Source organism: Oryctolagus cuniculus, chromosome 7 (assembly GCF_051225735.1).
Source record: "Oryctolagus cuniculus isolate XC-2025 breed Fujian yellow rabbit chromosome 7, ASM5122573v1, whole genome shotgun sequence".
In the NCBI taxonomy this organism is placed as follows: domain Eukaryota; kingdom Metazoa; phylum Chordata; class Mammalia; order Lagomorpha; family Leporidae; genus Oryctolagus; species Oryctolagus cuniculus.
Genome location: NC_142873.1, coordinates 144,331,137 through 144,453,032, shown reverse-complemented (window position 1 = coordinate 144,453,032; position 121,896 = coordinate 144,331,137). Strand labels below are relative to the sequence as shown.

General features: G+C 43.4%; 1 protein-coding gene and 1 long non-coding RNA gene across 20 annotated transcripts; one reads left to right on the top strand and one right to left on the bottom strand.

Moving 5' to 3' along the window:
• Positions 1-221: 221 nt before the first annotated feature.
• Positions 222-107,537, bottom strand: EYA3 (EYA transcriptional coactivator and phosphatase 3). 19 transcript variants are annotated; one of them, XM_051856782.3, is made up of 19 exons: positions 107,349-107,520; positions 76,699-76,799; positions 75,366-75,434; positions 66,227-66,270; positions 62,965-63,044; positions 56,170-56,236; positions 51,371-51,507; positions 43,150-43,287; positions 36,265-36,350; positions 30,225-30,408; positions 28,215-28,354; positions 22,795-22,878; positions 20,731-20,820; positions 17,320-17,378; positions 13,750-13,910; positions 10,970-11,084; positions 9,893-10,014; positions 6,295-6,395; positions 222-3,702 (listed from the first exon to the last, which is right to left on the bottom strand). In XM_051856782.3, the coding sequence occupies exons 2-19, from the start codon at positions 76,729-76,731 to the stop codon at positions 3,622-3,624; spliced, it is 1,791 nt and encodes a 596-aa protein (XP_051712742.1). In that variant the 5' UTR covers positions 76,732-76,799; positions 107,349-107,520; the 3' UTR covers positions 222-3,621. The 19 variants fall into 19 exon arrangements, with proteins under 19 accessions (XP_051712742.1, XP_051712743.1, XP_069935089.1 ...); XM_051856783.3 differs by having other exon boundaries at positions 28,215-28,351; XM_070078988.2 differs by having other exon boundaries at positions 62,965-63,039.
• On the top strand, positions 41,599-52,004 carry LOC138850700 (uncharacterized). Its single transcript, XR_016211188.1, has 3 exons — positions 41,599-41,704; positions 42,036-42,151; positions 51,781-52,004. It is a non-coding gene; the product is annotated as an uncharacterized LOC138850700 (long non-coding RNA).
• Positions 107,538-121,896: the final 14,359 nt, after the last annotated feature.

Sequence of the window (121,896 nt, the reverse complement as noted above, 5' to 3'; positions counted from 1 at the left end):
TATTTTAAAATACTTATTTTCCCATGTATATTTAATTATACCAAATGGACAGGTATTTGTTCCACTGTTTCACTTTGCTTAGTGAGATCAGCTGAGCCAGTTGTTGGAGGGGTGACACCTCTCTAGTGAACTCTGCAGAGTGTTTATGAAGCTCTAATGAGAACCCCACACGGCTGGGCAGCTGGGCCAATCCTATTCAGGAAAGACACAGAAGCAAGCTGTATAGAAAATAAAAACTTTATTTTTTTCAAGTTTATAAGATAGTTCCCATTACATATAACATTATGGTCAAGGATACTACAGCCACGAATGCCCGCAGTCACATAAATATATCCAATCCACTGAACGCCTTTTCCTGCCGAGAGAGGCATCTGAAGTCCAAAGAGAGTCGTGCTGTGAGGAGAAGTCGTGCTTAATGAGATGGCTCCTGTCAGCGCATCAGGAACTAGCCAAGGAGCCCGGCTTGCTGGAGCCGTGTGACTCAGAGGAGAGGACGGGACAGGCGGCCTGCTCGTCAGAACTGTTTTCTCTCTTGTAGTTTAAGGTATTTTAGAATCTCAGAATTCAGATCTGGCCTCTATAGTGTGGCCATCTGGGGAGTTCTAACTTCAAGATGAACAAGGAAGCCAATGTAGTGGTAAGATACAGAAGCCTGCCTGAGGGCGGCCCTCACGGCCCCCTGCGCAGGAACGAGAGGGAGGCCCCACGCTCACCACTCCTGGTCTAGACCATCCCTCTCCCAGGAAGAGGGAGCCACGGTCCACACTCTCTCCCTCGTGGCTCAGTGGCACTGACACCCATTCAAGCTAGTGAACATCTGGGAGCCCCGTAAGCTGCGGCTGCAGTTTGCCAATCTGCTTCTACTTGGAGCTTTAAAGACCAGTTTGTGTAAATGTGAGTAAGCCATGGCCCAAGTCTTGGGACACTGGCTTTGCCCCCCAATTTGCAGAGCAGAAGACAGTAACACCCAAATCAAACAAAAGCCTAAACAGGCATCTAGATCTGGAGCAGGCCCCAGGGGCACTGGACAGAATGATGCTAAGGCACAGTCAGTTTTACATTCGAAGTCAAGCCGCCTCCTAAGCCCAGGACACACCTGACCACTCTGGACCCTCCACTAGAGATGGTCCTCGCAGGAAGTGCACACGCCCATCTCAAGAAGCCCATGATGCCAGCTGGGGAACGACTTACCACGTGACTAATTTCATGGGGACTCTCCAGAAAAGAGGCTCCCTGGCTCTCTGCTTCCCACAGCTCTTTCCCAGATCTCTGTGCTGGGGAACAGGGAGATGGGGTGAGAGGGCAATGTCTCATGGATAACTAATTCATTTTGGCAAAGATGAGCCAAGAAGCTCCTGCCTCCTGTCTTCCTTTAGATGAGGGTGGCAGCAACCAGAAAAAAGCAGGGGCTGCTCTGCTCTGCTCAGAAAGCCTCCCTGCCTCTCTTGGCCAAGTTCAAGTTCCCTTTGGAAAAAGCTAAGCTGGGTAGTCAGGGCAGGATGAAAAAGGCCATTGAAACAGTCTAAGTTGTATTCTAAAGATAAAAGAGTTCCCAAAGGGTGTGCGGTGGGAAGTGTTGGTATGTGATGGGGTTACTGCGCTGTAGCCCCACAAGCCCGAAGCACCGTACCAACAGGGTGGTCTTTGCCAGGGCCGGAAGCCAACAGTTAGACTGGCAATAGGGGGAGTTTTGAGTCCTGTAAGTAAAGTACATCCTGGACTATTCTGGGATCAACCATCATGGAGCAACAGCATCTGGGCATCAAGGCTGAATACAGACCAAGGGAGGGCCTGCCTCCGCCATCTGTCTCTTCTACCCCAAATGCAAACAAGGCAAAGCGGTACCTCAGTCATGGAGCACCTGCTTCAGCTGCTCTCCAAACACTTGCTTCCTACAGTTGTGAGACACGAAGCACTTGTCAGACAGTTCTGAAGGAATGTGTGCACCAGCCTTGGTGTGCTGCTGTCTGGGTGCCCTGGCATTGGCAGGCGTCCTACCTTTCTGTGCTGCAACTTCTCAGGAATGGCACACGGACTCTCTGGGGATAAGCAAGCACGGCTGGGGTTGGTCAAAGGTGCCCCCTCCTGAGGACCAAGACTGATCTTTCTGAGGGACTGTCACCCTTCTTGGTGCTGCCTGGGACAGTCTGAATTTTGTCAGCTCCTGGGAATTTGGCCTGGCTGAGCAGGTACCCAGGTTGGTCCTGGAGGGATGGCACATCCAAGAAATCCATCCAGGCTGGAAGGTTGGCCCCAGTGCTGAGGTATCCACCAATTTCCCAGGGGTCAGGCTGAGAGATGCTCCTGCATTTGGTCCAGGATTAAGTCTTCAGGTGTGAAGTAGGGGAGCCCGCATCCTCATTTAAACCAGGAAAGACTGGCCTTCTGGATTCCTACTGCAGAGTGAACACCAGAAGCGGGTATTGCTGGGGAAGGTAAGAGCAGTCTGCTGTCAGTTTCAGGCAGAGGCTTGGGGGGAATGTGAACCCAGATACCCCACAGGCAACTTATGGGCTTCTTCACAGGAAGCCCAATACTTTGGAAGTTTGGGCCAATTCTTATCCAGCCTATTCTTAGACTTGATTTGACTTCTTGGGACCAATGTGTGTGGACTGGTCAGAGCTGAATGGAGACAGCAGCGAAGGCTTAGGCCCAGCAGCTGATGGACAAGCAGAGGGGGCCGCAAGGTCGGCAGTGGACGGGAAAAGCTGCTTCTGTGCTGGAGGATCGGATGGCGTCTTCCTGTCTTGAGAGCCAAAGAGGCTGAAGTTCCTAAGAAGCCTCAATCCTTTTTCTCCAGGTGGGAGGATTAGCCTGCTGGCATGTAGTCTCTGAATTAAGAGTCAAGCTGAAGGCTTAGAATTTACCGTCTGAAAGAAGCAGTTTCTTGGTTTGTGTCACTTGATTAAAGGGGAAGAAGGACTGGAAAAAGGACTAAGACTTTTAAAAGGATGGGAAATGCCAAGTCCAAAGTTCATCAGTGTCCAGCACCCCACAGTTCGGCCAAGTAAGAAATGGAAGAACGGGAGAGAAGCAGACCCCTGGGAGCAGCTACGGGGGGGCTACCGTCACACAGAGGTATTTAGACATTTCAATGACTATTTTCAAGGAAACTTTAAATGACCCTTTCTTGCTAGAAAAAGAAAGGGGGACACCTGCTTCAGAGACCCTCACCTATAAAAATAACATACACATTCACTGGAAGTAAGTTCTACGGCTAAGGAGATTCTAAAGACTGCAAGAGATGTCCCAGAAGTCTGCTGCGTTATCCTCTCACCACAGGGTCACAGCAGTTCTCAGTCTGACCACCACTAAGAGCGCACCTCTGCTCCAGGAATTTCCATTCTTTTTTTTTTTTTTTTTGAAACAAAACAAAAGAGAAGAATTAAAAGCACAGTAGCTGCAACGAGCCTATTGTTCTCTCTATCCAGCTGTCTCCGCTTCTGCATGAGGATGAACACGGGCTGGGGCTGACTCTCGGCCAAATCTGCAGCTGTTGTTCTGATTGTGTTCTCGCCAGCATTCCATGGAGCAAAGACAGAGAGTCCCCAGCTGGTTCCAGTCTCTGGCTGCCCTCAGGAGTGGAAAGGAGCTCACCAGAAAGGCTCCTCATTCCAGTTCTTAGAGAAAATCCAGCTCCAGGGCCTGGTGCAGGGACACCAGGTCTCCGTGGTTCGTGATCCTCCAGAAAGGCATGTTGTGCTGGAGAACGGAAGGTGAACGGTCAGCCCAGCTGCTTTCGCGGTTTTTATCCACCCGTACCCAACCCTCCACAGACCTCTTCCCAGGGTACTTGGTAACCTTCCCCACCTCGGAGCAGTCATAAGGATCAGAGTAACTTTGCATGTTATAGGACACTTCACACGTGTGAAATGGGTTCAGTGGTAAACTCTGCTTTTACTGTAAGAGATATATCTATTCTAGCTACTATTCTAGATATACTATTATATTATTATATTAATATATGTACACTATTCTAGCTACACAAAGCTCATGAAAAATGTGTATCATGAAAAAACTATGCATGGATTTCAAGATTATCCACACCAAAGTAAACTTATCTTTTAATCTCATTCTCCACCAACTTAAAAAAATGTTTATTTGAAGGACAGAAAGAAAGAGACATAGAGAGATCTTCCATCTTCTGCTTTATTCCCCAAACGCCCAAAACACTTAGGGTTGGGTCAGGCTGGTGCCAGAAGCCTGGAACTCAATTTAGGTCTCCCATGTGGGCTGCTGGGACACAAGTGATGACTTGCTGCCTCCCATGGTGCACATTAGCAGGAAACTGGAATGGGAAGCAGAGCCAGGACTCAAACCAGGCATTCTGATGTGTGATGTGGGCATCCCAAGAGGTGACTTAACAGTTACATCAAGCACCTATCGCTCACACTAGATATTTAAAAGGCCATTAATATACAGAAGAGGAAGCAAACTTGTTTTGTTATGCTCAGGTGTGCTAGACTTACTTAGAGATAACGTTTTATTCAGTGGAAGGCTGGACTCCACAGTGGAATAGGCTACCTGGGCACACCTGGGTTTATTCAAAGAAGGACCAGCAAGTCTTCAGAAAAGATCCCTCCCATGGTGGAAGTCGGATCAGACAAAGCATTACAGCGTCTGCCAGGGGGTTAGTCTTCAGTAGGTGATTACAAGCAGCACGGTAACTACACCAACTTTGCTAATGACTCAAATGGTTCTTTCTCTTCCCCACTCCCTTCTTCAGACAGGGAAGCACTAAGCTGACACTTGGGTCTTTCCCAAAGAGAGCAACAAGAAACTCTGTAATGAAAGCTTCTGTGACGAGATATGTGAAAAAAGCAAATGTCTTTGAACTGCTACATACAGTGACAAATGAAACCATCACGAGGTGCTAACACCAACTGATCACAAATCACATGATTCATCATTAGTTTGTTTCTTCTTCTTCTTCTTCTTTTTTTTTTTTTAAGATTTACTTATCTAATTTAAAGGCAGAGTTACAGAGAGAAGTTTTCCATCTGCTGGTTCACTCCCCAAATGGCCACAATGGTCCAAAGCCAGGAGCCAGGAGCTTCCTCCGAGTCTCCCACACAGGTGCAGGGGCCCAAGTACTTGGGCCATTTTTCACTGCTTTCCCAGAAACATTAACAGGGAGCTGGATCAGAAGTGAAGCAGCAGGGACTTGAGTTGGCACCCATATGGGATGCTGGTGCCACAGGCAGTGGCTTTACCCTCTACGCCACAGCGCCAGCCCTTTTTTCTTTTTAAAATTTATTTATTTTCTTGAGATGCAGTTACAGTGGAGAGGGAGTGACAATGGGATCTTCCACCCACTGGTTCACTCCCTAAATGGCCCCTATGGCCAGGGCTGGGCCAGGCTGAAGCCAGGAGCCTGGAACTTAACCAGGTCTCCCATATAGGTGGCAGGGATCCAAGCACTTGGGTCATCTTCCGCTGCTTCCCCAGGCACATTAGCAGGGAGCTGGATCGGAAGTGGAGCAGCCAGGATAAGAACCTGTGCTCACATGGGATGCTGCTTCGCCTGCTACCCCACAACACCGTCCCCAGTTGCTAAGGTTTCTATGTTACCTGGGGGAAGAAACTCAAGGCAGGTGGTTCTAGTTGGTAACCCACTGAATACAAATCTAAGAAACAGAGCTGCTGGAAGAAAATAAACTGAGGTAGGGAAGGAAAGAACTTCTGTAGATCCATTTAGTAAATGAGGAAACTCAGAGAAAACAAGTGAACTGTACAAAGTTGCACAGCTTATAAACACATGGGAACCGAACCTGCCTTTGTAGATTCTACAGCCAAAACTCTTTCACCTACTGTTCCCTGTAGTGAGAAGGGATGACCTGGTGTCAGGACATGTATAGCTATGGCGTTAATATCAGAACCACTGTTCAGGGCTCAAAATTGGAAAGGACATTCTTTATAGCAATTCAGTCCCAACCGTACTGTATATATATTTTTTCTTTCTTTCTTCTTAGAATCTGAGCCTAGAAAAGTCAGAATGAGTTGTGCTTTTTGTGGTCAAGGCTGATATTCTTGAGAAAGGCACTGCCATCTACAGTGAAAACAGGTTTAATGATGAGGCTCCTTGCAACAGGCTTCAAAGATTTTAAGATTTTTGACTGGCAGGGATGAGGTGGTCTGTCAGCTTATACAGAGAATTTCATCTGGGGAGAGAACCACTCTCCTCTTTACAGCACAGCACTGTAGCTGCACAGCAGCATATCCGGATTCTGAAGTCTGAACCTCTTTTCTGACTGCTCAATGCCCAACCTCTGGCTTATCCGCTTTGCCGGTTACCTGCTTGGCTGCAATTTCTTCATCGCGTCCATCCCCAATCACCACATACGTGACTTTCTTTCCAAACCTTGACACAATTCTCTCAAAGCAGCTCTCCTTACCTGATGAGAAAAAGAAATTTCCTATGAGAATATTCTTCCCTTTTTTCCATACAAAAGAAAAAGGCTGCAAACTGTCAAACCAGTGGTCAAAAATGTTATATTACTACAGTTTTTTTATTTAATTTAATTTATTTATTTATTTTTGACAGGCAGAGTGGATAGTGAGAGAGAGAGACAGAGAGAAAGGTCTTCCTTTTTGCCGTTGGTTCACCCTCTAATGGCTGCCATGGCTGGCGCGCTGCGGCCGGCACACCACGCTGATCCGATGGCAGGAGCCAGGTGCTTCTCCTGGTCTCCCATGGGGTGCAGGGCCCAAGCACCTGGGCCATCCTCCACTGCACTCCCTGGCCACAGCAGAGAGCTGGCCTGGAAGAGGGGCAACTGGGAAAGAATCCGGCGCCCTGACCAGGACTAGAACCCAGTGTGCCGGCGCCGCTAGGTGGAGGATTAGCTTATTGAGCCGCGGCGCCAGCCCATATTACTACAGTTTTAATGATCCGTGTTTACTTTAAAATTTAGTGTATACGGGCGAAATGGCCATTTCTCCATTCAATTATTGTTTGTTGTCTATATTCTCATTAAACTAGGGTCTCTTTGCTTTTCACTTGTTAAATTTATCAAGTATTAAGTCTTTACTATAATGTAATTTAAAAATGTTATCTCAAAACAAAACAAAAAAAGAAATGCAGAAAGAAAGTGAGAAGGAGAGAAGGAGGAAGGGACTATCATTATGTTCTTAGCATTATATCTACATGTACATTGAATCTGCTAAAAGCTAACTAAAAATTAAAACAAAAAACTTAAAAGACAAAGGCTGCAACAGTCAGGTTCACCCGCCTGTACTCGGACAGACCACGTGGCAGCCCACGTAGTTTGCTTGGTTGGGAGCAAAGGTAGTGAACAGAGACTCAGCAGGCCCACTGCCCAAAAGAATGTGACACTGGGCCATTACAACGGTAACTTATTTTAGCCCTCATATCAAGGAAATTTCTACAACTGGGAGACTAAGGGACATGGGGTGTGAGACAGCTGTGAGTACCACCTCCTCTTCCACATCTTCTGTACTTTATAGTTTATAAAACACTTTCCACTTATTCCTTCATTTATTCTCACAATAATTCAGTGAGGCAGGAACCATTCTCTGTCTCACAGGTGACTCACAGGTCTAGTGACGTGCCTCAGGTCACACACAAGCTATTAGTTAGCATTAGACATGCCATCCAATTCCAAACCCAAATTCTGGCCACTGGGCCATGACAAATGAGTGATTTCTGAGGAGAAATGTTTTAAGGCAGGACAGGAGAGTGGAAGCATAAGGCCATGATTTCTTGTTAGAAGTAAGTAGCAGACATACAGCCATTTCCCTCCAATTCTTCATTTTCCAGAAATAGTCTTGGACATGGGTCTTATGTTCTTCAGTAGGGGAGGAGCCTGAGCAGGACTGAGAAAAGTGACTGACTCATCAATGTGGCAGCATCGTCGCTCCCATCTGGAGTTTCCTCATTTACTACCCCATGCAGCTCCAGCGGAGATCCTGTATCACTATAAGTGACCTTGGGGGGGTGCATGATTTAAATCCACTGCAGACAGTTCTGACACACGTGATAATGGATCACAATATCCGGAACCAACATCTAAAACACACACAGATGATTCTACTGTGGGAAAGATACTTCATTTGCATAAATAAAAGGAAACTATATTCCTGGTTGTTTCTCCACATGTTTTATATTTTATTTCCTTGTTTCTGCCACCTTCCTCAGGTAAGTAAGGTTGTAACTTCGCTTCCTTCTTCATCTAACTCCATGAATCTCATCTTTCTGACATATCCAGGGACTTAGCACTAGGATTCTCATGTAAGATAAAGGTGCGGCCAGCGCCGCGGCTCACTTGGCTAATCCTCCACCTGCAGTGCCGGTATCCTGGGTTCTAGTCCCAGTTGGGGCACCAGGTTCTGTTCCGGTTGCTCTTCTTCCAGTCCAGCTCTCTGCTGTGGCCCGGGAAGGTAGTGGAGGATGGCCAAGTGCTTGGACCCTGCACCTGCATGGGAGACCAGGAGGAAGCGCCTGGCTCCTGGCTTCAGATCAGTGCACTGCGCTGGCTGTAGCAGCCATTTTGGGGGGTGAACCAATGGAAGGAAGACCTTTTTCTCTGTCTCTCCCACTGTCTAACTCTGCCTGTCAAAAAAAAAAAAAAAAAAAAAGATAAAGGTGCCTCTTCCTCAAGACACTTGATTGCCATCGGCTGGAGAATTTCTGTAATAAATATACCAATACACACAATCAGAACTAAGAACCTACATCTGTGTATACTCAGAAGTACTTGCACACATCAGAAGCACGCAGGGCAGGTCAGTAACCTGTTCTGTGTAGCTGGTGCGCAGCCTGGGCTTTGAGGGCCCTCTGGTCTCTGGTGCAACTATTAGACTCTGCCTCTGGAGTATGAAAGCAGCTGCACAAAAAGGAATGGGCACAGCTGTTTCACACAACTACATAAAAAGAGGCAGGGGGCAGGATTGGCCTGTAATCTGAAGACTCCTGCTCTAAAGTAAACATACCAGTGTTCTTCAAAAAGTTCCTGGAAAACATGTCATGCAAAATTAGGCACGGATTTCAAAACTATTTTACACCAAAATAAATTTTTCATTCAATTTCCCCATGACTTTTTTGAAGCACCTCCAATCTGAAAGTGCAATTTCTGGGCCATGGGGTCATGCATATCTCAAACTTTATTAGACATTAATAAATGTTTTCTAAAATAGGTATACCCATTTTCAATTCCATCTGCAGAGTAAGAATACCCATTATCTTAACAAAAGTTAGCATCATTACACTTAAATTGTGCATCTAACCAGTAGTAAATATATCACAGTTAAATTTGCAGTCCCCTTAACTGGGGACTTAAGGGTTTATTCAGAATTTTATAAGTTTTTCCTTTTCTGCAAATTAGCTATTTTAAGCAGCTTTCTTAATGAATGTGAGGGATTTTAATAATTTTCAAGTATATAGTTTAATCCTTGATTTTTTTTTTTAAAAGATTTTATTTATTTATTTGAGAGGTAGAATTACAGACAGTGAGAGGGAGAGAGAGAGAGAAAGGTCTTCCATCTGCTGGTTCACTCCCCAAATGGCTGCAACAGCCAGAGCTGGGCCAATCCAAAGCCAAGAGCCAGGAGCCCCTTCCGGGTCCCCCACATGGTTGCAGGGGCCCAAGGACCTGGGCCATCTTCTACTGCTTTCCCAGGAAAAACAGAAAGCTGGATTGGAAGAGGTGCAGCCAGGACTAGAACCGGCACCCACATGGGATGTCGGCACTGCAGGCAGAGGATTAACTAACCTACTGTGCCACAGTGCTGGCCCCGTTTTTTTTTTTCTTAAAGATTTATTTATTTATTTGAGAGGCAGGGTTATAGACACAGGGTGGGGGGCGGTAACAGGTGCAGCACGAATAGGACGTTTGATTGTAAGGTTAATGACAAAACAGAACAGAAACCATACCAATTTTGGTAGCACTATAGATGTTTTCAATTGGAAATATTTCTCCTAGTCCATACAGGAGCACTTTGGCCAGAGCTGGAACCAGCTGGGTGGTAGTGATCAGAACATTCACACAATTCTTCCTATAAGAGAGCAAGAAGAAAAAGCAAAAAATGAAATTAAACCAACCTAGGAGCAAGAATTCAAATGGGCCAACTCTTTAGGAATGAACTAACAACACAGTAATCTCACATGTCCTTCAGCTTCACTAAACCTCCACCTCTTGGGGTCACTCTCACTGTTTACTGCTGTGGCTGTGGGTCTAGAATTCCCGTTTTGAAGGAGAGCTGTAGGATATTGGCACAGATGTAGTATTTATTTCCCAATCTGGCTTCAAGTTGAAATCTCTTAATCTGCTTAACGGACCTTTTGCTTTTGAATCTTGCCTTCTTGAACAGGTCCGAGAATACTGCCTGGCACTTCCTCTACTTAGGATATTTGTGATATGTCCCCTACGTGTGCCTCTGATGTCACTAGACTCATCCCCCAGGTTGTAGAGGATGATTACTCAGCTTTAATTTAGTGGGTAAAAAGGAAGGACAAAGAAAAAAGGGTTTCCTACATAAATATTCTCTTACAACTTTAAAGTGTGCTTAATATAAACTATCGTTGTCTCTCTCCCAACCTAAATACTTCCCTGCACGATTTAACCACTTCTTACCCCTATCCCAAACTCTGTTTTAGGGAATGGTCTATTCTGGACTGGGATAGGAAAGAGTCTCAGAGGATGAGACCTATGAGAATCGTTACTGAGATGTGTGTGGTGTGGTGTGAAGATGCTGCTCGGGATGTAAGTGCCAGAGTTCAAGTTCCGGCTCCATTCTCCCTTCTAGTTTCTTGTTAAATGCTGGGAAGCAGCAGGTGATGATCAAGTAGTTGGGTCCCTGGTACCCATGTGGGAGACCTGGACTGAGTTTCGGGCTCCTGGTTTTAGCTCAGCTGTTGCAGACATTTGGGCAATGAACCCAGGATGGGATATCGCTCTATATATGTATGTGTCTGTTTTTCAAATAAACAAACAAAAAATCATTTCCATACCTTGACTGGATGAGAAGTAAGGACTTTAACGCAGTTCCTAACCAGGAATCTGTTAAAACTTCAATTTCTGCTCTTAATCTCTGCAGTGCTTCCTTTCTCTGGGGACTGAGGAGCCCTTTAGAAATAAAGGCAGATGCATTTATTATTTGACAACATGTACTTGCTGACACTGAGAAAACAATTTCTAAATTCAATTTAGAAATAGTGTGAGTCTGAAGTATTCTACCAAACTGATAAGTATCTCTTCTTGGAGACACCATGGACTAGTGCTACTCAAAATGCCATTTGACTTTCTTCATTTGAATGCTTTCCTATTGGGTACAACAACAAAACCAGCCAAAGGAAATATAAGATTCTGGTGCAGGCTCCCTTTTTCATCACCAATCAGTAACACAATCAGGAGACTGCTGGACCATGCTCTGAGCAGCACTGCCTTAGAACACGACATTAAGAACTAAATGGTAGGGCCAGCACTGTGGTGTAGTGGGTAAAGCCACCACCTGCAGTGCTGCCGGTTCGAGTCCTGGCTGCTCCACTTCCAATCCAGCTCTCTGCTGTGGCCTGGGAAAGCAGAGGAAGATGGCCCAAGTCCTTGGGCCCCTACACCCGCATGGGAGACCTGGAAGTTCCTGGCTCCTGGCTTTGGATCAGCATCTGGAGAGTGAATCAGCAGATGGAAGACCTCTCTCTCTGCCTCTGCCTCTCTGTAACTCTGCCTTTCAAATAAATAAATCAATCTTAAAAAAAAAAAAAAAAAAAAGAATTGAATGGCAAAGTCTTAGAGCTCAAGAGTCCTCTGCATTTCTAATTTCTTTCTAAAGAAATCAAAGCAGGAGGAGAGAAGGGGCCTCCTCATAGTGACAAAGGCCTTTCTACTGCCACGCATACCTCCTGTGATGGCTGCACCTCCACCTGCCCGGGAATGCTAAACCTGAGACTCCAGGATGAATGACCAACAATTGTTCTGTACTTACTATGAAACAACTCCAGGTGGTAACAGATTAAAACCCTGCCTAAGACAATACAACTAAGCACAAAATAAAGAAAGCAACTCATATGATAACCTGAGTTATAATATTCAAATAATGAATCTGGCTCTGAAGTTTTTTGTAGTGAAGGTAAGGAAAAAAAAATCCTGTATTCTATTAGTAACCCTCCAGAAAAGCAGAAAGGGTATCTGTGAGGAAGAAGCAGAATTTGCTGTCATACTGATGGCTTTACAGTACAAGAACTAACACAGAATGTGACACTTTTGTTAATTCACAGTGTGCAAAACATGTAAGTAGACATTACTGTTCACCTGTTCCTATTTCTTCAGGAAACCATGTAATGGCACAAGGCAAGGAAAGGATCAGGATTGAGGTCATAAATAAAAACAATAATAGAAAGCCTGGTGTCGATGAGAGGAAAAGTTAAAAAGGCTTAGAGTTGCCAAAATAAAATAATAGTTCTAAACTGTAAGAAACAAGCAATAAAAAGAACATGAAAAAAAAGTAAATTAGATCCCCCAAGTCTGTATTTTTATCTGGTATTAGAGGAGTGTAACAGGAATGAACCAAATTGTTCTTCAAAGCCCTGTTTCTACTTCTGCACCACACTAGAAGGCAGCAAGTACAGTCCAAGGCTCTGCACCTGCAGCAATATGCTTTAGCAAGCTCTGCAGTCCCTGAAACGTTTAGGCGACATTTTGTGCATCTCCGAGGGTGATGGCTCCATTTTAAATATTCTCTCTCAGGGGCAACTCACTAAAAAGGAAACTGTAGAATGCAAAATGCACTGGACCCAAAGTTAGTGGATATAATTCCAACCATGTCAGGGTCACTAACTTGCAACACAATTGTGGGCAAGCTGCCCCTGCTGCCTCTATGAGGGACATCAATTTTCTCAACTGCAAAATGAGGGATTTAGACTGGATCTTCTAATCTGATCAATTTATGATTAATTCCAAGTAATAAAATTTTAGGTTTTGTGGCATCTGACATTTGTAGTATTTCTGGATAAAACGAATTTCCAAGGTCCTTCAAATTACAACACATGGATACTGCCAGCCTACAACCTTGGCCTAGTTTTCCACTCATGACAAGCTTAACACCTAGTTCTACCTGTCTTTTGTCTTGATGGTTATATGAATCAGCCAAAAACCTATGATACCTTATTAACTATTAACTCAAGAATGAAACACACATCCTTATACAACATCCATGGATCACACTTCCTATAAAAAAGGCACTTGTTGGGGCCAGTGCCATGGCATAGTAGGTTAAGCCTTTGCCTGTGGTGCTGGCATCCCATGTGGGTGCTGGTTCAAGTCCTGGCTGCTCTTCTTCTGATCTGCTCTCTGTTATGGCCTGGGAAAGCAGCAGAAGATGGCCCAAGTCCCTGGGCCCCTGCACCCTTGTGGGACACCCAGAAGTTGTTCCTGGCTCCTGGTTTCAGATTAGCCCAGCTCTGGCCTTTGCTGCCATTTGTGGAGTGAACAGCAGATGAAAGACCTCTCTCTCTGTCTCTTCCTTTCTCTGTCTGTAATTTTGTCTCTTAAATAAATAAATACTCTTAAAAAAAATAAAAAGGCGGCTCTTGTCTAAAGAGAGCTTTCCAAAGTCACACTGAGAGCTTACTCTCCAAAGGGTTTCAAGTAAACCTCCACTGCATTAACATGCTGCTGAGCCAATTCTTAAACACAAGCAGTTGCCAGAGGGGACTAAGGAATTTCTGGAAAGGAAAGCAGGAGATCAGAAAGATACAGAGCATTGACAAGACTGGCTGGATGCTACACTTACCACCCACGTTGCTTTTATGCTTATCATAGATTTCTCTCACTTTTCGGTAGCGGAAAGCCAGTTTCCTCATCCAGTCCACACCTCCCTGGACACCTACAGAGGAACCATGGCTGCCACTGCCTCCTGAGCCACTGAAGCCATCTGTTGAGAAACTGTAGTTGCTGCAAAGAGAGAGCATTACAAAAATCAAAATCTATACAGCATGGAGTTTTTGACTGATTGCCATCTGGGATTCTCTGTCCTGTGTTCCGGTATCTGACTTATTCCCGACATTTGATAAACAAAGCTTTAAGAATCTTCTCCCTGGGGCCAGCACTGTGGCAATGGTGCCTGTGGTGCCTGTGGTGCCAACAACCCATTTGGGTGCCATTTGAGCCCCAGTGGCTCCACTTCTAAGCTAGTTCCTTGCAATGCTCCTGGGAAGGTAACAGAAAATGGTCCAACTGCTTGGGCCCTTGCACCCACATGGGAGACCTGGAAGAAACTCCTGGCTCCTGGCTTTGGCCTGGCCCAGCCCTGGCTGTTGTGGTCATTTGGGGAGTGAACCAGCAATTAGAACATCTCTATCTCTCCCTCTCTCTCTGTAATTCTGCCTTTCAAATAAATAAATAAACCTTAAAAAGTAAAAGAATCTTCTTTCGTCTTTGTTTGTCGGAGTCTACCTTTCACTAGCCCTCTATCTAAGGGCTGAGAAGGAGGAAAGGAGAGTTATGCACAATTCAAGCACCAGCACCCCTACAGACTGGCTTGAGATAATGCACCTTTTTTTGTGAATGATAGAATATCATACGGTGAAAAAAGTAGAACATAAAAATCTGTGTGTACCCACTCACACATGCACAAAATGACTGCAACTATGTAAAAATGAAAAATACTTAAAAAAGGAAGGAAATAACCCCAAATGCTAATAATGGAAAGATAATGGCATCTGGTTTTTCTTTAGCAACCTGCTAAGTTCACAGGTTACTGCAGTAAAATATGAACACAAATCCTTTGGATACTACTTTTTTTTTTAACATACATTTTTAGATGTTTATTTGCTTATTTTCATCTACCTGAAAGGCAGAGAATGAGGCAGAAAGGGATAGAGGAAAGGGGAGAGGGAGAAAGAGAGGTATCTTCCACCTGCTGGTTTACTCCCCAAATGCCAGAAACAGTCAAGCCAGACTCCATCCAGGTCTCTTGCATGGATGGCAGGGGCCCAAGCACTTACGTCATCCCCTGCTATTCCCGGGCTGCATTAACAGAAGATGGATCAGAAGCATCGTAGTCGGGACTCAAACTGGCATTCCAATGTAGGATGTAGGTGTTGTAACCTGTGGTTTAACCTGCTGTAACACAATGCTGGTCTCTATACTCTCTTCTACTTCTGCTTCTTGGTTAAGGGTTGGACTCAGAATATAAAGTGAGTGTGGTAAACGTGATGATGTTATACTTCACAGACTAAGCTCCTCTGGTTCTCTCGTGAGCACCTGCTCTGAAGAAGTCAACTGCCCAATGTCACGCCCCTCCGTGAGGAGGCCCATGGAGTGAGCAACTCGGCCTCCTGTCATCAGCCACCTGCGAGAGACCAGAAGGAGGTCTTCCAGCTCCAGTCAAGCCTTTGGATCAGCGTAGCTCCAGTCACCATCCTGATTTCACCCTCACAGACTGATGAAGAACTACCTCGCCAGGTTGCTTTCAAGCTCCTGACCTAGAGACTGTGAAGTGGGAAATGCTTACTTGTCTATTTGTTATACGGCAGACTTGTTATTTCACAGTAGATAACACAGTCACCAACACTGGGGAGAATAAATACTTCAGAAGTAAAGATTTTTAAATGACAAAATAAGAGACAACTTGGATCAATCAAAAGTTAAAACATAGTTCAACACATTAAGTCTAAGATTCTGTATTTAAGAAAGTAAATGATCCAAAAGATAAGATGAATAATTATTGGATAACCACACATGTAAGAGAAAAACAAACCAACTGGGGTTCAGAGTAGACCATAAACCGTTTCATACAGGGCTTTTTCCTAAAACACACAGTGAAATCTTATATCAACAGTGCTCTCCAGGACAGTGCGATGCCTGACACACACAACTGGATGCTGCTCCAGAAGGAGGCACTTTTCAGTCCTCTCAGCATTAGGTGGTTATGTCCTAACTCTATATTCAAGAATTTTAGTATGGGGGCGGTGCTGTGATGCTGTGAGGGGCCCGGTCTGCAGCATCGGCATCCCATATGGGCGCCAGTTCAAGTCCCTGCTGCTTCTCTTCCAATCCAGCTCTCTGCTATGGCCTGAGAAAGTGGAAGATGGTCCAAGTCCGGGGGCCCCTGCATCCGCATGGGAGATCTGGAAGAAGCTCCCGGCTCCTGGCTTCACATCAGCTCAGCTCTGCCCACTGCAATAATTTGGGGAGTGAGCCAGTGGAATGGAAGACCTCTCTCTCTCTGGCTCTACCTCTCTCTGTAACTCTTTCAAATAAATAAAATAATTCTTAAAAAAAAAAAAAAGACTTTTAGTACAGTCACAGGGAAGAACACCTATCCATGCAAAGGGATAAACATTAAAACAAATTAACATGAAAAATATGACAGTCTTTTTTTCCTTAAAAATCTTAAGTATAAGCTAGATAAATTTTCAGATCTTTCTTAGCTAAGAGCATTAGACAGGAGCAAAGAGAAGAATGAAGATACTGAGTATGCATCTTGCCACTGAGATCTCTTGGTTTAGCTTACATTATAATATAATGCTTAAAACGATCTTCCAGGGGCTGGCGCTGTGCAGAGGGTTAAAACCCTGGCCTGCAGCACTGGCATCCCATATGGGCACTGGTTTGAGTCCCAGCTGCTCCACTTCAGATCCAGCTCTCTGCTAATGCACCTGGGGAAGCAGTGGAAGATGGCCCAAGTCTTTGGGCCTCCACACGTATGTGGGAAACCTGGAAGAAGCTCTTGGTTCCTGGCTTTAGATTGGCTCAGCTCCAGCCACTGTGGTCATCTGGGGAGTGAATCAGTGAATGGAAGACCTTTCTCTCTCTGCTTCTGCCTCTCTGTTAACTCTGCCTTTCAAATAAATAAATAAACCTTTAAAAAAAGAAAGAAAGAAAAAGACTATCTTCCAGAAGGTTATTCTCAATACCATCAGACATCCACAGTTAGTTTTCATGGTGAAATTCCTGATAATTATTTGCATATAAACTACTCACAGCATGGAAGCATGTTTTCTCCTCACTGAAAATGTGGCCAAAGCAAAACTAATACATTGTTTGCCTTGGAATGCTTTTAAGATGACTGTGACTTTCTCTTTCCTACTCAAATACTATTGCACCAAGAAGGCCTGACCAGTGCTGGCACAAACTGCTTCCCACTTATATCACAATTTTCTTCTGTGTGTCCACCATGTTTTTTATTGTCACCTCCTCACATTGTATGTATGGTTAACTACGCTTGCTTCTGTCTCCTTTGCTAGATTGTGAGCTCTTTCAGAGTTATATCCTAATCATCTTTGTTTCCATCTGAACTTAATCTGTATCTCTCACATAACACGCCCACTCATGTTCAAGACGTCACTGTGTTTATCACCTCAAGTCCTGGCCATTGTCATCAGAAGCCACATCTTCCACATGCACCTGGTCACATTCCTGTTAAAAGACAAAGCATACTATTTCAATCCAGGGAGCAGAAGTGTTATCGCCATCATGACATAACATAAGACCACATATAGGGGCTAGCACTGTGGTATAGTGGGTTAGGCTGCTGCCTGCAGTGCTAGCATCCCATATTGGTGCCGGTTCAAGACCCGACGATCCAGCTCTCTGCTATGGCCTGGGAAAGCAGTGGAAGATGGCCCAAGTCCTTGGGCCCCTCCACACACGTGGCAAACCCAGGGGAAGCTCCTGGCTCCTGGCTTTGGATCGGCGCAGCTCCGGCCATTGCGGCCAACTGGGGAGTGAAACAGTGAATGGAGGACTTTCTCTCTCTCTGCCTCTCCTTCTCTCTATGTGTAACTCTGACTTTCAAATAAGATAAATAAATCTTAAAAAAAAAAAAAAAAAGACAACTTATAATGGCAGGATGACATGTGGAGGATCACTCTCATCCCTTTACTATTCCATTTTTTTTCAAAAAAGATTTATTTATGGAGCTGATTGTTGTGGTGCAGTAGGTAAGCTGCCACCTGCAATGCTGATAACCCATAAAAGCACCAGTTCCAGGTCCGGCTAATGCACCTGGGAAAGCAGTGGAGGATGGCCCAAGTGCTGGGGCCCCTGCTGTTCTTGGGGAGACCCAGTTAAGAGTTCTTGGCTCTGGCTTTGGCCTGGCCCATTCCCAGCTGCTGCAGCCATTTGAGTAGTGAATCAGTGGATGGAAGACCTCTCTCTCTGTCTTCTCCCTCTCTCTCTAACTCTGCCTTTCAAATAAATAAATCAGTCAATCAATCTTAAAACAAAAAATCGAGAATAAAAGAAGCAAATATATAGATTCACAGTTGGTAGTTAGAAAAGGTCATCTAAGCAAACTCCTCATGTTCTAAACGTGAGGTGACATGATTTCCTCAAGGTTATATAACCATTGAGTGATAGAGATTAGAAAGCATCTTGGGTCTTGGGCTTCTTCCCACAAAGATTCTTTCCATTGAAGCCCAGGCTACTATTGACATAAAATGCAGCTCACTGCCTAACTCTGACAGGACCCACATTAGCTGGGCCTGGAACTGGTGCTTTTATGGGTTATCAGCATTGCAGGTGGCAGCTTAACCTACTGCACCACAACAACCAGCTCCATAAATGAATCTTTTTTGAAAAAAATGGAATAGTAAAGGGAGTAAGAGTGATTCTCCACATGTCATCCTGCCATTATAAGTTGTCTATGATTTTTTTTTTTTAAAGATTTATTTATCTTATTTGAAAGTCAGAGTTACACATAGAGAAAAGGAGAGGCAGAGAGAGATTAGTCCTCCATCCACTGGTTCACACCTCAATTGGCTGCAATGGCTGGAGCTGCGCCAATCCAAGGCCAACAGCCAGGAGCTTTCCCGGTTTCTGCCACATGTGTGGAGGGGCCCAAGGACTTGGGCCATCTTCCACTGCTTTCCCAGGCCACAGCACAGAGCTGGATTGGAAGAGGAGCCGCTGGGACTAGAACCGGTGCCCATATGGGATGCCAGTGCCACAGGCGGAGGCTTAACCTACTGTGCCATGGCGCCGGCCCATCTGGGGAGGTTTTCAAAAAATGCATTCTTGGGTCCATTCCAGACCTACTTTAATCTTTATTTCTGCAAGTGAAATCCTAGAATCTCCATTTGTAAGAAGCTCCCCAGGTGATTCTTATGGCCACTAAAGTTGAGAACCATTGATCTGGTGACAGGAACTCAATAAGGTCAAATTTTTCAAATAATTTTCAGTCCTGGGGAAGGACTATGTCTAGAAAATCATTATAAATACAATTTGGTGATAATTATTAGCATATATATTTTCAACAAATGTTTGCTGAATAAAAACTCTGACACCCTAATTTATCAACATATGAAGTTGAAGGAAGTTTAAAACATTATAGAGTTTAGAGTTTAAAGCCCTATGAATATATTAATTTCTTTTTAAAAAGCTTATTTATTTAAGATAGAGACAGTACTAGATAGAGAGATCTCCAATCTGCTGGTTCACTTGCCAAATGCCCACAGTAGCCAAGAATGGGCCAGGCCAAAGCCAGGAGTCAAAATTCCATCCAGGTCTCCTTGTGGGTGGCAAGAACCCAACTACTTAAGGCATCATCAATGCTTCACGAAGTACACCTTAGCAGGAAACTGGAAATGAGACTAGAGACAGAAATTCTGATATGGGACACTGGTATTCCAAGTAGCATTTTAGCTGCTAATGCCGAACGCTTGCCTAACACACCTCTCCTACCCTACCATCGGTTAATTTAATCTGTTGGAGAATTGTCTATTGGGTAGAACTAGATACGAAAGCTTTCAGTAGTTTTTTGTGTAGAATAACTGCTTAACTGAAGCCAAGAATGGGAACATAACTTCCCCAGAGACCTGCACCCTGGTCTGACTCCCAGTCTGTTCACCTCAAAGGCAAACTCAAACGTCAAAGTCAAAAAATTTCTCGATGAATCTCTTAGTATTTCCTGGCATCTAACAATAAAATGATTCTATATTTCAAGGTTAACCCATACACAAACAACAAATATGCTAAATTATAATAGGTCAGAGCAGCCTTTTATAAATTGGACAAATCAAGAGACCATCTTTTAGGAGGAGAAAACTGAAGAACAGTCAAGAATCATCAAACTAATTTTATATATAAATATGTATTATTTAATATGGATTATGAAATTGGAACAATGTTTTATATATCAGTGTTTTGCCTGATGGGTTGACATTTTCCCCTGTGCTAGATCACTTCCAAATAAGCTAACCAAAATCACATTTTTTAGACAACACAACTGAGGGCCCAGGGTAAGCATCTGATACCACAGTTAAATTTGGGGTACCTGCATCCTCTACCACAGTGCCTGGGTTTGAGTTCTAGCTCCACTTTTGAATCAACCTTCTGGCTAATGAGCACCTGAGAGGTAGCAGGTGATGTTGGCTCTGGGTCCCTGCCACCCATGTGGGAGACTTGGATTAGGTTTGGGGCTCCTGGCTTCATCTTGGTCCAGCCCTGGTTGCAGGAATTTGGGGGTTAAACCACCAGATGGAAGGTCTCTCTATCTCTCTACCTTTGAGATAAATAAAAATTTAAAAAACAAGACAATACAAAGAAACAAAAACAAAAAACCCAGCAACAACCTCTGAGTACCAGGAGCCACACCAGAGGTGATCCGACCATGACTCTGCTCCTCAAAGACTATTTATGCCTTGGTAGTCAGCTGGCCTCTCCACACCTACCCTAACAATAGGGTCTAAAAAATACATTAAGCATAGATTCAAAATAATTCTTGAACAAAGCATTTCATTGAAGCACCGAAACAATTTAAAATGCTTACCTCTAAGTCATTGAAAAATAGATGTGTATCAGCCACTTCAAAAATCATTTCTTCCATTGTTAAACCTGAGCCAATCACAACTGTAGGGTCCTGGAAGACAATAAGAAAAAAAATTGCTTGACTTGATACTTAATGATTCCCTTTTTTTTTCTTTAAAGATTTATTTATTTATTTGAAAGTCAGTTACACAGGGAGAGAAGGGGAGGCAGAGAGAGAGCGAGAGAGGTCTTCCATCCACTGGTTCACTCCACAATTGGTCTCAGCAGCAGGAGCCGCGTTGATCCAAAGCAGCGCTGATCTGAAGCCAGGAGTAAGGAGCTTCCCCTGAGTCTTCCCATGTGGGTGCAGGGGGCCAAGGACTTGGGCCATCCTCTACTGCTTTCCCAGGCCATAGCAGAGAGCCAGATATGAAGTGGAGCAGCTGAGACTCGAACTGGCGCCCACACGGGATGCCAGCACTGCAGGCAGCAGCTTTACCTGCTATGCCACAGTGCCGGCCCCACAGTACTAATTCTAATCTTCAAATATTTCAAAATTATTTTGGATTAAGCCCAAAACAACACAAACCCACACAGCAGTGCTTCTTCAAATTCATTCACAGAAGAATGTGGGATTGTGGAACAGTCTGCAGACAGTGAAAAACTTTAGGACAAGTTTCTAGAAATCAGTAGTTTCATAGAACTATTTTTATTTATTTATTTGAAAGGTGGAGTTACAGAGAGAAAGAAGGAGAAACAGAGAGATCTTCTATCCTGGTTTACTCTCTAAATGATCACAATGACCAGGGTTATGTCAAGCAAGCCAGGAGCCTGGAGCTTTTTCCAGGTCTCCCACATGGGTACAGGGGCCAGAGAACTTCAGCCATCCTCTACTGCTTTCTCAGGCACATTAGCAGGGAGCTGGATCGGAAGTGAAACAGCCAGGACTTGAACCAGCGCCCACATGGGATGACTACCCTATAGGCTGTGACTGACTTATTAACCCGCTGTGCCACAGTTCAGGCCCCAGAGAATGTTTTTAAAAAACAACTCACTACTTTACAGTAAATAATTGTTTTTATCATTCGCTTGCAGTGTTCTCCATTTTAAAAAAAAAGATCCACTTAATGTTTTTGAGAAATTTCCTGTTCCAGATGAAATTTTACATTGTTGAATACTATTATTGTAAAACCATCATCTTCCTTGCATGTACACCCCTAAACACACACTATAATACCAGAGGTCAGTTAGTTAGCTGACAGTCTCAAAAACCAGAAAGAAAGTAAAGAAAGGCCAGAGTCAAAACATTTGCAGAAAAACCAATGGGAGTTGCTTTACAATAAACCAGTTCATTTAGAGGCTCTATGCCCTTATTTTACATTTTTTAATAACCATCAACTTTATGAAGTATTCTCATATATCTGGCATATACTTGGCTAAATGAAATGCTCAATTTGGGCTCTCTAAAAACGCAACTATCAGATTGGTTGTTGGAATAATCCCAAGACTCTGCTCTGTCTTGAGGCTTATTCCTTCACTTCTTTTTTTTTTTTTTGACAGGCAGAGTGAGAGACAGAGAAAGGTCTTCCTTTTTCCATTGGTTCACCCTCCAATGGCCGCCGCGGCCGGCGCACCGTGCTGATCCGATGGCAGGAACCAGGTACTTATCCTGGTCTCCCAAGCACTTGGGCCATCCTCCACTGCCTTCCCGGGCCACAGCAGAGAGCTGGCCTGGAAGAGGGGCAACCGGGACAGAATCTGGCGCCCCGACAGGGACTAGAATCGGTGTGCCGGCGCCGCAAGGCGGAGGATTAGCCTAGTGAGCCGCGGCGCCGGCCTCACTTCAATTTTTATAAGATGTCAACTCTGGAAAACATTCAGCTTTCTGCAATGGTCCTATGTCTAGTCTCTAGCTTTACCATCAACTCTGCCTGATTATGAAGCCTGCCTGTGTGAGGCATCTGGTGATATTTTACATGGAAAACTGAAAGCCAACAGGGTAAAATGGAAGTGGCAGAGGAAATGATTTTCGTTACCTGCCCAGACAGACAGAAGAGGAACAGGAACAAAGGAAGATTCAAATTACCTTTCCATACTTCTGGGCATAGGATCCAGTAAGAAGGGAGTGGAAGATGATGATGGTCTCATCCAAGTCCCAAAGAAATACCCGCTAAGGGAAGAAAATATAAAAAATGAGTATCTTTTCCAATCACAATGAAATGAAACAAGAAATCAGTAACAGGAAGAAAACTGGAAAATTCACAAATAGTACAGAAATTAACATATTCTTAAACAAAGAATGAATGCATTAAGAGGAAATCACTAATGAAATTAGAAGATACCTGAGATAAATGAAAACAAATGCAACATGCCAAAACTTATGGGATACAGTGAAAGCAGTGGTAAGAGGGAAATGTAATAGTCAACGCACACATTAAAATAAGTAAGATATCAATTCTATAACCTAATTGCACACAGTAAAGAACTAGGAAAAAGAGAAAAACTGAAAGGCAACAAAAGGAAGGAAATAATAAAGGTTAGAGCAAAGGTAAATAGCCAATAGAAAAACAATAGAGAAACATCAATGAAACAATAGAGAAAAATCAACAAAATCAGTTGGGTCTTTGAAAACATCTGTAAAACTGACAACCTTTTGTTAGAATGACAAAGAAAATAAAAGTGTAGACTGAAATTACTTAAGTAGAAATGAAAGCTGGGATATCACTTCTGATTTTACAGCAATGAAAGGATTAAGAGAATACTAGGGGCCAGCGCCGCGGCTCAATAGGCTAATCCTCCGCCTGCAGTGCCGGCACACTGGATTCTAGTCCCAGTCGGGGTGCCGGATTCTGTCCTGGTTGCCCCTCTTCCAGTCCAGCTCTCTGTTGTGGCCCAGGAGTGCAGTGGAGGATGGCCCAAGTGCTTGGGCCCTGCACCTGCATGGGAGAGCAGGAGAAGCACCTGGCTCCTGGCTTCAGATCAGCACGGTGCGCCGGCTGCAGCGGCCATTGGGGGGTGAACCAATGGAAAAAGGAAGACCTTTCTCTCTCTCACTGTCCACTCTGACTGTCAAAAAAAAAAAAAAAGAATACTAGGAAGAATGTTACGCCAAAAAATTGGATAACTCAGATGAAATGGGCAAATTCCTAAAAATACATAGAATATAGTACCAAAAAGACTCAAAGCATAGAAAATCTGGTAAGACTGATAATAAGTAAGGAGATTAAATCAGTAACTAAAAATATCCCAACAAAGAAAAACCCAGGAACAGATGGCTCTGCTGGAAAAGCCCAACATTTAAAGATTTGACACTAATCTCTCTTACTTTTTTTTCCAAAAAAAAAAAATCTAAGAGGGAACATTTTTTAAACTTCTTTAATGAGGTCTATATTACCTTGATACCAGTTCATGAAAACACTAACAACAGAAAACTTTGGGCCAATGTTGTGGCACAGTAGGCTAAGTTGAGGCCTCCAACACTGGAATCCCACATAGACACTGGTTCGAGTCCCAACTACTCCACTTCTTCTTCTTTTTTTTTTTTAATAAAGATTTTATTTATTTATTTTGAGAGGTAGAGTTACAGGCAGAGAGAGGGAGAGAGAGAGAGAGAAAGGTCTTCCATCCACTGGTTCACTCCCAAATGGCCACAACAGCTGAAGCTGGGCTATTCAAAGCCATGGAGCTTCTTCAGGGTCTCCCATGTGGGTGCAAGGGCCCAAGCACTTGGATCATCTTCTACTGCTTTCCCAGGCTACAAGCAGAGAGCTGGATTAGAAGAGGCACAGCCAAGGCCAGCGCCGTGGCTCACTAGGCTAATCCTCCACCTTGCAGCGCCGGCACACTGGGTTCTAGTCCCGGTTGGGGCGCCAGATTCTGTCCCGGTTGTCCCTCTTCCAGGCTAGCTCTCTGCTGTGGCCAGGGAGTGCAGTGGAGGATGGCCCAAGTCCTTGGGCCCTGCACCCCATGGGAGACCAGAAGAAGCACCTGGCTCCTGCCATCGGATCAGCGCGGTGCACCAGCTGCAGCGCGCCGGCCGTGGCGGCCATTGGAGGGTGAACCAACGGCAAAGGAAGACCTTTCTCTCTGTCTCTCTCTCTCTTACTGTCCACTCTGCCTGTCAAAAAAAAAAAAAAAAAAAAAAAAAAAAGAAGAAGAAGAAGAAGAAGAGGAGGAGGAGGCACAGCCAGAACACGAACCTACTTTGACTACTATGCTATAGCGCCAGGTCCCACTACTCCACTTCTGATCCAGCTCTTTGCTAATGCACTTGGGAAGTAGTGCAAGACAGACCAAGTTCTTGGGCCCTCAACTCCCATATGGGAGACCAAGAGAAAGCTCCTGGCTCCTGGCTTCAGCTTGGCCCAACTCCAGTTGTTGAGGCCATTTGGGAAGTAAACCAGTGGATCAAAAATTGATCTCTTTCTGTAACTCTGTCTTTCAAATAAATAAATAAATATTAAAAACAAAACAGAAAACTCTCTTATAAAATTTGATGCAAAAATTCTCAATAGTAATAAACCAAATTCAGTAGTATATTAAAAATAATTATACATGATTACCAAGTGAGATTAGTTCCCAGAATATAAAAGTGGTTCATTCAACATACAAAAATTAAATAGAACGTATCACATTAACAGAGGGGGGTAAATGATTATCTCAACTGATGTAAAAAATGCATTTGGCAAAATTTAACAAGCTTTCAAGATAAAAATGCTCAACATACTAGGAACAGAAGAGAGTGTCCTCAGTATGATACAGGCCATGTAGGAAAAATACAAGCTAATCTATTGAAAGCTTCACTCCTGAGATTAGGAGTAAGACAACACAGTACTGGGCAGTCTTAGAGCAATTTGGCAAGAAAGGGGAAAAAAGCTTCCAAATAGGAACGAAAGAAGTAAAATTAACTGTTGGTAGACAACATGATTTTATATGCAGAAAATCCCAAAGAACTTCCAAAAAAAATTGTTAAAGAGTTAATAAATGAATTCAGAAATCAGCTATATTTCTATACCCTTGCAATGAATAACAGAAAAAGAAGTTTAAAAAATAATTCCATTTATAATAGTATCAAAAAGAGTAAAATATTTAGGAATACATTTAACTAAGGAGGCATAAGATCTGCATACTGAAAACTATAAAATACTGTGAGAAAATTAAAGAAGATGTGCCTAAATAAATGGAAACACATGTTGGTGGACAGGAAGACTCAATATTACAAGATGACAATACTACTAAATCAATCTACAGATTCAATGTAATTCTTATCAAAATCCCAACCGTGTTTTTTTAATAGACTATTTATCTATCTATCTATTTTTTTTTTCTTTTTTTGACAGGCAGAGTGGACAGTGAGAGAGAGAGAGACCGAGAGAAAGGTCTTCCTTTGCCGTTGGTTCACCTTCCAATGGCCGCTGTGGCCGGCGCACTGTAGCCGGCGCACCGCGCTGATCCGATGGCAGGAGCCAGGTACTTATCCTGGTCTCCCAAGGGGTGCAGGGCCCAAGCACGTGGGCCATCCTCCACTGCACTCCCTGGCCACAGCAGAGAGCTAGCCTGGAAGAGGGGCAACCGGGGCAGAATCCGGCGCCCCGACCAGGACTAGAACCCGGTGTGCCGGCGCTGCAAGGTGGAGGATTGGCCTAGTGAGCCGCGGCGCCGGCCTTATCTATGTATTTATTTTTAAAGACTTATTTATTTATTTATTTATTTGAAAGGCAGTGCTATAGAGAGTCACTGGTTCACTCCCCAAATGGCCACAACTGCCAGAGCTGGGCCGATCCAAAGCCAAGAGCTTCTTCAGGATCTGCCACGTGGGTGCAGGGGCCCAAGGATTTGGTCCATCTTCTACTGCTTTCCCAGGCCATAGCAGAGAGCTGGATCAGAAGTGGAACAGCCAGGACTCGAAATGGCACTCATATAGGATGCCAGCACTGCAGGCGGCACCTTTACTGGCTATGCCACTGCACCAGTCCCAAGATTTATTTTATTTGTAAGGCAGAGTTACAGAGAGAGAGAGGAAGAGACAGACAGACAGACAGACAGACACACACGCACGTTTCTTATCTGCTGGTTCACTCCCCAAACAGCCACTACGGCCAGGGCTAGGACAGGTCAGGAGCCAAGAGCTTCCTTCCAGTCCCCCTCGTGGGTGCAGAGTCCTAAGTACTTGGGCCATCCTCCACTGCTTTCCCAGGCACATTAGCAGGGAGCTGGATTGGAAGTGCAGCAGCCAGGACTTGAACTGGTAACCAATATGGGATGCTGGCATTGCATACAGAAGCTTAATCTGTTGTGCCACAGCACTGGTCCAGTTGATTTTCATTTTATGTGAAAGGCAGAGAGACACAGAGAGAGACAGTGATATCTTCTGCCTGCTGGTTCACTTCTCAAATGTCTACAACAGTCAAGGCTGGGTTGGCTGAAGCTAGGAGACTGGAACTCAATCTGGGTGTCCCATGTAGGTAGCAGGAAATCAACTGAGACATCATTTTCTACCTTCCAAATCAGATCATGCACTCTAATATGAGATGCAAGTGCCCTAAACAGCAATGTAAGCGGTTGCTTAAGCACCTGCCCCCAAATATTGTTTTTTAAAGAAACAGAAAAAAAAACATTTTAAAATTCACATGGAATCTTTAGGGATTCCAAATAGCTAAAATAATCTTGTGGATTCACACTTCCTAATTTCAAGACTTACTACAAAGCTACAATAATCAAAACAGTGTGGTACTAGCATAAGGACCAACACATATACATCAATGGAACAGAACTGAACAGAACCAGAAATCAACTTCACAAACATGGCCAATTGATTTTGGACAAGAATGCCAGAACCATCCAATGGGGAAAGGAAAGTCTTTCCAACAAACGGTACTGGAAAAACCAGCTATCTATATGTGGCCCGGGAGTGCAGTGGAGGATGGCTCAAGTCCTTGGGCCCTGCACCCGTGTGGGAGACCAGGAGAGGCACCTGGCTCCTGGTTTTGGATCAGCGCAATGCGCCGGCTGCAGCATGCTGGCCTCAGTGGCCATTGGGGGGTGAACCAACAGAAAAGGAGGACCTTTCTCTCTGTCTCTCTCTCACACTGTCCACTCTGCCTGTCAAAACAAAACAAAACAAAACAAAAAACATCAAATACAAAATTATCTTAAAATGATTCAAAGGTCTAAATTTAAGGGCTACATAATGAAAATCTGAGAAGATAGCAGATGAAAACCTTCATAGTTGTCAGTTTTTAATTGTTACACCAAAAGCATGGCAGTTAGAAAAAACTCAGTTTTCACCAAATTTAAAAATGTTAGTGTATCAAAGGATACCATCAAAAGAGTAAAAAGTTTTTATGTATTTTCTTTCCTCTTGGCAAATTCAGCTTCTTAACTTAGGAATTAAAGGGCACACAACATAGAATGATATTGTTTTTCAAGAGTTTCAGATGTATGTTTAAAAGATTTAAGAAGTCAGAAAAAACCAAGCAGGCAACCCAAATGAGTTTCTTCCCATACTTCCAATTCACTGTCCTGAGAAGAACTGGCATCAGCTTTCCTCTTGCCACGGTTCTTGCCGGCCATGTTTTTCTTGGACTGATCATCAGCATCTTTACTTGGTGTAGTCTGGGACAAAGATGGGCTTGTAGAGGGATCTACTGTAAAGCAAAAGCAAGACATATATTGCTGGTAGTAACAGGCCACAACAACCAGAGTAGGAAGAGGGTAACAGATTCTCTGCGCTTAACAATTCATAATGCAGGGATAAAGGTTGGAAAACCAAACTTTACATAAGCAATTAGGGAATGTAGATCTAGGTAATGAGCATCAACAGCAGCTAATACTACAAAAACAGCTAAAAATCAGACTTTAAGTTTGCTCTGATTAAAAAACACCTATGAAGTTGTATTGGGGAAAAAAAAAACCCATAAAATAACCAAAATTTGATCAAGCTTCCAGATCAGGGTTTCTCAGCTGGACACAAGTGACATTATGGGCCAGATAATTTTTTTGCTGTGTGAGGATGTCTTGTCTTCTAGGATGGTTAGTCAGGCAGCATCCTTGACCTCTACCCTCGAGGTGCCAGTAGCATCCCCTGTCCAGTGTGACAACTAAACTGTTACCCCACGTTGTCAAATGTTTCCTAAGAGCAAAATGACCTCAGGTTGAAAACCACTGCTCTAAATTAATCTACTAATTTCTGACAAAATAAAGAGGGCAGTAGCACAAACTAAACTACCCTAAATGATTCAATTAGCCAAATTCACACTGGCACACAGTATGGGATAAGCAATCCTATTTCTTCAGTAACCCTACCAATCATAATAATATACAGCTTATCTGGATCCCAATTTTTTCTCTTCAAATTCTCTTTAAGAGGCAAAAGGTAGACAGCAAGTAAGCATTCCCATCTGCTTGTTCACTCCCCAAATGCCTGCCAGGGTCCTATTTGGGCCTACTCTGGGAACTGAGAACTCACATCAGGTCTCCCAGGAATGTGGCAAGAACCCAAGTACTGGAGCCATCATCACTGCCTCCCAGAGACTGTTCAGCAGGAAGGTGGAATCAGAATCCAAGTACTCTGACATGGCAGGTGGGAGTCCTAGTCAGTATCTTAACCACTAGGCTAAATTCCCATCCCTATGTATTTTTAATTGACAAATAAAAATTTTTATATACTTATAATCTATAGCATATTTCAAAATATGTATATATTATGGAATGCTTTGGATCCTAATCTAAACAAAATGTAGAAAACAAAACATATATGAGAAAACTGGAAATATGAACATCTTTTGGTTCTTAATGATACTGAGAAATTATTGCTAGGTATTTAAAAGATGGGATAATGGTACTGTGGTTACATTAATGTGTACTTATCTTTTAGATGGCAATGCCTAGACTCTGAGGAAGGAACTGGATGAAGTTTAGCTGAAATGAGGTTGCCCATGAGTTAGTAATACTAAAGAAGGATGAGGGATAAGTAAGGCTTAATTACACTATTCTGATAGCTTTTGTTTTTGTTTGAAATTCTTCATTATTCAAAAGTTAAAATTGTTATGAAGAATAAAGATAGAGAAACGAATCAAAGCCAAGGCACCAACACATAATTATTTCAAAGTTATGTATGTCTGAAATAGCAACCATTTGCACTTAGGCCTAGTAAGGGCAAGATACATCACACACTGTTTATATATAAAAAGCATCATTTTTAAACATGCATCAATGCCAGTGATAAACACTGCTTTCCTCAAAGTACAGGATGTGGAAGATAATCACCAGAATTAAATACAGAGATAAATGCAAAGTTATGAGTACATGTTTATTGAATGTGGGGATAAAGCCTGTATGTCAGAGCTTTTCCACCTAGACATCAGCATTTGCTGATACATTTAAAAGCTGTAAAACTCCTGAAACTGTAGGCTTAAATTTTAGCCATTTCTTTGGGGGAAAAGGACCATAGATTTCCTCAGAAAACACTTATAGGATGAAGTCCCTCAAGCCTGTTTTCAGAGCTGCAGTTCTTACCAGAGGAAAGTCTCTGTGCCGCAGGTGTGGGTACCATGACACTAGGCTTCTCCGTCTGGTATGTGGTTGCTGCTAGCGTGGTACTCTCGGCATCACTGTTAGTCTGGCCTGTGACTCCAAAGCTGGAGCTGGGATAGCAGGTCTGGTACTGATTCTGACCAAGAATAGTGTAGGTGGGATAGTCCTGTAAGCAAAAGGGAACAACAGAGCAAAACAAGACTCTTAAAAAGAACATACATGAATTTTAACACAAGAGGATTTCTTCCTATTATTCATTAATATTTCCCTGAAACATTAATATGACTTCTCCACTTACCTTCTCATCAGCAGTCTCCCAGCTAACCCAATGATTTTCAAAAAGCATTCTGTGGAAACCCAAGAGTCAAGGGGAGATAGCTCATAAAGTCTCTGGCATGAGAGAAAGGAAGGATCCCTTGTATACTCATTAATATACCCATAAGGCCCTTTTTTCTACCATGAATAGCTCCAATACCAATTGTATGTACTGTATTCCTACACAGAATTTTTAAAAAAAGATTTATTATTTATTTGAAAAGCAGAGTTGCAGAGAGAGAGAGAGGGAGAGTTAGAGAAAGATCTTTCGTCTGCTGGTTAACTCCCCAAATGGCCACAAAAGCCGGGGCTGGGCCAGGCTGAAGCTAGGAGCCTGGAACTCTATCTGTGTCTCTCGTGTAGGTGGCAGGGACCCAAGCATTTGGGCCATCTTCTGTTGTCTTCCCAGGCACATTAGCAGGAACTGGATTAGAAGTGGAGCAGCTGAGACTTGAACCGGCACTCATTAGATGCTGGCATTGTAGGTGGTGGCTTAACCTATTGCATGCCACATATACTGGCCCCTCTTCAGAAAATTCTGAAGGAAAGATTCTACTCTAATTAGTTTGATCCCTCTCTCTGCCTCTCCGTAAACTCTGCCTTTCAAACAAATACATAAATCTTTATGTATAAAAAAAGGTTTATAAACCACTGCACTAGTTAGCAGTGCTTATAAGGACAGATGAGGTTAAGTGAAGAAAGCACATATCCTACATTAAAGTTACCCAGTTTAAAAACTGATTATTTAAAAAAAAAAACAAAAAACAAAACAAAACAAACAAACAAAAAAAAAACCAATCCAGTTGTCTTTAAAAATGAAAGTTCCTTAAAATAATGGGAGGATTCCTGGTCATTTCATAAGTACATATGAAGGGCCTTCAAAAAGTTCATGGAAAATACATATTATTAAAAATTATGCATAGGCCAAAATTTTTTTCACATGCAAATAAAACTGTTTAAATCTAATTTTCCATAAATTATTCTTGAGAGACAGACAAACAGATACAGAGACTTCCCATTGCTCGAGAACTCCCCAAATGCCCATGACTCCTGGGGTCTGCAGTAATAGGAAGCAAGAATCAGGAGTCAGGCACTCTGATGCAGGAAGTGGCATCTCAAATGCTAGGCCACATGTCTGTCCTTCTATGAACTTCTGGAAGCATTCTCACATACAGTAAGACTTATCAAGTTGTACAAATTAAATCTATGCAATTATGTCAATTATAACTTAATAATGCTATAAAAAACATTGGGTATGACATAGCTCAAATGTATACTTTTTAAAAATTCCATTGATAAGGCTGGTGATACGGCTCAGTGAGTTAAACTGCCACTTGGGATGCCCATATTCTATACCAGAGTTCCAGTTCAAGTCCCAGCTACTCCACTTCCAATTCAGCTTCCTGCTAAAACATCCTGGGACGCAGCAATTCATGGCTTAAGTGCTTGAACTCCTGCCACCCATGTGGCAAATTTGGATGGAGTTCCCAGCTCCTGGCTTTAGCCTGGTCCAGCCCTGGCTGTTGCTGGCATCTGAGGCATTTGGGGAAAAATCTCTTGCTCTGCCTTTCAAGTAGGTAAAAAAAAAAAAGCAAACATTTAAAAAAATTTCATTGACAATAATACTGATGACAAGTAAGAAGAAGCCAATTCACCAGATCAATTATTTAAAAACAGCCAGTATCTACCAATAGCCAGACTTACGGTGTGTGTGTTTGAGTATCTGGGCATGAACAGGAGAAGGGACCATTATGATTTTTTTTTTTTTTTTTTTTGACAGGCAGAGTGGACAGTGAGAGAGAGAGACAGAGAGAAAGGTCTTCCTTTGCCGTTGGTTCACCCTCCAATGGCCACCGCGGCCGGCGCGCTGCGGCCGGCGCACTGCGCTGATCCGATGGCAGGAGCCAGGAGCCAGGTGCTTTTCCTGGTCTCCCATGCGGGTGCAGGGCCCAAGCACCTGGGCCATCCTCCTCTGCACTCCCTGGCCACAGCAGAGAGCTGGCCTGGAAGAGGGGCAACCGGGACAGAATCCGGCGCCCCAACCGGGACTAGAACCTGGTGTGTCGGCGCCGCTAGGCGGAGGATTAGCCTAGTGAGCCGCGGCGCCGGCCCGAGAAGGGACCATTATAGAAAAGGATAAGTGGTGAGAGCGTTTTCTTTTCTTTTCTTCTGAAGATTTACTTTTTATTTGAAAGGCAGAGTGGCAGAGAGAGACAGAGATATCTTCCATCTGCTGATTCACTCCCAAATGCCCTATACAGCTGTGGTTGGGCCAAGCTGAAGCCAGGAGGCTGAACTCAATCCAGCTCTCCCATATGGGTGGCAGGGACCCAAATATTTGGGCCATCACCCACTGCCTTCTCAGGTATGTTAGCAGGAAGGTAGATCAGAAATGAAGGATCTGGTACTTGAACCAGCACTCCAATAGGTGATGTGGGGATGCTAAGCAGTGGTTTAAGCTGCTGTACCACAAAATGTGCTCTGAGAGAGCTTTCTGAGATTAACAGGCAGATTAAAAGGCAGAGGAAGTGAAAACATGAACAGGTCCTGAAAATGTTTTATTAAAGGCCCACAAATGTTCAACCTGGTTAAAACAAAGAATCTCTATGAGAATACACAACTAATTAAGTAATATGACTTAGGTTCTTCAGGCAATGGTGTACAGCTTGTGTGAGGGCAGGAAATGGGGACTCTTAAATTCAAAGTAACAAATAAAAACATGAAAAGATTCTACAGAAGTAAGTGACATAATAAAAAGTGCATCTATACAATGTAATCAGATAATATTTTAGAGAATGGACAAGCATGAAAAAACAACAGGAAATGAGACGTGCAATTAATAAGGTAATTCAGTATTAAAGGGGAAAAACCCAAAATACTGGAAATTATAGTAAAAATGAAAAGGGAGTGGAAACTTTGAAAAATGGCCACATTAGAGGAAAAAAATGAAAGAGCAAATGGAATCCAGCAATCCCAATACTGGGTATGTGTCTGGAAGAAATGAAATCAGAATGTCAAGAGACATTTGCACTCCCATGATTACTGCAGCAATATTCCTAATAGCCAAGATCCGGAATCAACCTAGGGAGTCTATCAATGGGATAAAGAAAATGGAATGGAATAACAGTCAGACACACAAAGAATGAAATTCTGTCATTTGTGTGTAGAACTGGAGGACATGAAGTGAAATAAATCAGATACAGAAAGACAACTACTACATATTCTCAGCTGACTTCCTAGATGTGGAGAGAGAGAAAGAGGATGGTTAATCCTCAGTACAGTGGTGCAGCCGCATAGGAGGAATAACTTCTGATGTTTTATGGCATAGTAAGTAGAGTAACTATGACTGACAATAAATAATTGTATATTTCCAAACAGCTAGCAGAGGGGATTTTGAGTGTTCCCAGCACAAAGAAAATGATAAATGTCCTAGATGATAATTATGTAAATTACTCTGATATGATCTGATCATTACAGTTATATACATGTACTGAAATGCAACAGTATACTCCATAAATCTGTATAATTATTATGTGGCAATTAAAAATAAAACATAGGGGTAGGTGTTTAGTGCAGAGGTTAAGTCACATTCTGTATCAGAGTGACTGGTTTGACTTCCAACTCCTCTGCTTCTGATTCTGCTTCTGCTTCTGCTTCCTGCTAATGTGCACCCTGGGAAGCAGCAGGTGATGGCTCAAGTACTCAGGTTCCTTGTCACTCAGATAGAAGAGTTGGATTGCGTTCCAGGATTTTGGCTTTGTTCCTGGCCCAGTCCTGGCTGTTGCAGGCATTTAGAATATTTAACCAAATATTTGTTGTAGGCATTTGGAATATTTAATCAAATATTTCTCTGTCTCTTGCCTTTCACAAATTTTTAAAATTTTCATTTAAAAATAATGAAAATAATATTCTGTGTGGTTAAATATTACTGTGGTTGGGGCTGGTGTTGAGGCATAGTGTGTTAAGCCACTCCTATGATGTCAGCATCCCATATGGGTGCCAGTTCAAGTACTGGCTATTCCACTTCTGATCCAGCTCCCTGCTCATGAGGCTGGGAAAGCAGCTGAAGATGGCCCTTGCACTCATGTAGGAGACCGGGATGGAGTTCCAGGCTCTAAGCTTTAGCCTGGCCCAGCCCTGGTCACTCTGCTCATTTGGGGAGTGAACCAGCAGATAGATGACCTCTCTCTGTGTAACTCTGCCTTTTAAATAAAAAAAAAAATTTAAAAATTACTGTGGGTGAAATAACAAACATATGAAAAATTACACTGATGGGCCAGCATGTGGTGTAACAGGTATAACAGCATGTGGTATATATACTGCCTGCGATGCGGGCATCCTGATATGGGCATTGGCTCGCATCCCAGTTGCTCCATTTCTGATTCAGCTCCCTGCTGAGGGCCTCAGAAAAGCAGTGGAAGATGGCCTAAGTGGCTGGGCCCCTGCCACTCATATGGGAGACCAGTAGAGTTCCTGGTTCTTGACGTGGGCCTGGCCAGTCTGGGCTGTTGCAGCCATCTAGGGAATGAACCAGCAGATGGAAGATCTTTCTCTCTCTGTCTGTATTTCCCTCTCTCCCTGTAATTCTATTTTCAAATAAATAAGTCTTAAGAAAAGAAGAAAAAAAAGAACAATTAAATCAAGATCGTCTATATTAGAAGACAGAATCAGAATTAGAAAAGGAGCTTTGAGGGGAGGGTATTTGGAACAGTAGTTAAGACATGACTTGGGTACCCAAATCCCTTATCAGAATGCCTGAGTTTGAGTCCTGGTTCCACTCTCCATTCCAGCTTCCTGCTGATGTCTACCCTGGGAGTCAGCAGGTGAAGGCTCAAGTCGTTGGGTCCCTGCTGCTCACATGGAGACTTAGACTGAGCTCTCGGCTCCTAGCTTCAGCCTGGACCAGCCCTGGCTATTGTAGGGATTTGGGGAGCAGACCACAAGATGGGAGATCTCTCTATTTCTCCATGCTTTTCAAATAAACCAAATTAATAAATAATAAGAGCTAGCTATGAAAGGGAAAGAAATAGATACTTCCAAGAAGAGTACTATGTTATAGGTAGAAAATTATCTGTGGAGTACAAGAATGGAGAAATACAAGAACAGTTTAAGATAAAAAATGAACCAGAATAGTAATATTAACTGGCCAGAAAACAAGATCCAGGGATACAGTGTAAAAACATTAACTGCTGCAGAGAAAACAATGCAAAACACAAAACAACAACAAAAAATGTTTAAGGTGTTACTGGTGATTTTCTCAGTGCAAAGTGTTCATGTAACTGTAGTCACAACCAGACCACAAAGAATTCACAAAAGAATGAGTGGTTTAAAGTGGAGGTAATGTTTATTCATTTATTCTACAAAATTTATCAAGTACCTTTGATGTGAGGCATTTTTCTAGACTTGGAGAATACATAAGCAAGCACAACAGAAAATAAGTCCCTGCTTTCATGGAACTTACACTCCAGAGGGGGCAGAACAGGAAACCGAGATGATCACAGTAGACACAGCCAGATTTTAGAGAGGGTTAGCAGAGGAACCAGAGAAACTGGATGGGGGCCCATCCTGCAGGCACCCAGGAAAAGGTATCCACAGCCCCTACCATTCCTAATTGCTTCTTGGATGGACAGAAAGACCATGCACAGAAGAGAGGAAGAGCAGGCTGATGAGTCTTACTAAACAGGATGAACCAAAGTTACCACTTTACCTGGTTTGAGATGCTGGCAACCGCTGCTGCTGGGATATTGGCAATTGTAGATGAAGTGGGTATCAGGCTGGCATTTGTGCTTGAAGCTGTAAGATTGAAGTGTTAAAAGCATTAAGAATAATATGTAAAAGGCTGGAAGAAATGGAAAACGTTACCTTATTGAACAGATCTACAAGGAGATAAGGAATATATACATTTATTTGTTTTTCTTGTATGCCATACCTCATTTAGATTTGATTAGAAACAAAAACATTTCAAACACCTGTTCCAGTTTGTCTTCAACTTCCCATTAAACTCCTACAAGGATACTGATACAATCTATAGCTCATACTATTGAAACTCATGATACCAAAATTAATCCGAATCATTTTGTTCAAATCTTTCACAGAAACTAAAAAATGCTGACTCACCTGCAATGTGATCTACCCTGACTCAGCAGAGCTCTGATATATCCTACACTATAATACTGTTTATTTTTATTTGTCCAAATTATGCCTTTTCTGGTGCCACATAATTCCGCTGAGAAACAGAGCTGTAATTCCAAATTCTAACATGCTTGAAATTGCTTCCTGAGCTTTATGCAAATAACGTATTATCAATGTGGATTAGCAAACATCAAGATTTAGCATTTGGAGATTTAGCCAACAAGCCTAGAAAAACTCAGAAAATACTAAATATTATTCTGGTAAAGTTAGAGTGCATTTTATAAGCTATTTGGGCTACCTGTATTAAAATCAGAAATTTGGACTTTTATATACTCCTGTCATAGATTCCAGCAGGGTTTTGATCAAAACCTGACACAAGATTCATCACTGTGACTTTTTTTCAGGTGGACAATGTAACTGATACTACTAGTCCTGAGCTCCTTTCCCTCACTTATCAGAAACACATTCAGATACGGTTCTTATTGCAGTCACACATACTGTAAGGGCTCACCATCACGCGGACCTGCCTACCTATCCATTAGCTACAAAGTTCTGTGCAGGAAAAGTTAGTAAGAAAACCTCCACCAAGAACAGACCTGAAAAGTAAATGCAGCAGAAGCCCAAGTGTACTGTTCACAGAGAATTTTTCTCCCTCTCTCAGGGGAACTCTGCTTTAGGAGACAGTCTAGAAAGGATTAAGGTCAGTTACAGTGATTGCTGCAACCAGCTTTCAGATGAAGAAAGGGGGGCAAAGAACAGTTAAAGTAACTTGTTTCCATGCATGGAGCTAGTGGCAGAGAATCAAGAGGACCACTTGAATCTCCCAGCTCTTTCCTCAGAGTCAGTAGATGAGCTTGGGATCAGATTTCTTCTCTACAGTATTCCCCGCCCCAGGGGAACCAGAGGACTCTTAGAGCTTATTATTATTATTACTGTTATTGTTATTATTTAAAAAAAATGAAATAAACTTTATAACCTCATAGTTGATATTTTCTTTCCACCAATGTTCACCTTCTTTCCTACTGTCGCCAAACCTATTATTTTTTCTAATAGAAAGTAGCAAAAAATGACATACACTATATAAATGACTCTGTAAGTAGTTTTAGTCATTTTTAAGAAGGGGGGGGGGGATTTGGATGGTTGCTAGATTCTCTTGCCCAGCACATTATCCTACAGAGGCCAGCCACAAAACAGACTGAACATGGGTGATTTAAGATGGAAAATAAAATGAAGAATTTAATCTGTTAAGTTTATCTACCGAGTAAAGTCCATTTCTGGTTCAGTTTTCCTTTGGCCCTGGTTCTGGCATATCCTTTTTCTTCTACTGACCTTTAATTCTGTTCTATATTCTCAACTTACTAATGGTTAGAGGTACAACTTAACATATACCTGATTTCTATTCACATAGGGAAAATGGACTCTGACTGACAAGGCAGTTTTAGAAATGTTAACAATCCCCATACCAATTACTGATTCAGGCTGGGGGGAAAAAAGAAGACCTTACAAACAATTAATTGGCCATGTACTCTATTATCCCTGGTAGGAAGTTTAATGATATGATCAGCATTTTTTGAAAGGGAGAGTTACAGAGAGAGAGAGAGAGAGAGAGAGAGAGAGAGAGAGAGAGATCTTCCATCCACTACTGGTTCACTCCCCAAATGGCTTCAACAGACTTGGCTGTACCAGGCTGAAGCCAGGGACCAGGAACTCCGATGGGTGTCTAACATGGGTAGCAGGCACCCAAGCACTTGGGCCATCTTCTGCTGCTTTCCCAGCTGTGTTAGCAGGAAGCTACACTGGAAGTGGAGAGAGCAGCTAGGACTCAAACTTGAACTCAGAGAATACTGATGTTACAGGTGGCAGACTAACCCACTGCACCACAATGCCAGCCCTGATAACTGAGTTTTTAATAAGCACCATCCTAAAAACCATAGTTTTCTAAATAATAGTGGTTTTTATTATATGAGACCTTACTCTGCACCTAGGAAGATCACAGGGCTCAATAAAATTCCTTGTACTCAACCAAATCACTTCTAACACGTCATTCATTCATTCATTTATTCAGGACATTAGTGTCAGGGTCTACTATAGGCCTAGAAACTGTTCCAGTCACTAAAGGATAGTACAGACACTCCTCAGGGAGTTTTAGTTCTAGCAAGATTAGTTTGTCAATAATTAAATATATTTTTATGCTCTTATAAACAGCTAAACTCACCTAAAAATGTACACAATCACTGCATGCCCTATTCTACCATATAGCCATGACTAAAGAGCCAGGCACTTTGGAAAGAAACAAAAAACTGCACTCATCACCCATACAAACACACACACACACACACACGGTGTCAACAAAAGTAATATCCAGTTGAAGGTTTAAAAAGCAAAAGCAGTGGCAATGAAATATGTAATGGAAAGCACAAAATTTGAGAATCAAATAAAACTTAAGTGGTAATTCCTACTGTCTTTTATCTGAAGGTTACAAGATCTCCAATTCCCAACTGTGTGGCCAACTGTTTTTGGACAGTCCCCACTCCTATTTTGACAATGAAACCACAAAATCACTGAAAGACAAAGCTTCTCAGAACCATGCCTCACTAGAGATCCAACTTAATATAGTCAATATACACATACATTTTTGATCAGAACATGGTTACAGAATGGTGTGTGGCATAGTTAAACAACACTGCTCCAAAGCTGGAAGGCAACCCAAGGGTTAATGGCACATAAAAGCTTGTGCAGGATTTAGTTCTCGCCACCTCTAACTTTATACCACATCATTCTGCCTTTTTTGCTCAGACTGGCTTTCTTTGACTTATTCAAAACAACACAAGCTTTTTATCATTCTTGTGAAGCTGTTCTCCCTGCCTCTCTCCCCTTCCTGGCATGATGCCCTCCTCAGCATGTCTCACTTCCCTGGGCAGGCTATCTCTGTCCTCTATTATAAATCTTCTTATTTTCCTAACTGTAGCAATATATTTTTTTCTTTCAGAGAACTTCTCAGTTATTTATTTATTATTTATTTATTTATTTGACGGGCAGAGTGGACAGTGAGAGAGAGAGAGAGAGAAGTCTTCCTTTTGCCGTTGGTTCACCCTCCAATGGCCGCCGCGGCCAGCGCGCTGCGGCCGGCGCATCGCGCTGATCCAAAGCCAGGAGCCAGGTGCTTTTCCTGGTCTCCCATGCGGGTGCAGGGCCCCAAGGACTTGGGCCATCCTCCACTGCACTCCCGGGCCATAGCAGAGAGCTGGCCTGGAAGAGGAGCAACCGGGACAGAATCCGGCGCCCCGACCGGGACTAGAACCCGGTGTGCTGGCACCGCAAGGCGGAGGATTAGCCTATTGAGCCACGGCGCCGGCCTTGTTATTTATTTCTATCTTGTTTTCTATTCTCTTCTACTAGTCTGCAAGCTTCATGAAGGCAGAATATTGTTATCTATCGTCTCTGGTATCTATCAAAATTCTGGCATACAGTAAGTAGATGATGTTTAAGAAATACTTGTAGGACGGGCCAGCGCCGCGGCTCACTAGGCTAATCCTCCACCTAGCGGCGCCAGCACGCCGGGTTCTAGTCCCGGTCGGTTCTAGTCCCGGTCGGGGCGCCGGATTCTGTCCCGGTTGCCCCTCTTCCAGGCCAGCTCTCTGCTGTGGCCCGGGAGTGCAGTGGAGGATGGCCCAAGTGCTTGGGCCCTGCACCCGCATGGGAGACCAGGAGAAGCACCTGGCTCCTGCCTTCGGATCAGCGCAGCGCGCCGGCCGCGGCAGCCATTGGAGGGTGAACCAACGGCAAAGGAAGACCTTTCTCTCTGTCTCTCTCTCTCTCTCACTGTCCACTTGGGCCCTGCACCCGCATGGGAGATGAGGGGGAGGCATCTTTCTCCTGGATTCGGATCCACACAGTGCGCCAGCCGTGATGGTCATTTGGGGGGTGAACCAACGGAAAAAAAGGAAGACCTTTCTGTCTGTCTGTCTCTCTCTCTCACTAACTCTGCCTGTCAAAAAAACAAAACAAGGGACTGGCGCTATGGCGAAGTGGATTAACGCCCTGGCCTGAAGCGCCGGCATCCCATATGGGCGCTGGTTCGAGACCGGCTGCTCCACTTCTGATCAGCTCTCTGCTATGGCCTGGGAAAGCAGTAGAAGATGGCACAAGTCCTTGGGCCCCTGCACCCGCGTGGGAGACCCGGAGGAAGCTCCTGGTTCCTGGCTTTGGAGCAGTGCAGCTCCGGCCGTTGCAGCCATCTGGGGAGTGAACTATCAGATGGAAGACCTCTCTCTCTGTGTAACTCTGCCTTTCAAATAAATAAATAAATCTTAAAAAAATATAAGATTGACAGTTTAAAAAACAAAACCCCAGAAGTGGAATTTGCTTTTAGATAATTTCTCTAACTTCTCCAGGAAAGATGGGTTGCTGCCAATTGCATCATGCTTGGGAGTGGGAAGAACGGGTGCTGCTGTTTGACCAGTTTATAAAATCAATACACAAGGATAAGGAAGCAGCCCTGGAAGCTGAGTTACTACCCTTGTTAAAGGAAACGGAGTGTCAAGGCAAGGTGAGTGTTGGTAGCAAACCCAGGTAATTCAAATCCAGCAGTAATACTCATGTATCATGTTAGTCAACTGTTTTTCTATAAAATTTTTCTTCAGAATAAATAGCAAAAATCAGTAACTTGATGGTTAATTTCTGCCTTAATTTCTACTCTGTGCTAAAGTGCTAATGGACAACAAAATGGACCAATAGGTCAAGAAGAAAAGGGGAAGAAAAAAAGGATTTGGACTTTGTTAGCACAGATTCTCAAATATGGGAGAGTTGCTACAATTATGTCCTGGGGTCAGAATGTCTATTTCAAATGCTGAATTAATTGTTTACTAACTTAGTGAGTTAGGATAAGTTACTTGGCTTTTTGTCCCTCAGGTCCCACATCAGTAAAATGGTTTCTATCAACTTCCTTCATTAGGTTGTTGTGAAGATTATGTAACTAACACCTACCTACTGCTTAGGACAATGCTAAAAGCACAGTAAGTACTTAATGAGGATCGGCAATTATCCTAAACAGCAAAATGGAGGAAACCAAGTTAACTGACTTAAAGAGAACATGTATTCTTAGATAATAAGCTAAGAATGGTGGTTAGTGACTTGTAAAAAATATTTTCATGATGCTTCTAAAGCAAAGGGTCCTTACAGACCCAAAGGAGAGAAGTAGGTATACAAGGAAAGAAGTAGGTATAGCCATCATTTCCTCAAATTCAGGATACAACTGCAGAGGAATGAGGTAGAGGGGTGCAGAGGACAGGTTGTAACCCTTGGCAGAGGGCTAATAACAAGAGAATCATTGCATTTCTTTCACAGCCCAGCTGTATCTGTATAGGAGGGACCCCTGGAACTTGACTTGCCTTTTGGGACCTATCAACCCAGAAAAACACTATAAAAATGAAAAGGGATTGGTGGAGAAGACACAGCATTAAGTAAGTTTTTTCCCTCATACTTTGTTCCCATTTTAGAAGGAAAGAAGCAGGAGAGGACAAAGAAAGAAGGGAAAATAAGAAAAGGAGAGACTCAGTAACAACAGGATGTTTTGACAGGCAGAGTGGACAGTGAGAGAGAGAGACAGAGAGAAAGGTCTTCCTTTTGCCGTTGGTTCACCCTCCAATGGCCGCCGCGGCCAGCGCATCGCGCTGATCCGAAGGCAGGAGCCAGGTGCTTCTCCTGGTCTCCCATGGGGTGCAGGGCCCAAGCACTTGGGCCATCCTCCACTGCCTTCCCGGGCCACAGCAGAGAGCTGGCCTGGAAGAGGGGCAACCGGGACAGAATCCGGCACCCCGACAGGGACTAGAACCCGGTGTGCTGGTGCCGCAAGGCGGAGGATTAGCCTAGTGAGCCGCGGCGCCGGCCTAAGTTGTCTTCTTTCTTAAAAGTCCTGTCAAATTCTAACCTTTCAGAGGAAAAACTCAGGAAGTTAAGGTTGTTTTACAAAGTTTATGTTTAATGCTATGCTTTTCATCCTGAAATAGAAACAAGAACAAACTTATTGATCAAAAGAAATGCAAGTAGTAAACGGGGTATAGGTGTGACAAAGCCATAGCAAGGAAGCAGCACGCAACACGCATTCCACTCTGACAATTCACTGTTAGGGAGTCAGCAAGATTCTGAACCATGGCGTCTTCAGACATAGGGCAAAATGCCACTCAGATCAGACCAGAACCAAATTAGAGGGGCTTTTTGGACACCAACATGCAAAAGGAAAGCTTTCAATTTTATTGAGCTGCTCACATTCAAAGGCTAAATTACTTATAAGCCACACCTCTGGGTCTATTTTACCTAACACAAAAAGCATGCAGAAATGCAAATATCACCCCTTCTATTTTAGAAGACAGAGCTCCTATATCACCCGGTTTATTTTGAGATACAGGTAGATTAAAAACGAACAATTTAAAAACACACACACACAACCATGCCTATTTACCTTGAATGGGATAAGAATAATGTGCTGGGCTTGGCTGGCTTGTGGTTAGCCCTGTAGTGCAGGTAAGAACACTGTGTTGACTTGGAGATGGAGTCTGAATTAAACCACTTTCAGGTTTCATACCTGGCCACAATGCACCTGAATCAGATAAATTGGACCAATTACAAACAACACACTGGGACTGAGGAGCAGAGTTATGCTTTCAAATATCAGCCAGTAGTTTCAAAATTGAAATCTTAAAACATTGCAAATTTGCTTGCAAGAGAAAATTACTGAGTCTCCCATCAATAATATACCCCAAGCAAATACACTTTCAAAGAATTAGGGGATGGGGCAATGAAAACAAAATCTTGTCAAAATCCCAACAGTGGTATGTGTGTAAGGTCACTTCAAGGGCTGCGGAGAACTGAGCAGGGTTCAGAGAATGAGCTGCTGACACCCAACTGGACTATTTGTCATAAAGAGTGCCTGACATTCATGTGCAGTGATAAAAAACATTTATCTGAATTGTCAAGGTGGGAGACATTCTCATAATATTTAAAATTCACTTACCCATTAAACAAGCAAATTTTTTCTAAAATGTACTAAATACTTCAGTTATCTTACACTGATTATTGTTGTTACCTTTGTTTCTTCTGATTAAGGAAGACAGGCTTATTTTTACAAATTAAAAACATTTTGGAAATACACAACTTAAAAATGAAGTCATGCATAATTCCAACAGTCAGACTTAAGCACTATTGACAGTGTACAGAAGAGTTACCTAGATTTCTTTTATGCATGTATGGATCATCTTCTTTTTAATAAAAATGGGATCATGCTACACATACTGTTTATTAATTTGCTTTTCTAGAAAATACCTCTGAGAGGCATCTTTCCATGAAAGAACCTATAAATCTATCTCACAGATAGTATATTCATATTCTTTCTTGTCTTCTTAGCAGGGAAGAAATAGTGAACACACATTAAGGTTTTCTGAGATTTACTGTTATAAAAGATCAACACAGTGCTGTACTACACATATCACAGAGTTACCTGCAGAGCTATTGTGCTGTGTGAAAACATATTTGTATCAAATAGGCTCAATAATAGTTGTTCTTTTCTTTCCTTTTTTTTTTTTTTTTTTTTGACAGACAGAGTTAGACAGTGAGAGAGACAGAGAGAAAGGTCTTCCTTCTGTTGGTTCACCCCCCAAATGGCCGCCACGTCGTGCGGATCCAAAGCCAAGAGCGGGGTGCTCCTCCTGGTCTCCCATGCGGGTGCAGGGCCCAAGCACTTGGGCCATCCTCTACTGCCTTCCCGGGCCAGAGCAGAGAGCTGAACTGGAAGAGGAGCAACCGGGGCTAGAACCCGGGGTGCCGGCACCACAGGCAGAGGATTAGCCTAGTGAGCCGTGGCGCCGGCCAATAACAGTTGTTTTTATACCTGTTTCTTCTCTGTGAAATATCACTTCTTGATAATCTCCCATCTCTGGCTGTACCTCCCTTATAATTTGCAATACACCAGGAAGCTATAAACAAAGCTTTATTTTTGTGACAGCTTAAGCATATTTTTATAAGGGAAATACTATGCGCATAATTAAGCTATGCAAAGCACATATATGGAATACCCACTTGTTTACTGTGTTGTGAATAGCTATGGTTGTTTGGATCAGTGTAGCTAAGAAGAGAATCTGATCTAAGAAAGTGCAACAAACACATTCCATTGTACTAAATCAATCTAAACGTTAATAACCAGGGCTTCAAATTCAACGTTAATTCTACTTCTAATTTGATAAGGAATTTCTAGTCAATCAACATGCACAATACAAAGTGCAATCCTTTGGTAATGAGGACCTCTGCTTCACCAGGGCACCAAGACACAGCAGTGCAACTCAGATTTGTCAAATTTATTACGTAAATTTAAGAACAGTAACAGAGATGTGAAAATCTTAAGATCTTGACAATGGGACATAATAACTGCTTTGTCCCAAACTCTTAATGCATTAAAAAAGAAAATGTCATAGTCTTTTGTTATTAACCACACAAAAGGAGGAACAGTATCATCTCTAACATCTCCAACATGAATTATGAGGTTATCCCTTCCCGTTAGTTCATGATCATTTAAATGTCTTGTCCAGGTTAATCAGAGCTAAGGTCCTTGCTATGTTTGATTTTCAACAAAATAAAAGATTTGGGAATGTCTTGTTTTAATTATTTATGATGTGAAATGTGCACATCAGTGCCATCATTCTTAGTGGTAGTATATCACATTTTTTGGTAAGAAAACTGTCATTTAAATGTCACAATGTCTAAATTTATTATAATCAATGTGATTCCTTTTCCCAAGTAAGTTTTAAACCCTGAGGTATTGGATTTGTGAATGTTTATTTCACTATACTGAAATAATACCTTATTAATAACAATAGTCAACTGAGAAAGCATTTGCTAGTCTTATTTAACATATTTTCTGAAAGTTTCAAACTGTAAAGTATCTACAAACTGGTCCTTCTTGCCGGTGCCTAGGCTCACTTGGCTAATCCTCCGTCTGCAGCGCCGGCACCTCAGGTTCTAGTCCCGGTTGCTCCTCTTCCAGTCCAGTTCTCTGCCGTGGCCTGGGAGGGCAGTGCAGGATGGCCTGAGTGCTTGGGTCCCTGTATCTGCATGGGAGACCGGGAAGAAGTACCCGGCTCCTGGCTTTGGATCAGTGCAGTGCCAGCCGTAGTGGCCATTAGGGGAGTGAACCAACAGAAAGAAGACCTTTCTCTCTGTCTCTCTCTCACTGTCTAACTCTGCACGGCAAAAATAAACAAACAAATAAATAAAAATAAATTTAAATAAATAAACAAATAAAAAATTGATCCGTATTTAAGGTAAAAAATTAGGGCACAAATGTCCAAGACAAGTAGGAGGATGGCTACTTTTGAATGTCTGGCAAGAAATGCAAAGCAGGTATTTGATAATTATTATTTTAGGAGGAACACAGGAATAAAAGGCAATATGGGCCGGCGCCGCGGCTCACTTGGCTAATCCTCCGCCTGCGGCGCTGGCACACTGGGTTCTAGTCCCGGTCGGGGTGCCGGATTCTGTCCCGGTGGCTCCGCTTCCTGTCCAGCTCTCTGATCTGGCCCGGGAATGCAGTGGAGGATGGCCCAAGTCCTAGGGCTCTGCACCCGTATGGGAGACCAGGAGAGGCACCTGGCTCTGGGCTTCAGATCGGTGCGGTGTGCCGGCCGCAGTGGCCATTGGGGGATGAATCAACAGAAAAAGGAAGACCTTTCTCTCTGTCTCTCTTTCTCACTGTCCACTCTGCCTGTCAAATAAATAAATAAATAAATAAATAAATAAATAAAAAAGGCAATATGGACACTTCCACTAGCATCATTGTGGCTTGCTCTTTAGGCACGTAAATATCTTCTCCTAAAAGCACACTTCCCAGAATTCCAGATAATAGATGTCATGATCAAATGCTCTGACTCCACTGTACTACTTCTATAGCAAAAGAGAAAATCAAACCCTGGTTTCTAAACTCTTAGTGCATTACTTTCTGCCTACAACTGCAAAGCTTCTAGTACTCTTAAGCACCCAGAGCCTGCTGTGGAGCAACTGTTGGCCTACCAATGGGAAAGGAAGTCTATCCTTCTTATGTCCCAGGTGGGATCATAAAATAAACTCTACCAAAGTTTCTCAGTACAAGCGCTTCTGTTGGTTAGCCACAACCCACACTAACCAGAGTAGTGGATCTTTAGATTAGTTGGATTAGAAATAGAAATGCATACCAATCCTAGAAAAAGGGATATGTCTTGGTTTGTTGACTTAACAGTACACTGTAGCTAAATTTCAGTATTTTTCCCATTTATAAAAGAAGATATTTATTATAGAAAATTAGGAAAATATAGGAAGTACAAAGAAAAAAAATCATACATTCTTACCACAAAGAAAACACAGGCTGTTAATTTCTTCTGCATGCGACTATGGTAACTGAAACTTGTTCATATTGGAACTGTCTCCTTGTTTTGTACAAATCTGTGGTAACTAAGATCAAATCTGCAGTGCCTTCAGTACTGTTAAAATCCACATTCTTTCTTCCAAATTATTCTCTGTGCACATACATATATATTGTGATATTTATTTATTTTAAAGGCAGAGTTACAGATAGAGAAAGAGTAGGAAAGATAGAGAGATCTTCCATCCACTGGTTCACTTCCCAAAAGGCCACAATGGCCGGGGCTGGGTCAGGCTGAAGCCAGGAGCCAGGAGCTTCAACCAGATCTCCCATGTGGGTACAGGGGTCTAACTACTTGGGCCATCTTCTGTTGCTTTCCCAGGTCAATTAGCAGGGAGCTGGATTAGAACCAGAGCAGCCAGCTCTCGAACCAGTGCCCATATGGGCTGCCAGCATTGTAGGCAGCGGCTTAACCCATTATGCCACAGTGCTGGTCCCGTGCACATATTTTTAAAAAGCACTAAGTTGGTATTATATATTGTGTTTTCAGTTTTACATATTGCTTTTTTCAATGAATAATACTATTTGCTCAAGACTCTAACACAATTTATAATGGCTACAAAGTTTTCAATTCTATGGGTACACTGCCATTTAACACACATCTTTTGATCTAATATGTAGGCTGCTTCCCTTTTCCCCTACTATAAGTAATGCTGCAGTAAATATTCTGGTTAATAAATTTTTTAACGTATCTCTAAATAGTTCCATAGGAAGAATTACCATAAGTAAAATTACTGAGGAAAAGGGAATCAACATCCTTAGGTTCTTAATATATTTTGCCAAATCTTCAATCTCACATTAAAGTTCTTTTAAAATAAATCTGATCAGTGGCAGCTAAGGGCATATTTTTATGACCCCTAAAAACAGATAAGGATCCTTTCCCTCACCTAATCCTTCAGATCACTAGAAATTAAACCTCTAACCCCCTTCTGCCACCCTACCTCGCATGGAAAATATGACTGATATTCCTTTACTTTTAAAGATCACTCATAACATAGCCTTTGCAAATTTCTTCTAGCTTTTTCTTCTTTCTCCAAGAGGGGGAAGGTTTTTAATTTAAAACTCAAACCACCTGGGCCGGCGCCGTGGCTCAATAGGCTAATCCTCCACCTTGCGGCGCCGGCACACCGGGTTCTAGTCCCGGTCGGGGCGCCGGATTCTGTCCCGGTTGCCCCTCTTCCAGGCCAGCTCTCTGCTATGGCCAGGGAGTGCAGTGGAGGATGGCCCAGGTGCTTGGGCCCTGCACCCCATGGGAGACCAGGAAAAGCACCTGGCTCCTGGCTCCTGCCATCGGATCAGCGCGGTGCGCCGGCTGCAGCGGCGGCCATTGGAGGGTGAACCAACGGCAAAGGAAGACCTTTCTCTCTCTGTCTCTCTCTCTCACTGTCCACTCTGCCTGTCAAAAAAAAAAAAAAAAAAAAAAAAAACTCAAACCACCTTTTTGATAAAGACCTAAATTTATGAGGACCTCTGGAACTAAACAGAACTGGATTCAATTCTTATGCCTGGCATTACTAAGTATATGTCCCTAGGCTAGCGATTTAACTAAGTCTCTGATTCTTCATCTATTAAAAATGATAATGCTAAAATCTTTACTTAATATATACTAAATTGATCTTCTGTATATAAAGATAATTGAAAATGAATCTTGATGTGACTGGAATGGGAGAGGGAGCAGGAGATGGGAGGGTTGCGGGTGGGAGGGAGGTTATGGGGGGGGAAAGCCACTGTAATCCATAAACTGTACTTTGGAAATTTATATTTGTTAAATAAAAGTTTAAAAAAATGATAATGCTATATACTTTTTTTTTTTTCTTTTGAGAGAGGCAGAGTTAGAGAGGGTGAAACAGAGATCTTCTATCTGCTGGTTCACTCCCCAGATGGCCACAATGACCAGAGCTGGGCTACGACAGGAGTCTATGTCTCCCACATGGGTAGCAGACACCCAAGTACTTGGACCATCTTCTGCTGCTTTCCCCAGTCAATTAGCAGGGAACTGGATCAGAAGTGGGGCAGCTGGGACTCGAACAGGTACCCATGTGTGATGCCAGCATCACTGGTGGCAGCTTTATCTGTTAAGCCACAACATCGGCCCCCTACACACTACTCTTATAATTGTTCTGAGAATTAAATGAGACAATAATATTAAGTGTGAAGTACTTATTCTTAGCATAGTGCTTGCTATGATAACCACTCAATAAATAGAAGATAATGTTATTGTAATGATGTGTTCCAAGCTCTAATTGTATCTGAAATAACAGGCTAGGTAATACAAAAATAGGCAGTATTAACATAACAAAATGTACCAAAATCTTGATTCCAAAAGAAAGAAATTAAGTGTTTTCTGATATTTAATTGGTTACAAAAAAAAACACAAACAAATAAATAAAAAGGCCAAGTGTTAAGACAAAAGAAAATGGTTTTAAAAAATACAGTCACCTTTGAAAGCATTGCAAACATCTCTTAAATTTCTCTGGTAAAATCTGAGAATATGCCATATCTATTGTTCATATCATTTGAATCTAAATCTCTCTCTAGTAGGTCTCATATATGACAAAGTCAAATTACGCTAATGATGATCTTTTTCTATGAATTACTGATAGAAGAATTTACTAAAAAAAGTCTCTCTTGCCCTCAAATATTAGACAAAAATAGACTGAGGTTTTTATTACCAAAGTATCTTTCTAACAGAAATGCTGTTTTTAACAGAGATCTATTTATCCTACAGAGCTTTCTTTTTTAATACAAGGGAAATGAAACAATCATAAGATACCACAAAATCCACATTGCCAGGGCATTATGTTAGATATCCCATAAAATGAGTTCAGAGGTAATAAGCATATTATTTAATATTCAATAGCAGACTGACAAACTGATTAACAACACTATAAAGGGTTTACACTTACTAACAATAAATAAAAATTGAAATAGATGTTAAAAAAAAGTGAAAACAATTGGTAACCTATGATTAGCCAGCCAACTCCTGAAAAATTTGCTTTAGTAGCCACAAAAAGAAAAACACACAAAGATATTCAGAGAAGGTTTTCCTTCCAAAAGGATTATTCAGTCTTGAATGGTTAAAAGACTGCAGTACACTGGCTGATACTAACAGGCACAGAGGCGTGGATGTACAAATGGGGAATTTGAGTTTCCCTTCCCTCATAGTTATCAACTATTACTATCATTAAATATAACCCCAATTTTTGTTTTTGGTAGTTACCAGTAGTTAAAGAATGCTAACAACCTAAAGTAAGGAAACTGTTACTATCATAAACTTTTACTATCATAAAAGACTCACCAAATGTGCCAGGAGAAATAGGAATATAGAAACCCAAAGCAGACAACATTAATACACCCAGAATTGAATTTTGTGGCAATCTATTCAAAAATTTTTCTAATTCCTACCTTGTTTAAATAAAAATATATAATTTTATTAACATTGCATATTTTAAAATAATTCTATATTCTCTCAGTTTTCTGACACCAGTTCTAGGAAAGCAGAGAAGGGGCAACAAAGCTTACTATACATATCTCTCAATTTATTACACACAGAAAACTAGTGAGATACCATGTACCCAAAGAACCTCACACTGTAAACCACTCTAATTACAGATCATGTCAAGATACTTAAAACCAATAAGAATTCCTTATGAACAGGATTAGGTTACAGAAAATTGGGGATTTCACCCATCCTAAGATGACTCTTTGGTTCACCAGAAATTTTATCAGTTTCAGGTAAGGGAAGGAGGAGGGGGGAGGAGAAATCAGTGTGCACATCTATGTACGTACACGTACACACACACACACACACACACACACGGAGGCAAACTCTATTAGGATATTAACTACCTGCTTCAGCAAGAAATTGACTAACTCAAAGTATGTTTATTATGCTCATCCAACCATGTATACAAGGTTGTTAAGTTCAAGTCAACAGTAATTCCTCAGTTTGCCAAAGATACTAAGTAAGTTTCAGAGTCAAGACTTAATACTTTGGAAAGAGCTGACTTTCGGGGATAACACATGAATATTGAAAAACCCCGATTTTATATCACATGCATCAAGCGTAATGTTAGAAATTGGTCAATTTCAACACACTGTAACTCAGCAAATGCTCTATGAAGAACAATGTATCCTTCAGCTTCCTAATCAGCCACCTTTCCTTTCTGGAAAAAGACAGAAGATTCTAGGTATGAATTCAACATTCTTAGAAACAGCTTACAATAGGCTGCCTTACCAAAAGGAGGTAGTCCGTATGTTTGTGTTGCCTGAGGGTAGACAGCATAGGGTTGAGACTGCTGCAGTGTCTGGTACTGAGTCTGCCCAGGGTAAGCAGTTTCCGAAACAGGAACTGAGAGGATATGTGCATAAGGTCTAGAAAAATTCAAGAAAGTAAATAACAGCAAAGAATCAGCAACAAGGACACTAATCTTCCATGTAAAATGTTTCTATTATGATCACAAAGTAGAACCCCTATCTCCTTTCAGGCTCTACAAACATTTGTGGTGTGCTACATGCAAGGCTCTATGTGAAATGTAAGGAGCTCAGGGTCGGTGCTGTGGCGCAGCAGATTAAAGTCCTGGCCTGAAGCGCCAGCATCCCATATAGGTGCCAGTTCAAGTCCCATCTGCTCCTCTTCCAATCCAGCTCTTTGTTATGGCCTGGGAGAGCAGTAAGAAGATGGCCCAAGTCCTTGGGCCCCTGCACCCACGTGGGAGACCTGGAAGAAGCTCCTGGTTCCCGGCTTCGGATCAGCGCAGCTCTGGCCATTGCAGCCATCTGGGGAGTGAACCAGTGGATGGAAGACCTCTCTGTCTCTACCTCTCTCTGTAACTCTTTCAAATAAATAAAATAAATCTTTAAAAAAAAAAGTAAGGAGCTTATGTCCTTTTGTCTACTATATATAGAATAAAACCCTAAAATATCAGAAAACTGTACAGAATAGGACTGCAATTGGTTCTCACTACCTATCCAAGTCCCTGGGCCAAACTCAAGTTCTGAGAGGAAAGCTGAGATCCAGAAAAAGGGATGAGGCTAGAGGAGAAAATGCAAGCAATCGAATCAGAAAACAGGCAGTGAGCCCCAATATTAAACCTACCAAACAGGAGCCAGGGTAACTAATAAATGAATAAATCCTAGACAGGACTCACCTCCCTGCTGATATTTAAGTCAGAGCACACTGCCACTCACTGATACCAACCACATCAGGGAGAGCTAGCGATTTGAGGCCATCAGGTAACCCCTTGGGACTGTATACTGATTAGCTGATCTGGTCAGTTCATCTGTGCTGTTGCACTGAATTTTTAGAGACTAGTTATTTTATTTGGTGAATTATATCATACTTTGAAAAAAAGGGCTATAAATACCACATGAGTCATCACAACAAAATACAGGGAGCAGGAGTTATTTTAGAAGGCAGAAAAGTTTTATTTTTCAGTGTTGAGGAAAGAAGAAAATAAAGGAAAGCTACAAAATGGCGTGTGAAATAAGCAGAAAGGGTATACAGAAATGGGAAAGAAAGGGTATTCTCGGCCAACAGAGCAAGGCTTCAGCCTCCAAGAAGCATAGATGGTGTGAAGGGAAATATACCAAGAGAAAGTAAGTAATGAACTGAGGAAAGAAAAGATAGCAAAGACACTGAATGCTAGGCAAAAAGGGATCAGACAAATCTAAAAGAACTGGGAGCCACTGAAATTACTGTTAAGAGAGTAACAAGATCAGACTATTCTTAAATAACAATTAATTTCTCATATTTTGTAAAACGGATTCAAAGGAGGAGAAACTGAAAATGGAGGTCTAGTTAACAAAGTGATTATAGGGGCTAGTATTGGGCATAGTGGGTGAGGCTGCTGCCTGCAGTGCCGACATCCCATATGGGTGCCGGTTTGAGTCCCGGCTGCTCCACTTCTGATCTGGCTCTGTTATGGCCTGGGAAAGCAGTAGAAGATGGCCCAAGTCATTGGGCCCCTGTACTCACATGGGAGACCCAGAAGAACCTCCTGGCTCCTGATCAACTCAATTCTGGCCATTGTGGCCATCTGGGGAGTGAACCAGCAGATGGAACATCTCTCTCTCTCTCTTTCTCTCTCTCCCTCTCCCTCTCTCTAGCTCTGCCTTTCAAGTAAATAAATAACCTTTTTTTAAAAAAAGTGATTATAATGTAATGGTTCAGATGAGTGGGAAGGTGGTCTGAATTAAGATACAAGGCGTTTCCTGGCTCTTGGCTTCAGCCTAGCTAGGCCTTGGATGTCGCAGCCACTTGGGGACTGAACCAGTGGATGGGAAACCACTCTCTCTCTGTAACTCTCTCAAATAAATAAGTCTTAAAAAAAAAAAAAAGAAAGAAAGAAAAAAGAGGGGCCAGTGGCACTGTGGCATAGTGGGTAAAGCCATCTGCACTGCCGGCATCTCACATGGGCGGCAGTCCAAGACCTGGCTGTTCCACTTTCGATCCAGCTCTCTGTTATGGCCTGGGAAAGCAGTAGAAGATGGCCCAATTCTTTGGGCCCCTGCACCCATATGCAGCTCCGCCCACTGAAGTCATTTGGGGATTGAACCAGTGGAAGGAAGATCTCTCTCTGCCTCTCTATAACTCTGCCTTTCAAATAAATAAATAAATCTTTTTTTTTTAAAGAAGCATTAAAAAAAAAGGATTTATTAACTTACTTGAAAGTCAGCATGATAGAGAGAAAGGAAGAGGAAGGGAAGAGAGAGAGACAGAGAGAGAGAGATAGAGAGATCTTTCACCTACTGATTCACTCCCCAAAATGGAATCAACAGCCAGGTCTGGCCAGCCCAAAGTCAGGAGCCAGGAACTCCATCTTGGTCTTCCACATGGGTTACAGGGGCCATTACTTGGGTCATCTGCTGCTGCCTTCCCAGGCCCATTAGTACAAAGCTGGATCAAAACTGGAGTAGCTGGGATGCAAACTGGCTCTCCAATATGGGATGCTGGCATTGCAAGCAGTAGCTTAACCCCACGTACCACAACACTGGTCCCAACTCCATTTCTTAAAATGAGATTCTCTCTGTAAAATTTACCCACTAGTTTTACTCCCCAGATGCACACAATAGCTGAGGTTGGGCTGGGCTGAGGCCAGGAATCAGAAACTCAATCCAATTCTCCAAGGGCAGCAGGAACCCAATTATCTAAGCATCACTGCTGCCTCCCAGGGTCTTTGACAGTCAGATGCTGGAGTCAGGAGCCAGTAGTGGGTATCAAATGCAGGCACTCCCACATGAGATATGGGGATCCTAACTGGCATCTTAAATGCTGGGTCAAACAATCAGTCTCTAAATACTTTTTGAATGAATGAATATATGTGACATATTCACTCACATCTCAGCAGATTCTGACACTGAATCCGAAAATGTCTATTCTTAGCCAGATCCGAGTGGCAGACAGCTCAGATTACAGTTGTTACTCAAGTCACAAGGAAATGATTTAAAATCTTACTGACCTCAAATGGGTTAATTTCCAGATGTTAAAAATCTAATATTCTTGGCTGGTGCTGCGGCTCACTGGGCTAATCCTCCGCCTGTGGTGCCTGCGGCGCCGGCACCCTGGGTTCTAGTCCTGGTTGGGGCGCCGGTTCTGTCCCCGTTGCTCCTCTTCCAGTCCAGCTCTCTGCTGTGGCCCGGGAAGGCAGTGGAGGATGGCCCAAGTGCTTGGGCCCTGCACCCATGTGGGAGACCAGGAGGAAGCACCTGGCTCCTGGCTCCTGGCTTCGGATCGGTGCAGTGTGCCGGCTGCAGCGGCCACTTTGGGGGGGTGAACCAATGGAAAAAGGAAGACCTTTCTCTCTGTCTCTCTCTCTCTCTAACTCTGCCTGTCACACACAAAAAAATCTAATATTCTTTTTTCATGCTTTATAGTTCAAAGCTCAAATGTGTTTTCACATTTAGTATCTAATTTTTTCATACTGATCCTAGAGAACAGGTTTAGCCATTTCACAGAAGAAAACTGTGTGACTATGGCCTAAAGACACCATTAATGTTAATACTTGATTAGAATTTGGAGAAATCATTGAGCTGATTTTTTAAATTAGTTTATTTTTTAATATTTAAAAAGTACAAATGAGTAGAATAAGGTTTTGTTTTCAAAGCAGCTCCACAGACATCTCTTCTCTCTGTTACCAATTTCTTTTTCCCCTTAAAGATTTATTTTACTTATTTGAAAGTCAGAGTTACAGAGAGGGGGAGAGACAGAGATCTTCCATTTGTTGGTTCATTCCCCAGATGGCCACAATGGTTAAAGCCATGAGTCTGGAACTCCCACATAGGTACAGGGGCCCAAAGTTTGGACCATCTTCTGCTGCTTTCCCAAGTGTATTAGTAAGGAGCTGTACCAGAAGTAACGCAGCTGAAAAACCGCTGTGCCACAACGCCAGTTCCACTAATTTCTTTAAGTATCAAGTATTTTTAAGTGCATGAGAATATATCTTGGTTTAATAAACACACTTATATTTCTCTATGTATGCACAGGTCCACTCTTTATTAATGCACAGTTGGTGACCTGGTATATACATAGTTCTGTGCTTACCCATCTTGAAGATGAGTAACCTAATTGATGTTAAATGCTAATCTTACCCTGTGAAGGCCCAAATATTTCTTTTTAGTAACTTCAACCCATCAAACCTGTATAACTTAAGTCCCATTCCACACTAAGGACATTCCCAAACAAGAAACAGAACACAGATTAGGCTGAGACATCCTAGTCTAGGGCCAGCTTGAGCTGTTGGAAGTGTCTTCTCAAAGTACAGGAAAGAGAGAATGATCAGAGGTCAATCAGTAATATGCTTTGATTGCTAACATGATTTTGCAATTTTAGTGACGACTCTTAGAGTAACTTCTTGTGTAACAGTGATGATCTAGTCCATGCAATCACCAACTTTTTAAAAGGACTATATTGAGAGGAGATAAAAAATTGAAATAAAGACAGAGAGAATGAGAGCTAGAAAGTTAAATATAAAATTAAATTTTGCAGTGAACCTAGAGGAAAAACATATAGATTTTGGAAACAGTTATTCAACTTACTTTGCAGAATACATTTGTGAGGTATAATCATTGGATGAGCGAGGGATGTAATCGGTGCATGTCATAACTGAAAGAAAGAAAAGGCAAAAACAGTTAGAACATCTCAAAAATGAAATGAGAAAACGTTATAGTTCACTGTGATTTTTTAAAATTAATTAAAATAATACAGCTTGTATATAAAAGAAAGACTATGCAGTTAAAAATATTTCATTTCTGTCTTTATAGATCTATATGTAGACTTTCAGAGACAGCAGAAGAATGGAGAGTGTAAGGCTATGGAAAAGACCTGAAGGCTGGAACCCACTGTTCCCTACCTTCACCCATCACCGGTCCACAACCACAGCGGAGCAGCCTCCTAAGCTCTCGGTTGTGTTCCCATGCAAATTGAAAAAGCAACACCTTCATCTAGTAAATAATATTATGCTTCTTCAGTTTATTCACTTTATGGGTGCTCATTCTGTGCAGAATAAAAGGCCATAAGAATGACTTGCAGAGATACAGATGTGGGGGAGACACCTAATCCATGAAAAAACCGTTCTGTGTACAACAGCAGCGGAACAGGCCCAGGTAAACTCCTCTACTACTATTTTTTCCACTGTATGGTGAAAGCCTGAGGTTGGGTGAAGCAGAGACAGACTAGAGAAACTGATGTGATGCTCTGACATATAGTCAAGTAAGGACTTTTCCAACTAGTCTCCTCTTGACTCCCGTAACTTCTTCTGGCACAGCTGTTACAAAGGCTTAACTCTTGTGATTATATCTGAAATAAAGGCTATAAATAATGGACACAAGTTGGACAGGTAGCTGAATCCTATCAATAGGCACTGTCTTAGTTTATGCTGTAGATGGAGATACCTCATAAAGACCTTCCACAAGACTCCTGAACTGTTCAAGAACTTCCTTCAATATCCATGAAGGAGGCAGCTCTACTGTGAACAGGGATGACAGTCAACCAGGAAACTTTATCTCTAGTCAAGTTCCTTGAAAAAGTGCCTGATTCAAAAAGGGATTCCAGGTCAAGAATCGACAAAGTTCAACAAAAGCCCAAGAGTAACACAAATCAACACCTATGAGCTTACCACAGACGATCTGGCCCAACGTTATTGTTAGAGGTCTTTAAAAAGTTAATTACTGGAAAATAAAGGATTATATTTAATCTATTATCATTTTGGTCCAAATGAAAGAGCTTTGGGGGCTAGTGCTGTGGCACAGCAGGTAAAGCCACCGCCTCGCCTGTAGTGCTGACATCCCATACGGGTGTCAGTCCCAGCTCTCCACTTCAGATTTAGCTCCCTGCTAATGTGCTTGGGAAAGCAGTAGAAGATGGCTCAAGTACTTGGGCCTCTGCACCCATGTGGGAGACCTGGAAGAAGTTCCTGGCTCCTGGCTTTTGGCCAGTCCAGCCCTGGCTGGTGCAGCTGTTTGGGGAATGAACCATCAGATGGAAGACCTCTCTCTCTCTCTCCTTCTCTCTCTGTAATTCTGCCTTTCAAATAAATAAATAAATAAAGCTATAAAAAAAAAAAAAGAGGCTCTCAATTAGATCTAAGTTCTTTCTTAAATCCTATCACACAGGATATAAAGTAAATTCACTTAAATTTTACAAGATGATTCCTTCTCTGCTGACAGGTACTTAAAAAACTTAAACTAAACCCTCTTCCTCCTCCAATTTAATTTAATCCTGAAAGAAATCAAACAAATATCTTGGGAGATCAATTTTTACTCCTCTAAACAATGAATGAGCCTTGATCTTGGCAGTATTTGGAAACCATAAAAGGATTATGAAGAGTCAAGGCCTCATCTGCTGTTATACAATAGGGGGCTACTGTAAGTAATATACTTTGAGTAGTAACAATGGGGATGATACAAAGACCTTGACACAGGCCCTGATGGTAACACTATGGAATTATTCTGATGGATTTGAATGAAGGGAATTAGGAAAACAGAGAATGAGTATGGGCTATATTCCAGCATTTCAGTTTCAGCAACAGGAAGGATAGTTCTACCACTTCCTAAGACAAGCATGTTTAGGAGAACAGATTTGATGGGGTGAAGATGAGGGGTAAAGGAATCAAAAGCTCTTTTGCACACATTCTAAGTACGACTTTCAGACACTTAAGTGGAGATGTCAAAAGGCAGTTTGATATACAAATGAAATCGGAGGAGAATTTAGAATGGAAATACAAATTTGGAATTCATTAATAATATATGTTATTTGAAGTACTGTAGTGGGTGGGAAGAGCCAAAAAGAGAAAAGACAATAGCCTAGAACCAAGCCCCAAGGTCCATCAACATTGAGTTCAGAGAGAGAAGAAGAAAAAGTAGCAAGAGAATATGAAGAGGGGGAAATGGGGAAATGTCTACTAGAACTGGCACTATAAAAGTAACGGGGCTGGTGCTGTGGCATACTGGGTTAAGCCGATATCTGTAGCACTGACATCCCATAGGGGTGCTGGTTCAAGTCCCAGCTGCTCCACTTCTGATCCAGCTCACTGTTAATGCACCTGGGAAAACAGCAGAAGATGGCCCAAGTACTTGGGCCCTGCAGCCATGTGGAAGACCCAGAAGAAACTCCTGGCTCCTCGCTTCAGCCTGGCCCAGCCCTGGTTATTGCAGCCATTTGGAGAGTGGACCAAGGATGGAAGACTTCTCTCTCTGCCTCTGCCTCTGCCTCTCTGTTAGTTGTTCAAATAAAGAGAAAGAAAGTAACTGAAGACCTTGACAAAATCAGTTTCACTGGAAGAGTGGAGATGAAAGCTAAATTTCAGAGAGCTGAAGAATAAATAGGGGGGCCGGTGCCGTGGCTCACTTGGTTATCCTCCGCCTGCAGCGCCGGCATCCCATATGGGTGCCGGTTCTAGTCCCGGTTGCTCCTCTTCCAGTCTAGCTCTGCTGTGGCCCAGGAAGGCAGTGGAGGATAGCCCAAGTGCTTGGGTACCTGCACCCGCGTGGGAGACCAGGAAAAGCACCTGGCTTTTGGCTTCGGATCGGCGTAGCTCTGGCCATAGCGGCCATTTGGGGGTGAACCAAAGGAAGGACAACCTTTCTCTCTGTCCCTCTCTCTCATTGTCTAACTCTGTCAAAAAAAAAAAAAAAAAAAAAAAAAAAAAAAAAAAAAAAGAATAAATAGGAGGTGAGAAAGTAATTGAGGGCAACTTGTTTCAGAGTTTCTGAAAGTCATGGAACAAAGAGAAACTCTATGACTAAAGGGAGATGTGGACTCAAAGGGGACTTCTGTTTGTTTTAAGACTGTAGGTATCAGAATATGTCTCTCTCCCTCTTTTTTTTTTTTTTTTTAAATCTATTTTATTTATTTGAAAAACAGAGTTACAAAGAGAGGTAGAGAGAGAGAGACAGGTCTTCCATCCGCTGGTTCACTCCCCAAATGGCCACAACAGCCAGAGCTGAGCCGATCTGAAGCCAGGAGCCAAGAGCTTCTTCTTGGGCCATCCTCTGCTGCTTTTCCAGGCACATCAGCAGGGAGCTGGACTGGAAGTGGAGCAGCTGGGACTCAGACTGGCACTCATATGGGAGGCTGGAGCTGCGGGCCGGGAATTTAACCTGCTGCACCACAGCGCCAGCCCCAGAACATGTCTCTTTATTGACAGGAAGAGGGGAATGTCATGATGCTGGAGTGGTGGTAGGATAACTATAGTACCAAAGCTCTTGGGGAAGGATACAGAGCATAAATGAAAGGTCTTACTATCTGACAGGAATAAGAATACTACTTTCATTCTGAGAAGAAGGAAGCAAGGAAACATGGCCACAAAATACAAGTAGATTTGAAGATTTCTTGGTAGATGATAAGGGAGTTTCCTGTTGGATAGCTTTTTAAAATTTGTATTTACTTATCTGAAAGGGAGAGAGAGAGAGAGAGGGAGGGAGAGATCTCTTATCCGCTGGTTCTTTCCCTAAATGCCCATAAAAGCACAAGAGTAGGGGCTGGGCCAGACTGAAATCAGGAACCTGGAACTCAATACAGGTCTCCCACATGGGTGGCAGTGACCTAAATGATTAAGCCATCACCTGCTGATTCCTAGGGTGTGCATTAGAAAGAAGCAGAGGTGGGAAATGAAGCAAAGTACTCTGATATGCAATGTGGGCATCCCAATCAACATTCTAAGCACTGTGCCACACTTCTGTGTCACTGACAGCTTTTATCTTAGAGCATATCACTAAGTTAAGGTGAGTAAATAGTGGTACTTTGAGAAAAGAGATGAAATATTAAAAGGCAAAACTCATTAGAGAAATGCAGTAGGATTCCCAAGTGTGCTGAGTGCCAACTCAACCCCCATTATTGCTTTCGACAAGGCATAAACAGTCATATACATAATTTTATCCAATAATGTTTAGCTATTTGTATGCATTTATGGAAAAAGAGGAGAGTTGGATTAAATTAAGACTGAAGTTTGGGGAAGGGGTACAAAGGACAAAACTACTGAAGGAATATGTAAAGGAGTAATAGTAATAAAGGACTAGAGAATCTATGCTGGGTAAGAAGGAAAATGAAGACAAGAAGAATGGGTATTGGATAAGTCACCTACAGAATGTTAAAATTACCAACAATCATAAAAGTGTGGATGGAGATAGAAACAGAGGGAATCTAGTCTTTAAAGGACAGAATGGGGGCCAGTGCTGTGTCATGGCAGGTAAAGACTGTGGCACTGGCATCCCATATGGGTACTGGTTCAAGTCCTGGCTGCTTCACTTCTGATCCAGCTCCCTACTGGTACACCTGGGAAAGTAGTGGAGGATGGCCCAAGTGCCTGGGCCCTGCACCCATGTGGGAGACCCAAAGGAGGCTGCTGTGGCCATCTGGGGAGTGAATCAGCAGATGGAAGATCTCTAACTCTTTCAAATAAATAAATAAATCTTAAAAAAAAAAAGGAAATCAAAGTTAAAAATGAAAAGTAGGTGAAGATACAGTTATAGACTTAAAAGGAACTAGAATTTTTGATGGAAAAAAGGAAGAGAAATGATTAAGAAGCAAGAAGATTTAATTCACTTCTGGCCCTCAGTTCAAAAAGGTAGATTAAAAAAAAGATTACTTATCTATCTGCAAGTCAGAATTACAGAAAGGAAGAGGGAGACACAGACAGAGATCTTATAGTAGTTGGGTCATTCCCAAGTGCAAATGGCCGCAATGACTGGGGCTGGGCCAGGGCCAGGGCCAGGCTGAAGCCAGGAACCAGGAACTTCTTTCCAGGTCTCCCACGTGGGTGCAGGGGCCCAACACTTAGGCCATCTTCCACTGCTTTCCCAGGTACATTAGCAGGGTGTTGGATCAGAAGTAGAGCAGCCAGGACTCAAACTGGAGTCCATGAGATGCTGGCACTACAGACAGAGGCTACACCACAGCATCAGTCCCCAAAGTATAAGGAATAGCTTTTTTTTTTTTTAGGGATGAATGAGATATTCTAGAAATTAGTGGGATGCTTCATTAATTAGAGCCATTTCCCCCAGTATGGGCAGTTCCCTATATGTACCAGAATCACCTAGATAACTTCTTAAAAATGCTATTCCATCATCCACATTGGACCTACTGAATAATAATCTCTGAAAGTAAGGTTAGAATTCCACTTTACAAACAGGCATCCCAGATGTATTCTGAAAGTCTGATAACCACGGGAACAGAATCACTTTTGAGGAAATAACATACAGTACTCAAAATATACATATATATTAATTTTTTTTTGGACAGGCAGAGTGGACAGTGAGAGAGAGAGAGAGAGAAAGGTCTTCCTTTTTGCCATTGGTTCACCCTCCAATGGCCACTGTGGCCGGCACACTGCGGCCAGCGCATCACGCTGATCCAAAGCCAGGAGCCAAGTGCTTTTCCTGGTCTCCCATGCGGTTGCAGGGCCCAAGGACTTGGGCCATCCCCCACTGCACTCCCTGGCCACAGCAGAGAGCTGGTCTGGAAGAGGGGCAACCGGGACAGAATCCGGCGCCCCGACCGGGACTAGAACCCGGTGTGCCGGCGCCGCAAGGCGGAGGATTAGCCTATTGAGCCACGGCGCCGGCCTTGTTTGCTTTTGACTCACATCTTTTTTTTTTTATTACATTGAAAACATATAAAGTTATCTTAAGAAATATTCCCCAAACAACTGCCTAATACCAAATCTGTTCTTTTAAAGTGTGTGATAAAATATGGAAAGATACATTTAATTTCAGGGGGTACTTCCTGGCCTGTGGAGGAAATTTTGGGGAGTAAATGGGCATTTTGGATAAAGCCTATGTCTCCAGAAGAAAACCACTTTTTTTTTTTGGTCTGATGCATAACTATAACTGTTATATAGGAAAGTGTGAGTTGGTGTGTACAGATCTCCCTCAGGGCCTCCCGGCAGTCCTGGGTTCAAGGGACTGCTTGTATTTCTTGGCGGACATTGATGGTTGGGGTCATTTGGTTTTATTAGGAAGACAAAAAAAAAATATCAAGTCCTCCAGATTGGTTCACAAACTTTTCTGATCCTGAGTAAGGCTTTATTACCTTTAGAATGCCCATCCTCAAAACAGAAATAAAATTAGATGTGACTTTTTGGATAAGCAGATTCCAATATCAATTTTTTTTCTCAGCTGGTATGTTTATTAGTAAAACTGCTGGAGAGCACAAGGATGAACACACCACACACACACACACACACACACACACACAAGGATGAACACACCACACACACACACACACACAAAAGCCTTCTGGAAATTCTGGAACACAAAGGCAGTCAGTGAAAACCAATTATACCAGAACAGCATATAGCAAAGCCTCCTGATTTGGGCCCAGAATATGGTACTTACTTTCCTCTGACATGGTAAGGTTTGAAGCAAGGCTTGATGTTTCAGGTTTCTGATCACTGGTGTCCGGGTTGCTTACTGGACTAGGAGAACCAAAATGAATACATCAGGCTCTGATTAATTCACTGCATTGCTAAAAATGATGTGATCAAACCCACTGCCTCCCAGGCTACACAAGTAAGAAGCAAGGTAAATATTCATGATATCCTTATTCTTGGTGTTTAGCAATCGCTTGCAAAGAGCTATGGGCAGGACTGGAACCCTCAGCACCCCACTGTTCTTTCTGACATCCCTTCTCGGAAACTCCAGGGAAGCCACAGGCAAGTCAAAGTTTTCTCTAAAAAATTTTCTATGGTAAAAGAAAAATTCCACTGTCCTGTTAATCTTTTTTTAAAAAAATGTATATATATTTATGAGGTACAATATTATGTGTTTTTATTTATTTATTTATTTGAAAGGGAGAGTTAGAGAGAGGAGGGGAGAGGCAGAAAGAGACAGAGAGAGAGAGAGAAAGAGAGAGAGAGAGAGATCGAGCTTCCATCTGCTGATTCAGTCCCCAAACGGTTGCAACAGCCAGAGCTGGGTATATCTGAAGCCTGGAGCCAGGATCATCTTCTGGGTCTCCCATGCTGGTGCAAGGGCCCAAGGACTTGCGCCACCTTCTATTGCTTGCCCAGGCCACAGCAGAGAGTTGGATCGGAAGTGGAACAGCTGAGTCTCAAACTGGCGCCCATGTGAGAATGCTGGCATTGGAGGTGGCAGCTTTACTTGCGATGCCACAGTGCCGACCACTTTGATGTTTAATACAGGAATGATCACAACAAGCTAATTAACATATCCCTCACCTAACACACTTTGTTTTTTTGGAATAGTGGAAACACTTAAAAACTCTTTTAATTATTCTGAAATATATGATGAATTATTTATTACAGTCACCACCACTCTGTGCAACAGTATTTATTTATTTTTTAAGATTTATTTACTTACGTGAAAGTCAGATTTACACAGAGAAAGAAGAAGAGGCAGAGTGAGAGAGAGACAGAGAGAGAGAGAGAGAGAGAGAGATATCTTCCATCTGCTGGTTTACTCCCCAAATGGCTACAACGGCTGGAGCTGCACTGATCTGAAGCCAGGAGCCAGTAGCTTTTTCCGGGCCTCCCACACGGGTGCAAGGGCCCATGGATTTGGGTCATCTTGTACTGTTTTCCCAGGCCATAGCAGAGAGCTGGATCGAAAGTGGAGCAGCCGGGACTCGAACCAACACCCGTATGGGATGCCAGCACTGTAGGTGATGGCTTTATCTGCTTGGCCACAGCACCGGCCCCCAGACAGTGGCTCTTAATCAGCTATAAATCATAACTACTTGCTTCTTTCCAGTATGAGTTCTGAATTCTTAAAATGGTTTATTCCACTGTATTTCTTGTCTCAATTTAAAAAACCCTTAATTTGTACTTGTTATATACAGGAATGAGCATCTGTTTTTCTTTTTTAATGTAAAAGGAAAATTAAAAGAAACTTCAAAAGGTAAAAAATGTAAACTGGGAGGAAAAGTCATTATGTTAGATACTTTAATGTTGGAAAAACTCCCCTGGAGTAGAGATTACTCTTTCTTCCCTCACAATGTTTTCTTTGCCTTCTACTTCCCATTCTCCAGTTATTCCCAAATAGTACAGCATAGTGGTTAAAAGTGCAGATCCTGCCTGGCACCGCCGGCACCCCAGGTTCTAGTCCCGGTTGGGGTGCTGGATTCTGTCCCGGTCGCTCCTCTTCCAGTCCAGCTCTCTGCTGTGGCCCAGGAGTGCAGTGGAGGATGGCCCAAGTGCTTGGGCCCTACACCCGCATGGGAGACCAGGAGAAGCACCTGGCTCCTGGCTTCAGATCAGCGCGGTGCGCCGGCGACCACTGGGGTGTGAAACAACGGGAAAAAGGAAGACCTTTCTGTCTCTCTCACTGTCCACTCTACCTGTCCAAAAAAAAAAAAAAAAAAAAAAAAAAGTGCAGATCCTATTCTGTCACTAACAGCTCTTCGACCTCGGGCAAGAACAACTCTGTGTCCCAGCAGGTTAATCCTCCGCCTGTGGCACTGGCATCCCATATGAGTGCCGGATTCTGTCCAGGTTGCTTCTCTTCCAATCCCAGCTCTCTGCTGTGGCCTGGGAAAGCAGTAGAAGATGGCCCAAATCCTTGGGCCCCTGCACTCGCATGGGAGACCCAGAGGAAGCTCCTAGCTCTTCTTGGCTTTGGATTGGCGCAGCTCCGGCGGTTGCGGCCAACTGGGGAGTGAACCAGCGGATGGAAGACCTCTCTCTCTCTCTCTGCCTCTTCTTCTCTGTGCAACTCTGACTTTCAAATAAATATATATATATGTATATATGTATATATACATACATATATATATATATATATATATATATATATATATAAAAGAAACAATTTGAGAGTGGGAAATCAGACATACCAGGAAGGAGTATTTAAATGCCTCTCTGAGATGTAACAGTGAATGGAAACTAAGACCAGCAGCACAGTGTTTTTTTTTGTTCTCTTACAATGTTTGAGAGTTTTAGAAATAAGTATGGAACAGGTGAATGAGTTGGATTTAACCAGGGTTGTGGTTTTACTAGGCAAATGTGACACACGAAAACAGGAAAGTTAAATATGGCTGTAATGTTTGTAATTTGGTTAAAGCAGATTTTATCATTTAAATAGCATGTGGAAGAAACTGAAGTTCTTTCTGAGTTAAGGGTCTGTGGGTGACAGTGAAAATGTAACAGAATATTTACCTGGAAGTGTAAGACATCATATGGCCTGTGTGACGATTTTGGAATGAGAGTGTGAATGGTTGATGGCAAAATAGCACATAAGAACTGTGGAAAACCATGGAGTGTGAGGTGCTATCTCTTCTGTAGGGGTAGCGAAGCTAATGACCTATACCCATTAGGTAACTAATGACAAATCCCTTGAACATCCTCATTTTGTATACTGTACCATCTTGGTCATCGAATCTCCCTTACACAGTATTGTGCCTAATATATAACATGAGTTCAGTACACATTGCTGAATAAATAACAAATGCATAAGAAAAAAAAAAGAATGTATTCTGAGGAGAAACTATTTTGGAGGGAAATTTTAATCATAAGCCAAATAATTTAAAAACATAAAGGTCAGAAAAAAAAGAGCGGTCAATCCAAAGCATACCCATACACTAACTACAGTAATGAAAAAAAATTACAAGTACATCATTACAAAGAAATTTAACTCTACATACTTCAAAGTTTGCTCTCCCGATTCCTGCATCTTGGCTTTTTTCACCTGCAAAAATAAACACACAAAAGTATCAACACAGTGATTTGATTTTTAAAATATATAACTACTTGAATACAGTTTGCCCTTGGTATTTGTGGGAGACTGGCTCCAGGACCCTCGTGGACACTAAAATCAACAAATGCTCAAGTCCCTTACGTAAAATGCAGCAGGATTTGCATTTAACCCACACATACTCTCTCATATATTCTAAATTATCTCTGGATTACTTATAATGCCTAAAGCAATATATATGCTACATAAATGGCTGTTAAACTATATTGTCAAAGGAATAATGACAAGAAAAAAGCCTGCACACATTTAGTATAAATGCAACTTTTTGTCCAATCTTTTTTTAAAGATTTATTTATTTATTTGAAAGTCAGAGTTACACAGAGAGAAAGAGAGGCAGAGAGAGACACAGCTCTCCCACCCACGTGTTCACTCCCCAATTGGCCGCAATAGCTGGAGCTAAGCTGATCTGAAGCCAGGAATCCAGAGCTTCTTCCAGGACTCCCATACAAGTGCAGGGACACAAGGACCTCCTGGGCCATCTTCTACTGCTTTCCCAGGCCATAGCAGAGAGCTGGGCTGGAAGTGGAGCAGCTGGGACTCAAACTGGCGCCCATATGGGATGCTGGCACCGCAGGCGGTGGCTTTACCGCTATGCAACAGTGCCGACCCCTGCCCATATTTTTAATTGACTGCTGGTTGAACCATGGATGTGGAACCCAAGTACCTAGAGGAACACTTTAGCAGGCCAACATTAATCAACACATTACAGAATAATTGTTTCATTTTGTTCTGTTTAGATTAATTGAACCCCCATTATATTTTAAAGTTAGAGAAGTCCATCTCTAAAATTAAGATAAGGCTGGCGCCACGGCTCACTGGGCTAGTCCTCTGCCTGCGGCGCTGGTACCCCGGGTTCTAGTCCCGGTTGGGGCGCCCGATTCTGACCCGGTTGCTCCTCTTCCAGTCCAGCTCTCTGCTGTGGCCAGGGAGTGCTGTGGAGGATGGCCCAAGTGCTTGGGCCCTGCACCCACATGGGAGATCAGGGGGAGGCATCTTTCTCCTGGCTTGATCAGCACAGTGCACTGGCCATAGCGGCCATTTTGGGGGTGAACCAACATAAGGAAGATCTTTCTCTCTGTCTCTCTCTCTGGCTAACTCTGCCTGTCAAAAAAAAAAAAAAAATTTAAAATAAAGATAAAATCTTATCAGGTTACCAGTAATATAAAAATTATTTTTCATATTATTCCACCGCGCACCCCACCCCCCCAAACACACATTTCACCTCTTCTACTTCTTACAGCATTCAAACAGTTTAAGAATCTATAGATGGGGCAGCACTGTGGCACAGCAGGTAAAGTCGCCATTTGCAGTGCCGGCATCCCATATGGGCGCCGGTTCGAGTCCTGGCTGCTCCACTTCCTTTTTTTTTTATTTTTTACAGGCAGAGTGGACAATGAGAGAGAGAGAGAGAGAGACAGAGAGAAAGGTCTTCCTTTTGCCGTTGGTTCACCCTCCAATGGCCGCCGCGGCCAGCACACCACACTTATCTGAAGGCAGAAGCCAGGAGCCAGGTGCTTCTCCTGGTCTCCCATGGGGTGCAGGTTCCAAGCACTTGGGCCATCCTCCACTGCACTCCCGGCCATAGCAGAGAGCTGGCCCGGAAGAGGGGCAACTGGGACAGAATCTGATGTCCCGACCGGGACTAGAACCTGGTGTGCCAGCGCCGCTAGGCGGAGGATTAGCCTATTGGCTGCTCCACTTCCAATCCAGCTCTCTGCTATGGCCTGGGAAAGCCAAAGTCCTTGGGACTCTGCACCTGCATGGGAGACCTGGAAGAAGCTCCTGGCTCCTGGCTCCTGGCTTTAGATAGGTGCAGCTCCAGCTTTAGCGGCCAACTGGGGAGTGAACCAGTGGATGGAAGACCTCTCTCTGCCTGTAACTCTGCATTTCAAATACATAAATAAATCTTTAAAAAAAAGGAAAAAAAAAGAATCCACAGATGGAAGATCAATGGTTCATACTATGGTTAGATTTCCTCATTTTCATATTACAAAGATGGGATTTTAGAGCTCTCATTAGAATAATTAGTTCTAGGCCGGCACCGCGGCTCAATAGGCTAATCCTCCACCTGTGGTGCCGGCAAACCGGGTTCTAGTCCCGGTCGGGGTGCCAGATTCTGTCCTGATTGCGCCTCTTCCAGTCCAGCTCTCTGCTGTGGCCCAGGAGTGCAGTGGAGGATGGCCCAAGTGCTTGGGCCCTGCACCCGCATGGGAGACCAGGAGAAGCACCTGGCTCCTGGCTTCGGATCACCACGGTGCACCGGCCGCCATGGGGGGGTGAACCAACGGAAAAAAGGAAGACTTTTTTCTCTGTCTCTCCCTCTCAGTGTCCACTCTGCCGGTCCAAAATAAATAAATAAATAAATAAAATAATAATAATAATAATTGGTTCTGGTAGAAACTTGAGTAGTATTCTCAGTTATTCAAATTATAGTTTTTTTTAAACATTGATTTTAATTTACTTGAAAGGCAGAGTTACAGAGAGAATTCAAGACAGGGAGATTTCCATCTGCTGGTTCACTCTCCAGGTATTGGGAGACCAAGTACTTGGGCCATCTTCTGATTCTTTTTCTAGGACATCAGCGGGGAGCTGAATCAGAAGTGGAGCCACTGGGACTTGAATAGTAGCCCAAATGGGATGCCAGCCACACAGGTGGCAGCTTTCCCCCCTATGTAACAACACTGGCCCCATCAAATTATAATTTTTTAAAAAAGATTTATTTATTTGAAAGGCAATATCAAACAGCAAGCACTGCTTCACTATCCAAATGCCTGCACAGATGGCTCTGGGCCAGGCTGAAACCAGGAGCCAGGAATTCCATCTGGAGCTCCCTCATGGTTGGTAGAAACCCAAGTACAGAAGCCATCAGCTGCTGCCTGACAGGCCCATTACCAAGAAGTTGAATAGGAAGCGGAGGCAGGACTCAACCCCAGGTATTCCAATATGGGATGCAGACATCACAAGTGATGGCTTAACCTGTGCCATAATGCCCATCTCAAATTATAAATATTTAAAATATTTCAAGCCAAGCCAAGAAGGCAGAAACTTTGCTAGACAATTTGGAACAAACATATCAGGTAGAAGCAAAGCTATTTAATAAGATTAAATTTAGCATTTCAGACAAGGTAAATAATATAAGGCCCATAAAATTTCTCATGGGCATCTATTGCTCATGAGAATACATACCACAAAATAAATAAAACCAAACACTCTTCGTTCTTCGCTTACAACAAATTATATCCAATGCTGCTTTTAATTTTCACAGGTACCAAAACAAGTAAAATAAAGGAAAAAAAGGGGATGTGCATTTGACACAGTGATTAAGATACCACTTGGAATGCCCATAACCCACATCTGAGCACCTGGGTTTGAGTCTTGGCTCAGCTTCTGATTCCAGCTTCCAGCTAGGAGGGAGCAGGTACTGGCTCAACTACTTGGGTCACTGCTACCCTACTGCCTCTGCAAGATCCAGAATGAGTTCCAGGCATTGGGCTTCTGCCTAGACCGCCTCTGGCTATTATGGGCATTTGGGGAGTGAACCAGCAGATGGAAGATCTCTATTTGATTCTCTCTCTGCCTTTTAAACGAATTTGAAAATTAAAAAAGTTAAAAAAAATACTTGTCAATTTAAAAATAAAATCAAAGAAGCATTTAAAGCAAAAAGAAAAACTTAGGGGACTGGTATTGTGGCATAGCAGGTTAAGCTACCACCTGCTACACTGGCATCTCATATGGATGCCAGTTCAAGTCCCAGCTGCTCCATTTCTTCTTCTTCCTTTTTTTTTTTTTTTTTTTTTTAAAGATTTATTTATTTTATTTGAAAGGCAGAGTTACAGAGAAGCAGAGGGGAAAGAGAGAGAGAGGTCTTCAATCTGATGGTTTACTCACACGGCCACAACGGCCGGAACTGGGCCAATCTGAAGCCAGGAGCCAGGAGCTTCTTCCAGGTCTCCCACGCAAGTGCAGGGATCCAAGGACTTGGGCCATCTTCCACTGCTTTCCCAGGCCACAACAGAGAACTGGGTCGGAATTGGATCAGCTGGGACTTGAACTGGCGCCAATATAGGATGCTGCTCCACTTCTGATCCAGCTCCCTCCTACTTCTGCACCTGGGAAAGCAGTGGAAGATAGCCCAAGTACTTCGGGCCCCACACCTACGTGGGAGACCTGGATAAAGTTCCAGGCTACCGGCTTTGGCCTGGTCCAGTTGTGGCTGTTGCAGGCATTAGGGGCATGAAGCAGCAAATGGAAGATCTCTCTGTCTCTGCCTCTCTTCTCTGTAACTCTAGCTTTCAAATACATAAATAAATCTTTTTTTTTTTTTTTTTTTGACAGGCAGAGTGGACAGTGAGAGAGAGAGACAGAGAGAAAGGTCTTCCTTTGCCGTTGGTTCACCCTCCAATGGCCGCCATGGCCGGCGCACTGAGGCCGGCGCACTGCGCTGATCCGATGGCAGGAGCCAGGTACCTATCCTGATCTCCTGTGGGGTGCAGGGCCCAAAGACTTGAGCCATCCTCCACTGTACTCCCTGGCCACAGCAGAGAGCTGGCCTGGAAGAGGGGCAACCGGGACAGAATCCGGCGCCCCGACCGGGACTAGAACCCGGTGTGCCGGCGCCGCTAGGTAGAGGATTAGCCTAGTGAGCTGCGGCACCGGCATATAAATAAATCTTAAAACAGGCCGGCACCGCGGCTCACTAGGCTAATCCTCCGCCTGCAGCTCCGGCACACCGGGTTCTAGTCCCGGTCGGGGCGCCGGATTCTGTCCGGTTGCCCCTCTTCCAGGCCAGCTCTCTGCTGTGGCCCGGGAGTGCAGTGGAGGATGGCCCAAGTCCTTGGGCCCTGCACCCCACGGGAGACCAAGAGAAGCACCTGGCTCCTGCCATCGGATCAGCGCAGTGCGCCGGCTGTGGCGGCCATCGGAGGGTGAACCAACGGTAAAAGGAAGACCTTTCTCTCTCTCTCTCTCTCTCTCTCACTGTCCACTCTGTCTGTCAAAAACAAACACACAAACAAACATAAAAACCACCTAAGCGGCTGGTGCCGTGGCAGCCCATACACGCACTAGTTCAAGTCCAGGCTGCTCCACTTCTGATCCAACTCCCTGCTAATGCATGTGGGAAAGCAGCAGAAGATGGCCCAAGGACTTGGGACCCTACACCCAGGTGGGAGACTCAGAAGAAGCTCCTGGCTCTTGGCCTCAGCTCAACCGATCCCTGGCCATTGTGGCCATTTGGGGAGTGAACCAGGGATGGAAGATATATATATCTCTCTCTCTCATTTCTTCTCTCTCTATATATCTCTGCCTTTGAAATAAATAAATAAATCTTAAAAAAAAAAAAAAAAAAAAAAAAACTAGCTGGCGCCATGGCTCACTAGGCTAATCCTCCGCCTAGCGGCGCCGGCACACCAGGTTCTAGTCCCGGTCGGGGTGCCGGATTCTGTCCCGGTTGCCCCTCTTCCAGGCCAGCTCTCTGCTGTGGCCCGGGAGTGCAGTGGAGGATGGCCCAGGTGCTTGGGCCCTGCACCCCATGGGAGACCAGGGAAAGCACTTGGCTCCTGGCTCCTGCCATCGGATCAGCGCGGTGCGCCGGCCGCAGCACGCCGGCCGCGGCGGCCATTGGAGGGTGAACCAACGGCAAAGGAAGACCTTTCTCTCTGTCTCTCTCACTGTCCACTCTGCCTGTCAAAAAAAAAAAAAAAAAAACTTAGGTGGGTAAATCCTTAGTAAGCATGACAGTAAATCCAAAATTCATAAAGGAGAAAATAAACAGACTTCATTATACAAAAATTTAAAACTTCTGTATGATACAAGACACCAAAAATCAAAGATAATAGTGAAGAATCAAAGAATGGCATGCAGACTAAAATAATCTAATTGTATCACAAATTTAAGATACAATCTCACTGAAAGAGGTGAGGGGGAAATTATCTGACTTTATTAATGTTACTAATTATCTGTAAAATGGTCAAGCACTTTCTCAAAAGGTTAAGCACTGATTTATCATTTGACCCAGGAATTTTACTTATACAAAGGAGAAACGAAAACATTATCTATGGAAAAAACTTGTAGATGAATGTTCACAATGGCATTATTCAAAACAGTTGAAAAGCAGAAACAATCTCAGTGTCTATTAAGTGATAAAATGGTGTAAACATATAATGAAATATTACTGGACAATAATAGGGAATGAAGTATTGACATATGCTACAACATGGAAGAACCCTAAAAACATTATGCTAAGTGAAAAGTCAGTCAAAAAAAATCACATATTGTATGGTTGCATTTATATGAAATGTACACAAATAAGTCAATGTACAGGATTTGGGAACCTGAAAGAATTGGGGGTGGGGCTAGCGCTGTGGCACAGCCGGTTAATGCCCTGGCCTGAAGCGCCAGCATCCCATATGGGCGCCAGTTCGAGACTCGGCTGCTCCAATTCCAATCCAGCTCTTGCTATGGCCTGGGAAAGCAGCAGAGGATGGCCCAAGTCCTTGGGCCCCTGCACCAGCATGAGAGACCCGGAAGAAGCTCCTGGCTCCTGGCTTTGGATCCGGGTAGCTCCAGCCGTTGTGAACAATTGGGGAGTGAACCATCGGATGGAAGGCCTCTCCCTCCCTCCCTCTCTCCCTCTCTCTCTCTCTCTCTCTCTCTCTCTCTGCCTCTCCTCTCTCTGTGTAACTCTTTCAAATAAATAAATCTAAAAAAAAAAAAAAGAATTGGGGGAAAACTGCTTATGTTTTTTTTTTTTTCCCCAGAATGATAAAAGTATTCCAAAGTTGATTCAGGTTGGTCAGCACTGCGGTACAGTGGGTTAACTGCTGCCTAAAATGCCAGTATCCCATACAAGTGCCAGTTTGAGTCCAGGTTGCTCCTCTTCTAAGCTCCCTGCTAATGCACCTGGGAAAGAGCAGACAATGGTCCAAGTTCTGGGGCCCTTGGCACCTACATAGAAGACCTAGATAAAGTTCCAGGTTATTGGTTTGTCCTGGCCCAGCCTTGGCTTTTACGGCCATTTGGGGAGTGAACTAGAGAATGGAATCTCTCTTTTTCTGTCTCTCCCTTTCCATCTCTGTAAGAGAAAGATTACAACTACCTACCTGCTATAAAGATGAAATTTAAAGAGAAAGAAAGAGGGGAAACTGCTTATAAAAAACAAAGTGCCATACAATTACTGAATTTCAGTGTTAGCACCAAATAGTAAAAATATAGTTGAATCCTAAAAATTTCTAGACAGGGTTAAGAAATACTACTCTAGGGGCCAGCACTGTGGTACAATGGGTAGACTGCTGCCTATAATGCCGGCATCCCATATGAATGCTGGTTTGAACCCTGGCTGCTCCACTTTCAATCCAGCTCCCAGCTGATGGCCTGAGAAAAGCAGCAGAAGATATCCCCAAGTACTTGGGCCCCTGTCACCCAATTGGAAGACCAGGATGAAGTTCCTGGCTTTGGCCAGGCCCAGCCCTGGCCATTGGGGCCACATGGGGAGTGAACCTGCAGATGGAAGATCTCTGTCCCTCCCTCTAACTTTCAAATAAATCTTAAAAAAGGGGGGGGGGGAGATGGATGGATTTCAAACAGTTTACGAGATATAATTAGAAAAAGAAAAAAAAAGGGGAGGGGCCAGCACTATTGCATAGCATGTTAAGCTGCCATCTGCAGTGCTAAAAACTCTCATGGGTGCCAGTTCAAGTCCCAGATGCTCCACTTTGGATCCAGCTCTCTGCTAATGTGCCTGGGAAAGCAGTGGAAGATGGCCCAAGTGCTTAGGCCCCTGTACCCACATGGGAGATCTGGAAGAAGCTCTTGGCTCCAGCCATTTGGGGAGTGAACCAGCAAATTAAAGATCTCTCTCTCTGGTTCTCCTTGTCTTTCTGTAACTCTGCCTTTCTAATAAATAAATCTTAAAAAAAAAAAAAAAAAGAAATACTACTCTATAAATTTTTTTAAAAAATTGTAATATGCATCTCAAATGTCATTCTGAAATCTGAAATCATTTTGAGATGACTTACAAGTATATAATTATAGTGGCTATAAAAAGGAAACGTTTATGTCAGGACTGATCCAAACAGTCCAACAAAGAGAAGCATACTGTTCTGTTTACTAGAAAATCATATTCTATACACTAGAGAGGGAAAGGGCTTGATTGTAATTTATAGATAAAATTTCACACATAAAACTATCAACTATTCATTGACCATGCATGTTAACATCCATCCAATTATTAATTTGACTTCAAAAATTTGACATGGAGAAATTAGGATCTAGAGAGTGAGATAAACATTCCTAATTACTAGAAAGGTAAATACCTATGGAAGAAACAACTTCATGTTGTGCCACTGCATCCTGGGTTTGACTTGTAAAAGAGGCAAAATTATATCCTTTAAGTGTATGGGCTATTAGACTGAAAGAAGTCACATTCGGGCCTAGTATAAATTATTGGGCATCAGAGATCCTGAATCTAACCTGGATGGAACAACTCATGGAATTTGCGGTCATTTCCCTTGGGAGGAGTTTTGGGAAAGGGAGGCACATACTGTCCCTATTCTGTGAAAATGGAACAGTTAAGTGAACCAAAAGGAATATCATAGTAGCTTCACTGATACATGGTTAACAATCTTCTTGCCCATTCCAAGCACACGGGATGACTGCATTTTTCACACACACACACCCCTGCTGTCAGTGCAGAGCCATGTGAATTCTGGTCAATGGAAAGGGCACAGAAGTGATGTAAGTCACTTCCAGAAATAGCCCTTAAAAACATCCCCTGTGATCCTTCAATCCTCTCTTCTCCTTTTGGAAACCACAGAGGCCACAAATTGAAGACAGTGGCATCACGAGACAAAGGAAGCTTTCACAAAAGATTGGCTCAAGAATGCTACCAATCCATGGGAGATTAATGTGAGAGTAAAAATCGAATTTTTTTTTTGTATTAAACTACCAAGACACTGAAGGGTTATATGTCATAGTAGCTAGTAAAATTTCCCCAACTAGCAAATTACTATGGATTCTGCAATGTTAAGTACCTGTAAATGGGAATTCAAGCTCATATTCATCCTATCATCATTCAACAGAGTGTTCTTTACCAAGTCTTCCTGATAAGAAACACAATGATAAGCAAAATACACCTCTTGACCTCAAGGAACCTGTAGTCTAGTTGAAAGAAAATTAATAGAGAATTTATAAAACAAGGAGATTAAGGATTCTAGCAGAAGTATTACAGGCTATGGACACATACAACTAGAACATGAAAAACACATCCTGCTCCTATTACATGCTTGCAAAATTTTCTAGGCTGTATTTTCATAAAGAAAAGTAACATGTACCACTTCCTATTCTTTCTTAATACGAATTCCAAGAGGCCATTTAAGATAGCAAATCAAATCAATATTTATCTAATTTCAGAAAAAGGCACATAAGACAAAAACAGAAGACCCTTTAACATAAAAATTATCTTAAAAGATAATTTCCTTTTTTAAAAATGTCAAGTGTCAAAAGCCAAAACGAGGCCAGGGCAAGATAAGAAACTCATATCACTTGAGGACATTTAAGATTAATTAATTTATATATATTAAATATTTAAAAGGACTTAAGAATTGAATTTCATATCTAAGGTCCCACCTGTTATAAAATTAGCTAGCTGTCAGAGAGGACGTTATAGCACAGTGGGCTAAGCTGTGGCTTGGGACGCCTGTATGGCCACTCTGCTTCTGATGGATCTCTGTGCTAATGCACTAAGAAGTAGGAGTTAAGGGTCAAGTCCTTGAATCTTTGTCACCCATGTGGGAGACCTGGATGGAGTTCCTGGCTCTTGGCTTCAGCCTGGTCCAGCCCATGCTGTTGTAGCCATTTGGGGAGTGAACAAGTCAATGGAAGCTCTCTCTCTCTCTGCCTGTCTGTCTCTGACATTCTGTCTTACAAATAAATAAATAATTTTTTTTTAAATTGCCCAATTGTCAAACTATACCTTCTTTACTACTACTACTTACAAAATACTAAGTCATTCAGGGAAATTTAGGTAAAAATAAGTTTTATGGCATAAAGGGTTATATACGATCTGACCAGTAAACACATCCTCCTTCATTTTCTAAAAACTAACACTAGCCACTGATTGTTTTAAAATGACATTTCCAAATGCACTATTCACTCTGTACTGCTGAATTTTATAAACAGACTTTAACATTAAGTTAGACAAAATGAATTTTATAACATTAACACTTTTTTTCAGAAGGGAACTGTTAAGTAATCTTTTCCTTATTTAATTTCTAATTTGCAACCTACAAGTATAAATGAATAATATTAGAATCTCTTTATGATAGCTTTTCTACAATGAACTTAAATTGTTAAAGAAATACTTACTGGCTGTTCTGGTAAATCTTGCTCTTCTTCCATGAGGACCAATATTTCTTTATTATGCCTATGTGACTGGACTAAGTGTCTCTCTCAGCAATCTTCAGAGTCTGTTTAAAAAAGAGGATTCAAAGCTTTAAATACTTTTAAGATATTATCATTGAGGCCATCAGAGAATAATTTTTTAATATTTTGCTGCCCCCAAGCTTTCTACGTGAATTCCAATCTCAAAATCTCAAAGTCGCACGTGGCTTTTCAAAACTGACATGCTGCACCAAGAGAGGTGTACACAATGACTTTTATAATTCCTTGCAAAAGCCAACACGTGGAACCACTTCTGCTGGTTACTATAGTGCCTAATGCATTAAACATTTTATGATGACAGCCATGTGCAGATAATAAAATAATTTTTTTAAGGATTAGAGTTACATTAAAAATGATAGAGACTGTCCTAGCAAGTCAGTAAGTTATGATAACATCTAACCTGCTTTAATGTGGAACATTTACATAACTATTAACACAGACACACAGAATCACTTTAAATAGGACAAATGAGTATCAATTAAATACATCATACCAACTATCTTTATATGTAATCAACTTAAAGGAAAATTCAATTCTTATGCATCTGAATGACAATAATCAGTAAAGTAAAACCTGGAATCTTAGAATTAAGTGAAAACAATCACATAAAGTTAGAATTCAATTCAATTCTAAATCAATGAGCTTCTATTAAATATATTGCCTAGAGAATTATTTAAACAGTATCTTTATCTTCTCAGACCCTGTTTTCCTGTCTTGATTTGCAAACAAAAATGAGAAATATAATTTTAAGCTCTGTTTTTATTGGTAAAACCACCTTACTGTGCCCTGCCAACAGCAGAAATTAAAAAAACTAAATACATTATAAAAATGAAATATTATATTTCTATGTAACACAAATGAGACTAGCATGTTTCTCAAAAAAAGTGATCCTTTTAAATTCACTTATTTTTAGTTTACCAATCACAAAGGCATGAATCTTATTGCAGATGTAATGAAAACAAATAACATGAAAATAATTTCAGAAACTTCAGTTGTACCAGTATTCTATCACTCTATTTCTGTTACTCTTCACAGTGTGAAAGAACTCACTCTGTTTTAGTCACACTCCAGAATATGAAGAGAAAACACGTGTAAGGGCTACAGTCAGATGTAAACCTGCCCAACTCTGACACAGCTTTACTCCCTGCCCTGATCTAGAATGTCACAAGAAAAAAAAGTTTAAAGGTCAGAAGCACTTGATTCTTAATGCATTCACGTGTAGCTCAGACAGAGGGCCTCGAAGCTAAGTTCTCCTCCTCCATGACGCACGTAACTCTGCTGCAGAATTACAAGTGCAATAAATAAAGCCCACAGGAGCTAACATCCCTGCACTTGTTTTGCTCAACTGAGAAGAGCATATCAATATGACGTGAAACTGAGTCACAGCTGTGAAAGATGAAACATTTTTTGTTTTGCCAGTTTACATCTCAGTTTTAAATTGAAATATCTTTATAGAATGTTAGTACTAAGTGTACATTAAGAACATATATGATTCCATGAAAATAGGGCCAAACTCATTTGGGAAATGTAACGTCTTATTTAAATTTTTGTGTGACCAGCTCTCATTTATAGAGAAAACAAACATTCTACATTTTCCGTAACTGAGGGCTGTGAGTAAAAACTGTAATCTCTAATTGGTATATTCTCTGGCAGAAGAGAGGGAGGGGATGTCCCCCCTAAAAGGGAAGGGGCCATAAAACCCTATTCTGGGGAAGAGGAAGAAAAGACGAATTGTGAAAAAGATATTCAATTGCATGTGCTTTAATTCTGTTTTGAAAAAGATCTGAACACTCAAGAATATTGAACTTTTTTATTGGTCAAAGGGGTTATGGGACTGAAAAAGAAGCACTACTCTAAATAGTAGGGAAATAGATTCTTTTTTTTTTTTTTTTTGGACAGGCAGAGTGGACAGTGAGAGAGAGAGACAGAGAGAAAGGTCTTCCTTCCGTTGGTTTTCACCCTCCAATGGCTGCCGCGGCTGGCGCACTGCAGCCGGCGCATCGCGCTGATCCGAAGCCAGGAGCCAGATGCTTCTCCTGGTCTCCCATGCGGGTGCAGGGCCCAAGGACTTGGGTCATCCTCCACTGCACTCCCTGGCCACAGCAGAGAGCTGGCCTGGAAGAGGAGCAACCGGGACAGAATCCGGCGCCCCGACCGGGACTAGAACCTGGTGTGCCAGAGCCGCAAGGTGGAGGATTAGCCTATTGAGCCACGGCGCCAGCCACGAAATAAATTCTTAAACCACACAAAACCAAACTGCTAAAATCTTCAATTTTGTCTTTTAGAAATATAGCATTACATTGATTTTATGACAGAGAGGAATTTTTCTTGCAATAAATTCCATGTTACATTATAAGAAAACCTTTAAGGGAAAAATCGGAAGACATTTCTTTCTGCCACCTGTATTTCTTCTCTCAAAGTACCCTTTGTTGTTTCCATCTTAAAAATTATCTTTATTTTCTGAGCTTTTCACTTTAGGGGGATAAATGGACATAGAAGATTTTATTCTGAATAAAAACTTTAAAAATTAGGCTTGCTAACTCTCTCCACTGCCTTCCCAGGCCACAACCAAGAGCTGGACTGGAAGAGGAGCAACCAGGACTAGAACCCGGCACCCATATGGGATGCCGGTGCCGCAGGTAGAGGATTAACCAAGTGAGCCATGGTGCCAGGCCCAGGGTGGTTCATTTTATGGTTCTGATAAAAGCACTGGACTTCTTATAGTTTAACAATATGCTATTAGAAGAAACTTCACATTTGGCTTCACTGTTCTGGACAGAAATTACTCTCTTGCTAATGTAAGAATAAGCACACATGCTCCAAGGAGTAGAGTATTATAGATGGCTAAACGTAATACTTATTTTAGGGTTGAGGTAACTGAACCAAAGAAATGAAAACACTGTCTCACAAACCTGTAAGTAGCAGAACCAGCGGTAGAACCCAAGACCCTGGAATTCCCTTGTCTGAAGCTTTCCCCTCTTCATGTAAAACTGAAAATACATTTTACATTTCTAATACTATTATCTTAGGTCATTCATTCTTTTTCTTTCATTAACTTTAGTTCTTCTACATTATATTACTTTGTGTGGTTTTTAAAATGTTTTAAATTTGTAAACTTCTTTTCCAATGTATGGATTGATACTATTTGATCTCCTAAAAGTCTGGAGATTATTTTTATGCTACTTACAGCCTAGCAAAAATAATTCTCTTTACAACTGTAAGTCCTTAATTTACAATGTACAGACTTTGTTCTAGCACTAATGAAGTAATTTTAACTACATGGTATATGAAAACAAATTATTTTACCATTTCTAGACAGAGATAGCACCATTATTTCAAAAAAAAAAAAAAAATACTACCCAACCCACTAAAACCTCAAAGTTAAGGAGAGCTTCCTGCTTCATTATTAGTTAATAATTAACAGTCCTTCAAAACTATTTCTCTGATTTCTCCTTATGGCTTGTAAATCTGGCCGTTAATTCTGCTGAAACTATTCATTTTTCCTTACAAATTTCTGGGAAATTTGACCTTAAATTACAAAGAGGCAGAGAACACTTTATTCTTATCAATATCTGATAGCACACAGCAGGCATTCAACAATGGCTGTTTAATCAAGCACAGCTTCAAGGCTCTTGATTTCTCTAAATATTTACTTAAAACCAGATCATTAGGAACCTTCAGTGTTTAGAGGTGCAAAAATCGCACATTTCTCATTTTCAACAACAATACCTAAGTCATAACTTTAACTCTTTATAAGGTTGTTTAAACAGATTTTAAACTTTTGAAGTTTGTGTTCCTTTTTAAGTAGTTGGATTCCTTACACTCACTTGCAGGTATCTTCGTGAACCAGTGGATGGCAGTATACTTGTGTGTGTGTGCTCTCTCACACATACATAATCTTTTTTTCAAATGTGAAAAAAAAAAAAAAAGAGGAAGAGGAGGGTGAGTGCAGATGAGGGAGGAGGGGAAAGAACTGGAGACAGAGGAGACAGGAATTCCCTTCCCTAAACACAGATATACACAGTTATCAGCACTCTCTTGCTTTCACGCTGGATCAAACTGGAAATACCTGAAGCAATACAGTAGCACCGGCAGTCCCAGGTACCTCATGGATCTCAAGAAGCTTTACAGATCTTTGCAACAGCACTTAAAAGCAGCACACAATTACTGCATTCTATTTGGTGAGTCTTGCTTGGGAAAAACTTTATTATGTGAGTTAAACCTGGAGAAGATATACAAGTCCTTCTTTCTAGTTCATCTTAGCAATCTCAGGCAAACTATGCTTCAAATCAAAGCTCATGTTTTTCTATTATGATTAAAGTGCATATTTTGCATTTTTCATGTAGTCTTTTTGTGATATCTAGAGTTATTCCAATAAATGTGTTTACTAAACATTTTTTAATTTTTTTTTTTAATTTTTTAACAGGCAGAGTGCACAGTGAGAGAGAGAGACAGAGAGAAAGGTCTTCCTTTGCCGTTGGTTCACCCTCCAATGGCCGCCGCGGCCAGTGCACCGCGCTGATCCGATGGCAGGAGCCAGGAGCCAGGTGCTTTTCCTGGTCTCCCATGGGGTGCAGGGCCCAAGCACTTGGGCCATCCTCCACTGCACTCCCGGGCCACAGCAGAGAGCTGGCCTGGAAGAGGGGCAACCGGGACAGAATCCGGCGCCCCGACCGGGACTAGAACCCGGTGTGCCGGCGCCGCTAGGTAGAGGATTAGCCTAGTTTAGCCGGCAACTAAACATTTAATTATTTTGTAGCAATACAAAGCCATCATAGGGTAGTATTAAATAATCAGAAATTTTACCACTAGAAAAATGAGACTTTTCTAATGCAAGAAATGATTTTTTTGCATATATTTCTTGCAGACTATCTTTTTTGGTATGTCTTGAACACAGTCCTACTTTTTTGTTTGTTTTTAAAGATTCACTTATTTATTTAAATGGCAGAGTGACAGAGAGAGGATGAGACAGAAAGAAAAGAGAGATCTTCCATTTGCTGGTTCACTCCTCACATAGTTACAACAGCCAAGGATGGGTTAGGCTGAAACCAGTAGTTTCATTCAGGTCTCCACATAGGTGGCAAGGGCCCAAGTACTTAGGCCATCTTCTGCTGCTTTTCCAGGTGCATTAGCAAGGAGTTGGATTGGAAGTAAAGCAGCTAGGACTCCAATAGGAGCCCATATAGGATGCTGGCATCACAGGCAGCAACTGAATCAGCTGCATTACAAGGCAGCCCCCTAAAATTTTTTTTTTTTTTTGGACAGGCAGAGTGGACAGTGAGAGAGAGAGACAGAGAGAAAGGTCTTTCTTTTTGCCATTGGTTCACCCTCCAATGGCCAGCCAATTCCAACCAGTGTCTTAACTACTAGACCGTATGCTCATCCCAGCATTTAGTACAATTTTATTTTATTTCTGTCTGTACCAATTTATAAGCTTTACTACTAGTAGTCTTGGTTCTAATTTCTTGTAAGAGTATTACTTTCAGTTCATGCTACCCCCAAATGCTCTGTACATCGTGTACTTTTCTTTTGGTGAAAGAATTTAATTGTGTATCATCTTCTAAGTTGCATTCAGAAAAGATTCCAGACTTTGGAACTGGTCTCTGTAGATATTGTATCCTTTCCTTTTGGCCAGAAACTAGTATAGAGAACTTCTGGGAAAAATTGCTTCAATTAAGAGTCTTCCGTGTGTGTGTGTGTGTGTGTGTGTGTGTATTTTTCCCATTCTATTTGAAAGGCATAGGGATAGATAAAGATCTTCTATCCACTGGTTCGCTCTCCAAATGTCCGCAACAACCCATGCTGCGCCAGGCTGATGCCAGGAGCCTGGAACTCAATCCTGGTCACTCACTTGGGTTGCAAGGCAAGGACTGAAGTACTTGAACCTTCATCTTGCTGCCTCCTACAGTACACATTAGTAGGAAAATGGAAGTGGGAACAGCACTGCTATGCTAAACTCCTTCCCCTCAATTAAGACTTTGTATCAAAATTTACTTTTAATTCACTTTGTTACTGGAAGGTAAAATTAACAGCTTTTTGTGTTTTTAAAAACTACTTTTTTTTTCAAGATTTATTTGAGAGGCAGAGTTATGCATAGACAGAGGGAGAGATGGAGAGAGAGGTCTTCCATCCACTGATTTACACCACAAATGGCCACAATGTCCGGAGCTGGGCTGTTCTGAAGCCAGGAGCCAGGAGCCAGGAGCTTCTTCTGGGGCTCCCACGTGGGTGCAGGGGCCCAAGCACTTGGGCCATCTTCCATTGTTTTCCCAGGCCATTAGCAGGAAGCTGGATTGAAAGTGGAGCAGCCGGGACTTGAACCGGTATCCATATGGGATGCTGGCGCTGTAGGCAGAGACTTAACCTACTATACCACAACCCTAGCTCCTCTTTTGTTTCTTTTTCTTTTTACTTTATTTGAAAGGCTGAGAGACATAGAGAGATCTTGCATCTGTTGGTTTACTCCCCAAATGCCTGCAACAGCCAGGACAGGGCCAGGCTAAAGCCAGGAATCCAGAACTCAGTCTGGGTCTCCCATATGGATGGCGTGGACCCAAGGACTTGAGCCATCATCTGCTGCCTTCCAGCTTGCGCATTAACAGGAAACTGGTTCAGAAACAGAGACGCCAGCTGTGATTTGAATCAGGCATTCTGCCAAATGAGTTGCAGGTGTTCACGAGGCATCTTAACTGCTGCACAAATGCCTGCTCTGAAGAATCAGCAGCTTTTGTTGGTGAAGTTAGCTAAGTCTTTGTATTTCATTGCATTTTATCTCTACATTTTAGTGTTTGGTTAAATGGCATCTTTAGCATTGACATGAATTTTTGACATACAACGGCCAGAAGTAATTAGAATTATTTTTCCAGAATATTTGGTATATTATTTCTCAGAATAATATTTGATATATTCTACCCTGGATTATTTCAGTGTTTTTCTTCTGGTTTGAAATAGTATATTAATATTTTATGTTTAGAAAGAATTTTAGGCCGGCGCCGTGGCTCAATAGGCTAATCCTCCGCCTTGCGGCGCCGGCACACCAGGTTCTAGTCCCGGTCGGGGCGCCGGATTCTGTCCCGGTTGCTCCTCTTCCAGGCCAGCTCTCTGCTATGGCCCGGGATGCAGTGGAGGATGGCCCAAGTCCCTGGGCCCTGCACCCGCATGGGAGACCAGGAAAAAGCACCTGGCTCCTGGCTTTGGATCAGTGCGGTGCGCTGGCCGCAGCGCGCCGGCTGCAGCAGCCATTGGAGGGTGAACCAATGGCAAAAGAAAGACCTTTCTCTCTGTCTCTGTCTCTCTCACTGTCCACCTGTCAAAAATTTAAAAAAAAAAAAAAAGACACTGGTTGGGATACCCACATTCCATATTGGAGTGCCTGGTTTGAGCCCAGCCTCTGCTCTGAATTCCAGCTTCCTGCTAATGTACATTCTGGGCGGCATCAGGTAAAGGCTCAAGTGGGTGAGTCTCTGCTATGCAGATTCAGCCTGGCCCAGCCTAGGTCACTGGGAGCATCTGGGGAGTGAACCAGCAGATGGGTCTCTTTCCTCTCAAATAAATAATATGCTTAAAGTCCATAGAAAATGGAATTAAAAATAAATAAAATGAAATTATACCAAAAATACAATCTGGTATCATGGATTGGATTCTGGAATTAAAAAAGAATATTAGTGGAAAGAGTAGTAAAATCTGAATAAAGTCTCGAATATAGTAAATAGTAATGTATCAATGGGTTTCTTAATTTTGAGGGGCATATATGGTTATATAAAATGCTAACAAGAAGGGAATAACTGGGTGAGGGGCAAATGGAAATCCCCTGAACTATCTCTGAAACATTTCTGGAAATCTATGATTACTCCAATGAAAAAAGTTTATTTTTTAAAAACCGAGGTAGCAATATAGACTTACTAGAATGGTTAAAACAAACAAACCTGGGCAGGATGTGGAGCAACAAGAACTTTGTGCAAATAGAAACTGTACACAGAACGGTAGAGCACAGCCATTATGAAAACAGCCTGGCAGCTTCTTATAAAATTAAATGTGGGGTTGGCACTGTAGTATAGCGGGTAAACCTGTGGTGCCAGCATCCCATATGGGTGCCCGTTCAAGTCCTAGCTGCTCTAGTTCTGATCCAGCTTCCTGTTAATGCACTTGGGAAAGCAGTGAAAGATGGCCTAAGTACTTAGGCCCCTACACCCATGTGGGAGACCCAGAAGAAGCTCCTAGCTCCTGACTTCAGATTGGCCCAGCTCCAGGCATTGTGTCCATTTGGGGGAATGAACCAGTGGATGGAAGACATCTCTCTCTGTTTCTCCCTCTCTATAACTCTTTCAAATAAATAAATATATCTTTAAAAAAACATATTAAATGTTTACTTACCATACAACCCAGCAAAGTCCCTCTATTTAAGTGAAATGAATACTTCGGTTCACATAAAAACCAGTATGTGTGTGTGGGAGCAAACTGTTGAAATCTTGACTTAATGTATGCTAAACTGATCTTCTGTATATAAAGAGAATCGAAAATGAATCTTGACATGAATGGAAGGGGACAGGGAGTGGATAAGGGGAGGGTTGCGGGTTGGAGGGACGTTATGGGGGGGAAGTCATTGTAATCAATATTCTGTACTTTGGGAATTTATATTCATTAAATTTTAGTTAAAAAAAAAAAACCAGTATGTGAATGTGTACAGTGGGTTTTTTTCCCCCATATATGCCAAAAAGGACATACCTCAAATGCCCTTCAAACTACTGAATGAGCAAATTGCAGTACATCTATACAACAAAACACTACACAGCAATTCCTGAAAAAAATCTAGATGAACCTCAAATGCCTTATACTAAGTGGAATAAGCCAGCCTCAAAAGCCTACATACTGTATAATTACATTTTTTAAAGATTTATTTATTTGAAAGTGAGAGGGAGGGAGGGAGGGACAATCTTCCATCTGTTAGTTCACTTCCCAGAGAGCTATAACGACCATCTTTGAGCCAAGCCAAAGCCAGGAGCAGGAGCTTCTTCCAGGTCTCCCACAAGGGTGGCCAAGTACTTGGGCCATCTTCCCAGGCCATTAGCAGGAGCTGGATCAGAAGTGGAAGTGGAGCAGCTGGGACACAACCCAGGACCCATATGGAATGCCAGTGGTACAGGCACTTTACATGCTACACTCTACATGCTACGCTGCAATGCCAACCCAATATAATTACATTTATACAACATTTTTTTTTCCTAACTATAGGGACAGAAAACCAATTTGTGGTTGCTAGGTGTTAGGACAGGGGAAGGTGCTGGGATGATGGAACTATTCTGTGTATTAATTATGGTAGCAGTTACACTACTGTATGCTAGGATAAAACTCACAGAACTATACACTAAAAACTACAGCTGCTGGGGTTGGCACTGTGGCATAGCACATTAAGCCTTTGCCTACAGTGCTGGCATCCCATATGGCCACTGGTTCAAGTTGCAGATGTTTCACCTTTTTTTTTTTTTAAAGATTTATTTTATTTATTTGAAAGAGTTACACAGAGGGGTAGAGCCAGAGAGAGAGAGAGAGAGAAAGAGATGTCTTCTATCTGCTGGTTCACTCCCCAGATGGCTGCAACGGCCAGGGCTAAGCTGATCCAAAGCCAGGAGCCAGGAGCTTCTTCCGGGTCTCCCATGCGGGCACAGGGACCCAAGGACCTGGGCCATCCTCTGCTGCTTTCCCAGGCCACAGCAGAGAGTTGGATTGGAAGTGGAGCAGCTGGGACCTGAACTGGCATCTATATGGAATGCCAGCACTGCAGGCTGGGGCCTTAACCCACTGTGCCACAGCACCAGCCCTAGATGTTCCACTTCTGATCCAGTACCCTGCGAATGCACCTGGAAAAGCAGTAGCGGATGGCCCAAGTCCTTGTGCCCCTGCACCCATGTGGGAAACCGGAAGAAGCTCCTGGCTCCTGGCTTCAGCCTGGCCCAGCCCCAGCCATTCGGGCCATGGGGAGTGCACCAGCAGATGGAAGATTCTCTCATTCTCATTTTCTCTCTCTGTATCTCTGCCTTTCAAATAAATACATAAATAAATCTTTAATATTAGGCCGGCGCCGCGGCTCAATAGGCTAATCCTCCACCTGCGGCGCCGGCACACCGGGTTCTAGTCCCGGTCAGGGAGGCGGATTCTGTCCCGGTTGCCCCTCTTCCAGGCCAGCTCTCTGCTGTGGCCCGGGAAGGCAGTGGAGGATGGCCCAAGTGCTTGGGCTCTGCACCCCATGGGAGACCAGGAGAAGCACCTGGCTCCTGCCTTCGGATCAGCGCAGTGCGCCGGCCACAGCGCGCCAGCCGTGGCGGCCACTGGAGGGTGAACCAACGGCAAAAGGAAGACCTTTCTCTCTGTCTCTCTCACTATCCACTCTGCCTGTCAAAAAAAAAAAAAAAAAAAAAAAAAAAAATTAAAACTAACGCTGCAGTATATAAATTATACCTCAAAAATTACAATAGGATCTATTTAGACTTTTAGAAAGAAAATTACATATTAAGTTGAATAAAATTCTATAATTATAAAATACAAACAAAATTATAAATACTATTGAACCAATAGTGTTTTTTTTTTTGTTTTTTTTTTTTGACAGGCAGAGTAGACACTGAGAGGGAGAGACAGAGAGAAAGGTCTTCCTTTTTTTTCCATTGGTTCACCCCCCAAATGGCCGCTGCAGCTGGCGCGCTACAGTCAGCGTACCGCGGTGATCCGAAGGCAGGAGCAAGGTGCTTCTCCTGGTCTCCCATGCGGGTGCAGGGCCCGAGCACTTGGGCCATCCTCCACTGCACTCCCGGGCCACAGCAGAGAGATGGACTGGAAGAGGAGCAACCGGGACAGAATCCGGCACCCCAACCAGACTAGAACCCGGGGTTCGGCGCCGCAGGTGGAGGATTCGCATGCTGAGCTGCGGCACCAGCCGAACCAATAGTTTTAAGTACCGAGTTTTGAAACATTGGCTAACAAAATCATAAACACAGGTGGATCAACAGTTTGAGTACAGAGATCTGAAATGCAGGCTCTATTACCTGCAATCACCCTAACAGAAATTTCCCATTAGACAGATGACTTAAATAAGGGCAAACTTCGTAAATTCTTTTTTATTTTATATGTGACTATTTTAAAACAGATATTCTTTCTCTACCTAGAATTCTACCTCTATCTTAAACCACTAAAGGTATAACTATAAAACATACACCATTCAAAAGCAATTACATCTAAAATAGAAGAGGATATTCATTAAAAAAAAAAAAAAATCTTAGGCTTCCACCTTCCAGAACTTTGAGAAGATAAATTTCTGTTATTGAAGCCACCCAGTCTGTCGCATTCTGTTAAGGCAAAATGAGCACACTAACTTCACATACTTTGCTTTAGTTCCTTAAACACGGTTTCCTTTAGTTCTTTGTCTAGTAAATCCAATACCTAGGCCTTCTCAGGCACAGTTGTATTTTACTGCTTCCCTTCCTGCCTGTCAGTCTTCTTTCCATGTCTTGCAATATTCTGTTGAAAATCACTTTAAATAATGTAATATGGGGGCCGGCTCCGTGGCTCACTTGGTTAATCCTCCACCTGCGGTGCCAGCATCCCATATAGGCACCAGGTTCTTGTCCCGGTTGCCCCTCTTCCAGTCCAGCTCTCTGCTGTAGCCCAGGAAGGCAGTGGAGGATGGCCCAAGTGCTTGGGCACTGTACCCACGTGGGAGACCAGGAAGAAGCACCTGGCTCCTGGCTTCGATTCGGCACAGCACCAGCCATAGCAGCCGTTTGGGGGGTGAACCGAAGGAAGACCTTTCTTTCTGTCTCTCTCTCTGTCTACATCTCTATCTGTCAAACAAATAATAATAATAATAATAATAATAATAATGTAATGTGGTGACTCTGAAAATCAGATTTTCCCCCTACCTGGTATTTTTGTTGTTGTTACTATTTATTGTTGCTGTTTCTATTAGTGGCTTTTCTAAACTAATTATGTAAAGTCTAGATTCTTTTCATATGTTGCCACTAAAGTCTTTGTTCTGTTAGTTAGTGGTCAGCTAATGATTGGACAGATTTCCTTCCCACCCCCACCCCCAAGATTTGCCTGAAAGAAGTCTTCTACTCTGTACTAATGGGCTCTAGACACATGTTAGGGCTCCTCTTCAACACTCAGCCAGCTCAGCAGATTTCCTGCTTGCGCAGCTCACTAGGCTAATCCTCTGCCCGTGGGGCCAGCACCCCAGGTTCTAGCCCCAGTTGGGGCACCGGATTCTGTCCCGGTTGCTCTTCTTCCAGTCCAGCTCTCTCCTGTGGCCCGGGAAGTGCAGTGGAGGAAGGCCCAAGTGCTTGGGCCCTGCACCTGCATGAGAGACCAGGAGGAAGCACCTGGCTCCTGGGTTCGGATCGGCACAGTGCCCAGCCATAGCAGCCACCACTTGTGGGGTGAACCAATGGAAAAAGGAAGACCTTTCTCTCCGTCTCTCTCTAACTCTGCCTGCCAAAAATAAATAAATAAATAAATAAATATTTTAAAAAAAGAAAGAAAAAGATCAACCAGAACTGAGAGCACAGGGCCTTCCTAGAGCTTTCCTAAGCAAGCACGCATGCTTCCACATGCGCAAACAGCCTTCTAAATTCCCAGAAGTACGCCAGAGCCTTACAAATTTACTTATGGACATCTCATTCCCTGGCTTTGCCTTTTAAGCTTTTTGGTTAGCCTGCTGTTTACCTAAACTGTTATTCACCACCACAGGCACTTGAGATGTTCAACAATTGCCTGTAATTGTTTTCAATGAATACTCCAGGGAGAAAAGGCTGTTTGTATTGGGTGAGCTCCAAGTTAGGGCAAATACAGATGTTCTTGCAAATAAGGTCGTTCAAGGGGCCAATAGATAGGTAAAATAATGAGATTCTCTGGGAATGGGGCTTTGAAGGAGTTCCAAACTGGTATTGTCTTTCTGGTGGTTTTCATCCTGACTGGAAGCTATTAATTTTCAGGGCTATCATGGATCTGGGGAAAGAGCAAGTTAAAAAGCCACAAAAAGGGAAGGCATTTAGTCTCCAGGTTAAAGACACCCATATCTCACCTTGGAGTACCTGGGTTGATTCCCAGCTCTTGCTTCTGACTACGGCTTCCTGCAAACACAGAAGCTAGGCACCAGTGATGGCACAATTGGGTTCCTGCCACTCACATGAGAGGCAAAGGAGGGAGACAGAGAGGTCTTCCATCTGCTGGTTCACTCCCCAAATAGCCTCAAAGGCAGGAGCTGTGCCGATTGGAAGCCAGGAGCCAGGAACTTCCTCTGGGTCTCCACATGGGTGCAGGGGCCCAAGGAGTTGGGCCATCTTCTACTGCTTTCCCAGGCCATAGCAGAGGGCTGGATCGGAAGTGGAGCAGCTGGGACTTGAGCTGGTGCCCATATGTGATGCCGGCAACTGCAGGTGGCGGCTTTACCTGCTATGCCACAGCACCAGCCCTGGAACGCTCTCTTGCTCTCTCATTCTTTTACTCTCTATCTCAGTCTCTCTGCCTCTTAACTAAAAAAAAAAAAAAAAAAAAAAAAAAAAAAAAAAAAAAGCCACAAAGTTTGCCAAGATCCAGCTATTAACAACAACTGCTCCCAGATTGTTGCATGCCTGTGATTGATTTCCAGAGTTCTGAAAAAGGTGATTCTTTTTTTGCCAGTGTCATCACGGCTTTCATGGAGAAAATTTTTCAAATGTTCTCACTCTGACATTTTTGCTAACACTGTTTCCACTGAATTTTGAGAAACTCTTTCAGCTTAATCATTATACTTAATTTGTGATTCAGTCCTTTTTTAATTTTAAAATTTTCAGTAAAAATTACTAATAATGCTTATCTTAAAAATCTCCTTCAGTGCAGCTGGTGCTCTGGCTTAGTTTGAGTTCCCGGTTCGAGTCCCGGCTGCTCTGCTTCTGATCCATCTCTCTGCTGATAGCCTGGGAAAGCAGAGGAAGACGGCACAAGTGCATGGGCCCCTGCACCTGTGTGGGAGACCCAGAAGAAGCTCTTGGCTCCTGACTTCAGATCAGCTCAGCTCCAGCCACTGCAACCATTTGGAGAGTGAACCAGTAGATGGAAGACCTCTCTCTCCCACTCCCTCTCTCTCTCTCTCAAGTAAATAAATAAATCTAAAAAAAAAAAAAAAAAAAAAAAACAAACTCCTTCAGTTTACACTAACCTTTTTAGTGTTTATTACATTTTGTACCTCTATTTCATAGGTTAATTTTCATCAAAGGACTGAAAAATCTAATTATTAGTTCATATTTGTAGTTGAGAGTTTCAACTAAACAGTTTCCCTCAGTGTAGATGACAATCTTTGCTCATGCGTTGATACATGCAGGTTACAGTACACATCTACCCCTAGTGACTATGGAAGAGGCGTTAAGTTTGGAACAGCTCAGGGTTCTGGCTTTTCATAACCCCAAACAGAAACGGAAAAAGGAGACAGAGGCTGACCTCAACAGACAGGTTGCTTTACTGAAGCGAAGACGCTGGCAACAGTCTCCAAAGACACTGCGTACAAAGCGCAATTAGGGCTGAGGTTTGATCTGCTGAAGGAGGGAGTTTGCCACTGCCTTGCAGCTGGTGGAAAGTGGGGAGTGGGGGGCCCTTGGAAACCCTGGGAACTTTTCCCCTTATCTATTTCACAAGCTGCCCTGTGCAGCTCACCTGTTCTGCAAGGAGTCCAACTGGTTCTGCACCAAAGGTCTCAATTAGAAGGGAAGAAAAGGGGCACCAGGGAAAGGGAGAGGGTGGGAGGAAACGAGGAAGGGGCAAGGAGCCTTTTATGAAGGGTGACATATTAGGCAATGTCCACAGGTAACTCATTTTCATCTTTCTCTTCCAATCATTACATACATTATTTGTGATACAGCTGGCCATCTACGCAAGGACTCTTATAATGGCTGCCATAGCTTCAATCTAGGAAGAAACAGTGCAATTACCTATTCACTTTACTTTTTGCTTCCTGTTTTGTTGGGAGAGGTTTATAGTGCTTGTTTCTTTCTCTAGCTTCAAAATTCATTCATTCATTTACAAAATATCTAGTGTCTACTATTGGTCAGGCACTAGACCAATAAATATTGGAAATTTGGTGATGAATATAAAGCCCACTACCTCAAGGAACTTCTATTCTCCTAAGGAGATACACAAATATTTATAGAAATGTAATTTCAGAGTGATAAGTACTATGAAAAATAAAGAACAAAGAGTGACAACAGGTGAATTATTGCAGATAGAATGACAGTTTCTCCAAGACTGTATCAGCAGAGATGTATATAATGAAAAAGAGAGGGCTACAAGATGTAAAGGAGGGCTTTCCAAGAGAGAACAAGCTTAAAGAGTAACATCTTGGCCTGTTTGAGAAGCAACAAAAAGACCAGAGTAAGCAAGTGAATGAGAGGTAAGAAATGAGATGAGATCACACACAGCCCCTAACAGTAACACGTGATAAGGAGCTTGGGAAGGCAATGAGTACTTTAAGCAAGAGACTCTGATTTGACTTACATACACTAAATGCCACAAAGACAACAGACCCTAAGGAAATAATGCCCTTGCCAGGCCAACTGTTCAACTGTTTGGAAAGCATTTCTTTGGTCTTTATGCAGGGGACAAATGTGAGATGCTCAAAATCAAGAGCAAGGGCCAGGAAACTCATAAATGCTCCAGGCTTCCTTCCATGTGTCATTTCTTAAAACTTCTCCTAGTTTCTCCATCAACCCAATCTGTTTCCGCTTTCAGAAACCTATTACAGCTTCATCAGCTGAAGGTGAGTTTTCTTGATTTCCTACTTAAAAAAAAAAAAAAAAAGATTTACTTTATTTATTTGAAAGTCAGAGTTACACAGAGAGAGGAGGAGAGGCAGAGGGAGAGGTCTTCCATCTGCTGGTTCACTCCCCAATTGGCCACAATGGCCGGAGCTGCGCCAATCCAAAGCCAGGAGCCAGGAGCTTCTTCCGGGTCTCCCACGCAGGTGCAGGGGCCCAAAGACTTGGGCCATTTTAAACTGCTTTCCCAGGCCATAGCAGAGAGCTGGATCAGAAGTGGAGCAGTCGGGACTCCAACTGGCACCCAGATGGGATGCTGGCACTGCAGGCGGGGGCTTTACCAGCTATGCCACAGCACAGGCCCCAATTTACTACCTTTTTAAAAACATCTAACACACCCATTTAGAATCCTTTGTACACAGAGTCCTGCTGAAATAGATGAAAACACCCTGCAGACCTACATTCAGCTGACTTCAGCCAACTCTCTTTCAGGCTCCCTTGAGTGTGATCCCAAGAAATCTTTCCAGTTCTTACATCTTGGTTAACAGCACAAGTCACATTTCTGTGGCCAAAAAAAAAAAAAAAAATTGCCACCATCTACATTTTCCCTGATGGAATTTCTGCAGACAGATAAAAGTCATCACCACACTAGTCAAGTTCTTCCATAAATAAACAGTCAGTCAACTGACTGTGGTAAAGTTTGTGAATTCTTTTGGCTACTTTATTTGGTAGGCAAGACTGACCAGCATATCATGGTATTGTCAGCTGTAGGAATATTTATAGTAACTACACTTAACAGAATACTATCAGAACTTACTAAGAACTTTTTAAAAATACATTTAGGCTGTGGGACCAGTGCTGTGGCGCAGTGGGTTAAAGCCCCAGTCTGCAGTGCAGGCATCCTATATGGACACTGGTTTGTTTCCTGGCTGCTCCACTTCCGATCCAGCTCTCTGCTATGGCCTGGGAAAGCAGAAGATGGCCCAAGTCCTTGGGTCCCTGCACCCACGTGGGAGACCCAGAAGAAGCTCCTGGCTTTGGATCAGCACAGCTCTGGCCATTGTGGCCATTTGGAGAATGAACCAGCAGATGGAAGACCTCTCTCTCTGTCTCTACCTCTTTCTGTAACTCTTTCAAATAAATAAATCTTTTTAAAAAAATCTTAAAAATATTTCCCTTAAAAAATATTTAGGCTGTGCCAAATTTATTTTTTTAAGATTTAATTTATTTATTTGAAAGTCAGAGTTATAAAGAGAGAGGAGAGGCAGAGACAGAGAGAGAAGTCTTCCATTCTCTGGTTCATTCCCCAATTGGCCGCAACAGTCAGAGTTGCGCTGATCCAAAGCAAGGAGTCAGGAGCTTCTTCCAGGTCTCCCATGTGGGTGCAGGGGCTCAAGGACTTGGGCCATCTTCCATTGTTTTTCCAGGTCATAGCAGAGAGCTGGATAGAAGTGGAGCAGCTGGATCTCAAACTGGCGCCCATATGGGATGCCAGTGCTTCAGGCCAAGGTGTTAACCCACTGTGCCACAGCGCTGGCCCCTAGCTGTGCCAAAGTCTTAATTAAAAAAAAATTTAACCAAGAATAGATGTTCTAAGAGTATTTCTTTCCTTCTAATGTTTATTTATTGATTTTCCTCTACTTGAAAGGCAAAGTGAGAGAAAGAGAAAGAGAAAGAGAAAGAGAAAGAGAAAGAGAAGAGAGAGAGAGAGAGAGAGAGAGAGAGAATTTCTTCCCTCTGCCGGTTCATTCCCTGAATGCCCAACAGTCAGGCCTGAGTCAAGTCAAAGCCAGGAATCAGCAACTCCATCCAGGTCTCCCACATGGGTGGCAGAGTAGCCTTACAATTCCTAACACTACTTTTTGGAAAATCATCCTTTAAAGTCATCTATAAAATTATCTTTAATTGTAATTAACACAAATTTTCTACCAATAGCTTCCAATATAACAGTAAGACGTGCTCCAAGGCCGGCGCCGCGGCTCACTAGGCTAATCCTCCACCTAGCGGTGCCGGCACACCGGGTTCTAGTCCCGGTCGGGGTGCCGGATTCTGTCCCGGTTGCCCCTCTTCCAGGCCAGCTCTCTGCTGTGGCCAGGGAGTGCAGTGGAGGATGGCCCAAGTGCTTGGGCCCTGCACCCCATGGGAGACCAGGAGAAGCACCTGGCTCCTGCCTTCGGATCAGCGCGGTGCGTTGGCTGCAGCACGCCGGCCGCGGCGGCCATTGGAGGGTGAACCAATGGCAAAAGGAAGACCTTTCTCTCTCTCTCTCACTACCCACTCTGCCTGTCCAAAAAAAAAAAAGACGTGCTCCACAGGAAAATTCTAAAACCAGGGTAGAAAGTATTGAGAAGGAACAGGTTAAGCTGAATTTGCTCCGAATTAATAGTCCAACAGTTCCATTGCATTCCTTCCAACACTCTTTAGACCTTTCTTCAGTTTTTACTAACTTGTCAGTCACACAGCACAAGAATTTCTCTAATGTTTGGAGAACCAGATTCCACAGAACTCAAATTCCAAAACTTTATCTTCATCCTTCCTTAATCTGTAAAGCTAACATTTCCAAGAGAATCACATTGTTTTTCTTTTGGGTGCTATGGCCTGATACATGGTATTATAATCCAGAATGAATACTGTGTAAATGTGTTGTTTACAGTTACACAGAAAAATCTGTATTAAATTTCATTTATCTTCTAACATTCTATATATCTTATCAATATGAGGATATTTCAAAAAGTTAATGGAAAATGGAATTAAATGATTTTGGAAACTCTCCCTCGCATATTAATCCTATATATCAAACAGCTTTCCAGGAACTGAATAATGTTTATGCTACACTAGCAGAACTAAGTCTTAAGTTAATATCCTATACTGGAGTGCATGGATTTGAGTCCCGGCTCTGCTTCCAATTCTTGCTTTCTGCTATTTTGCATCCTGGGAAGCAGCAGGTGATGTTCTTTGTCACCCGCATGGGAGACCCAGTTCTTGACTCCTGAGTTCAATCTGGCCCAGACTCAGCTGTTGAAGGCATTTGGGAAATTAACATGTAGATGAAGTGTTCATTCTTCTACCACTCCAATAAATTAAATTCATTTACAACAAAAAGCCAGCATTCATAATTTCAGGGGTGTCATTTCAGTCTAGAGAGTAAAGAATACTGAAGCGAGTTTTAACACTCATTATTTTAAACTTTTCAACAAAATTCTTATCTGCAAGAAGCAAATTCGGCAAGCATGGATATTTTGGGATTATAAACCCTGGAATCAAAGCATATAGGCTCAAATACCAGTTCTGACACCAACAAATGTCTTAGACAAGTTATTTAACTTTCCTAGGCCCCAGCTGTCTGTAAAATGTAAATAATAATAGTGCCTTTCTCATCAATTTAACATACAAATTACATGAGTTAATACCTGTAAAGCTCTTAAAAGAATGTCTGGCATATATAAGTATAATATGTGTTTCTTATAGGAAAATAAATATTTTAGACATAAGATAAACAAGAAAGAAATGTGATCTTGAGTGAAAGTCAATAACTAACTAGCTCAAAATGGCAAAATATGAAAACTATTAAGGGTAAGCTCCAAATAACAAGAGTCTTAGAACAGATTAAACAAACTGGGCCCACTATCCTGACTAACCACTATCAGTTAACTTTGATTCCAAAATTCTATACAAGAACTTTTCATACATGTCCCAAAGAAAAGATGTTTTCAAGCTCCTGGGCAATCTAACAATGAATATGTCAATCACATCCTGTTACTTGACAAACACACAGACATACATACAATCACAAAGAGGCTCATGAGATCCATCTGTGAGTTGACACTACATTTATGGAATGCTTTTCATGAGTCAGGCACTATGCTATGTACCCTGAATATAATAACTAGTTCAACATTTTTAGTAATTCTATCAAATACGCACTTTTTATTACTATTACCATTTTGCAGATGACAAAACTAAACCACAGAGAGTAATTTGCCCAAGGTTATAACATACACACTTTATAAGTCACCAACCTAGGACTCAAGCTCAGGCAAACTAGCTTTAAACCTAAGCACTCAAACCATAGCTGAGTAACAAAGTACCACAGACAAAACTAATGATTTTTAAAAGCTGATCAAGCTAGAAATGTATGCTATGCTGTGTAAGGGTCACCAACAGCCAGAATTCATAAGCATAAAATGATTATATGGTAAAGTCAAATTTTCTTTATCATTTTCATTCTTCTCTTAGGACCCGAATGAGTATGGGTTAAAGTGAGGAGCTTTAAATAGTGTCTGGCACATAATAAGTGCTCATTGAGTGTTAAGAGGTGGTAGTGGTAAAAATAGCAGAGTATGCCTAAAGATCCTGTCTCATTCTAATGGCTGGATAGGCTAGGAACTTCTCTTTACCATCTTTCCCCTGTGATTACAGGAAAATAGGGACAATAAACGCAGTCCACTGTCACAGACCCTCATGACTCAGTTGTACTGCTTTTGCCTGACCATAAACATATGAGCAACCTGATTCACTCCCCAGTCCTCTTTTTCCTTGGTTTACAAAGACTAGAGTGGTGCCAGAACAAAGAATAAAGCAGCTTTGTAACCTTTTGACCAGTTGCCAAGAACAGAAGTAATGCTTGGGAAAAATAACTGAATGGACCTAAACTTTGACTACTAAATGGAAACTTTCAAAGTATTCTGATAGCTCTGCATAAGACCAAGCATTGTCAGCCTCACAATTCCTAATTACCGCAGTCTTTAAAATCATATGCATAGACACAGTAAAGAACAGACACTGACAGATATGGTCATGGCAAAAAGGCCTCCCTCTCTCAACTGTTGTGCACAAGCATTGAGGCTAACAGCCTTATAAAATCGAGGACTATATCAGAGAAAAAAAACAACAGCAAACTTGAACATTTGCAATTCCAAAAAGATAATACAGGAAAATATTTAGCAGTCATTAGAATTTTTCAATCTGCAGGTACTCTGCATTATTAGGGGATGTCAATGAAATACAATAAAACAAAACAGAAAATATTGTAACACCTCACCAGTGGAATTAAATATTGTTTCACAAAACGTCTATTTCAATTTTAAGTATTAGCACGTACATATATATGTCTGAGTACTCATATATATATATATATGCATGGACAACAATGTGAAATGCATTGCACAGTGGCTCATGATCAAAAGCAGAAGCCACTTTCCAGAAATAAAAGTCCGACCAGTCATAAAAGGAGAAAAATACCAACTTCAAACTACCTAGGGAATATTCAAGTTTGGTGATTCTCTGAAGTAGTTTTATAAAGGCAAGCCTCTGAAAGAAGCCTTCTGAAAGAAGGGGAAAAAAGGAAAAAGAAACATTGAGTAATAATCAATAGTTCAACAACTTTTTTTTTTTTTTTTTGACAGGCAGAGAGGACAGTGAGAGAGAGACAGAGAGAAAGGTCTTCCTTTTCCACTGGTTCACCCCACAATGGCCGCTCCGGTGGCAGGCTGTGGCCGTGGCACCGCGGCCGTGGCACCGCGCCAATCCAAAGCCAGGAGCCAGGTGCTCCTCCTGGTCTCCCACGCGGGTGCAGGGCCCAAGCACTTGGGCCATCCTCCACTGCCTTCCCAGGCCATAGCAGAGAGCTGGACTGGAAGAGGAGCAACCGGGACAGAATCCGGAGCCCCGACCGGGACCAGAACCCGGTGTGCCAGCGCCGCAAGATGGATGATTAGCCTATTGAGCCGCGGCGCCGGCCAACAATTTTTTTTGTTAAACTCAGCAATTCACAGAATGTGAGGTGCCAACACTAAATAAAAATATGCTAACAGGAGCTACATAAATATAAGGATTGGGGCCGGCACTGTGGTATAATGGGGAAAGGTGCCACCTGCAGAGCCGGCATCCCATATGGGCACAAGTTCAAGACCCAGCTGCTCTACTTCCAATCCAGCTCTCTGCCTGGGAAAGCAGAAGATGGCCCAAGTGGGAAGAAGCTCATGGCTCCTGGTTTTGGATTGGTCCAGCTCTGGCCACTGCAGCCATTTGAGTAGTGAATCAGATGGAAGATCTCTCTCTGCCTCTGCCTCTCTGTAACTCTACCTTTCAAATAAATAAATCTTTTAAAAAATATGATATAAAGCAAAGATTTTCCATTCATCTAGCTATTAACTGCCCCACTGAGTATGAGAGACTGGCCTGTTCTCTGCAAAGCTCCAGCCCTCACTCTCAGGAACATTTCATCATCAGAGTTACCTCACTACTGCTTCCTAGCCTACAGCAGAGGAAAACTGGTAAAAAGGAAAAGCAGATCTGAAAAATCCTGCTTTATTTTAAATTGCCATCACAGATATTTTCTAAATTTGATATATTTAAATTTGACAGAAAAATTCAGTGAAATAATAATTACCACAGTATTTTTAGTAAGACATTTATGTACTATTTTTAATCCTAAAATGTACTCTTAAGTCTGAAATACTCTAAAAAAATTCATACACATATTATGCTGTTGGCAGAGATTATCATTTTAATATTATAAATCCAGTAGGAAAAAATTAATATTATTGTGTTAAATTTTCCTCTTGAGAAAGGGGGAAAGAAGCAACAAGTGAAGCTGACCTAAAGTTTTTTAGGTACTATGGAAATTAAAAAAGTCAATTCCACCTGAAAACAAATCATTCTAATTTATTCCAGAAGTTACAGCGCTGATAGCAACAAACTACCAATTTTCCTAAATTCAGTAATTGTTACATTATTAAATTTCAGGTGAAAGAAAACTAATTTTTTTAAGATTTTATTTATTTACTTGAGAGGTGGAGTTACAGACAGTGAGAGGGACAGACAGAGAGGTCCTCCTTCTGTTGGTTCACTCCCCAGATGGCTGCAATGGCCAGAGCTGCACCGATCCGAAGCCAGGAGCCAGGAGCTTCTTTCGAGTCTCCCACGTAGGTGCAGGGAACCAAGGACTTGGGACATCCTCTACTGCTTTCCCAGGCCATAGCAGAGTTGAATTGGAAGAAGAGCAGCCGGGACTTGAACCAGCACCCACATGGGATGCCAGTGCCGCAGGCAGAGGATTAACTTACCGTGCCACGGCGCCGGCCCCAGAAAACTATTTTTAAAAAAAGAAAACTATTGGGCTGGCGCTGTGGCACAGTGAGTTAAAGCCCCAGCCTGCAGCACTGGCATCCCATATGGGCGCCGGTACGAGAGCCAGCTGTTCCATTTCCGATCAGGCTCTCTGCAGTGGCCTGGGAAAGCAGTGGAAGATGGCCCAAGTCCTTGGGCCCCTATACTGCATGGGAGACCCGGAAGAAGTTCCTGGCTCCTAGCCGGCGCCGTGGCTCAATAGGCTAATCCTCCACCTTGCGGCGCCGGCACACAGGGTTCTAGTCCCGGTTGGGGTGCCGGATTCTGTCCCGGTTGCCCCTCTTCCAGGCCAGCTCTCTGCTATGGCCAGGGAGTGCAGTGGAGGATGGCCCAGGTGCTTGGGCCCTGCACCCCATGGGAGAACAGGAAAAGCACCTGGATCCTGGCTCCTGCTATCGCTCAGCGCGGTGCGCCGGCTGCAGCGGCGGCCATTGGAGGGTGAACCAATGGCAAAAGGAAGACCTTTCTCTCTCTGTCTCTCTCTCACACTGTCCACTCTGCCTGTCAAAAAAAAAAAAAAAAAAAGCTCCTGGCTTCAGATCGGCGCAGCTCCAGCCTTTGTGGCTAACTACGGAGTGAACCAGTGGATGGAAGACCTCTCTCTCTTTCTCTTTCCCTGCCTCTCCTTCTCTCTCTGTATAACTTTGACTTTCAAATAAATAAATAAATCTTTAAAAATAAATAAACTGATTACCAAATCCATATACAAAAAAATTATTTTCAACAAAAAATTAAATGTTCAAGTAAAGATAACAACATTCTTAACACCAACAAGTGAATCACCAAAGCAAAGCTTACTCTTTCAGCTGCACAATACATTTTCTGACCAAAACGTGAAAAATAATCAAAAATTACTACGAAAGATGTATTTAAGGGCAGTGTTATGGCAAAACAGGTAAAGCCACCACCTGCAACTCCAGCACCCCATATGGGTGTCAGTTCTTGTCCCGGGTGCTCCACTTTCAATCCAGTTCTCTGCTATGGCCTGGGAAAGTGGTGGAAAATAGCCCAAATCCTTGGGGCCCCTACATCCGCATGGGAGATCCGGAAGGGGTTCCTTGCTCCTGGCTTTGGGTTGGTGCAGCTCCAGCCATTGTGGCCATTTGGAGAGTGAACCACTGGATGGAAGACTTCTCTGTCTCTCTCTGCCTCTGCCTCTCTGTAACTCTGCCTACACCGCAGGCAGGCGGTGGCTTTACCCACTACACCACAGCGTAAGCCACATAAGTTTTTTTTTTTAACAATCTGAAGATAAAAAGAATGTAAAAAAAGTTAATTTGAGGGTGATTCTATTAAAAACACTATCTTTGGGGCCAGCGCAGTGGCGCACTAGGTTAATCCTCCACCTGCGGCGCCGGCATCCCATATGGGCACCGGGTTCTAGTCCTGGTTGCTCCTCTTCCAATCCAGCTCTCTGCTGTGGCCCAGGAGGGCAGTGGAGGATGGCCCCAGTGCTTGGGCCCTGCACCCCATGGGAGACCGGGAGGAAGCACCTGGCTCCTGGCTTCAGATTGGCGCAGCTTCAGCCATTGCGGCCATTTGGGGAGTGAACTAACGGAAGGAAGACCTTTCTCTGTCTCTCTCTCACTGTAACTCTACCTGTCAAATAAATAAAATCTTAGGAAAAAAAAAAAAAGTCTTTCTCCAAATAATTCCAAAGTAATTAACTTCCATAAGATAATTTTCTTAAAAGAGTAAGTGATTTGATCCTCTTCTGCCCTCTTAATATATGGATTTTGCCATCTGAGAAACGTAGGTAGTAAAGGGTCTACAATTTGCTTAAGCCAGCATTAATAAAAAGATCAGGCAAAACCCACCTCTGAGATTCGCAACCAAAAGCAGTATTCTTTTGTGTTTTAGAGGAACTGGATTTTTTAAAATTTAACTCTTACGCATAAAAGACCATGAACTCTGGAGCCAAATTCATCTGTCCCACTAAGTCACTGTGTTACTCTGGGGAAGTTATATAACTTCTGTGTCTTGGTTTCCTCATATGAAATGAGGATAATAATAGTACTTCATAGAGTTGTAAGGATTAAAGAGTTAATACATGTAAGCCACTTAGAATAGTTTCTGACTCAAGAAGTGCCATGTAAATTTTACTTTTTATTTTTACTTTTTCACAACAGATTTCTACATTTAAGTTGTGAAAGTTTTCCAAATGAAAAGTTGATTGTACTTATAAAGAATATTATGTATCTATTAAGCTATGATGCAGGTTACATCAAGAAACTGATACCCAAAAGATGAGAAATCATTGTTTCTAAAACAGAAAATCAAAAAATCTAGTTTTAAAATTATTTACCATTGTCCTTGGTAAGAAGTGGCACTTTCTCAGGACAAAAGTTTATTTTAATTCCAATTATGTTAAGTTTTATATTTATTTCAGAAATGTACAAATAAGACAAAATTCAGAATTTAAGTGTAAATATCAGGGGCCAGTGCTGTGGTTAAGCCATCATCTGCTGTACCAGCATCCTATATGGGTGCCAGTTTGAGTCCTGGCTGTTCCACTTCCCATCCAGCTCCCTGCTGATGGCTTGGGAAAGCACTGGAGGATGGCCCAAGCGCTTGGGCCCCTGTACCCATGTAGAAGACCCGGAGGAAGCTTCTGGCTCCTGGCTTCAGCCTGACCCAGCCCTGAACGTTGCAGCCATCTGGTGAGTGAGCCAGCAGATGAAGATCTCTCCTCTAACTAACTCTACCTTTCAAATAAATAAATAAATATTTTTTTAAACTTTTTTTTTTTTTTTTTTTTGGACAGGCAGAGTGGATAGTGAGAGAGAGAGAGACAGAGAGAAAGGTCTTCCTTTTGCCATTGGTTCACCCTCCAATGGCTGCCACGGCCGGCGCGCTGCGGCCGGCGCATCGCGCTGATCCAAAGCCAGGAGCCAGGTGCTTCTCCTGGTCTCCCATGGGGTGCAGGGCGCAAGCATTTGGGCCATCCTCCACTGCCTTCCCGGGCCACAGCAGAGAGCTGGCCTGGAAGAGGGGCAACCGGGACAGAATCTGGCACCCCAACCGGGACTAGAACCCGGTGTGCCGGCGCCGCAGGTGGAGGATTAGCCTATTGAGCCGCGGCGCCGGCTAAATAAATATTTTTTAAAAAAAGTATAATTGTCAACCCTGTACAATGTCACATATTTAATATGAATAACCTAATTACATTATTATAACTGTACAACTGGTACCCATTGGTATTTGCTGAAAAAATTGTACTACAAAGATTACTACTGGGGCTGGCACTGTGGCATAGTGGGTAAAGCTCCCACCTGCAGTGCTGGCATCTCATCTGAGGGCTGGTTTGAGTCTCAGATGCTCTACTTCCAATCCAGCTCTCTGCTATGGCCTGGGAAAGCATAAGAAGGTGGCCCTAGGACTTGGGCCCCTGCATCTCCATGGGAGACCCGGAAGAAGCTCCTGGCTCCTGCTTGCAGATTGGCTCAGCTCCGGCCGTTGTGGCCATCTGGGGAGTGAACCAGCATATAAAAGACATCTCTCTCTCCCTCTGCTTCTCTGTAACTCTGCCTTTCAAATAAATAAATAATCTTTAAAAAAAAAAAAAGATTACTGCTAAACTTTCTGCCAGAATGAATGCTTGCAGGCAGCAGTGATGGGCCAAGTGATTGGGTTCCTGCCACCCACAAGGGAAACCTGGATTGCATTCTAAGCTTCTGGATTTAGATTTCAGCCCTAGCTAGATTGCTGTGGGCATTAGAGGAAGGAACCAGTGAATGGGAATTCTCTATGTGTGTGTCATTCTCTCAAAAAAAAAAAAAAAAAAAAATTACAATTTTTTTAGTGAGAGAAAAAAATCGAGCTGGTACAAACATTAACCAAGCTAATAAACAAGTTTATCAACACAATCTGTCTTAAGATCTTTAAGATGTTAAGCCCTGGCTGACTTGAGCTGATCTCTTATTTACAGTAAGTGGGTACTATTTAAACTACATATTTCTTTTTCTGATTTAAAACATTACTTACTTTATATTTAAAAGGGGAAAAAAGTAAAAGACAAATTTGTTAGGCCCATATTTTAAATGTCTGTTTTTAAGTTTACTGTAAATGACAAAGAAAATACCTTAGTTATTTCTATGTTTAATAATTAGCTACTCTAGGACTTGATGGTACCAAACACAAGTATCGAGAAAGGGGAGGGAATTTAGTACAGCAATTAAGACCCTGTTTGCAATGCCCTCATCTCCTAGCAGAGTGCATGGGTTTGAGTCCAGGTTTTGCTCCCCATTCCAGCTTCCTTATGAAGTGCACCCTGGGAGGTGGCAGGTGATGGCTCAAGTACTTGGATCTCTGCCAGCTATGTGGGAGAAATGGCCTAAGTTCCTGGCTCAGTTCCAGCTGTTGTGCCACTTGGAGAGTGAACCAGTGGATGGGAAATCTCCATATGTTTGTCTATCTTTGTCTCTCTACCTTTCAAATAAAAAAAAAATAATAATTCAGATGGTATGTTTCACTATTTGCTATATTTTCTGACAATAAAGTGTATCACTGTGAATAAGGCCATGTATAACTTATGTCCTATATTCTATACTAGAACATGTGCTTATATTTTTAAGTTAATCAGAAGATAGAAATTCCACTTATTTTCTACCTTAGTATAAATTAACAATTCAACCTTTTGGTATAAACCAACTATTTGAATGTTTGGCAATTATAAACTATTCCTAATATTTTTATTTAAAATGTATGTTTCTATTTTGAACTATTCTTCATCCATTTAAATCATATGGGCTAAAATATCCTGTTGTTATGTGAATACAAAAATCTTTTAAACAAATAAATACCAAAAGAGAAGTTCCACGTGTCTTTTATTTGTAAACAAACAAGAGAATGAAGTCATGAAGTGACAAAGGGAGAACACAAAAACCATGATACTGCAAGACACAAATGGCAAGAACATGTTGGAAGTACAGATTATCTCAAATATTTTAAGCCACACCTTACTAGAAACACATCATAGGGTTCAAAGATAAAAATTAAAACATGTAAGACAAAGTACAGTAATAGGTAAAATGACAAAAAATTAGCCAAACCAAAATAAAACAAGAAAACCTGGTACCCATAAAACTAATATGCAAAAGTATATTTAAAATTGAGCCCTCAGGATTACAAGCTAAAACTCTGCCCAACTAAAGTAAAAAGTTCTACAGAAAACGGATTCCTCTCTGAGTTTTAAAAACACACACTAAGCTGTCCCTAGTGATTTTTAAAATTTAATCTAATTTTTGCTGGTGGCGGTGGACAGCAGCCTTTCAGTAATCACAGAGACTATCACGGTGTCCACAGGAAGACCAGCGGCATGAACACAACTGCCCCTAAGACAACACCAGCGACAAATCCATTTCGGTTCTTCTGGGCAGGATCTATATCATAATACACCAAAGTCATTCCAGGAAAAATAAAGGGACGCCGAAAACTTTTCAACTTCTACCTTTGCACAACAGTCTTTTTCTAGTTCCTCTTTAAAGGCAAAATGACTTCAACATGGATTTTTAAATCTCTATCATAAACTTCTATATAACTTATATCATTCCTATAATATGAACATATTGTAATGACATGACCACCTAAGTATTAAATTGTGCTCTCCAGAATACAGCTTTAAAAATCTCACTCTGAATTTATTTAAACAAACAAAAAAAAGGACCCTGAAAGAATCTCACTAAATTTGTAAGCCCATGAGCCCTGATCTACTTATGTATAAAATGAAAGGGCAGATTTGAACTACAGAGATCTACATGGGCTTACACTTAAACATGATTGAGAAATACAAAGTTCAGAATTAAAAAAGGTTAAAAGATGGAGCTGCATCAAGTTGTAGGTCCAACTGCAGAGTTCCCACAGCTTAAAAGTCCACAAACCCTGGAGGTAAGAAGTCAGCCACACTCATTGGGATTAGTTTTTAAGGCTGGGAAATGATTAGCCAGAATTAAGAGTTTCTAGTGTAGATGCTTTGAAAGGAGGTTTGGAAAAGAAACTTTCCAAAGGGCTTCTCTCAGCAGTTAGTCAAGCCCTGAAAACCAACTAGAAGGGTCTTCCTCTGCTGCATCTAGGACTAAGGTGGCCCAGTGCCAAAGTCCTTGGCTAAAAATAGGTGAAGGGAACAGCCCGGTTTTCCAATAAGCACAGTCTACGCCTCACTCCTCTGTGTATGTATCACACAATGAAGGGAATTTTTCTGTAACTCTTAGTCAAAACAGAAGCAGGTGTTAAAAGCTGTATTCTGTTGACACTGAAGCACCAAATTTTAGAGCTTACAGAAACTAATCACACAGAAAACCTTTGCTATAAAATGCTAGACATACACCATAAACATCAGGAAAACAAAAATAAAGGTAATCTAATCCTGTACTTCAGATCAAAAAATCTGGGAAATGGGGCACTAATCACTACTAAATCTAATCCTATCATGTTATCGATGATTTTAAACCTCTGGAGAAATTTAAGAAAGAGGTCCTAAGTTTCAAAATGAGAAAAAGATGGTTTTAAAACTAAGGTAGCAACAATAAAAAAAAAAAAAAAACCACAGAAGTTAGAAGGCTATTTTAAGCAAGAAGTACTATAATAAATCTGGCGTAGGAAGAAACAGGAATAACAAAACTTGTTAATACAGTAAAAATGGGGGCTCCACGAGGCAATGATACACAGCTGCACGTTGAGTCCAACTTCAGAAAGTTACTCTAAAATTACCACAGTGAACTCTCTAGCAGAAAATGTTTCAGTAACAACACACTAAGCTCATAAATCCGGGGATAAAAGCTCCCCCAAGAAACTCCTGTCCGCGCCACCCCAGAGACTGTCCCCAGGCGCGACCCGGGGCGGGGCGCCCCCCAGCACCCGCGTCTCGGGCCTGGGCTGCGGGCATCCTCGCTGGCGGGACAGAGTGCACAGGAGTGACAGGCCGTCCTCAGGCCCTGTCAGCGCCCGACATCCCACACCCGCACCCGCCAGCCGCCCCGAAGCCTGCCACCTGTTAGCTGCTCTTAAGAGAGCCCCCGGCCGGAGCTCCCAGCGACGCAGTGGGGGCGCCTTTTGTGTTTAACTACGGAGGAAGCCGCCAGAGTGAAGTGCAGGCTAGGGAAACCTTTCCAGCAGGGAGCTTCGAGCAAAGCCCTCCCCCAGCTAAGAAAAGGCAGGACAACCCCAGGCGAGGCACTCGGGTCCCCTACTAGTCCCCGGGAGGAGCGGAGGGTCAAAGGTGACGAAAGCTGGGGGTCGAGGGCCCGTGACCCTTACGGGAGGCTCGGGTCTCGCAGTGGAGAAGAGCGAGCACTAGGTGGAGGTGGACCGTCCCGCGGGGTGCAAGATCGGCCAGAAGCTGGATCCGGAGACGGAGAAGAGCGGGGCCAGAAGGGGAGGCGGAAAACCGAGAGGCAGCGGCTGAGGCGAAGGGCAAGAAACTGGGGTTAGGAGGGCGCCGATGAGGCTGAGGGAAAACAGCAAGGCGAGAGGTACGCGGAGAAAGGCCGGGCTGAAGTGGAAGAAGGGAGGCCAGTACGAAGGAAAGGGCTAAGGTGAGGGAAGCATTCCAGGGACAAGGGACAGGAGAAGAGACCCCCCACCCACAAGGACCGAGGCAGAACTGTTGACCCGTGCCGTTACAGGCTGTGCTCGACCGACCACGCTCGGACCCCGTCGGCGGCGGAGACTCACCCGAGGGCGACAGAACTCCCACAGCAAGACATGGGGACCGGTCCAGAGCCACGGTAGGACCGAGCAAGCGGAGGAAACCGCGGCGTTAGCGTGACCCGGAAGCGCATCCCTAGGAACCGGAAGTCAGCGGCCAGGGTCACCTCACAATCCACACCTCTTTCCGCCAGAACTCTCTGGGCGCATGCGTCGGGCTTCTAGGGCGGGGAAACCGCCTAGGCCCCGCCCCCCCGAGAGCCCCGCCCATGTCCCGCCCGGCTCGGCGCCACGGAGTCTCGAGACCAGCCGGCAAGGCGGAGCTGTCCTTGCTGCCGGTGCCAGTGCCCCGCGTGAACGGAACAGTGGTGATTTTTCAAAAAGGGCTTTTACGAGCTCTTAAGATGCGTGTTCCTAAACGGAACAGGACAGGAAGTGCTTTGGGAGATTTAGGAAGACTGGGAGAAATGGGTGGGAGTCTCGCAAGACACTTGGGAGGCTAGGCCAAGGTGATATTTTTATCCCCAATTGAGTTTATTCCTAATGTTATATTGAGCTTATAGTTAGCTGCACTTCTTGCACTTTACTTTTAGAGGCAATTTTAAATACTTCGTTCATTTTCAGTTGCAGCCCACTCGTAGGCAAGAAGCTGGGTTGCATTCAGGCTTGGTGGAGACCTGAAGTTTATTCTGTTGGGGCTGACGGGAGGACGCTGCCTGGGACACCCGCATCCGTACTGGTTTGCCTGGTTTCGAGTCCCAGCTCCACTCCTGATTCCGGCTGCCTGCTAATGTGCACCCTAAAGGTGGCAGGTGGTGGTTGATGTGAGTCCCTGCCACCACGTGGGAGACCCAGATTGAGTTCCAGGCTTCTGGCTTCAGCTTGGAACAGTCCTGGCTGTCACAGGGATTTGGGGAGAGACCAGCAGATGGAAAATAATCTCAAATTTTTTAAAAGAACACAAAATTAAAATGCAATATTAAATGTAAAAGCTCAAAGGGATGGCTACTGTGGCACAGCGTTTTAAGCCATGGTTTGCATCCCATACCAGAGTGCCTGGGATGGAGTCCTGCTTCTGCTTCAGAGCCAGCTTCCTGCTAATGTGCACCCTAGGAGGCAGCAGGGCATGGTCCAGGTAGTTGGGTCCCTGCCACCCATGTGGATGACCCAAATGGAGTTATGGTTCCTGGCTCCTGGATTTGGCCTGGCCCAGCACTAGCCACTGTGGCCAACTGAGGAATGAATCATAAGATGGAAGATCCCTCTCTCTCTCTCTCTGTCTTTCCCCCCTCTCTTTCAAAATAAATAAATCCTAAAAAAAAAAAAAAGGTAAATCCGATAATTTGCCGCCTCTGTTGGTACTGTGAGTGTCCTGTGCATATGCTTGCCTCCTACAGTGTATTCACACAAAAGCAAAGAGCTCTTGTGAAAACCTTAGTCAGATATTTCAGCATGAAAACCCAAATCCTTGCACTGGCCTACAGGACCCTCAACACTTAACACCCCCAGCTACAGCTCTGACATCTCCTACTCCCTCTCTCATCTCTCCACGTAAGGCACGCTGGCCTCTTTGCTCTTCCTCAAACCCACAGGTAGGCTTGGGCCTCTGTGCTAGCTGATCCCTCTGGCTGGAATGCTACCCGCACTGCCACCCCAGATTCCAGCATCACTCACCCTGTCACCTCCTTTGCATCGGTATTCAAATGTTGTGCTTTCATTAAGAACATAAACTCCATCAGAACATGGATGTTAGCCTTTTCTGTTCATGGGTATATTTCAGCACCAGAACAGAGCCTGGCACATTGTAGGCACTCAATCAAGGTTCAATGAAGAATAAATTGCTGTGCCACCACCTCCACTAGGGGGCGCCCACAAGTAACCAATGTGATCTTCCCATAGCCCTATTGCTGAAGCAGCTACAAGAAAGATCACAAATTCCTCCCTAGAGCAGAGAGTGCTGTATCACACACCAGCAATAAAAGACTTCCAATGTATTTATAGTCCACTGAAACTAACGTTCAAGATCCTTACTGGGGTCTGCAAGGCCCTTGCTGGCCCGCTTTTCCTAACTCCCAGATGGTATGCCCAGCCTCCTTCCTCTTACTGAGCTCCAGCCAAACTGTTCTATTTCTCATACAAACCAAGCTTCCTGCTTCAGGCTCTAGGCAGATGCTATTCCCTTTGCCTCTTTCCCAAACCTTCCACCGAATGGTTCCTTCTCCTGTGGCCTCCTGTTTCTCCTCTAAAGTAGCTCCCTCACCCTCTTCCCAAAACTCTCTTTCTTCATGCTCCTATCACTATTTGAAGTTATTTGTTTACGATCTGTGATGAGAAAGTGAGCTCTACATGGAGTCTTGTTCACTGCTGAAGTCCAGTGGTGCATGGTGGACGCTCGGTGACAAAGCAATCACCAACAACAGTTGAAGCTTTACCACATGGCACTGACTGTATATAGTAAATACATAAGTGCTCAGATTTCCCTTTTTTTAAAAAAAAAAAAAGATTTATTTATTTTATTTGAAAGAGTTGCACACAAAGAGAGATCTTCACTCCCCAAATGGCCGCAACGGCCGGAGCTGCGCCGATCCAAAGCCAGGAGCCTCTTCCAGGTCTCCCACATGGGTGCAGGGGCCAAAGGACTTGGGCCATCTTCAACTGCTTTCCCAGGCCATAGCAGAGAGCCGGACAGGAAGTGAAGCAGCTGGGTCTTGAACCAGCGCCCATATGGGATGCTGGCGCTTCAGGCCAGGGCGTTAACCCACTGCGCCACAGCGCCGGCCCCAGATTTCCCTTTTAATCTAACACACTTGGGTGCACCTATGAGTGTCTCCACTTCCTAAATCAGGAAGCTGAGGCGGGACAAATTGAACAGCTTGCGTGAGGCCACACGACCGGCAAGAAGCAGACCCAGGACTCGCAGCCCAGTCTGTGTGACGTCAGAGCCCTGGCTTTAACTGTGGGGCTGTGTTCCTGTCACTCTTCGGGAGGAAGGACAGGGAGCCAAACATGAATTCACTTATAACCCGGTTGTCTCTGATTTCATGCATCTTTCCTTGCCACCATGGTCAGTGAGAAGTAGAAATGTTTGTTTGGGGGTTTCCTGCCCTACTGCACTATTTCTGGGCACAAATCTAAAGAATTATGACAAAAATACAGTTAAAATTTTTTCCAAGTTCTGTTGTGAGTACTCAGATATTTATTATTATATTGTTTTCTCTTTTGTAGATTTGAAATATTTCATTTGAAATTTAATACAAAAGAGAAACTAATAATATAATCTAAAAATGTTATTGTCAAATCACTCCAAACAAAAGCCAAAATGTGAATTAAAATACTGGGGGGGGGGTGGCACACTGGCATAGTGGGTAAAGCCACCACCTTCAGTGCCAGCATCCCATATGGGCACTGGTTCGAGTCCCAACTGCTCCACTTCCAATCCAGCTCTCTGCTATGGTCTGGGAAAGCAGTGGAAGATGGCCCAAGTGCTTGGACTCCTACACCCACATGGGAGACCCAGAGGAAGCTTCTGGCTCCTGGTTTCATATCTGCCCAGTTCAAGCTGTCGCGGCCATTTGTGGTGAACCAGCAGATAGAAGACCTTTATCTCTCTCTCTCTCTCTCTGCCTCCGCCTCTCTGCAACTCTGCCTTTCAAATAAATAAATAAATCTTTTAAAAAAAAAAAAGCAGCACTTAAAAAAAAACTAAAGGGGTCTAAAATTAAGATTTTCAGACTATGAGTTTCCATTAAAAAAAAAAAGACGTAACATGAAGCAACCTGTGCCCAATACTTCCGACCACTTCAGGCTTGGAATTCTGGGAACCAGGTTACATCTTTAAAATAAGTAGGACTAGAAAAAAAAAGACATAAGGGCCGGCTGCTGTCTGCTGCGCTAGCATCCCATATAGGCACTGGTTTGAGTCCTAGCTGCTTTACTTCCCATCCAGCTCTCTGCTAATGGCATGGGAAAGCAGCAGAAGATGGTCCAAGTCCTTGGGCCCCTGTACACATATGAGAGACCCGAAGAAGCTCCTGGCTCCTGGCCTTGGATCAACCCAGCTCTGGCTGTTGCAGCCATCTGGGGAGTGAACTAGTAGATGGTTCACTCTCTCTTTCTCTCTGTCTTCCCCTCTCTCTCCCTATAACTGTGCCTTTCAAATAAATAAATAAATCTTTAAGAAATATATAATGCCGGCGCTGCGGCTCACTAGGCTAATCCTCCGCCTAGCGGCGCCGGCACACCGGGTTCTAGTCCCGGTCGGGGCGCCGGATTCTGTCCCGGTTGCCCCTCTTTCAGGCCAGCCCTCTGCTGTGGCCAGGGAGTGCAGTGGAGGATGGCCCAGGTGCTTGGGCCCTGCACCCCATGGGAGACCAGGAAAAGCACCTGGCTCCTGGCTCCTGCCATCGGATCAGCGCGGTGCGCCGGCCGCAGCGCGCCGGCCGCGGCGGCCATTGGAGGGTGAACCAACGGCAAAGGAAGACCTTTCTCTCTGTCTCTCTCTCTCACTGTCCACTCTGCCTGTCAAAAAAAAAAAAAGAAAGAGAGAGAGAGAGAAAGAGAGAAAGAGAGAAAGAGAGAGAGAAAGAGAGAAAGAGAGAAAGAGAGAAAGAGAGAAAGAGAGAAAGAGAGAAAGAGAGAAAGAGAGAAAGAAAGAGAAAGAAAGAAAGAAAGAAAGAAAGAAAGAAAGAAAGAAAGAAAGAAAGAAAGAAAGAAAGAAAGAAAGAAAGAAAGAAAGAAGAAAAGAAAAGAAATATATAATGTGGGGCTGGCATTGTGGTGCAGCAGGTTGCGCCACCACTTGGGACTCCTATGTCTCTTGCCTGACTGCTGGTTTGAGTTCCAGCGCCTCTGCTTCTGATTCAGCTTCCTGCTGATGCATCTTGAGAGGCAGCAGATGATGGCTCAAGAGCTTGGGCCTCTGCCATTCGTGTGAAAGACTAGATGGAGTTCTGGGCTCCTGGCGTGGGCCTGGCCTCAACCTTGGCTGTTGTGGGCATTGGGGGAGTGAACCAGGGGATGGGAGACTTTTCCTTTCTCCTTATCTCCCTCTCTCTGTTGCTCTTTCAAGTAGATGAAAACAAATAAATAGACATTTTTTGAAAAAATAAAACAAATGTATGTGTGATTATTAGTGTTTTGTAAAGCCACCATCTGCAGCACTGGCATCCCATGTGGGTGCCAGTTCAAGTCCCAGTTGCTCCACTTCTGATCCAGCTCCCTGCTGATGTGCCTGGGAAAGCAGCGGAGGTGGCTTGGGTGCTTGGCCCCCTGCCACCCACTCAGGAGACCTGGATGAATCTCCTCACTCTTGGCTTCAGTCTAGCCCAGCCTTGGCCACTGCAGCCATCTGGGGAGTGAACCAGCAGATAGAAGATCTGTCTTTCTGTGAATTTGACTTTTAAATAAATAAATGTTTCTAAAAAAATATTTAAAAATTTTTTAAAGAGAAAAAGGTCTTTCATCTGCTAGTGCACTCCTCAAATGGCAGTAACCGTCAGAGCTGGGCTGATCTGAAACCAGGAGCCAGGAACTTCTTCTGAAGTCTCCCATGTGTGTTCAGGGGCCCAAAAACTTGTCCATCTTCTACTGCTTTCCCAGGCCATAGCAGAGAGCTGGATCGGAAGAGGAGCAGCCAGGACACGAACTGGTGCCCCTATGGGATGCCGGCACTGCAGGCAGAGGCTTAGCCTACTATGACACAGAGCAGGGCCCATAGATAAATCTTAAAACAAAACAAACAAACAAACAAACAAAAAACTATACCTTTGGAAAGGCCAGTGTGACACAGAGGGTTAAGCTGCTGCCCGTGATGCAGACATCCCGTATGAGCGATGGTTCAAGTTCCGATTGCTCCATTTTCAATCCAGCCCTCTGCTAATGTGCCTGGGAAGGCAGCAGAGAATGGCCCAAGTGTTTGGGCCACTGCCCCCATGTGGGAGACCCAAATGAAGCTTCTGGCCCAGCCCCAGCCATCGTGACCATTTGGGGAGTGAATCAGTGGATGGAAGATATCCCTCTCCCTCTCCCTCCCCCTCCCCCTCTCCCCTCCCTCTCCCCCTCTCCCCTCCCTCTCCCCCTCTCCCCTCCCTCTCCCCCTCTCCCTCTCACTCTCTCTCTCTGTAACTCTACCTTTCAAATAAATCTTTTTTTAAGAAAAAAATGTATCTGTGGAAATCTACATGAGATATGGATGGAACATTCTCTCCATTCTTACTACCCACAGCTTTGTTTTTACTCTGACCATACTTTGAGTGCATTCTGGTTGTCTACAGCTAGGTGACAAGCTATTCCAAAACTAGTGGCTTAAAGCAGCCATCACTGTATATACCTCATACATTCCAAGTCAGGAATTGGGACAGGGTTCAGCTGCGTGATTCTTCTGTTCCCCACTGCATCAGCCAGAGTCAGCTGGTGATATTCTGGTAGGCAGCTAGGCTGTTCTGCATCCTCCTGTTTGCTGCAGACGGCTAACCAGCTGGACTCCGCTCCCGCCTCTCACTGCAGTCTCAGAACCTTCCCCCAGGCTCTCTCCATCAGAGTAGTTGAACTTCTTAGACAGCCGCTCAGGGCTCCATACAGACAGGTCATAGAGGTTGCCATTCTTTTAAGACTAGCCTGGAAGGTGGCACAGCAGAACTTCTATCCTAGTCCCTTGGCTAAACAACCCCAGAGCTCACTTAGAATCAACGGAGGTGACACAGAGCCCACCTTGTGATGGGAGGAAGGTCAAAGAATCCATGGCCACCCTTATTCACCGCAGAGTATGTTGTTTGCAGTCTGTTTCTATTTTTTTTTTCTCCCCAGGGCTACCATCAGAATAACATGGACTTATTGCCATCAGAAGAACTCCTGAGGACAAACACATTTTGATGCGGATCTACCCATTTATTTAGCAACCACTTTATGATATTTTAGGCTCTAAAGACATGGTAAAAAAAAAATCAGAACCTCCTGCCCTAGCGGAGCTCATAAAACAGAAATGCAGGGTGTGGAGTATGTCCGGCGGGGGCTCAGCATCCTGAGTCCAGTGGGCATTCTCTTCCTGCACTGCAGAGGTAGGAAGGTTACAAATGGCATTTCTCAGGCCCTCTTGCAGACGGAGTTGAGGATGGGAAGGAGATATTGTCAGTTAGATGCCGTTGAGCAAGTTGTGCAAGGTGGAAATGGGCAAGGGGCCTTGTCCTGTCCTTCGGCCATCTCTGCTGGCCAGTGGGATCCCTGCTGGAGAGCTGGGCGTTCTGCAGCAGCGCTGCGCTCGCCAGTCTCCCTGCACGAGCTCTGCCAGACAGTTACAGTCACAGAGCCACAAAGGCAGCAGTGACCCGTTCCTGGTCTCGTGATCCCCGAATCTTCGTTGTAAACATTATGTTACTGCCATCAGTAGTTCCGGAGTTGGCCTCCTGAGGTGTCTCCTCCAGCCTTCCCAGTGCTTTTATAAGGATCCAGGGTCCTAAAATCAACTGCTTTCTGAAAGAGTTCACTCTAGCTCTTCCTTCTAGGTAGACTCTCCCATTCTTACCCAATAGCTACCTTAGAATTCCTCCCGCGGACGCCTCAGCACCTGATCTTCTTGCCCCTGACTCCTCCCACCCACAGCACAGCAGCTCCCAAGCTTTCACTGATGGGGCGGACGTGGCCAGTTCCCCGGCAGTGAGAAAGCCAACAGGCGAAGGCCAACCAGGTCCCAGGAGCCACGGGAAGCGTGGGAAGCAGCAAGTCGGTGCAGCAGCGGGAGTGATGGGTCCCACAGCACCGTCTTCCTGTTGCCTCTTAAGAAACAGAACCGAAGGATCCCTCCCCTTCCCCACAGCTATGAAATGGTGTTGAGACGACTCTACCTGGGCGCTGGCGCTGTGGTGCAGCAGGTTAAAGCTATGGGCTGCCGTGCCAGCATCCCATATGGGTGCCGGTTTGAGTCCTGGCTGCTCCACTTGGGCCTTGGGCCCCTGCATCCAAAGGGGAGACCCGGATGGAGCTCCTGGCTCCTGGCTGCGGCCTGGCCAAGCCCTGATCATTGCGGCCATTTAGGGAGTGAACCAGAGGATGGAAGACCTCTCCTGGCTCCCGCCACCACCCTTCTGTCTCTGCCTCTGCTTCCCTGTAACTTCGATTTTCAAATAAATAAATCTCTAAAGAAAAAGATCTGGTTCCCCGTACTGGATGCCTGGGTTCAGCTTTCAGCTCCAGTTCCCTGACTCCAGCTCCCCACCAGGGCACAGCTGGGGGTTCCAAATAATTGGGCCCTGCCAGCCACGTGGGAGGCCTGGAATGCATCCCTGACTCCTGGCTTCAGCCCAGCCCAGCCCCGCCCCAGCTGTTACAGGCATTTGGGGAGTGAACCAGCAGACAGGAGCTCTTTCTCTCTCTTCTCTAATTAATTAATTAATTAATAATACTCACTATTTGATTTTTTCCCCATGCTCATTCTCTGAAAGGTATAGTGGCATTTACCAGACTATGTGATGATGTCATTGCTAATGGCTAATGAAATGTATAATATGGCCGGTGCTGTGGCTCACTAGGCTAATCCTCCGCCTGCGGCACCGGCACACTGGGTTCTAGTCCTGGTCGGGGTGCCGGATTCTGTCCCAGTTGCTCCTCTTCCTGTCCAGCTCTCTGCTGTGGCCCGAGAGTACAGTGGAGGATGGCCCAGGTGCTTGGGCCTCTGCACTTTTGTGGGAGAGCTGGAAGAAGCTCCTGGTTCCTGGCTTTGGATAGGCCCATCTCTGACCGTTGCAGCCATTTGGGAGCAAACCAGCAGATGAAAGACCTCTCTGTGTGTGTCTCTCTCTCTATCTCTCTCTCTCTCCCTCTCTTTCTCTCTCTCCCTCTGCCTCCCTGTAACTCTGCCTTTCAAATAAATAAATATTTTTTAAAAAGTTCATGGAAAATGCATATTATAAGAAAATAATCTTTTTGGCATGAAAATAAACTAATCTTTGAATCCTGCTTTTGCACATATTTTTCTTAAAGATTTATTTATTGGTCTATTTATTTATTTGAGAAGTGGAGTTACAAATAGAGAGAGGGAGAGACAAAAAGGTCTTGCATCCACTGGTTCACTCCCCAAATGGTTGCAATGGTTGGAGCTGGGCCAATCTGAAGCCAGGAGCCAGGAGCTTCTTCTGGTTCTCCCATGTGGGTGCAAGAACCCAAACACTTGGGCCATCTTCTACTGCTTTCCCAGGACAGAGCAGAGAGCTGGGTCGGAAGTGGAGCAGCCAGGACTCAAACCAGTGCCCAAATGGGACACTGGGACTGCAGGCGGAGGCTTTACACCCTATGCCACAGCACCGGCCCTTTCATGTATTTTTGGAAGACCTTCATATGAGTGTTTAAAAATCAGAAAAGAATTCAGATACAGGGACTATGTTATACAGCTATCATTGGTTTAGAGATATGGAAAAAATTGTAATAACCTCAAAGTCCTGATTTTTCTCAGAAACTAAAGAGGTGATGCTATTAGCCTGGGACCATGCCTGCAGTGCCAACATAACATATGGGCACCGGTTCTTCAAGTCCCAGCTGCTCTACTTCTTCTTTTTTTTTTAATAGAGAAAGAGAGCTCCTTTTTTTTTTTTTTTTTTTTTTTTTGACAGGTAGAGTTATAGACAGTGAGAGAGAGAGACAGGTCTTCCTTCCATTGGTTCACTTGCCAAATGGCTGTCATGGCCGGCGCTGCACTGATCCAAAGCCAGGAGCCAGGTGCTTCTCCTGGTCTCCCATGCAGGTGCAGGGCCCAAGCACTTGGGCCATCCTCCACTGCTTTCCCGGGCCACAGCAGAGAGCTAGACTGGAAGAGGAGCAACCAGGACTAGAATCCAGTGCCATATGGGACGCTGGCTCCACAGGCAGAAGATTAACCAAGTGAGCCACAGCGCCGGCCCCCGGCTGCTCTACATCTGATCCATCTCCCTGCTAATGCACCTGGGAAAGCAGTAGAAGATAGCTCGGGTCTTTGGGCTCCTGAACCCACATGGGAGACCTGGAAGAAGCTCCTAGCTCCCGACTCTGGCCTGGTCCTGCCCTGGCCATTGTGGCCATCTGGTGAGTGAACCATTGGATGGAAGACTTGTCTCTGTCTTTCCCTCTCTCTCACTGTAACTTTGACTTTCAAATAAATTAATTAATTAAAAAGAGAGAGAGATGCTATCAGCCTAAGTGCTTTAGTGAATTCTAAACACTGGACCATCTTTGTTTAGGAAGATAAGAAAGAAGATTAGTGATTTTTTTTACATCAGAGTCACTATAAAATTTAACATAAATCCAGCAAATTCTGAATTATATCATAATAAAAAGATTGCCTTTTAATTAAAAAAACAAAGAGTTTTTCTGTGGTACTGGAATGTTTTTAATAATTCCAGAAAGTTAGCCCAGCTTATTAGAGTGGGGGGTGGTGGAGGGTGTCTTGCAGTCACCTTGGGCTGGGTATCACAGTAGCACTTGGGTTTTGAGTCTGGATTTCCTGCCACATGGGCAAATGGTTTGAAGATTTTCTTTCTGGCGTGATTACATGTGAGATGACTGCATCTCACAGCCCATGGCATGGCACAGAGTTTCATTTTATTTTAATCTGCAGCAGGATATTTTTGCGGTTATTCTATCTCTGTCTGAGAGCTCTGTGGCCCCACCACATTTATTAGTCATCCACCTTCATTTCACTAATGCTTATTCTAAATAAAAGTTTTTGATGCTTTAAAAAAATAATTCCAGGAAGTATTTACTTGTAATGCTGAGATTATTCATTTTTATTCTAGGAACTATAATTTTAAAAAGAAAGTTGCTTGTAGAAAACAGTGGTTATTCACTTAAAGTTGTAAACTATGTTTGTAATAAAAATTAATTTTACTCCAACATGGTGGTGAATTGACCACTGACTGTGAGCTCACTGATCTAAGTCGAATGAGCTTGGCCAGTATAAAATTCTTGGCAGATTATCTTACACTTGGGAATACTTTTAAGCACATTCCTTCATGTGAAAAAAGTTATCTAAAAATATATATAATATTGGGGGCTGGTGCTGTGGTGCAGCAGGTTTAGCCACCGCCTGCAGCACTAGCATCCCATATGGGTGCTGGTTTGATTCCCAGCTGCTCCACTTCCGATCCAGCTCCCTGCTAATGTACCTGGGAAAGCAGAGGAGGTGGCCCAAGTGTTTGGGCCCCTGCACTTATGTGGGAGACCCTGACCTCAGCCTGACCTAGCCCTGACCATTGCAGCCATCTGGGGAGTGAACCAGTGGGTGGAAAATCTCACTCTCTCTCTATCTCTGCCTTTCAAATAAAATAAATAAATCTTTAAAAATTATTAATATAAACTTATTTTTAAAATGTTATTTATGGGGCCGGCGCCGCGGCTCACTAGGCTAATCCTCCGCCTAGCGGCGCCGGCACACCGGGTTCTAGTCCCGGTCGGGGCGCCGGATTCTGTCCCGGTTGCCCCTCTTCCAGGCCAGCTCTCTGCTGTGGCCTGGGAGTGCAGTGGAGGATGGCCCAAGTGCTTGGGCCCTGCACCCCATGGGAGACCAGGAAAAGCACCTGGCTCCTGGCTCCTGCCATCGGACCAGCGCGGTGCGCCGGCCGCAGCGCGCCGGCCGCGGCGGCCATTGGAGGGTGAACCAACGGCAAAGGAAGACCTTTCTCTCTGTCTCTCTCTCTCACTGTCCACTCTGCCTGTCAAAAAAAAAATGTTATTTATGTATTTGAGACTGAGTTACAGACTCTGCAAACAGCCTGGAGCCAGGACCCTCCATAATGTCTCCCACGCTGGTGCAGGGGCCCAAGCACTTTGGCCATCCTCTACTGCTTAGCAGGGAGCTGAATCAGAAGTGGAACAGCCAGGACTCGAACTTGCTTCCATATGGGATGCTGCTACACCACAACACTGATCTGATTCACAACACTTTAAGATGGTTAAAATGATAATTCTATGTTAATATATTTTACTACATTAAAAAATCATAGTCAAAAAATGCAGTACAGAATAAATGATGTAAAATTTTCTACAACTAGCCTGAACTCTTCAAAACATTCATGCCATGAAAAATCCACAAACATTAGGGAATTGCTCTAGATTAAAAGAGAACAGAGATCAAACAATCAAGTGCAATGATGAAACTTTGATTCAATTCTGCCTTGAAAAAAAAAACTCTTTAAACTACATCCTTGTGTGGTGAGTGTTTGGCCTAGCTGTTCAGACATTGGTTGGGATTCCCGCACCCGTACTGGAGTACTTGGATTTGAGTCTTGGATCCACTCCCAATTCCAGCTTCCTTCCAATGTGCATCCTGGGTGGCAGCAGCAACAGCTCAACCACTTGGACCTGGATTGAGTTCTGGGCTCTTGGCTTCAACCAATCCAGCTTTCTGCTAGTGGCCTGGGAAAGCAGCAGCAGATGGCACAAGTGCTTGGGCCCCTGCACCTACATGGGGGACCCAGAATAAGCTCTTGATTTCTGTCTTCAGATTGGCCCAGCCCTGGCTGTTACGGCCACTGGGGAATGAACCAGGGGATGGAAGCTCTTTCTTTCTCTCTCTGTCTCTCCCTCCTTCTCTTTCTCTCTCTAACTCTGCCTTTCAGATAAATAAATCTTTAAAAAAAAGAAAAATAGGCAGACAGAGGTAAAGCAAATGTAGCAAAATGTTAGCAAATGTTGAATTTAGATGGAAGATATTTAAGCATTGTTCATTGTGTTGTTCTTTCAACTGCTCTACATACTTTTAAAAAGATTTTATTTATTTATTTGAGAGGTAGAGTTAAAGAGATAGGCAGAGATATAGAGATCTTCCATTCACTGGTTCACTCCCCAAATGGCTGCAATGGCCAGAGCTGGGCCGATCCAAAGCCAGGAGCCAGCAGCTTCTTCCAGGTCTCCCGTGCGGGTGCAGGGGCCCAAGCACTTGGGCCATCTTCCCCTGCTTTTGCAGGCTCATTAGCAAAGAGCTGGATGGGAAGTGGAGCAACCAGGTTTCTAACTGGTGTCTATATGGGATCCTGCTTTGCAGGCGTAGGCTTAGTCTACTATGCCACAGCACCAGGCCCCATTGTCAGAATGTAATCTGAGTAACAGTCACCCAAAGCCCCTCTGATAGTGGGCAGGGGTCTGCCCATCACTTCCTGCCACCTGGTGCCTCGTGCGCGTGTTCTGCACCTGGGCATAAAGCCTTTCCCTCTGTCAGCAAACCCATAGCTTTCAAATAAAATTGTTTCATTGCTTTTAAAGACCTGAATCAGTCACTGATGTTCTAAATCAATGAGCCATGGGTGAGCCAATGTTTTGTCTATAAAGGACATAGAAAAAAGATATAGAGAATGCTCCTACTACTTTTATATGACAGTCTATTATCTTCCAGGCAAGAGACAAACTACAACTGTGAAACGAACTGCGGGCCATCAAACCAATACAAAGCACTCAGGGTCTGAACACGTGCAAAGGTGCCAGAGGCGCTGAATGTTCCGCCTCCCCGGAATCCAGTGCCACTTTTCCAGCAAGGTAGGCGCTGGCAGATCGAGTGGGCAGAAAGCAGAAAGGCTTCTCTGAAGTTTGCGATAATGTGACTGCCACTCACTGAGCACCCACAGTCCCCGCGCTGTGTTAACCCTTCACCGGCATTGCTTCACCAAATTCTCCCAATGGCACATCTACAATTCAGCTACATATAAACAGATTGTCTCCACTTTACACAAAAACTGGGTCTCAAGTTGGTGGGATCCCTAAGCCAACGTCCCAGAAATAGGAGGGGCAGCATCCAAGCACAAGTGTATGGCTCCAGCCCCGGGGGTGGGAGTGCCAGGCCCACAAAGGAGCCAGCCAGCTCTGGCTTTCTGGTCCAGCTCTCAGCAGCAGCCCTGAGCCCTAAGCCCCACCGCTCAGACTCTTGGGCCAATCCAGAGACAGGCCAATGAAGAGCAACAGATTCTGCTTCTCTCTGCCCACTCTCAGTGCAAAAGTTTCGTTTGCAGGTGCCTTTCACAGCACACAATTGTTGGCTCCTGAGGGTCCAATGAGTTACCTGCGCTCCCTGCAAGAACTGGGCCAGATTGAGCCCTTGCCATTGCTCCCCCCTCACAAATCAGGGGCACCGACAAACCCCCGATCCTCCATGTTAGCTTCCTCCATGGGAACTGGATTTCTCCCACTTGCATTGTCCTTGGCTTGGCAAAGCCTCATGGTTAAATTAAGCCAGGGCCTTAGAGCCAGACAGCCCCAGGTTCAAGTCCCTGCTTCACCACTATCCTCACCTTCAGGCTCCGGAACCTAAAAACGCAAGTTCTAACCGTCCCTTGTCACAGGGTGGCCATGAGGACAAACTGCACAGACTGATGGGAAGCACCCAGTCCAGTGCCTGGGCCTGCAACCCCCAGCCCGGAGCCGTGATTCCAGAGCCTTCCCTTGTGAGCCCCCTGCTGTTGTCTAGACCAGCGCACACCCCAGGCTTCAAGGGCCCAAGGACTTGGGCCATCTTCTACTGCCTTCCCAGGCCATAGCAGAGAGCTGGATAGGAAGTGGAACAGCAGGGGCTCGAACCGGCACCCATATGGGATGCTAGCACAGCAGGTGGCAGCTTTACCCTCTA

Bases quoted from the DNA above. Each gene is read 5' to 3' on its own strand.
- EYA3 (XM_051856782.3), bottom strand. From the start codon at position 76,731: ATGGAAGAAGAGCAAGATTTACCAGAACAGCCA. The intron at 43,288-51,370 runs GTAAGGCAGCCT...TATCTGATTCAG, and splicing joins ATACGGACTACCTCCTTTTG to GTGCATTGTGGCCAGGTATG. The intron at 22,879-28,214 runs GTATGGGAAGAA...TTCTTCCCTTAG, and splicing joins CTCAGGACAGTGAATTGGAA to CGGGTATTTCTTTGGGACTT.